This window comes from Maylandia zebra, linkage group LG20, assembly GCF_041146795.1.
Source record: "Maylandia zebra isolate NMK-2024a linkage group LG20, Mzebra_GT3a, whole genome shotgun sequence".
NCBI classification, from domain to species: Eukaryota; Metazoa; Chordata; class Actinopteri; order Cichliformes; family Cichlidae; genus Maylandia; species Maylandia zebra.
In genome coordinates this window covers 1,678,466-1,822,644 of record NC_135186.1, presented here as the reverse complement: position 1 = coordinate 1,822,644, position 144,179 = coordinate 1,678,466, and the positions used below count along the sequence as shown (strand labels likewise).

Here is a 144,179-nt window from a genome sequence, read left to right as displayed (position 1 = left end):
CAGGTCATCGTAGTCAAAGGAGCTTGCAAAGAAAAGCGTCTGGACTTCTTTAAGTTGAAGACGTTTCACCTCTCATCCGAGAAGCTTCTTCAGTTCTAAGGTCAAATGGTGGAGAGTCCCAGATTTAAACCTAGTGGGAGTTTCCCCCCAAAGAGGGACAAAGGACCCCCTGATGATCCTCTAATCGCCTGAGCCAAGGTGTGAAACTGGGTGTGGGTCCTGATCAGCCAGAGTTTCGGGTGAGCTCATTGTGAAACCTGGCATTAAGGCGTCTGGTGTTCGTACCAAATATTGTCTTCCAAGCTTGTTTTTGCCTTATGTACTGTATTTCCATGTATGTTTGCACATGTTTAAATAAATTGCAGAATCTATTTTCCACTTTCCTAGAAAATATAAAGAAATTAGGTATGGTTTAAAACTTTTGCACAGTAGTGTGGTTAAAGCTATCAGAAATGCCATTAGCTTTGTAATGATTTGGTGAAAAACCCAAAGTGCTACACAAAATTGAAATAGCTTTTTAATTGTAGGTAAAAAAAAAATAAAAAAATAGAGAACTGCCAAAGTCAGTAGACATCATCCACCTGGGACCATAAATGCTTTTGCAGAATTTTTGGGCAGTTCATCTGTTGAGATATTTTAGCTTGGATCAAAGTTGTAAACTAACCACTCTGCAGGCTGAGGCTGACTCCTTACAGCCATTAATGAAAGATACCGTCTGCATAAATCCAAAGAATGAATCCTCTAAGTGTTTTACAACCAATAAAGTGTACCATTGCCCCATAATGAACACAAAGAATTATTTGTGTGTTTTAATTTAAGTATACACCAATCGTCCAGCCAACTTCTGGTGTGAGAATCTCCAGGGCAAAATATCTGTAAAACCCTCTGGAGCCCCACCATTTCATCCACAAACACACCTACACATTCACCCAAGCATCACAACAGCCAACAAACGATTCTATTTTCTTTCCCCCAGACGCAGCCTCCTTCGTTGCAGCATTAAAGGATGAGAGATTATTCCCTCTATTTCCAGGGAAATGAATTTTATATCAGTTGTGTGTTTGTGAATCAGACCTCCATTTCCAAGAAAGTAGGAGGTATTACTCTTATCTCCTTGACTGTATTTGTAAAAGCACGACTATATAGATTACAGCTGCTCAGATTTCCTACCTGGCTGCCTTGGGAACATACGTTTCCTGTTAGACCTGGTATATCTCCAGTGGAATAAATCAATTAGAGTGCAAAGAAACTGAAAAAAGAAACATGAACATGTCCTGCTTCCTGACACTGATGAAAATAAAAATGTTGTCAGCCTTGTTCACAGATCTGTCCTGATTAGTTATCAGTCTCTTTGAACCCGCCACCCAGCACTAAATTAAAGCAATATATAATCTGCATTCAGTCAGATAAATTTCTGCGGGAAATACAGATCAGCCCATTGGCTCAATTTTACATGCCTTCATTTGTCACAGAAAGTTTTGTACAGTGGATCTCTGCTGGCTGATAGTATGGAAGCTGTGGGGTGAAATGTCCCAAACCGCTCAGACAGTACTTGGCAGTCCTGCAGCAACACACCCACTATACTACGTAAAGTTTCCCCGACAAGAGATGAGAGGTAAAGGCAGAGAGAGAGCAATCAGAAATAGAAATCAATGATGATGATGATGATGATGATGAAGAGTAGTGGTAGTCTGATTGAAATCTGCAGGGCTTAAGTCATTTATGAGATCTGCACAACCAAATGTGATTACTCGTACCTCCCTGGACCTCCCTTCCCATCCCCCCTACTTCGTCTCTCTTTTCATTCTTCACTGGATCTGTCACTCAGCCCTGAAATATTCATGCCGGCTCTGAAAAATGAATGCATCTGCCGAAAGGAGCAGAAGTTGAAAAGAGAGAAGTTAGTCGTTTTGGTACATATTCTCTCATGATGAAAGTGACAGAGGGCTTTGAGTCAAGCCTTGCTCGGGGAAACGTGGATGACGTGACGGCTTGCCGTGGCAGAGGTGTCACATTACGTGTGGCATGTGTACAGCAAACATATACATGGGATGCTTATACGTGTCATTTTTTTCATCATGATGTATGCCATTTAAGTGAAGCAGGCTCCAAGAACATTAAACTTGATGCGGTTCGTCAGTCGCTTGCTGAGTGAATGTGCAAGTGTATTAAAACTACATAAATAATTGAGAGACGTGTTCTGCAATATTTGACCTCGGATTTCTACAGGTTGATGCTCCTGACAGGTTCAGTACACGCAGCACACACAAACAGCAGTAACAGGATGACAGTGGGCGTGCTTGAATCAATGCACTGTACATAGTGAAAATAATGGACCTTCATCAGAGGGTCTCTACTATTACACACTCTCTCTCAATCTCTCTCTCTCACTCTCTCTGTCTGATCTTTGTATTTAATTGGTTGCAGAGTTTCTCGGCTCTCAGTCTCCACAAAGTACATTTTGTATTGATCCTCTTTCCTTGGCTTCACAGACTCTGCTTCCCATAGTTATCCCATCTACTGCTTGTGTCTCTATCATTTGCCATCACACGCACCCCTATGCGTGCGCGCACACACGCACACATGCACCCTGGAGAACACAAACGCTTAAAGAGTGCCTCTTTATGAAGTCTTATGCAAAGCCATGGGAAATTAAATTGGACAGAATTTGTCACAGACAATTCTGTAGGTCTGTTTATCTTAGTCTTTAGTTTTTCCTAATCACTCTGCTTTGCAATTAGCTTTGGTGTGACTTTACTGTGAAAAAAAATCACACTCATTACTTTATGAGAATCGCAAAGAAAATCCTTTATATTTTATAAAACCTCCATAAATGTAATTCCACAGTATAATTTTGACAGCAGGCAATGATGTCAAATCTAAAAGTCACTATTCCAATATTTAGGATAAAACATGAGTATGACTAATGCATGTTATAGGAAAAAAAACTACAAGCTGTTCTTTCATGAAGTGACGACTCGGGAATAATGAAATCATATTAAATACAAAAAACAAACTGGCACTTTTAAACAAACATTTGAAATAAAATTACAGTTTGGAAAATGTAATGTAAAAAATATTGTTTCCTTATCAAAGCTCAACCTCTCAGCAGGTAAGGTAAAGTAATAAACTCACCAGCCACTTTGTAATATACACCTGTTCAACTGCTTGTTAATACAAAAAATCTAATCAGCCAATCACATGGCTTTGCACTCAGTACATTTAGGTATATAGCACAACCTGCTGAAGTTCAAACTGCACGGAAGAAAGTCAAAGAAAGGTGACTTAAGTGTCACTGAACACGGCATTGTTGTTATTACCTGATGGGCTGATCTCAGTATTTCACAAACTGGTGATCTGTTGGGATTTTCCCACACGGCCGTCTCTAGGGTTTACAGATAATGGTCCGAACAGATCCAGCAAGTTCTCTGTTTATGCCAGAGATCAGAGATCAGAAGAGAATGGCTAGACTGCTCTGAGCTGATAGGAAGACAATGGTAACTTTTTACCGCCAAGGTATGCAAAAAAGCATCTGTGAATGCACAGCACTTTAAACTTTCAAGCAGGTGGGTGACAGCAGCAACAGATCACTATGACAACAGGATGTTGCTTGGTCTGATACGTCCCGATTCCTGCTGAAACATTCAGCTGACAGGGTCAGAATTGGGTGTAAACAAAAGCATGGATGCATACTGCCTTGTATCAACTGTTCCAGCTGATGGTGGTGATTTGATGGTGTGGGGGATATTTTTTGGAATACTTTGGGCCTCTTAGTACCTGCTGAGCATCATTTAAATGCCAGAGCCTGCCTGAATATTGTTACTGGCCATGTCTAGCCTCCCCCGTTTTTTCTTGCAGAGATATAGAAAAGATATGCTAACCTAAGAACCTGACAACTATTCTCTGAAAGACTGTGTTCACATCCCTAAAAAGAATTGAGTGGAGCTTCTGTCTTATATATTCCAAATCACTTAACCCCTACTACCCACTGAGGCCACCAGTGGAAACCTTTGATGCCATTTTCTAAGAGGTTTGTCGGGTCTGTCAGAGTCACATATCTGAACGGACTTACTCATGAATAATACACACATGCACGTCTGTACACAACACACTGTGGTATCGACACATAGTTTACTGATGTACCAACAGACATACAACATCAGTGCGTCTGGAAGAAGATTTGGGGCTCGATATTCATGGTGCATCGCACACGTGCACTGAAACACACATCCAGCTGTACAACGTGTCCCACAGGTAGATAATGCAGAATAACATTGTTTCCAACATGCTGGCCTATTAATCATGGATGAACTCCTGCATCACTGACAAATTAGCCTAATCTCACAGGGAAGGGCGTGAGTGGATTCACACAAGCACATTCACCCACACCACTACACACACACACACACACACATGGAGAGACACATAGGTGTGCACAAAGCAAGAAGAGTGTGAGCGTGCGGACATGCGCAAGCTTATACACACACACATGCATTGTATCAGTCTAATCTCATAGGAAAGAGCATGCTCTGACTGGCAAACAGAGAATTAATGCAGAGCAGGGGACTCTCCTCCCCTCTCCCTCCTCCTGTCTCAATCTTTACTTATCTGTCTCTCTCATGTCCTTCTCCTCTCCTCTCATCTCCTCTCTGTCCTTTTCTCCCTTGTTTCTTCTTCTGTGGGCAACAACAAAACAACACAAGCACAAGGTCTACAAGCAAGCTGGTGAATCACGGCCGACAGACTGGCTCAGTGACAATCCTTTGATTTCTGCTGAACTTTTATCAATTAGCACAGCTTTTCTATATCTACACAAGCAACTGCGAGGACACGGGGGCTCCTTTATTCAGAACTTTCGTTAATATGCACACTGTACACAGATTTATTGACTGTATAAGCAGACTAAAGTCCCGATGAACATGCTGGAGGAAAGACTGCACTGCAGCAGTAGTGTTAGGCTTTAGGTGTGTGTGTGTATTTATGAACCTAAGGGTCCACAGAGGTGTGCACAGTAATAAATAAAATGCTGCTGGCTGAAATCTGTTCAGAATGAAGAGGGATTAATTTGGAGTTTGGGTTCAGCAGAGGGGGTTGATGCAAAGCACGATTATAACCTTATTTGCATCGATTGTTGCATGTGTGGCTGTGCGCTGTGCCACAATATGTGCACATATTCTAAAATACTACGGCATGCATTCCTGAATCAGAAGCAGCTATTTGACTTCCAAAGCTGCATTCGGCAGTGTCGTGCGTTTCTCCAAAACCTGTTGAAACAAACAATGACATCTTGTCCCCTTAACGCCCACCTCTGTTCAAGTGCCTTTTCCCTCAGCCCTGTGACTGCCTGCTTTGTACCCTGACAAATATACAGCTCCTGGCTGCCCTGCAGGGCTCTGGGGAAATGAGATACAAATGCCTGAGTATCTGTGGTATCACTGCCCAAAACCATTGCCATAGCCCGTGGCAATAAAACAGCTGCTAGGACACAAACGCTACAACTGTCGAGATAAAACAAGACAATACATTGAAAAAAAAGATTCTCGACATGCTGCAGAACTAGGAGTCAGACATGACCGCCTTGATTGTAATTCTCTCATTTAGCCTGGTACAACGTGCTTAACTTCCCCTGCCCTCAAGGCTAATCTTTGAGTTTATGTTGTATTACTTTGGTGCAATTAAGGGGTTAAGCTTCAAAGAAAAGCAGAAATTGTTCTGAATGCAGAGCATGTCTCCTTTTCACTGCTCGTCATATAACCTAAATAGGCTTTTAATCTCTGATCCAAACATGGAAGATACACAAATGCTCTTACATCACTGTATATCTAACACAGTGTCCCATAATTTGCCTGGCTAATGCAGCACTCTAGCACAGTGATAAGAGAGTGTAATCTTCTTAGGTGTGGCGAAAGCTTAATCAATATTAACATATTCCTCAGCTCCCTCTCCATTGAATAATTGATATCCCCACACAGTCTTGCTGAGAATGAAATAAGATGTAGGAGTATTAAAATAACTTCCCCGAGATAAAAGAAAATTGATTAAAAAAAGATGGCTGAAAATTAAAGAGAAGGAAAGGGAGCCTAAGGGATTGGACTTTGCATACAAATGAAGAAAAGGGGATGGGGGGAGGGTGGAGAAAAAGGGAACTTTAGGGAAGTTATGAGCCCATTTATCCAACTCTAGTCATTGCACACTCGGCCGGCTGGGTTTTTACCGAACCAATCAAAGCGGTTAATCTGAGAGATCCACTGTAGCTTCACCAATCCCTGACCTCCTTGTAAAACATGTAGTTATTAATCAATGATTGCTCATCTGTAATTTCCGCATGATTACCTCTTCATTAAAACTTGCAGCGGCGACATCTCAGAGTTCACCTGACAGGCTACCTCTCTGTTCCCAACTCTAACATCCAAAGCATTTTTCAGACTTAACAGACCGTGCCTGCAGGCTCTGGCCGACCTGGGCAATAATTTCTCAGCTAGAATAATAATTAGAATTAATTGAAGTTTTTAAAACCTATTTCAGCAAGGTCCTGTAGTTCAGTCTGTAGTTGAAGTTTTAAGTATGCATGTTAGCTGTGAATTACAAATTAAGCACACACACGCATACACAACATGTTTAAGTCCCTGGCCTGGAGACTTGTAATGAGTTCATCTTCCATAGCTGCAGGGACAACACAAGGAAGCATTTTCAAGGTGGATGCAGTGAGAGGATCAGGGTTAAGAGGAATCATGCATTTGGACCACCTCAGCGCTATCAGATCACTGCTGACACCTCACCTACCACCCCCAGGGCTTTAGCAGGCAGACAAATGCTTGTGAGTTTAAGTGTGCGTGTGTGTGTTTGTGTGTTTTGACAGTTTATATGTGAATGTCAGTGTGAGAGGACGTCAGTAGGAAAAAAAATCCAGCTCACCTCAAATGTCGAGGTTGCTGCAGTCACACGGAGAACACGTGAAGGACAAATTTTTGTGAGGTGTTGGGAGGCATGTCAGGCCGTCAGACAGCTACGTTCAATCAGTGAGGGACAAACTGATGGGTGAAAATGAGATGTCAACAAGATAAGAATGAGGCCAGCGTGGAACAAAGATATAGGCAGCAACACACATGCAGTACCGCGTGAATTTAAATATGCTGGAGGTAAACAGCAGCGCTCTCTGTGTCCTCTGCAGGAGACATTTACAAATGAGTGAGGCTGATTTTAAAGGGACAGGTGTGTTACAGCGTGAGTGACGTACTCATGTTCATGACTGTTTGTGTTCCTGCAAATGATCGTGTGTGTGTGTGTGTGTATACTTTGTCTGTGTTAGACTCTCATTCATTCAGCACTGTATCAGCTACCCTCCATCTCTGTTTGACAGGCAGCCGACGTGGAGCGAGGCCAGATAGCAGCTCCGATCAATGCCTTCGATCTGCACACACTGACAGTTACTAACACACTCGCGGACGCATCTGTCACGACTGATGTTTTTTTAACATGAAAAAAGTGTGACTCTAACTCACATTGTCTCTGTCTTAAAGGACCGTCTGTCACGATAAATGATCGGAGGATTCAATCTAAAGGCCCTTCTAATTCTCCAAAAGCTATGGTAGGTAATGATAAATGACAACGCAATTAAGAAGGCCCACAATCTTTTTTTCATAGTCTGTTTTAGTATTATTCTTTTATTAGCAGACATTAAGATGTAGATTTCACAAGGAGAATTGGAAAATTACAGCCATTTGTGCCTCCATCTTACACCTCTGCCTAATCAAACTGCAGCCTGTTAACTGCCTGTTCTAATTACACTGCATCAATACACAGACTGACTTTACTATCTGCCAGTCTGAGGGGCTCCCTGTGCTCAGTTTGGAGAAAACAGCAGTTCTTCACTGCTGGTGCACACTGTTATTTATTTTTAAGGTGCCAGCTGATGAAATTTGATTTCTAATTTTTCGGTCAGCCTCCCGTTGCACGAATTACCGACAAATGTGTGAATTTTGTGTCTGACGTTAGCGAACTCATCTCTCTCTCTCTCTCTCTGTCCTCTCACTTTCTGTTCTATTTCCTTTATTTTTTTTCTCCGTGTCTCTGCTGCCCTGAGCTCCTGTCAGCTGAAACAAATAGCCTTGTCTCAAACAACTAGAGCACAGGGCCGGTGTCACTCAGTCTTCGGAGCGCAAAAATTGATCATGCTCGGGCACAAAGTTAATACAAATCAAAATAATACACTCTTTATTTTTCTTCTTCTTTTTTTAACATGCATGCAGTGTTCATGCAGTAAATTGACTGAACAATCTTTTATTCCTTGGTTTATTCATCCAGTATGAATTCAGTTATTCGGGGTTCTGTATATCTCTCAACCCTTCACCCTGTCCACTGAATATGGAATTACTTTTGCTGTATTTGTGCAGTTTATTCTTTGTGATGGTTTAGCAGTGAAGATTTTTAATGAAGGTTTTGCTAGCTGTGGGTTACTAAAAGGAAGAACATCGCTGGCCTCTCTATATATTTAACGGTACTAAGCGATAAAGCAAATTATTTATCTGAGGTAGTGGAAAGGAAAAGCAAGGAAGTATAAATCATTATTTGTATTAGTCATTTAATGAAATATCCTGCAGGAATAAATGTACAGATACATTTAAATGAGATAAAGCTGTATATTATGACTATGCAGATAACTACTTGTTGGATTAGATAGTCCACTCGCTCACTTGCAAACTTCAGAAAACTTCTACTTGTGAGGTTCCTATAGCTACAGCTGATCAGACAAGAATGGTGTCGGTGAACGTTGTTCCTGTCAATGCGTGAATCGGACCCCGTTTACAGCCAAGCCCCGTCTGACTTGCTCTGCCTTCTGGCCTAATAACTAGAGCAGCATTCAGTCAGCCATCTTGGCTTCACAGTTTCAGTTCTCAGCACCTCATAGTCCCCTTTCACTGAAGAATACAGCACTGAAAAGGAGATATTTTGTCTTCCTTCAACCTAGGGCTTTGACTTGTGATCGTTTTAATTAGTTTTTAACTTGTAGATAAGTTATCAGTATTATTTTAATCTATTTTCGCCATGTGAAAGAGCATTTTTGCAGAATAAGAAATAAAACAGTTTGCACAGCCTGCAGAAAAAAACATTGACTGGGGGATGACGCTCCCAGGCTTACACATACACTTGTTTGATAAATTACCTAAATGGTGATGAAATATGTACCACTGAAGTAACACACTTTATTTTTCACAAGCTACAGGTTTGTGGGTCTTAAAGCTGTTGCATTTATAAACTTAGAAACAAAAAAATCTAAACTGAGACATTTGACTTGAATTTATCTAAGAAACTGGGAGTCCTGAAAGTGATGCGAAACAATGAATCACAGAGAGAAAATACAGTTCTGCAAATGAATGCTTCTTTTGCCTCGTAAACAATCTTTGGCAGAGTACAGAGAGCACAAAGCTCCCATTTTCGGATGCCAAAATCTGGGGGGGTTGGACTTTTTGGGGGGAGTTTTATTTTTGGATGTCTTTAAGTTACTCATGGGAATACTGTTAATTAGCATTAGCTAAAATGATCTACTAGATGAGACATTTGTCATCTCTGGCTAAAAACAGAAGCTGCTTCCTGATTTTATTTATTTATTTATTTATAGTTTTTATATTTTTGGTGGAAGACAAAAGAAAAGTTCTGCTACAAAAAAATCATAGCTTTTGGTTCCCTTCAAGGAATGCAGCGAATGAACACCAGCTGGTTAAGAGGTCGTCGGCACACAGGATACAGTAAATAACATATCATAAAAAAAGAAAAGCAAAGAAGGCCCAGATCAATACTAAAGATTGCTCTGGGACATGTCTTTGATATACATTAAAATAATAAAAAAGGCCCATGTTTAACATTAATGCATGACAGTGACTTAAAAACGGGGATTTTAAAGTTCCAATCAAACTTCTTTTCTATTTGTCGTCATCATTTCTTTCTTAAATTCAATAGTTTTAATATTGAATCAATTTTAAGGCCAAAAGTAATAGTATTTGTAACGCCCTCTAAATGGTGTTTGGTTCAGGAAACCTGTGTCCGTACAGGAAGTGACAGTATGTCAATGACTTAACTAAAGGCTGGAAGGTAAAACTCTACGCCAGCAAAGTTGGAAAACAATAGCAGCTAAAGTGCTGGAGCCAGAGAGGCTATAGAAAAGGACTTTAGTCTGGCCCTAGAGCCTGAAGGAAGTTCAGCTGAACCATCTGACAAATCCAAAAGGGATGGAAGGTCTTGGCCCAGGCTGTGTTCAGCAGTAAGAAAGTACTACTAACATCATCCGGCGGTGAATGATGCAAACCAATCTGTGTTGTTTAGAAGAAAAACTCTGAAGACTCAGGGGAAGCCTTGCTCGGTGGACCAGCACTTTGGCCTAGCAAAGTTACTGGAGGGAACGTGCAAGTTTGACCAGTCTGCATCAATCAGTAATCTCTAGAGCAAACAGTTGCTTTAGTGGCTACTTGAGGCTGGCTCCAAAAGCACTTCACTCCCCACAGACTTCCATATTAAAATCATCAACAGCATTAAAAAAAAAACCCCAACATTTAAATCCTGGTACAAAACAAAATGGTTTTATTCCTCTGTGAATAACTTTGCCCTTCATAACAACTGAAATGAGGATGTTTTAGATTCACCAGTATCCCAACACAGGGAGCTGGAGCCAATTCTCTGCTAGGCCTCACCTCCACTAATTAGACTCATAGAACGACACTTATCTGCTATGTCTGCTATGCTTGTGTTGTTGGTGCCTTTTAGAGTTATCTGGCAAATGATATAGCCTTCTGTATTGTACAACACTTTGTGCTTCAGGTTTGCTGACTGAAATTCAACTGTTTTATTTAGCGCTAGTTATCAGGTGTGTGTGTTCATTTGCTGCGGTTAATGAATATAACACATCACCAGAGCTGGCTAGCAATAGCTGCTAACTTAGCAGACCACCCTGTCATCCACGTTTAGTGAAAATAAACACAATGGCAGCAAAAATAGTAATATGAAATCTTCAGAATATGAAGTTGAAACCACTGGGTGAAATCATGGTGCCTTTATTAAAATCAGTCTACATGTGTTTTTCAAATGTAAAAAGGTCCCTCAGGAAGATGACGCAGGACTAGAAAATATTAAGGTCGTTTGTGCCATCTGGTCCTACAAGCAGATTGAGAGCTGGGTCTGTATTCTCAACATTAACCGCCTGGTTGCCTTGACTCAGTTTGTAGTTTTATTGCACAGAATTTCAAGGCACGACAGGGGGGCTCATGAACGTGTCTTATTTTGGAACCTCAAAATTGCCTCATTTCTCTACAGACGATGGGCTTCTGTGGCTTCATCAGAGAATGACCTTCAGTGTGCACTGGGGCCGTTTGCAGCTGAGAGTGAAGCTCAAGTTTGAGGTTTTTCTGGCATGTCCAACTGGGATGAGAACCTGCTGTATATGAAGAACATGCTGAAGAGATTACATATGTCATCTGGCCCGAGAGGACCTCAGGATATCACATTAGGTGCAGGAAATGTTACTGGGGAGAGGGACAGCTGGACAGCCTGGTGACACTGTAACCCAGAAAGGAATATGTTTGTGCTTTTTAAGCAAGAGTTTATAAAGCTTTGGATTAGATCCATATCACAATCCTGATGCATCTGATGAGTCATGAATTTAGTTTGAAACAAAAAATAGTTTTTAGCCACAAAATAGATGGTACGGCCTTCGCAGAGACCCAGTCTCAAGATTGACTGAAGGGAAAGGAGACACCTAGAGGAATGAAGAATAAATATGGAAAATACCCCAAGATCCTTTTACCTACCTGCCGACCAAGTACCTAAAAAATGGGCACAAGTGTCTGTAGATAAATTGGTGTTGTTTCAAAGACAAACGGTGGTCACATCAAATATTGATTTGCTCTTTGTATGAGGTTGATTGTATATACAGAGATGAAGCATCTTTGAGTACCTAGAAAAGTACTCTATGAATAAAATATATATAAACATTACTCACCCAAGGTATGAATTCTTTAGGCACAAACATTTCACTCCTCCGGATTCATACAGACAAAGACAGACACGATGGAAGACTTGTTTTGTTTTTGTCATTTAGTTCAGGATGTCATGTAGAAAAACATGGTATGAAAAGTAAAGCAAAGTAGATTTCTAGTTGAGTTTACATATGTGACAAAGAGGGGGAAGAAGTGCTACTTATTTAATCCCACCACTTCTCCAAAACTCATCATTGATTATTTGTCCAACTTCCTTATTATGAAGAGATATCTAATCACATCAGTACATACATGATGTAATAAGATAATATTATCTTTTTTATGACTCCATAATGTCACATTCATTTTGCCAACAACCTCCACATTCAAATTCTGAATATGCACGAATTAACAATTAAATAAGCATTTGTTTCTTTTTTTGCTTTCAGACTCCCAAGAGAAGCTTAACACAGTAACAAACTAAACACTTCAAAAAACTTTAATTAACATTGATACTTTGAGCTCCTCAACTTATCTCACCAATTATCTTGTACACTAATTCGTCTCTGACACACAAAATATGAATAAATAAATGCGCTTGCCATGAGCGACAACATAAAAAACACACACGAACACACACAGCAATACTCTGTCTTCCAGGTTTTTTCTCATTTTACAGATGTCCGACCCACATTCCCACTGTTTGTGAGTGCCTTTTTTCTGCTCTCTTTAGTTGACATGCATTGGAGCTGACTTCTTCCATTTACATTCAGGACAACATGGAAAGAGAACCTCATCTAGTCCATCAGAGGGAGAGAGAGCGAGCGAGACGGACAGGAAGACAGGCGGAGCAGGAAATGTTTGAAAGCACAGGAAACGCCTAAAAACTATTTCCATCGTTGGAACTCACACCAACCATCTCCAACATCACTCACTGCCCACCCCACGCACACACTAAAACATTTATACAGCCGTGCCCATCTGCTGATGGTTCTGCCTGTGAATTATTTACCAATGGAAATGCAGGAACAATCTAATTGAAAAGAAGGGAGCTGCATTGGAGATAAAACTCCCTCCAACCCCACCCTCCACCCCCCGCCTTGTATGATAAATGCTTTCCCGTCGATGTAGTCAGATTCTTCTGCTGTTGTCTGTTGTTTTGTATTCTCAAAGCTCCCCTTCTGCAGCTGTCTGCAATTACCACAACGTTAATGACTCTGTACCTCTGTGAGTTAAATATGGGAGTGCTGTCCTTAAATTTGTAGTTTCAGTAAGTATGTGGCTGCTGCACAGGCTGTTTGCATCACCAGTGGAGACTGAAGCAGCACAAGGCAAATGTTGCCTAACTTAACTTCTGGCCAATTAACACTAGTGTACTTTAAAAGATAAAATTGGAGATGTACTGAATGCAGTTTTCACACCTCTGTAGAAAACTTCTTGTTATCTAAAGTTAGACAGGCAGAGCCAGCGGTAACTTTTCACATTGGCCTTCATGAAAAAAATAGTACATTTCAACCACAGGTTTTTATCATGAGAGAACATAAATTAAAATGAAAGAAACATTTCAAAGTCTAATGTTTACAAATTGGGCAGGCTGGATAAAAATGATTGAATCAGCAAATCTCCATTGTGCATGGCTTCAAAGCTGAAGGAAGGCTGCTTGCAGTCATTTCACACTCCGGCTGCCGAAGTATTACAACCAGGTGATATGTGTTAATAAGTTTGGAGTCAGCTGAGACTAGGGATGGGTACTGATAAGATTTTCGCGATTCCGATTCCATTTTCGATTCTGTTTAATGATTCGATTCTTTATCGATTCTTTGTAAAAAGGAGAACACTAAGGTCGATTAGCTTAGAACTTTGTTTTATATCTTCTCTTTGAACAAGATAGAAATTTAGGAGTAACATGGCCTTACAAACCCAACACTGAGAGCTTCAGAGATCCAGCCTACGGCTCTTCAATGGGGCGTCACAGGGTCCCCAGGAAAAAAACATTGTAAATGTAAAATAATAAAATAAATATTCTTCTGTAGCAATAACAAAGTACAACATAAATTATTCTGTAGCAATTACACAAGAATATCCAGTAATGTCCCTGCCTACAATTAAACACATTCACTTACTGAAAATCATCTGCTGTGGCAAACGGGTGCAAGCCTTTGACCACAAACATTCGTCTATCCTGGCCTGAAAGGAGACGCTACCGGTAGACTGCAGCGAGAACTGCCAGCATCTGAGCCAGACTCTGTCTCATCACGGTCACTAAATGCACAGTAATGGCAGGTTTGTAATAAGGCAGATCGCACTAACATAATATGCACTGTTAGTTGATTATTTACCTGCCGCATTAACGAGAGAGGACGTGCAAACGTTACCGCTGCTGCTGGGTTGAGATTCACGAGTCCGGAGCAAATTAAAAACACGACATTCATTTAAGGTCATCGCGTGTTTTGTGAGCAAATGCTTTTGCATATTCGTAGTGTTTCCTCCCTTAAATGAAGTATCTACTTTGCAAGTGTTGCAAGTTGCCCTGTTTTCATCCGTTCTCGTAAAGTACAACCAAACTTTTGAGCGTTTGAGCCGCCATGTTTCCTATCAAGTAAATGACGCTCTGCAACGTGGTGACGTCATTCGGGGCAACTGGAATCGATAAGGGAATCGTTTGCAAAAATGGCAAATTGAAACAGTGGGAACCGGTTCTCAACAAGAACCGGTTTTCGATACCCATCCCTAGCTGAGACTGAAGAAGTCACTTGAATGAATGACGAAACGTTTCTCGCTGGTAATACTACCTCTAGGTGAACAGAATCTACTTCCTGCGATTTGCTTCCCTGAATGAAGCACATGAAGTTTATCTTTGTTTGGGGTTTTTTACCTGTAGTTACTTGAAGTCACAGACTGTCAGTCACTTTCTAAGGTCTGTAGCCGCCACACTTGCTTCCAATGTGAATGCAGCTTTAAAATAAGATACAAATATTATTTATGTATTCATTATTGTTGCACTCGCTCAAGTTGGAGAACTTTTTTTTTTCGTTTGTTGCTCCACCATACTGTTGCCAGATTGCATTTCTGCTCCATTAGAAAGTCAAAACAATGGAAATAAAACATAGAAAAAAAGATATATAGTCAAAAGTATTTTTGACAAAATATATATGGAGGAAAAAAACAATGTCACACTGGGGATATGCAAAGTACAGGCAATTTGGTCATGCTGCCATTGAGTATTGTGGATGCATTCTTTTGGATATGTGATGTCATTTACCACAAATGTTTAAAGATAGCAAAGATGGTGGTTTGCTAGCTTTGCTTCTTGGTTGCTCAATAGATGATGTTAATTCCTTTCTGTGTCCAGTTGAGTTGCTAACTGTCCCATTTTAGCTGGGACATCCCGTATAATAAGCAAAATCAGTTCGTCCTATATTCTACCTTAAATGTCCTGCATATTGACTTTTACCTGCAATATCACATACAGCGCATATTTACACAATACCCAGCTGGTTGTGCATTGTGCTTCTGGTACACCAGAGTGTCCCTTATTTGATAGTTAGAAATGTTGTAACCCTGATGTCCAGTCTGCCAAAGTCTAGTCTCCGTGTTTTGCCTTTAGCATCTCCTGTGGAAGTCAGTCTTGTCTCCATGTTTGTTTACCTTTCTGTCTGCTTAGTTCTCTTAGTTCATATGTCCTAGTCCATGTCAACAGTGTTTGTTACTTCCTGTTTTGTTCTGATAGCCCTGTGTCTTGCACGTGTTGTGTTCAGTTTGCGTTCCCACGTCTCATCAGTTAGATTCTGTTCCGCCGTGTCGCCAGGAGTCTCCAATGTGAGAAATCGTGCTTCTTAGCCAAAACTCGAGTCACTTACAGCATGTGCCAGATCAAGGAAAAAATGCAAAAACCCAGCTTGCACACAGTACCCCATAAATATTGTCTGGGGACATCAGTGTTGTGTGTCTGCAGATGACTTTTGCTGTACATAGCAAAAAATAAATAGATGTCTCTCACTTACACTGTATTGCGCATGTACTCGTGCCCAGAGTACTGCACACACTTGTGCAGCGCTGCTTCTTTTGAAATGCTGCATCACTTGGCTGTAATGGAATTCTATAGCTGACTGCTGACTGGAGGCTTTGGAGGGGGGTGGATGGAGAAATAGGTGGATGCAGAGAGAAATGACTGGAGCTGTAGGTGGAAAGGTGGGAAAACTGATTGAAAGAAACAGCTGGACTGTTTTTGTGTTGATGTGAAGAATTGTGCCATTTGTTTCAGGGGTTTTGCATATTTGGATGTGCGTCTGCGTAATTGTGTGTTTGAAAAGTCAATGTGTGAGACACTGATATTATATGTGTGACCTGCAGAGAGATAAGGGTCTTTTTTGTTTTTCTAATGGCTGTTAAAAACAAACAAACAAACAAAGAAACAAAAACCTCAACCTTGCTCACAACTTCAAAAAGGCTCTCTGGAGTAAGGATGTAAGTGCATGCATCACCCTTCATCCTCTTTCCTTCCTTCTTTTCGGCCTACATTTTAGCAGGGGACAAGAGGGTACTGTAAAATTACCTTTTGATTCATCCCCTTTCATTATGCAAATAGACTTCATTATCTGCGCTGACTCTAAAGTGTTGTTATAATGTATTCATTAGTCTACATGTAGAGAGAGTGTTCACTGAAGGGTACTCAAGTGTGTACAATTTTGCACGCTCCCTATTTTTTTATAGGCACTTGTATACACTATATTCAATAAAGTGTGCGTGTGTGTGTGTGTGTGTGTGTGTGTGTGTGTGTGTGCGTGTGCACCTGTCTGAACATTGCATTCCTGTTCATAGCTAATGCTTAAAATTACAGTAAAAACTGAGGTTGAAGCTTCTTCAATACAGAGACAAATTTACAAGTGAAATAGATTATGTGGGTGTAACGTAATTAAAAACACAATTAAATCAAAATACAAGCAGTGGGGAGAAATGCACTTGTAGAGCATCATTGGCCTACACCTGTTGTTAGATTATAAAAGGGAGGAGAGGAGGGACAAGTTAATATACTAGACTTCAGTTAGATTTTTCATATATTTTGCAGCTACTGTTCTCAGAAAAGATGTCTCCCTGAACGTTAACATCATATTTCTATAAAATACTTGTTATGGGTGTTATCTTGAGGGTAACTATAGAACATAATACTAGTCTGTAATGATGTAGTTGTAAGCTGAGTCTCAAAAGAAGTTATAATAATGGACCTTTTTCAGTGTAGTTGTCAAGGATAAAAAAGGTAATTTTCTAGATTTTTTTTGTCTTTGTTGTCAATAAATTTACTAAAAAAAAAAGACCAAAACAATTGATCTCAATAACAAGTACATTGTGTTTTCCCAACCCTGACGTATCTTCCCTCTGTACTGTAAAGCCCTATTGTTCTCCAAACATTCATTTAAAGTTTTTAGTAATATTAACTGTGTGAATAAGGTTGTGAGATAAAGGCCACTCAGAAGCTCAGGTGCTTTGTCTTTTCTGCTCATAAACAATTGCATCAGAAAATAAAGAGCTCTGAATGTATAGAGTATAAAGTTTGTATTTAACTCACTGGCCTCTTGGTACAGTGTGACTGTTCAACTGCTCATTAAAACAAAGGTCTACTCAGCTAAACACAGGCAGCAACTCGGTGCATTTAGACATCTAGAATTGGTCATTGGAAAAATGTTGCCTGAAATGATGAGTCTGGATTTGTGCTGCAACATTCAGATGATAGAGTAAGAATTTGTCATAAATAACGTAAAAGCTTGGGTCCGTGCTGCCTTGAACTGAGATTGCTGTAGACAGTGAAATGTTGCAGGTGATATATTTTGGCACATTTTGGGCCTTTTAGCATCAGTTGCCCAACTGAGCTTTTTTAAATGCCACAGCATACTTGGAGTAGCCTACCTGAATAGTGTTGCTGACCTTGTCCATCCCACACTGTACCTGTCTTCTGATGGCTGCTTCCTGCAGAATAATATGCCATGCCACCAAGCTCTAACCATTTCAAAGTGGTTTCTTTGACATAATAATAACTGAATTAAAACAGACTCCACGGACACCAGATGTGATTCTAATAAAGCACCTTTGGGATGTGGTGGAATGGGAGATTTGTATCATGGATTTTGAGATAACTGTATGATCCAGACATTCCAATATAGACCCCAAAAAGTCTCCAAGGAACAATTTCCAGCACATTGTTCAAGAATTAAGGAATTATTAAAGTGTCCGGCCAGTGTGTATGACTTCTTTTCATTCACAGAGTTTGAGTCCAGTTTGAGCCAGTGCACTTTTTGGTCACCTCCATACTCTAATGCACAGGTCATCCAAATTATTCTGGCTATGGATAATAAATGGGACACCCTCAGCACCACTTACTGCTCAGTGGAACAGTTTCTCTAAAGTCGCTTTCCTCTTTGCTTCTGAGGACAGAGAAAATATTTTCTGCCTCAATCATTTTTTTTAACTTTGTGCTTTGTGATATTGTATTTATCATCAACGTGGTAGTTTAAAAATAATGTTTTCAGTTGCTATAACAAAGATAAATAAAATATGTCTTATTAACCTTGACTAGGTTTTTTGTAGTTTTTTGTTCTCACTCACCCAGCTACACCCACACAAGGCCCAGGAGAAAACTTGGGGTTAGTATCCAAGGATGCTTCAGCAAGTGGGGTTCAAACAGGTAACCCTGAGATTACTCCAGCAACTTGTTTATTTTCCCATCTCAGTCATCAGCTCCTGCAGTGCAGGCAGCATAATGCCTTATTCGCCTTTTCACTTCATTATGAGTCTTCTGTACTTCTGTTTTAGTGAATAAGTGTCATGCGCCGTGGTGCGCGGGCACGAAAGGATCCAGGCGCAGACTCCGAGCTAACAAAAAGACACTTTAATAAAACAACGAAAGGCGACCCGGGGAAAGTAGAGAGCAAAACAGAAACTAAAAATCCGGGGAAACAATGACACGAGGAAGCTGGGATTGGGACGGCGGGGGGCTGCAATAGAAAGGGGAGATGATTACTAGGGAGCCAGGAAGCGGGGAGAACATATCAGGACTGAGTTAGAGTAGGGGCTTACGATAGAACGGAACCGTGGGAGCTCGGGAGGGAAGTGTGGCAGTCCGTGGGGGCAGGAAGTCCGTGGAATGGCGAGTGGGCCAGGTGAGCACCGCGAGATCCAGTTGAGCCGGAGGACAGGCAGGTAGCAGACGCCGAGTAGAAACCTGGACAGAAGTAGGCAGGTTAAACAAAGTTCCAAGCAGAAGAGAATGCACACTTTTCGTGGAAGTCTGGTTACCACTGTGGGGATGACTACGGACTGGCGTGGAGCATCCGTCAGCGCCGGATTAAGTGGATCTCCGTGTAATCACCGGGATGGAGAGCAGGTGTGCTGGTGATGGCCCAGCCCGGGGGTGTGGCTACCCGAGCATCACGCATTCCACAGACACAGGACCACGGACCATGACAATAAGTGTCTCACTATCAGCTGATGGGGTGATGTTAGCGTCTTTTGTTGCCCCCCACTCCCCCTCCAGACCGTCTTTGTTGCACTTTGTCTATTTCCCACAACAAAAGGAGCCAGCTGAGGTGGTTCAGGCATCTAACTCTGATGCCTCCTGGTTATCTGAGGTGTTTCACGCATGTCCTACCAGGATTAGGCAAACCCAAGACAGACTGGAAAAATTGCATCTCTCTGCTGGAGGAGCTGGAGTAGGTAGGTGGAGAGAGAAAGTTTCTCTGCTTAGACTGCTACCCAAACCTGACAGAGAATGGATGAATAGAAATATTCTTTAATATTGTTTTTCAGATGAATTCATGGTTGGTTTTATTCAACAAGACTTATGTAATCACCAGAATAATATCTTTTAGCATTAAATTGTTTTCATCAGCATGTTAGGATATTAGTTTTGTCTCTAGCATAGTTACAGTAATAACCTTCTGACACACACATATAAATTCAGCTTGTTAGTGACAGAAACAGACATCTTTTTTGGTTAAGCCTGTGTTTGGAACTGAAACTCTCCTGAGTTTCCAGCACACACTGTCTGTGACTGTAATTATGCAAAATAGGTCATTAACTTAATAAACAGCATCTGTAAACAACAGCACAACAACACAGTGCTTTCTTTCTTTCCCCTCTTTCTCTGTGTCAGTTCACTCCCTCCATCTCTCCATCTATTAATTCTTCCCCTTCATCCCTCTCCAAGTTTAACACTGTGGTCTTTCAGTGTTGGCGTCTGAAGTTGAGAGAAGAAAACATCCGTGCTATCTCTCAATAGCTAAATAAACAGCTGATGGCGCAGCGAGGGAGCTGAATGGGTTTAATGAGTAGACTGTGGTAGTGTGGCCCAGATCTAGTTTCTAGACTGTCACTAAGCTGCTCGCAAAAACCAAACTGACAATAACAATCATCAACAACAAGTCTCATTAATTACAGCAGCGACACTCGTGGTCTCCATCTTCCAGCAGACCCAGACAAACTCCCAGTGTGTGCTGAGTGAGTGTGTGAGAGGTATCTTTTTCAATCGTTCTCCCCTTCTCCCCCTAATCCTCCTCTACTTCTCCTCATCCCCATATCTCTTCCATGTTCTGTAATGCTCTTACTCGAACTTGGCATCATCCCACCCTCACATCCTCAGTGCTCCACACTAAATGTCAACAACTGAATATTCATCACAGCACTGACACCCCTCCCCACCGTCTCTCTAAATCTCATCCCAGACAGGGGATGCTTTGTGTGTGTGTGTGTCTCCCTTCACAGACTGATTAGCAGCAGATTTGAATATTACCAATTACCAATATTAGAATTGTAATTTCCACAATATTCTGCTTCTCCACCCTCAAGGAGAGCAGAGCTTTCCCCCCGTTTAGTAGCTGCAAAGGCATGCAACTATATTCTATAGTAATATTTTACTATATTCAAAGAAGATGAGCTGGGGAAAGGGAGTGGTGAGTGAATGGTGAAGATAAATGATGATTTATATCCTAAAGTACTTCTTGTTTGTTTTTTCTTTCCCCGTGTATTATAATTTTTTTCTTCAACATAGCAGATCTGACAAGTTGAAAAGCTCAGAGTCCTAAAAGGCATCTAAAGGATGCTAAAGTGAATTCTCCAGCCGAAAACAACCAAACCGTCTAAAACGTTTCTTTTGTAGTCTAAGGTTTTATCAATGACTTTTCCACAGTGCTGTATTTTTTTGTATATTTGTTACAGTTACATCATCCAAATGTATTATTACACATAGATAACCCAATTAAAAACATTTTTCTTTTAAAAATTATGATTTTTTTTTAAGAGAAAAAAACATATGCAAACATATCTGCTCCTATGTGGATATAGTAATTATCCCTTAAACATAATCTGATCATTGCCCCACTGTAGAACTCAAGTAAGCTCCAGGGTTTGAACTGAGAGAGCAGAATTCATAGCTCAATTATGGAAAGTTGTTTAGGTCTTCAAGCAGCAAAGAAGCAGCAGCCAAAGACTGTTGGTGTGATGTTTTTTTCATGAAATGCTCTGATCTTTGTTCCAGATGTGCTGGGATGCAAGTCTTCCAGAAAGTTCAACTTTTGTCTTGCCAGTCCAACGAACATTTGGCTTTGTGTTCTTTTTGGTCAGTGGTGGTTTTCACACGAATACTAACTTTAACGGATGCAAGTGAGGCCTGCAGCTCTTTAAATGTTGTTTTGGGTTCTTTCGTGACCTCCTGATTGAGTCATCAATGTGCTACAAAGCTACAAACCTTAGAAATGGCTTTGTAATCCTCACCAGACAGATGTTACTAGCTTTGCTTCTCAGCTCTTTTTTTAGATCTTGGCATGATCTTCACATGAAAAGCTTTTCCAAATGCACCGTACATCACTGTGTGACACAATTGTATGATACCTACACAGCAGCTAGTTTTGCGTGGCCTCAAACTAAGAATTTGCAGCCAGCTCCCTTGTAGTATGTTATTTTATTTACTTGCTATTACTTCTTCTCACCCTAAAGTGTTTCAGGCACAATCAAAGCATGCCAGGTGTTCTGCTGTTGGCTGCAAACACAAGAGTCTTCTTCCACTCCAGACATCTGCAGAACTGAAGATTCAGTCTATTACCTTTTCAGAGCTATGTTCCCACAACAACAGGGCAGTCACCAGTGTTACCATGCTGCATGAATAATTTGGCTCCGGTGCCAGTCGGACAGTCCTAGAGATCGGTAGGTAAGTGCCTGGTATCTATCAGTAAAAGGAAAAACTGTGCTGTTTCTGACTGATTGTGAGTGGTTGCTGGAGGTTGCTGGCTGTCAGTGGCATGGAACTGATTGCAAAGACGTAAACTGTACTGCACTGAAAACCTATTTGTAACTGGTTTGGTCACTAGCGGGTTTCTCCGGGTTACATGGAAGATATTGACCTATCTGCAAACTCTTGCAAACTACCCACCACCAGAGATGGGCAGTAATGCGTTACTTCAAGTAACGAGTAAAGTAAGGGATTACTATTGCAAAAACGGTAATTAGATTACCGTTACTTTCCCGTAGGAATACTGCGTTACTAAAACCGTGATTTTTTTGCGAGAATGTCTCATGACAGTGACGTAAGCGAGTGCACCGTTAGTGACAACAGCTGTGTGCAGATCAACAATGGTTCATATATCGAGTGCGGAGAGAGTATGAGCGTGCAGCGTTTAAAGCGTGGAAGTACTGACCTTACTTTGAGTTTGATTCCATAAAAAGTGACAAAAACATTAGTGTCCATCGTGCGTGGGAAGAAAACTTCTTTTTACAGCGAAAAAAACCCCTAAACTTCCAACAAGCACCGAGTAGCTACGACGTAATGGGAAACTCACAGAGAAACTCGCGGATTCTTCAACTGACCGCGGCACACCTGCACCAGGGTAAACCTCCGCCTGCCCCACTCCTGCTTTACAGGTGAAAATAGAGCAACAGGGCCGCTGAGTCTTTGACTTTATTTATTTTCTGCTGTGTTTTACTTGCATCTATTTGAAAGACTGAGTGTAAACACAAAAACTATTTTACTAACTAATTTCTTCCAGTCAGAGAATGTTGTATATAATTTAATTTTTGCTTGATGCTTAAAGTTAAAAGATTAAAACTAATAAAACAAGTTTTAAAAAGAGACTTTTCCATTTGATTACATTTTGTATGATGGATTATGTAGAAAATGTAGAATTGGGCTGAAAGATCTATCACTTTATCACCTCTTCAGGTTGTAAATCGTGTTTTTAAAAAGTAACTAAGTAACTAAGTAATTAATTACGTTTGAAAATAAGTAATCAGTAAAGTAACGGGATTACTTTTTTGGGGAAGTAATCAGTAATTAGTTACTGATTACTTTTTTCAAGTAACTTAACCAACACCACCCACCACACAGCTATGAAAAGTGTGACACAAAACAGAAACTGATGAAATTCATGATAACAGTAAAAGGTGCACTTATGTGTTGGTTTCAGCTTAAGGTACAGCTGTCACTTGGGTGAATGGCCTCAGTTTCTGGTCTGTGTTTTCAAGTTTTATGGGTGTAAATGAAAATGAAATAAAAGAGTTTGTGGCCCAACGCTCACCAACCAGTTGGGGAATAAACGTTTTCCCATTGCAGAGGTTGCCTGTGTGACCAAGGCCATCATCTGTGCCTTTCTTTGCACATGTCACAATTCGTAGACATTTTAAAACCCACCTGACCAGTAGACAGTGCCTTTTGTGCCATTCAGCAGTCTTTATTGTCACTGATGGAGCGCATATGGAAAAACTAGAAAGTGACTCAGCCTAGAGGACCCCACCAAGTACCACCAAGCAATTTCCCTATTTCTCAAGAAAATGTAACATAATTCTGCCTGTTCATGATCTGGCTCACAGGCAACCAGTGCCTCCCAACATCTGAGCCTTTACCTTCACTCTAGTTTGACTCTTGACATGTTATTTAAACAAACAAACAAACAAACAACATCAGTGCATGACAGCAGCAGAACAACCTCTACAGAAGTCTCTTCTTCTTTTAAGGATTATGGTTCAAATGTGCACAGTGGGACTCAGCTCTTAGGGGGCTGAGATTATGTAACTCACAGAGTTGCAGCACACAGCCAGCATCTCATTTCTGCCTGGCCAGCTGATCAATCAGAAGCAAAGGAGGCTTTTCTGAGGGGAAGCTGTGCAGCAACAGGGCTGAATACAGAGTGCTACAGAGAGATTCTGCAGCAGTGTACAGTATGAAAAAGATAATGTGCTCTTAACCATTAAAGCATGTAGCCCCATTTTATTAGACCCCTAAAATAAAATTATGAACCTGTAAATGAGCACATTATGGGCATTTTCAAGGTGATAAATTACTGAACAGGGAAAAGGTATTATGAAAGAATACATAAATCTTCTTTTCCCACTTAGGGTTTACAGCATGGCCAGTGACCCTTCTCTGCTAAGCCTATCATAGTGGGCATATCCTAATTTAATGCATAAGCTTATAGAGCAAAGCAATACCCAGAGCGAGTTTAGTACTGTACTCACAAACTCTTCTGAGGTAGATTGTCTGAGTGATTCAATCTAAGAAAGCAACTTTAGAAATATGTTTGAAGGAGGCCACCTGTGACCCAGCATCCTTATTGAAACATTTGCGTTATGGCTCATGAGCTGTTTTAGAGCCAAATGTATTTTTTCCCCCAGTAACCTGTTTTGTGCTTTATTTTATGTAGTCGTAAGCCCACATGTGGGTCTAACTCTTCTTTTTCTGGGTACTAAAGACACCCTATCATCCTCAAAGAAAAGACATGGATGTGGCAAGACAATAAAAATGGTCTGCTTTATTCTTTTCGAGAGTCGGTCTTTGTGCAGAACAAATGTAAATTCTGAAGGCATTTTGAAAGCAGTCACAAATGCGAGGCAGAAGAAATCACACAGTTTTCAGTTATCTGTTGAACATGTGAGTTTCAAATATGAACTACACGGCTTAAACCTGACATCCATTTCCAAACAGTGAGTGCTATTAATCACCGGGTGTCAAGTACGCATTGCTCACTCACTGAAAAAAAAGCAGGAGGATGATATTTCCTATCTGGTTCCAAGGCATGAAAGATTTAGATATTTCTATCTTCAATAATAGATGATTATTAACAAGGCTTTGCGGAGATGAGAGATAAATGGAGGTTGTATAGAGCCATTAGTTTCACAGCATATTATGATAAAAAGATATTAATCTGGGACGGTGTGACTGTGAATTACTGAACTCTGCAGGAGGAAGCATACTAACCTGGTCGCCATGCAACAAAGTCAAACATGTGAATTTTCCCTGAATGAGTTGCTGGTTTATCATCTCAGGGGATAATCTACTGGAAACTTTAGCAACAATCGCCAGGCTGACTAATGGCATGCAGTGAGAGGTGCTTTCTGCAGGTGTAGGTGGTGTTTGGTCATGTGTTGCACAGTACAGGTGCCAATTGCCTGTCTCTCAGAAAAGCCTCTTGAGGTCGAGCACAATGAATAAAATTTGTGAGTTGGCTCTGCGAGGGATGTTTTTCTGTCTGCGGACCAAATGCGTCAGTGGACTACCAATTAGCCTAGATGTCATGGAAATGAATTCCACAAGACCACACATACAGATAAGTAGACGCGCGCATTTAACGCAGCAAGCGGGTCATCTTATCAGCGCGAATCATCAGTGCAACGTTAATCACTGTGACTCATATTTAATGCTCATTCGGGAACAAATCATAGAAGACGGGAGGCATGCAGCTCCTTTCAAACTTTCCACGGCAAGATTGCCACGGTTGGGGTTATCTCCCTCTGTATGTATGTGTGTGTGAGAGAGAGGATATCACGAAGTGTGTTTGAGGAAAGTGGCAGGTTGAGACTGCCATGTAAAGAACCCCTTAGGCTTTTACCTCTTATCAGTCCCACACACACCCTTTCTTTTCGTGATATCCACCATGCACACATAAAAGACACACGTACACACAGCAGAATTATATGTCACAGTGACCTATTGGGTTCATCTGTAACCTGCTCAGATCTGCCCTGCTCTCCAAGTCTCATAACAGAAGCCGTATTATTTTTAGGTTATCGCTTCACCCTAGCGTCACAGGACTCACCCGCCATATTGCTATCTCCAATTTCCCTGCCTCTTTCCTCCGCACCTTCTCGTGCCTTTGTCTCGGTGTCACAGCACAATCAAACTGCACAGACAACTAAACACAACTGAGCAGTGAAGATTTGTTTTTTCAGGACATATGTTTGCGGGACACCCTTTAACGTCATTACTCAGACTGGTCTAAGAAATCTTTTTTTTCCCAGTAGTTCTTTTGTGAATCATCCGTGGTGTCCTACAAATAAAAAAAGAGACGTGTGCACTCTCGGCGAGTTATTGCCATTTTTGTCTTTGACAAGCAAAGCAGAGAGATTTGTTGTGACAAATAACACCTACAGATCTGGTCTTTAAAAACACATGCTCCCCGGAAACATTTCATGTATTATTAGACATTGCTTTTTAATTGCTTTGGTTTGCCACTTCTTTGACAGCTGTAACTATTAATTAGTCTCCCCGGCACACATTTTCACAATTTATTAAATGGAAATCAACAAACTCCAAGAGACAACAACACTTCTTATTCTTTCTCATAAAAACAAGACATCAAAATACATCCACCCTTAATTTTATAAGTGGTAAATAACATTTAACATTTTGATCATTTGCCTTTACTATTGCCTTGCCACTTTTACACATGATTGATGTATCAGTTACCATAAGTCTACAGGGTCTCGTTTGTGCTAGTTCATGTAAAGACTAAATTAGATGACTGGGTAGATTCTCGATATGTAAACCAAACTAATGCTCTGACTATTTCTGCTCCATGTCTCCTTATCACCAGTGTGCGGCCAAGGTCACCTATAGCTGTGTTCGTACTTCTGCTCAGTTGAATCGGTCTGTTGTGGCGAAGCTGTCAATATGAAAAAGTATTTACCTCCTTCCTGATTTTTTTGGTTTTTTTATTTTCGCTTGTTCGTCATGCGTAAATGTTTTGGATCATTAAACACATTTTACTATTAGGGAAAGATAATCTGAGTAAATACATGGTGCAGTTTTTTAATGATGGCTCCATTTATTAAGGGAAAAAAAGCTATTCAAACCTAGCTGTGCATATGTGAACGAGTAAACATAATAACTGGTTGTGCCACAGAACTGTAGTCAAGCGTTTGTGATAACTGGCAATGAGTCTTTCATATCACTTTGGAGGAATTTTGCACCATTTTTCTTTGCAGAATTGTTTTCATTCGGCCACACAGGAGAGTTTTTGAGCAAGAACAGCCTGTCTGTGGTTATGCCAAAGCATCTCCATCTGATTTAAGGCCTGACTTTGACCAGCTGACTCCAAAGCCATTGTCATGTTTTTTGGAGCCTTGCTGGTATGTTTTGAATCATTGTCCTGCTCCGATGGACATTCACCCACGTGAGAGCAGAATTCATGGTTCCATCAATTATGGAAAGTTGTCCGGGTCCTAAAGCAGGAAAGGAGCCCCACACCGTTACACTACCACCACCATATTTGACCTTTGGTTTAATGTTATTTTTATGAAATGCTGTGTTAGTTTTACTAAACTCTTGTTTCATCTGTCCTCACAATATTTCATTTAAAAACTATTTTTGTCAAATGTGAGATGAACCTTTGTGTTCTACTTGGTTTGCAGTGGTTTTTAACTTGGATGCCATTTTTGCCCAGTCTATTTCTTATTGGTGAATCATGAACACTAACTTTAACTGTGGTGACTGAGGCCTGGAGTTCTTTAGGTGTATTTCTGGGTTCTTTTGTGGCCTACATGTGATGTGGATGAGCTCTTGAAGAAACTTTGATAGACCAGTCACTACTAGGAAGGTTCACCACTGTTCCATTTTTTTTTAAATTCCTGGATAACAGCTCTCACAGTGAATCACTGGAGTACCAACATTTTAGAAATGGCTTTGTAACAGCTCCAGCAGTAATCAAACTGTTTGTTTGATGATCTGAAACATGCAAGTATGACAAATATGCAAAAACATAAGAGATCAGGAAAAGGATCATTTTTCAGAGCACTGCATGTTCATGCCATCACCTTTGGTGATCTGTGGATAGTGACAGAAATGATAAGATCACAGATACAAACACCAGAAATGAGCTTCCTTTGAAGGCTGGCTGGGCTCTGTCATTTGGGAGGGGCTCGGAAAAGAGCCGCCACTCAGCATCTACAGGAGCCAGTTGAGGTGGTTTGGGCAGGATGTTTCTTCTTAGCTGTGGTGTTCTGGGCATGTCCCTGGGCAGACCTACATGTATGACAAGTTGGATTGAACACCTTGGTGTCCTCCTGGAAGAGGTGGAGGAGGTGGTTGGTAAGAGGGTGGTCCTGGAGTCTCTGCTCTTACTGTTGCTCCATGACCCAGATCCAGATATCCGGCACAGGATGGATGAATGAATGGATCAAAATTATTGGAGAAGAAGAAGGAAGAAGCCTTACTATTTACAAAAAAAAAAAAAAAAAAAATAGCAAGCACAGAGGTACAGCAGTGAATCTTTTCATCTGTCTTCTGGTGCTGTGCAGTATGGTGCATAGCAACGTGGTTTGCACACTGTTGACACATTAAACTTAAAATGAATCACATCCTACACTTATCAACCAAGTCACGCTATAGACATGTTTTCATTCACTAAATGACGTGCCTGTCCTCCTAATTGTCTTAAAATGGTGATCATTTTTAATTATTTAAATTGGCCTAATTATAATAATTATATATTGAAACATTCCATAATTGTTGGTAATTATAACACAGTTTGTCAAGAAAAATGAAATTTTTCTCTCTTATAAGTCACAGCATCCCAAAATAACCTCAAAACAAACGAAAAACATTGATATTTGACCGGCATAAAACTGAGGTAATACTTTTATTAGATAAGCAAGATGAATAAATAAGAATGTTTAATTCATTGATGACGACGCCAGAGGCCAATGCCAAGATTACCCAGCAAACACTGACACTAACCGTAAGAAGTGATGTTTTTTTCTGATAACTTTTTGTGTTAATTTGCCGGCTCTGGGTCATATTGAATACAATATTAAAATCCATTTTGTTCATTCTAAGAATTACACAGTAGTACTATCCAATAAATGCTCATTGACAATCACAATACGTGAGCCACAGTCTCAAGTCATCACATCCAGTTTCAAAACAACAAGATGGCGACGGTCATGACGCGATGGACAGGGTGTAATCGTTGCTGTTTTGCCAGAGCTGCTGATGTCGTAGATAAGAACAAGATGTCCTTTGGATTCAGTGCCATGATGACACATCTGTGTTGGTGACACACTGGTTCATTCCCAACTCCTCACACACGGACAGGACCCCTTGGCATTGGGAAACCGGACTTGAACCGAATTCTCCAGGATGACGACACCTTACGCCACCGCCACCTGCCTACTTATTCACATGCTCTTTAGAACAGGTATTATCAGCATTTATCATAACTCCCAATAATGTTTATAGATCCACTACTCAACACTTATTGACCAAATACAAAGTTATAAACATAAGCTGATGGTTATTATAAAGTATTACAGAAAACTCTTATATGGGGAATTGTGCAAATATTCTCCAGCCACCAAAATCTTGTAGTGCTGAGACCTAAAAGCTGAAGTACAGAGATACAAACAGTAATTTGACGTGTCAAAAAAAGCTGGGAGGACTATCCTGTGTGCTGCCTGTGTCTTTCTGTCCTTTCTAGGTTTGGCCTCCATGATTTTCAAATAGCCTTTGTTTTAACCACTCAGTCTGCTACAAAAACAAGCTGGTCGTTATGACACTTACACAACATACAGACACAGTTCAGCATGTTTATGATTGTCATTCAATCTCTGATGCATCACCTTTCCAATCGCCATCCGTGCAGTGATGTATCAGCATAGGGTAGCTTATCTCATCGCTCGTCTGGCTGGAGCATCTGCTCCGGCATCTGTTGTTAGTGGCAGACATTTCACCGCCACCACTTACCATAAAGCACTCCGACTAATCTCAGTAATGTCTGGATATTCAGAGGATAGTCAGATGACGAGATTAATGAATTGCAGCCGTGCTGATGATCAGAACTGTCAGACAGCTATAAAGAGACTGTTAGAGCTGCACCTGATACCTCCCGTCAGCAGCAGTGTTAGTGAGAGTGGGCTGATATTAGAGGTGTAGTGGAAGAATTTCAACAAGCCTCATGCGGTTGACTCATGATTGGATTCACGTGCCATTTGAAAAACACCTCGCGAGCAGTTAGCAAGAATACAGGAAAACTGAGGCTGTCATATTCCAATGTCAAAATCTTTTTATACATTTTTCTCTCTGTAATTATAAAAGTCTGTTCCGTGCTCACTTCAGCTCTCACTTCCTGTGTGTATGTGTGAGAATCTTGTGGATTTATTCTCTATAATCTTTTAATGACATGCACTAACGACGCGTTGAGGCTCAGAGAAAGCCCAGTCCATGGAACACACACACACACACACACACACACACACACACACTGTGACTAAGGCTCGGTGGAAGGCCGTGGCCCCTGAGAGGATCCACTGGGAGATTAGCCAAATCAGGAAAGAGTTTTAGAGAACGGCTGCTTTAATGCAGCACAGCACAGATTGTGTGTGTGTATATATATATGAGTGTTTGTGTGTGTGTTTGTCACAAAAGGAAAACACACAGTACATATCCTCAACCTCCAAAAATATTTCTTTGCAACTTTCCTGGACTGAGCTTCTTTGTTTCACTGCAGTCATCAGGTTTGGAACAGACGCTCAGCCCTGTTTAACATCAGCATCGACTTGCATGCTTGCAGGACACACACTTCTATCCTCTCACAGCGTACTCTACTTTTTTAAAATTGTTCTACAAACTTATATGACCATCATCTTAATATAATACTTTAAAAAGTTGTGACAGTAGAATTTCTTATTTTCCTATGAGTAAATTTTGTTATAAGATAATACAACAGTAAAATAATGACAGAAAATACACCCACACATATACAGCACACAGTGAATTTGACCAAGTATGTACACTTGTTACTGTAATCATCTGGTCGGCAATCCATTGTGATTGGAAAGTGTTGATATGTCCTAATAGTTGCATCGGTTCTCTGTGCACTGATATCAGGAAATATGTCCTGATATATTTATTTATTGAGCTGTGACCAACTTGGAGAAGTCAGGAGGATGTGCAAATCCAGGTCTTGAACATATAGGAGACTTTTATGAATGGTTCTGTGCTGTCATACAACCTGATATCTTGGCAAAATGTGTAATCGACATGCCAGCCCACCCTTCTTTGGCTTTCCGAAACGTAAAATGGACGTGCATGCAGAAATTACATTACCAGCAGGGGGATGAAGTACACTCCAGGGTCCTTAATCAATGAAGCTATGTCGCGAATATGTATTTACATGTAATTGTGTTAATAATGTGATTATTTTCATGCTGACTTTTCATGTTTCCATGCTGACTTGAAATAAAATATCTCCCTGCTGTTATTCTGCATGGATGGTGGATTGGCATGACTATTACACGTTTCGGTGCGATAGTTGTGTCAAACTGTGTCATGTTTGATGTTTTTCATTGATTCAACCACAGAAATATGAGCTAATTATGTATTTTTGCAACAAGGTGTCCAAAGATTGTGGAAAACTACTGCTCAAGAATGTCATGCTCAAGCTCCTGTTGACATTGAATGGTGGCTTAAGAGATTTGCACAGTACCTCATATATAATCAGTAAACACGAGGCAATAATTTTAAGTAAAATGTTACTGAAGCTTATAAAATCAGTTTATTTATTCAAAAATCGTAATCATTAAGGAAACGTGGTGTGTAAAAACTGAATGGATGTGATTCAAGTAAATATTATTTAACCAGATTCCAATAAATTTAATGTTGTACTTGCATAAATCCAAGTCTCTGTTTCGGGCATTAACATTTCTTTTTTAATTGCATAATGTCTCGTGCTTCTGATGTATCAGAATGGTAGGTTTGTAGATAGAAGAGAAATTATACGATCATGAACTGGGTATTTGGGCTAGGATGTGCTTTCACTGCCAAAATGGAAAATACAGCAGAACAGCCAAGTTATGCTATTGTTTGAGTTGCACTCAGCTGTATCAAGATAATGTTCATAGAATAATATCACTGCCAATACTCACCTGTTGATTGAATTTCACAAAATGCCAAATAACAGAGCCACAAAATCTCAGCACTGAATTTTGTTTATGAGCACAGTTTGTTTTTTGCAGTCCGGGCTCATATGCGCTGCATACAAATATCCTTTTTCATTCCTCGCCTGCCTAAAATTTCTGCGGTAAAAACACAGCTAAATACAGAGATTTTGTGTAGACCTGATGAATAAGTTGTCAGTTACAGATCACAGATGACGCCTGCGGAGAGGAGCAGTTCTGTATTTGTTGCTCCTCTTTTCTTTTTTAGCTTTGACAAAACAATTGTTAATATAAGAAGCTGTTTGTTTGCTCCAGGAAATAAACACGATGAAAATTAATGCATTATGTGAACAGCAAAGTAATTACCAGTTATTGATGATATCTCTTCAAGCCAACTCAATTAACACCAGCAGTTACAAAGCCACGGTTTTGCGTTTCCTGTTATTTCAGGGTTTCAGGGGGAGCTAACTTCATGCTGATGTTATCAGCACTGCTAGCAGGTCCGTGCAGCCATTGAGAAACAATTCAGAGCTTTGGTATTGTGAGCTGTATTGTGAGGGTCCTGACAAGAAGCACTTGAATAATCTTCCCCCTGAGGGCTGAAGCAAACGACTGAGATTTCTCTTTTCTTTTGAAAGGTTTTATTCATTTAATATAATACTGACACATGTACTCAATAGCGGTTAACAGGCGTTTAAAAACACAGATATTAAAACCATTAGAGCATCGATTTATTTTTAGCCCCTTTGATTCCATGGACTGCTTTTTTTTTTTCTTTTGTTTAAACACGTTTACATTTTTCAATATACCGTAACATCTACTTGGTATTAGTCTAACCTCACCCCTGAAAGGATTTTGTCCTCTGTCAAAAAACAAAAGCAAAGAGAAGACTGACAAACTGTCTCTGCATTTTAAAAAATGGCATGTGTGGTAAGCAACAAACTATTTAAGGTAAAATATTCGTATGGAGGTGAAATCTGAATAAAGAAGAGGTTCAGTTTCAGAAACATTTTGACAGCATCAAATGTGTCATGTGTGGCACAGTTAAATTTAAATGTGTCATCCAGACTACATGAGGCAAGCATTCTGGATCCACTCCCTCTTTTTAGCTAGTTTTGTAATACAGAATAGCTGTCTAGAGTCAAGTTTCTGCAATTCCCAGTATGCATATGGAACACAACTTAGCCATAGAAGAGAGATAAAGAATATAGTTTGTTGTAAAGATGTTTTTTTCATCATCTAATCAAGTGCCATTTAGGTTGGAGTTCACTTTGTTTTCAGAAGCAGTAAAGAATTGTGGGTGACTGAGTCTTTCGCAGTGAAGGCCCGAGGACACTCAGCTCTGCTTAAGATGGCGAGCAGTCATCGTTTTTTGAATATCCACAGGAAAAATCACTGGTTCCTCACTGATGTCCATCAGAGTCCATTTCCTTACGATTTTATAAGTCCGTCGTGCTGTGTAAGTACTTCCACCGCCGTTCTCTAACGCTCCTCTAGACATGGGCGGGACTATCGGGTCACCTGTAAAAGAGAGGGAAGAAGTGAGTCAAAGGTCACCATTTTAACAGAACCCAAAAAGTTTGAAAACAGCGTGAAACAGCAAAGAGAACAGAGCCAGCGCTGGTTTTACATGTCAGTGAAAGGCTTTAAATAATGCAGTGCTGGCTTCTATGTGGAAAAATACAGGAAGAGTCTCTTATTGGTGGAAAACATGACCAACACGGTTTCTGTCTCTTCTGGAACGTAAACAAGACAAGCTTGAATCGTGGCAGGCAGCCCACACCGCCGCACCCTCAGCACTTGGCCCTCTGCCATGTCATTTCGTCTATTTGTCGAGACGGCTGCACTAATCACATGGCCTCCTTATCTCGGCGATCCATCTTCGCTTTTTCTTTGCTCATACGCTCACTTCTGGTTTATTTCAAGCTATTAGAAGACATTTTCTACCAGCCAGTGATCAAACAGGCACAAACTGCTGTATAACTGCCAGTGCCGGGCATATAATAGACCAGCTTCTCCAAGACGGTTCTTCTGTTTTCCTTCATGCCTTTCCCTCCTATTGAGTTTCCCAGTGGTTTCCCCTCTTAGCCCCAACACATGCTGTCTCTCTGTTATTTCCTCATGGGGCAGACACTCTTTTGTCTGACCTGGGTCCCAGCTAACAAAGTGTAAATACCAGCCATCACTAAGAGAGCTCAGAGCAGTGTTTCTTCCAAGCTGGCAATTGAAACTACTGCATCTACTCTTGATGGCTCCAGGCCACCCTTCCTGGGTTTGCTCCCATTGCCTTCAGGCGTCTACTCCTGTGCCGGATCAAAGAGTCTGCAGGCGTTTGTTGTCACGCCAGTTCACTATGCACGCACACCGCGGCATCTCTCTGCCTGCTATACTTGAAGGTGCAAAGTCAAAGTCCCTTTAGGTGTTCATCCAGTTGCCTGTTCAAATATGCCTGTAGGTTGCAGTTTCTGTGCCCAATTAAAGGGCGGATTTAGATAGTTAGATCTCAATTTAGAAAGCACACAAGAAGTGCTAGGGTGTCATTTCTACAAGCCTTTTTAGACCCACGAGTGCCTTTTTTGTACTTAGTCCAAAGATTTAGCTGCCTACCGTAGTCGCATGGCCACAAGGCAGATGTCTCCTTCAGCGGTACATTTATTTACATTTGACACAAGTCATAGAAGCTGTGTAACATGTGATTTAGTTTGTGTGCGAATTGAACAAAATCAACTTCAAATCAAACTGAAACAAATTTAATTAAAATATTCTGGTTTTTCTTTCATTAATGTCTCCTTGTACATAACAAAACCAACAGTCGGGTGTTACAAGGCAGTGTCACCCACACTTGGGACAGACAGAAAAGCAAAAGCTTACATTTTCTGAATTATATTACAAGGTAAAAGTCTTCTTTCGTTTCTAAGGTTATTATTTTTAAACACAAATAACCATTGTTAAGGTTACTTCCGTCAAGGAGGTTATATTTGTGTGTTTGTGTGTGTACTGTGTGGGTGCCATTCTGTCTGCAAACACAATTGTCTGAAAAGTTTTGAATGAAATCTAATAAAAATTTGTAGGAGAGTAGAGTGGGGTCATGTTAACAATCAATTTAAATTCGGCTTACATCGACCAAGGTCTTCAAGGTCAGCTCAATGATTTATAGGTCAAAAACTGACGAAAGCCGTATAACCTAGAAGCTATTATATAAATATTTAAACTATTACTTTTCTACAACTTTCTTTTATGGTAAATATCTTGTTCGTAATATTGTTATACAGAGCTACTAAAAAATATGCTTCTTTGCACTGACAACATATGCAGGAAATGAAATACGGGGTTTATAAATATCACATTACTCTGCCTCTAACTCAAGGTCGCATAAGGTCAAACTTTCATAAAATATATTTTATTTTTAAAACTGTGATTAAAATTCTTCTGCCTTTGTTCATTGTATTACATTACAGATGCATCCAAATATAATTTTACATTTGACCTCTGATCTCACTTTTACATTTCAAATCTGCCTTTCTTCCAAGTTGACCCCCAAGATGTGTTATATCTTTAAATAAAGTATTGTCAAGATAATGAGCTGCCTAGTGAGTCAGATTTATCCTGCACAATATTCTTTTATATAATAAGTTCAAGTTATCCATGTCCAATTATTTACAAATCAATACCTATTATCAATTACCTACTCCCACATAATGTTCGTGTATTCAGAGTAAACATCTGATTTTTGCTTCACTGCAAACTTCCTGAAGAACTTTTTAAAAATAACAAAGAAAAGAAAACAAATATATACAAAATACAAAGTAAATATTGCCCTTGCTTAAATATAAGTTAGCATGCAAGCTTTAGTTAGCTTGCAGACAGTTAACGTACCATTACTAATATTTATGTTTCAGTTTTGTTTTGTGACATCTTGACTGCCACACTTCAGGGATTTACAGTTTTTTTTCCATTCTGGTCACTTATCAAAGTTTAAAGTGACTGAATGTCTTTTTTAAAGAACACCACATCTACTCGGTATGATGTACACTCACTGCAGTATATAGGTAGGTAAACCCTATACTCCTTGCTAAATTGTTGTCCTTGTTTGTTCACGATTGCACGAGCAGTTACACAAAGACGAACACACCTTCTTTGCTTTCTATGGCAGCTCTGCAGCTTGGAGACTGAGCCATGCGCATGTATTCATACATATGATATTATTTGGCATTGATCTAGCTGTCCTCTCACCCCTCCTCCTCTCCTCCCTCTTCCCTCCTTCGCTCCTCCTTCCCCCTGTCTCCAGGTAGGAGGAATGACAGAGAGTGCCAAATCCTGTTGTGTGTTCTTACCTTCTGCTGTCTGCTGACCGTTATGCTTGTTTTTTTCCCCAAGTGTTTTCGTTATTCGTTTATCTACCCATCACCTCTGCCTTTCTTTTCACTCTCCACTGATTTTTTTCTCTTTCATCCATCTCCTCCTGCCTCTTTTTTCCTTTCTCCATATCCCCCTGCCTCTCTCTCTCTCTCCCTCTCATACACACTCTATCGTCAATTTCAATTTACGAGCAGGTCTTAATGGGACCATAAGAGAACGTTCGATGCTATTGATCTGGATGCCTGCGAATCTTGACCTCAGCGTACGACACGAGAGGAGAAAAAAAAAATCACTCTTCATCATCAAGCGAACACATCAGCTAACGCTCTCAAATAGTGCAGATGCACACACACACACACACACACACACACACACACACACACACACACACACACACACACACACACACACACACACACACACATAGATCATTGATCATTGATCAAAGACCTGAATGCAAGAGACAGCAAATATTTGTGCTCCTTAAAACTACAACAGAGTCACTGATGAAGCAGTGCCTGCCTGAAACTGGTTTACTTTAATTATAAATGTCCACTTTGGAGCTGGATTGGTCAGCAACATTCACACATTCACACATCTAACTGTCTTCAAATAGCATCAAACCTCATGTGCTGCTTTATCCAATCAAACCAGACGACTCTTCTTTCTATTTGTCACATTGTCTGACATAACTGAGCGAGGAAACATCAGTTACACTTATAAGAGCAGTACAACACAAATCTGTGCTTAAGATAAGAACTGAAAATGATATCAGGGAAAAAAGGTAAAAGTAAGGAGGGGCTGTTAAGGGGAAAAAAGGTCTTCAGGGGGCACGAGCCACTTAGCTAGGTGAGAGGTGAGCAGAGGAAGCAGTGCCAAAAGAATTCTTAATCATCACTGTTCACTGTCTGGGAAGGCGTGAGAAGAACATGTGTGCCTTAAGCGCTTCTCACCACTCACTTTTTTCCCCCCAACCACGGAGATGCACGCATCTCTCCTCTCTGACCACGCCTTCAATCAATTATTTAGGCAGAAAACAAAGGTCTGCACCGAGCCATGAATAATGGAAGGTGAGAAGGCAGAGAGAAGGATGGAGGTTAGAAACAGAGGCGTACAGTGACAAGAGGTGAGTCTCGCACAAATTTTTCTCCTCTGACAGACAGCTAAGAGCCTGCTCAGGTCAAGCCACTGAAGAGAAGCCAACAGGTGCAGACGTAGGCTGAGCAGGAAGATATATAGCGTGCATTCACACCTTTTCACACGCACACAAAGACACAGACAGACTGCCAGTACATGAAACTTAACAGGGGGGAAGAATGTGCACATGCACACACTGCACAAACCGTGCTGTGGAAGAATGAGAGCATAAAAATTTTTTCCAGGGCATTTACCACTCCAGTGTATCAAATGTGGCGAGTTCTTTTTGCATCGAGTCAGATGGCATGCCAGTCAGACGCAGGGAAGCAGGGCAAGTGAGAGTGAAGGGAATTGTGATATTCATGTTCAGGGTGCGTGTGTGTTTTATTTGCCTTGTTCTTGTTGGCCTTATTTTTCTTCAGAGAATGTTTGATGTTGGAGCCAAGATGAGTCCAGAGGAAAAGTAAAGAGAGAGAAACTGGGTAAAAAAAAAGTGATATTGGGTGAAAGGAGAAAGAAGACGGGACGGAGACAAATAAGAGAGAAAAGCAGGGAGAAGAGAAGGATATAGTCTAACGTGATAGAGGTGAAAATGGATCACTCTGTGGTTGGTCTGGCTAGGTGTGTGCATGCATGTATGTGTTGAATGGATGGCACGGCAGGGAGAGAGGACGCGTAAAGTGTGCACACAAACCTTTGTGGTCTTGACTTTGTTGCCTGTGCTGCAGCTCCATCCTGTCAGATCTGGGAGCACCTTGCACTCCTCACCTTCCATGCATGGCTGCATCTGACACCACCACTTCTGAGCTACAATGGAGGCTACAAGAAGAAGAGACAGAGTTAATTTTAACTTTGATGAAGATGCAAGTGCAATCATGTCCTTTCATGTGTTTCCAAGACTTGTGTGCGTGTGTGAATTTTGACACCAAAATTTCACATGAACAAAGAGCCTCCAGAAAATAAATGTGGGTTTCAATCCGGTACAGTTATAATAACACGACTTTGGTGCTTTGAGATAAACAGTTGAAAGCACTAATTCTCAAATCAGCGCCCACTGAAGCACCATACAGAACAAGCCACAGCGAGATTATGCAATCAAAAGAGCGCCAGTCAAACCTCAACAAACAAAAACCAATGTGGAAAACATGATATGGAAAATATAAAATTATATTTCAGCTTGTTTCATTTATTCATTCTGCAAAGGCCTCTCATCGCTCGACTTGGATCTAGATGCTTTTTGCGACCACATCGTCCCAGTTCACTGAAAAACTGGTGTGGATGTTTAAATTACTCAATTCATGTAAGTCATTATCAGTGATGGGAAGTAAGTAACGCCGTTAGTAACGGCGAGTAATCTAACTAATTACTATTCCTATCGTTACAACGCCATTACAGTTACTAACAGTTACTAACAAGGAAACGCGGTCCGTTACTATTTTTCAACAAACAGATGGTTGAAGCTGTGTTCAGCTCACAGCACCTTATATCAGCTGCACGGAAGTAGCTGTAAGTAATCTGGACGCTACAGCTTTAAGCAGCTGCGCGCTCCCGCGGACGGTGATCACCATCACTGTCTAGCACCTGGAGCTCAGGGGGCAAACGTTTCAAGTGGGTGGGGGGTCAGCTTCACTCTGCTCAATCACATGAGTGCTGCTGTTTGACTGAGGAAGAATAAAGTATATTTATTATTATATTTATTAAGTATGTTTATATTTAGATGTTTTATATCGGGATATGAGATTTTGGTCATATCGCACAGCCCTAACGGAAGGAGCTGTAAGTAATCTGGGCGCTACAGCGTTTAGCAGCTGCGCTCCCCCAGGCAGCAATCACTTTTTGGCACAACACCTGGAGCTAAGGGGGCAAAACAATGATATGAGTGCTGCTGGTTGACTGAGGAAGAATAAAGTAGTCGTGGTAAGCCAATCACATGACCACTTAAAGACAAAGCAACAAGGTGACATATACCAGTTTATAAATTATGTTGATGGGCCAGTAAAACCAGTCATGATAAACAAGATATATGCTGTTTATTCCTCAATAGTTTCCTCACTTTTACTGTCTAAGGACAGCGCAGCGAGACCTCTCTGCTTATGAGCAAAAAACAAAACAAAAAACAGAGGACGTTTTAGGAGTGATGGCGAGAGAGAGAGAGAGCGAGCGAGAGACAGCAGAAAAAGAGAGAGCGAGTTTTGAGACGTGAGAGATTTGAGACGTTTAGCGTGTTTGCAGTGTGTAGTTAATGTGCTGTCTTGTGTAGTTAGTGTGTTGTGGATAGTTTTGTGTTGAGGCGACTGCTGTCTCCAGGTAGAAACAGCAGTGATACACCTGCTGCTGTCAGAGCTGCAGGTATCAGGCTGTGATGTTTCCTTTATAGTGGACAGAAATGATGTTTTTGCAGTGGCACAAATAATTTGTGGCATCTTATTGAAGAACAGCTGATTGTTCTGTAAATAGTTTGAAATGGTTATTTAAAAAAATCAAGGTAAAAGGTAAATGGATGCAAATAACTTTGTTGTTTGCAAAACTTGTGCATAGGATTTTAAAATTGACAATTTATATTTGCATTTAACATTATGAAATATGATTCATTAAACATGTTTGTGGTTGTTACAGTAAAAATATCACTTTTTCTCCTCGGACTTTATGGTTTTTGTCTGATTTTAGATCAATTGTGTTAATACAGTCTGTAAAAAATGAAAACATAACTGTAGATTCAGACACGTGAGGTTGTGCTGAAAACGATGAGACCAAACAAGTAAACAGTTTTTAAAGGTGAGATGTGGAGGAAACATCAAAAGTAGTTAAAAATGGACAATTATACCCTGGACCCCAGAGGGTTAAACTTTTTTTTTAAAGTAACGCAATAGTTACTTTTCAAGTAATTAATTACTTTTAGAATCTTGTAACTCAGTTACTAACTCAGTTACTTTTTTGAAGAAGTAACTAGTAACTATAATTAACTTCTTTTTCAAAGTAAATTGCCCAACACTGGTCATTATTAATTAATTTGAAAAGTCTGCCTCTATTGCACTTTGCTGCATTTTGCCTCAACACACCAACAATAAATGATTCATGAATCTGAAAACAAAGCAAGCTGCAGACCATTGTGAGCCTCAGAGCATCGCTGTTAAAACATCTCTTATGTAGTAGAACATTCTTTGTTCACTCAACCAGAATCAGGCGGCATCAAAGGCTGTTTTCTGTTTTTTTAAAGTTAATCTGTCATGTGGTTGACCACACAGATCCTCACATCTACTAGATATACAAATGAGGACAGATCTATTAGCCACCCTAGAAAATTAAAGTTGTTTTTTTTCCAAGAGCAAGGGATTTTCACTATATAATTTCTAAACATTATAGCATTTAGAATAAGTAACCATTAAAAAAAACCTCTAAAAATAGCAACTTTAGAATTTACAGGGTTTGCAAAGGTGTGCAAGGTTGCTCTGAAGTATTGCAGAAAAAGCAAAAAAGACCATGGTCAATATTATTACCACCCTGACACAATATTATTACCACCCACCACAGCACAAACCCCTGCTGTACAATGATGTGCTTTAACTTTGTGATGCTCAAAGCTTGTAAAATCAAGTTAAAATTGAAGATTATGTTCTATTTAAGAACTTCAGCCAGAGCTGTCACTTGATAAGGCATCATGGCAATAACTAAATAAATCAGTTTAGACTTAGAAAAATAATTGTTGGTGTTCACAAAGCAGGACATGGATATATAAATCTATTACAGTGTTTCCAAGTGTCAAAAACTGGATTCGGAAGTATCATCAAGAAATTCAAAGAGAGGCACACAGCACAGAACAAGCCTGGCAGAGGTAAGAAGTGAAAGATTTCACACAATCTGGAAAGAAAACTAGTGAGAGACATCGGAAGGCACCAGAAAAACTGCCAAGACACTCGTGAATGACTTAATTAGGAATATGAGTCTCAAAGAAGAAATATGGTATCTAAGCAGATTCTTACTCTGGATGGCATTACCTTGGCCTCCAGTAACACTGTGAGGAACCTTGGAGTCATTTTTGACCAGGACATGTCCTTCAACGCACATATTAAACAAATATGTAAGACTGCTTTCTTCCATTTGCGCAACATCTCTAAAATTAGAAATATCCTGTCTCAGAGTGACGCTGAAAATCTAGTTCATGCATTTATTACTTCCAGGCTGGACGACTGTAATTCATTATTATCAGGAAGTCCTAAAAACTCCCTGAAAAGCCTTCAGCTGATCCAAAATGCTGCAGCAAGAGTCCTGACAGGGACTAGAAAGAGAGCAGATTTCTCCTGTTTTGGCTTCCTGTTAAATCCAGAATTCATACAAGGTCTTAAATAATCAGGCCCCATCTTATCTTAATGACCTTGTAGTACCATATCACCCTATTAGAGCACTTGGCTCTCGCTCTGCAGGCCTACTTGTTGTTCCTAGAGTATTTAAAAGTAGAATGGGAGGCAGAGCCTTCAGTTTTCAGGCCCCTCTTCTGTGGAACCAGCTTCCAGTTTGGATTCAGGAGACAGACACTATCTCTACTTTCAAGATTAGGCTTCAAACTTTCCTTTTTGCTAAAGCATATAGTTAGGGCTGGACCAGGTGACCCTGAATCCTCCCTTAGTTATGCTGCAATAGACGTAGGCTGCCGGGGATTCCCATGATGCATTGAGTTTTTCCTTTCCAGTCACCTTTCTCACTCACTATGTGTTCACAGACCTCTCTGCATTGATTCATATCTGTTATTAATCTCTGTCTCTTCCACAGCATGTCTTTTATCCTGTCTTCCTTCTCTCACCCCAACCGGTCGCAGCAGATGGCCCCGCCCCTCCCTGAGCCTGGTTCTGCTGGAGGTTTCTTCCTGTTAAAAGGGAGTTTTTCCTTCCCACTGTTGCCAAAGTGCTTGCTCATAGGGGGTCATATGATGGTTGGGTTTTTCTCTGTATCCATGAAGCGCCTTGAGGCGACTTTTGTTGTGATTTGGCGCTATATAAATAAAATTGAATTGAATTGAATTGAATCACTAGAACTCTGCACAGGAATGGAGTGTGAGGCTGCAAAAAATCACTTCTGTAGAAGAGACACCTTCACGCCACACTGAAGTATACTAAGGACAACTTGGAGAAAGATTATGCATACTCAAGTGTCCTTTGATTAGATGACATGAAACTAGAGCTCTCTGACTACAGTGAAACACGGTGGTGGGAGTATTATGCCGCGGTAATGTTTCAGTGTGTTTGGAATCTCATAGAGGTGGATGGAATCAGGAAGAAAAAAAGAGATGTGAATATATTGAAAGAAAACTTCAAACAATCGCTCTTTCTTCCAATATGACATTGACCCAAAACACAAGTCGCTTCTGGTAAAAAACTACCTGCACAAAGCTCTGACTGATCCCACTGAAAATCTGTGCGGTGAACTGAACATCAGGGTCCATGCCAGACCACCAAAGATCAAATCTGGAGGAGCTTGAGAGATTTGCAGAGAAGAATTGGCTGGGATTGCTCAGGAGATGTATGTAAGACTTTCTGAAAACTGCAACAGCAAGCGACAGCAGGCTGTTCTCTATAAAAAAGGATACATAAATGATGTGCTAATAATTCTGACCCTGGTAGTTTTTGGCTTTTGGAAAGTAAATTTGTTTCTGTGTGCAAAGTGAAATAACGCCTGGATCCAAAATACAAACTAAGATGTTTGGAAAAGCTGTGTTAAAAATGTGTTCCTCTGTTTAACAGTAATTAGGAAATAATTCATTTTCCTGGAGGGGCTAATGATTTGGTGATGTTATGCAAGACAACATCACCATCGTTCTTTAAAACCGATTTTGCAAGTGCAGCATTTTTTTCAACATTTTACACAGTTTTGAACAAATAAAAACTCACGAGATAATTAGTGAGATGCTGTTAACGACAACTGATCCCATTAACCTTCAGGCTAATGTGAAATAAAACTTTTAGCAATAGAAAAAAGATTTTTAAAATGCTGATAGTTACCCGAGGCATGGGTTTCATGGGCAAAGGAATCATGTGAATTTAATTAGCCACAACCAGCTGAGATTGTTGAGATTCTTCAGGTTAAAAACAAATAATGAAACACCATCAGAAAATATAACACATATCAGAAACAAAACATGATTAAATGTCAAAGGAAAAAACAGCTGACTGACTGGATGTGTGAATACATAAAAGCTGTTGTCATGAATCCTTTTTCTTTAACTGTCACTCTAAAGACTCTAAAGACTGTCATCATTGTTAAAGAACTCTGAGAGTTAATATGAGTATTTTGTTTAGCAGGACAAAAATAACTCAATTAAATACAAAATCCAGTTTTTCATGATTGAATTTATTGGCCAAACCTACCTGTTGTTAAATCATGAATTAACTGTTTTTTGCCGTTGACCAGGCCAGGCCTTTTGAAAGAATAGAACCAGTTTGACACAGTGAAACAGAAGAGCTCAAAAAGAAACACAATGTGCCACACACTATCCAGAAGAACACAAAAGCTTATCTCACATTTGCTACAAAACATTCTGACCATTAAAAATGAAAAGAAACCCAGCATTTCATAAAAAGAACATCATACCAACAGTCAAACACGGTGGTGGTAGTGTGATGGTCTAAGGCTGTTTGGCTGATTCAGGACCTGGGTGTACGTACAGTGGAGTTCTGCTCTCTACCAAAAATCCTGCCCATCCATCATTTCATGCCCTGAAGCTCAAACTCACTTGGTTTATGGAGCAAGACAACGATCTGAAACACACAGCAAGTCTACCTTTGAACAATTCAGTAATAAAAACAAAATGAAGGTTTTTCTGCAAAAATTCTGCTAAGAAGAGTGGGCCACAGTTCCTTATTGCTGTTTATCCCAAACAGGTTTCAGTTCTTTCTGCCAAGTGAAGCACAACTAGTTGTCAGGTTTAGGGTGTAATGACTTTTTCCCTTAAACTCAAAGATTAAAAACGGTGCTTTGTATTTACTCAGGTTCAGGTTTAATATTCAAATTTGTTTGATGATCTGAAACAATTAAGTGTGATAAATATGCAAAAAAATAAATAAAATAAAATAAGAAAGGATAGGGGTAAATAGTTTTTTCACGGTACTGTATATCTGTGGTGCCGTAAGTAAGATGTACTCCACCATTCCAGCCCTTCATCTTACTGTGCCATGTTGTATTGTAAGTGAATCTTTCATCATGTTTGAGCGCTCACCCGAAACCCAGAAACAACTGAGAAATGGAGACTGGGTCAGTTATTTCATCAAGTGCCACTCTGCGAGGCTGGAGGGCCTGCTGGATACTGATGTTGTAAACACAGAGGCATTAGTGGATGACGGGTTTCCAGGCATACGGGAATATTTTATAGCTTCGAATAAGATAAGATAAGATAAGATAGAACTTTATTAATCCCTCGGGTGGGTTCCTCTGGGAAATTCGAATGTTCATCACTAAACACTAATCTCATTTATGGGTAAAATGCCAAAATACATTTGTGTCTAAAAAATCAACTTCTCATTTGCAGTGAACAAAAGAGCTTCGTAAAGATAATACTTCCTGCAGATTAATATCTTTTGCTATCAAGATTCTTGTTGGGAGTCCTCTGATGTTTACATAACGCTGACTACTGATAAATTCGGTGTAATAACAAAAACACAAGATTTCCTCTTCATGGTGCATTTTTCCTGAGCTGCTTCATTATAATCCATTTTAGAATTTGTCCAACCCCATCTCCTACAAATTAAGTTTCTTCACAGTTAAATTGTTAAATTTAGCTGCAAGATAATCACTTGCTGGATTACCTTTGGAAATTAAGCAGCACATTTATGAAATATATCGGAGTCAGCAGGAGGTGGTTGGGTTTGATTGTGGATGTGCCGAATATGTATGCTCATATCTCACACCAAGACTGGGGTTTGTGCAGCAGGAGCACCTAAAGTTAGGGAGCAGCGTGGACTTCTTTCTGTGATAAAACCCTAATATTTGTCCAAACTTTAGTTGATTGGTGTGAGTGCATACATAAATAATGCAAATAATGCATGCATAAATAGGTTGAATGAAAGCAGTTTAACATATGTCTGGTACATTCAGTATCAACATTACATTAATAGACAATAATTCAGGACCATGGCGCTGTAGTATAGTTGTGGAACAACACAAGATTCCATTTTTTATCTACTGCGATGAAGACGTTCCCTTTTCTGTCTGGAATAGTTCAGATTTTTGTTTCTTGCACCTTTAAGGTTTACCTGAGAAGCAAACATTTAATTACTTTTGAATTGATTGTGTTCAGAATATAACCCCATGCAATCCATCATATTCAGAATGTTTCTGAATTCATCACAAAAATATAACAGACAGAGGCAGTGTATGTAATAAATTAGTCTGCTGAAACAGCACAGAAAACGGGCAGTGGGAGAAAGGCTTCACTTTGCTTCCATGCATTTCTAGTCAGTATTCTGGCTACCAGTACACAGAAACGCTGCCAAGAGAATACTGATGGCTTCTATGCCTTGGCCCGTAAATCAGGGTTTACCTGGTCGTGTATCAATTCTTAGATTTTTCAGTTTACTGCAGCACACAGGGGGCTTGGTCATATGTAGCACCTGCATTGAACAAAGTCTCTTTCAAATAACCTCTTGCTAACTCTAGCATCTCTTCTCCTGATACTGACTGCTCCTCCGTGTGGCCTGACTGTCAGCACTCATCTTCATAAATGTGCTCATCTGCTAATGCAGTGTTCACTTTTTTCTTTCAGAGTCGATTAAAGCAATCTGAACTTTAGTGCTCTGCCTGAGATGCATGACAAAGAAAACATATGATGAGTTCAAATCCATACTAAGGCATTTTAGCCAACATTCAAAACAGGTGCACATCAGGCAGCGGCACTACGCAAGCGCACGCAAAAGATACCCGAACACCAATAAAGTGACACCTACCGTCGACGCAGGACGGCATGGCCCGAGTAGTGCCGGCGACCTGTCCAGGGAAGCAGGAACATTTGACAGTCTGAGATCTCTCCTCGATCTTGTTCTTGTTGCAGCAGCGATGGGCAGCAATCACCTCACACGTCCCCGCCTTCACATGCACTGAGAATGAAAAACAAAGATTTTGCTTTATGTTTGCTAACTTTAACGCATAAGCAACCATAGAAAAAGACAAGGAAATACAACTGGCCATCACAATTGGTCTGCCCTTCCCCTTAATGACCTCTTTGTAAACTATGTTGGGGAACAAGGACATCATTCTCTGACCCAGACAAACACAGACCATTACAAGATATTAAAAAAATATCAGCACTGAGAATACCTTCTTGGATCTCTGACCTTGTAGGACAAGTTAAGTATTTGATCCGTCCATCCATTTAAAAATTAAGCAAAACATATTTAAAGATGAGCCATAAAATATGCAGTTTATGCTTAGATTTATGACCATCTCTCTATCCATCTATCTATCTATTAAAATAGTAACTTAGGAAGGAATAATAATGAGTGTTTCTCCATATACTGTTTGGTTGCACTTCCAGTTTGCTGCAGTACTAATGAAGGGTACATTTGGAAAGTCCCTTCACATCTCCTGTAACTACCACTTTGTGTGCAAATTTCTATACACACATTTGAATCAGTCAGCCATGTGGTTAATTAACAAGTCAACCCCGAGCACAGAAGTCCCTTGAGTCAGCTAAGAGAGAGGGAACAAAGAAATCGCTCCACATTTGAAGATTTGTGATGCCAACACATGGCCCTTTCATACCAGCCTTTCATCAAATACATGAAAATGTCAAGGACAAACAATAAGCCTTGTCAGGAGCACTGTGTGCAACTATGCAGTGCGACTGTTTGTGTGCAAGTTTGACAGCTTACACGCAATATGTAATTACAGTGAATCTGCTCATGTGTTCAGATGCGTTCGACTTTGTTTTTCACGTGTGCGTGATGTGCAGCAAATGCACATACATGTTCAGTCTTTCAGCTGTGAACTTCGGTGTGTGTGTGTGTGTTTTGGCTTTTCAAACAGTTGTTGCAAGTTGCAGTTATTTCCATTACAAAGAGTCAGCCCAGGGTGCAACAAAGGGTGCACACTGCATGGCAATGAAAACTAAAGCAGAAAACAATGACTTTGTTTAAAGAGCATTTAAAAATGAGGCAAGTTGCAGTGAACGACCCAGTGAATATGTTAAGCAGGCTAACAAATATTTGAAAAGTTCTTAATTTGCTCTGTTGATGAGAAAAAGACAAAGCAGCAGTCCTGCAAAGCCCAGTCCAATTAATATCTCTGTGAAAAGCACTCTGTCTCTCTCCCATCTCTCTCTCATCTTTCTTTCAGATTTCTCTTTTTGTAGCACTAGGAGTTAGGCCAAAGGGTAAAGATAATTGTTGACTGATCTGTCCATCTGGCTGTCCATCAGTCCAACACTTTGATGTGCAAAACCAGCCACCGAACAGATTGCACTGATATTTCGATTCCTATAGAAGAAATATCTGCATGCATTTGGAGATTTTTCAAAAAAAAAAAATTCTTCTGTAGAAATTAATTATAATTCAGTCTCAAGTCAAATATTAAACTACTGTAGTTACTGGTTGGAATGCTGAGTAACAGATGGACATTCAGGCACCTCGAAGGACAATTCGCTTGACCTTCCCTCTGTTGACTCACACAGTGTGCGCATAAGCCCACTGGGTCTTGGTGTATTTTGGGTATAACATGACCCCTCATCAGCAACCGACTTTGGATTGTGTTAGACTGCATGTAAGACAATTAATGGTGTGTTTGCTTTAAAACTTTTCTTCACAGTCTTGAGCAGTAACATTTTAGAGATTCTTTTTATTTAGTTTAAAATGCTGTATTTCCATTTACGCTTGCACATTTCACTAAATCGCTTCGACTGTTTCCCATTTTCCTTGCAAAATATAAAGAAATGAGGGTTGACAAAAGACATTTGCACAATGCAGTCAAGTTCTCCAGAACACAAATTATATGGACTTTCATGATGATGTGCATTCTCCTCATCAAATATGAACTATTTTATAATTATACATCCTAAAATGTTACATTATATATCCTATAACAACTGCATAATGTTCATAATCATTTCATCATCTTTCCTCACAGTTCCTTCCCCTAACTCAGAATACATGGAGTGTGTATAGATTGCATGTGGGCTTTAGAGCTTTCTTTGAATAACTCTTATTTTCCATTTTCCCTTCTCCTTCTTGTAGAACTAATTGTTTTTTCTTCTTCTTAGAAGCTTGACAGATACAAAGCCAAGGAAAATGAACACATACAGAGTAAACACCTTAACTGAACCCCCCACAGGCGCACACAACCCTTGGCCCATTTTTAGGCTCGGCACCTGCAGTAGTAATTGACTCAGCATTAGTAAGAGCAGCCGCACACAGAGCTCAGCAGGAGGGGAGTAAAAGGTGGTCGGGATGTGGATTCTACCGAAGGAATGTAAAGGTTCACTGGGTCTTGAACACACATATTAATGTTAATTAATTCAATTAATTTGGTTATTATTATAATTTGAGACACATGGTAAAATAAAGATTGACGTAAAACCTACGACAGAAGTGATTTTTTCTTTTTCTGGCAGGCCATTTCTTTATTTTCTTCATTCTTTGCCTTGTAGCTAAACTGCTGTGTTTTATGTGTTACTTTATTTGAGTCATGTTTTCATTAATGTTTTTATAGTTTTAAAATTACTGATTATTTATTGAACACACAGAAAGCGTCAAAGGTGAAAACATATGAAGTGACTCTCCCTGATCGAATAGTTTGGTTATTAGAACTGCTTTGATTGAAGTTATTTGTGGTTTAAACAGAAACGGTGGTAGTAACACTGCTGAAAAAAAGTTAAAGATCTTCTGGGAATAACTTGTTTATTTGACATAATTTTGAGGATGCTTTATTGTAAGTCCTGATTTCATATTTAATAACATGGGCAGCATTCGTCTTTATTTATCTCGCACTGTGAAATCCTAAAATAGGATTTTGATCCCAGTCACACAGGGCTTGAGACTGATTGGTGACCATCTGCCAACCGCCATTTAGAGGAGCAGCTGGTGAGTGATTGCTAGAGGTTGCTGGCAGTTGCTGTGAGATCAATTGCTAAACCACAGAAAAGCCACAAGGAAAAAGCAGTAATCCTGGAAGGTACTGACTCGTCTGCAAACAGTCGCTTACTAACCACCAAGTTCGGGAGGTAGAGTGGGTCGTCCAATCATTCTCAACTCCAGTCTGCATGGTGAAGTAGCCTGTTGTATGAATATGTGAGTAAACGAGGATTGTAATAAAAAGCACTTTGAGTGCTCAGTTGGAGTAGAAGAATAATATACGAGTACCAGTCTATTTAGCATAACTGAAACTTGGAGAAAGAATGATAATGTTGCCCTTCCAAGTAAAAGATTAAACTAATATTTTAAAAAGGCACCACATCTACTTTAAAAGCAAACAGTCACCGTGTTAGGTTTGTGTTGTACTTTTCATAGTTCCACTGCTGCTCAGAGAGTTCTGGGCAAGTGTTTGGAGACGGGTTTTTGTCTTTCCTGCAGCCTTCGGGCAACTGTGGCATTCTTCAAGTGACTAGTTGCAAGGAGGATCAATCACTTGCCAACTGCTTGGAGAATGTGCATTTTCCCTAGCCAAGGTGGGGCCTTACCTTATACTAAAACTTTTTGTTTCAATTCAGTTCAATTTAAATTCAAATTTATGTTAATAGCGACAAATCACAATAATTGTCACCTCAAGACCCTTTATATTGTAAGGTAAAGACTCTGCAATATTACAGAGAAACCCCAAACAATCATACAAACACCCAATGAGCAAGCACTTGGCGACAGTGGGAAGGAAAAACTCCTTCTTTACAGGAATAAACCTCCAGCAGAACCAGGCTAAGGGAGGGGCAGCAAAAAGACTTTTATGCTTCAGGAAAAAGGAACGTTTTAAGCCTAATCATAAAAGTAGAGCACTTCATTTTTTCTCTGTATGTATTATTGTAGGGTCTAAAGCACCTTGATGCAACTGTTGTTGCGATTTGGTGCTGTATAAATAAAACTGAATTGGATTGAATTGAATGGAGCCTGATTATTAAAAAAATTATTTAAAACCTTGCATGCAAGAAGAAGGACTTTAAATTAAATTCTGGATTTAACAGTGACTATCAACATATGCTGCTGAATACTTTTAAGGATTGTTTTAGGTAGTTGAATGTATTTGTTTCATAGCAGTCTGCTTTGCAGTAGAGAAAGAATGTGCATTTAATTAGCCGTTGTGGTTTGGTAATTCCCTTCAGTAGCCTGAGATATTGAACTTGGTGGGGTGTTTGGTTTGGGTGTTGAAAAGTAAAGTGGACAAAGACAGGAAGCATGCACTCCGTGTTTGCTTGGGACTCTTCTGTGGAGGACCACACACACAAATTTCTTTCAGTGCACACAGCTGCTGTTGATGGTGGATATGTTGTTGGCAGAACTGCTCTTTTTGGTTAGCTTGCTGCACTTGCAGGCTTTACAGTGTTGAGAACTTTTTTTCTCAAATAAAAAGAGGGCACACTTCATAGAACTGGATTTCATAGGGATTTAGTACTCGCATGTGGAAACAGCTCTGGAAAACCATATGTGGGTGGGGGTGGGGGTCCTTAGCTCAGTAATACAACTGAAGGTGTCAACAGTTTGAGGCTGTGTTATGCCAAGATTTTAATAATTACCAGTTTGGCAGATATTGAGTCAGGCAGGGGGCCACAGCCTCCAATAAACTCTGATAAACATTCATCTAAATGACTCAGAACACGACACACTGCAGTGTATGTGTTTAAATATACACACACAAAATACATATCCACGTAGAAGCTGTGCTCAGTTGTGCATTTAGTGCTAAAATAAAAACATGTAAATGGAAATGTTGCCGTCTTTAGTGTATATGTGTGTGCACCATAATGTGTGTGTATTTACTAGAACTGAAAATTCCCATTCTATTTCAAAAATGGCACCCACTTTCATCACGATCTCTTTCTCACACACCCCTCCGCCTTTTACTCCTTCTTCTCCTCCTCCTCATTTGTTTCATCTGCTTTACCTCGCCCTACTGCTATTTCACAAATGACCCCTCCTTTTCTCAGCCTCTCTTAGCCACTTCAGCGTCCCATTTTTCCTCTGCTCCCTCTTGCTCGTAGCTCACCACAGCAAACTCAGCAGGGTAGGAAACTATTATCCTCAATCACAGGCTCTAAATCAGAGAATTTTTTACACTTTCTACAATGCGTCCTCTCTCTCTCCTGCTTTTTCATCTTCGTGGCCATTTCACTCCCTCTCTAACCCCCACCCGTATTTTTCTCCTTGGCATGAGGACTTGTTATCCCTGCCTCTCTTAATACAGCAGTGGCTGTTAACCCCATTTACTAAGGATGACGTGCAACTGACAGACTAACAGATGGACAGATTGCCCCGACTCAGAATAACCAGGCACTCTGTGTGGGTGTCTGTGTGTGTCTGTGTAAGTACTGAGATAGCTGTCTTGGTCCCAGTGGGGTGCCTCTTTCAAATGTCATTCCTGCCACTGGGGACCTCTCCCGCTTTCTCTCTCACAGACACTCACACACAAACAGAGTTAAATACACAAGCACAGACACAAATGTACGTGCACATCTAGTATGAGGAACCTGTCAAAATGGAAACACAAATCTTTCTAGTTAGCGCTGTAAATATTTAAACAGTTCAAGCCCTTGTGTTTCAGGATCTGTCAAATGTTAACACAATACTTGTAAAGAAGTAGAAAGAAAAAGTCACTGGTTACCCTTTTATATGACACTGTATGATTTAGGTGACTGAATCTGCTACTTTTAAGGTCCCAGCTGGCACTGGGCAACATTTTGTGAATGCTGGAGCTGTAACTAGAGAGCCACAGAAAAACGAGCAGTGTAGTGAAAAAGTATTTGCACCCTTCCTGATTTTATATAAATTATTATTTCATTTATTAAGGGAAGAAAAACCTACCTGAACCTGTGTGCAAAAGTAAATTACATAATAAGTGAGTCATTCGGGTCCTGAAGCATCAAAGGAACTTCAGAGCATCACATTACCACCACCATGTTTGACCTTTTTTAGGATGTCAGACTAAAGAGACAAAAGGTAAACACAACACGTCCGAGACAGAGGACTATGAAAATAAAACAGGAAGTAACACACACAGACTCAGACTAAGACACATGAACTTGGGGATAAACATACATAGAAACATGACAGACCGGAGACAAGACCTGGGAGAATGGACACAGAAATGAACTAATATCATGAGGAACCAATGGCTATAAGAAAAGATAAATTCAGTAGCCCAAAGTAGTAATATTATACTTTTATATTATATTATATATATACTGAAAACACTATCTAGGCTACTTACATTTGATTTATGCTGTGTCACTGCTACAGTGCTGCTCCTAGCACCTCATGGCAATGGATTCATCCTTTGAATGAGGCAACCTCTAATCAATGCCATAGGCTCATCGGAAAAGGAGGATGGAAAATACCCTTGATGTACTTACACTTAGAAATGCTGCTGGCTGCAAGCTGTAACCGCTATTTGTCTTTTTTTTCCCATCATCAGAGCACTATTGCAAGGCTCACCCCTTGTAAACCCAACTGCCCAGAGCCAGTTGGGATTGGCTGCTACCCCCAGGAGACCCTAGTTCAGTAAGAGGTTAACAACATGTGTGCACTGATAGACCTGTTAATGGATAGACTAAAGTAAATAACAACCAACCAAACCAAAGAATTGGGGAAAAGTCCAAAACTCAGCAAACATGCAAGATTTCATCATAGGTCTTATGTTTCTATAGCAACACTTTATGCAGTTAATTCATGTTTTGATGTCTTCGGGCTGTACTCTCCAACCCCAGCAGTAACCTTCATCTCTACAACCTACAAGTAGTCATAAGTCATCAAGCTTCCTCTGAATCCTCGGTTCTCAGCTGCATCTCAGTCTCCTCCCTGTTATTCTTTGTTTGTGTTTTCACAGCAGGAGACGGCTTTGACTCTGATACAGTGAGGCATACCGAAACTGACACCTTCTGTATGTCAAGCCCTCAGCAACCGTGCAGGGCTGCAAACATGATGACGGTGGTAAAGTGGTAACAGTCAAATTTACAGCGCTGGTAACATCACGAGTAAAGAAAATAGCTGCAAAACTAATCAATTAACAATTTAAAGAGCTATATTAAGAAACTGCTTCCATGTGAGAGCCAGAGTCAGGCTAATGTGACTGTCAGTATGTGTTGTGTGCATAGCCTCTCTTGGAATGAACGGGATATCTGGACTCATCAACATCTGGTGCCTCATGTTAAACACTGAGATGGTTTGCTGGCAAAACAGCAACAGGAGTTGACAGTCCCTCATCAGGTATAGTTAATGTACTGGCGTGATGAACAGAAATACCAGCGAGGTAAACGTCCCCTCTGGTTTTGTTTGCTTTTAGGTGCGGGCTTCACGATATTCTAATTGCATCCAGAGCTTTTCATGCTGTTAAAGTTTGACCAGCACAAAAACAATTTAGTAAATCAGATGTTTGTTATCATTATTATTTTGTTCTTCAGGTGTTTTCATTTTCCCTCTGCTCTGACCCTTCTGGCACAGCTCCAGCCAAGAAATTAGCATGAAACTACTTTCAGCATCCATAGCACACTCTAGATGTTCTCTATACATCACATATTAAGTATGTATAAATATTTAAGGTTTTCCTTTAGGCTCGTATTATTCTATTCACAAAGAGCATATTTTGAAATGGAAAATTAGTCCTGAAAGCTTGCCAAGTTAATTAGACATACAAAATACATTTCTTAGTGCATGTGTGTGCCCATCAGCGCATGTACGTCCATGCATTTGTATTAATAATTAGATTATATTGGCCTCTGAGATGGCAGCGTTTGTTCTGAATCATAAACACAGAGCAAATTAAAATTCTGTTTAAGAGCCTGCCAAGAAAATTAGCATGGAGAGAAAGGAGGCACGCACACTCGACCACTAGTGTCTTCTCCCCTCAACCCTGTTTTCTATTCACTTCTGTGTCGACGACTCCAGCACACGTCTCTCCTCATCTTCTGCCACAGCATCTCTGTGCGATGGTAATTCATAGAAGTTGTAAGTGCTGGAGGGAAGTGGCTTTTTTTCCTGACAGGAGACGGTGCCCCAGTGTAGATACACAAGAACTATATCAGCACTGCACTTTCTGCGCTGTGCTCATATTGTGTTTGCTGATCACAAATAGACTGATCAATGGCAGCCCCCTAAAGAGCCTGACTCCTCCCATGCACTAATGTCCCTCTCTGTTATGATAAACACTGAGTCCTGTGGGGGGGAAACCTGAGAGGAGGAAAGAAGAGAAGCTGTCAATAGAGGACATGCTTGATCTTAAGCACTTATTTAGAATTCTAAATATGTTTGCATATTTATGGATAAGAAACATTCCTGGAAATAACATTTTGTGAAGGAAAGATTTTTATTTGATCCTTTTTCTTCAGCGTTGGTATAATGGATTTACGGAGGGACTAGATTTAAAAACATCTCACAGAGCGCAGTTTTTCTAGGACTTGTGCAACATCCAAGGTATCAGTAAAATGAAAAAACAAGTAGCTAAGCTTTGGGAGATACACATCTTATTCTCCTTTTTTTCCTCGTGGCTATTCTGAGAGGAAATAAATCTTTCCCACTAACCAGAATTTAATAAATACAATTTTTTAAGGCAGAATGGAATAAAGAAGGAGGAGATGAAAGCAGCACAGCGGGAGGTGAAACGCTGCCTGAGGGAAGCAAAGGACACCTACAGGAGGAAGGTGGAGCAGAAGTTGGAGAGGAACAATATGAGGGAGGTCTGGAATGGTGTGAAAACCATCACAGGCCACAACACCAAGAAAAGCACAGTGGGGGGGACTGTGGAGAAGGCAAACGAACTCAACAACTTCTTCAACAGGTTTGACCAGCCCACAACCCCCCCACCCTCACCCTCACCTTCACTACAGAGTCCTCTCCCCACTCTCCTGCCTCCCTCGCTTCCCCCCCTTCCTGACACCATGACACCCCCCTCCTCCAATCCCTCTCTCAGCAGCAAGACATCTCCCCCCCTCCCCTCCTCCCAAACATCTCCCAGTGTCACAGTGGATCAGGTCAGGAGGCAACTGAGGAAGCTTCGCCCCAGAAAGGCAGCAGGCCCAGACAAGGTGTGTCCTAGGATGCTTAAGGCGTGTGCTGCTGAACTTGGGGAGCCGCTACAACGAGTCTTCAACCTCAGTCTGCGACTGGGGAGAGTGCCCGCCCTATGGAAGACATCCTGCATCGTCCCGGTCCCCAAAAAGAACCGGCCCAATGAGCTGAATGACTTCCGACCGGTGGCACTGACGTCACATCTTATGAAGACTCTAGAGCGGCTCTTCCTCAACCTCCTCCGACCACAGGTACAACATGCCCAGGACCCACTACAGTTTGCATACAAGGCGGGTGTCGGAGTGGAGGATGCCATCCTGTACCTCCTACACAGAGCCCACTCACACCTGGATGGGGGAAAAGGCACGGTCAGGATCCTGTTTCTTGACTTTTCCAGTGCCTTTAATACCATCCGGCCCTGTATGCTTCAGGAAAAACTGAACAGGATGGAGGTGGACCCCTGCCTGGTGGCTTGGATCTCCGACTACCTCACCGACAGGCCACAGTACGTCAGGCTGAAGGACATCACGTCTGACACTGTGGTCAGCAGCACAGGAGCACCACAGGGAACTGTGCTGTCCCCTCTTCTCTTCACCCTGTACACCTCTGACTTCTGCTACAACTCTGAATTATGCCACATTCAGAAGTTTGCAGATGACACGGCCATCATGGGGTGTATCTGGGATGATCAGGAAGAGGAGTACAGAAGTCTGGTGAGGAACTTTGTCGCATGGAGTCACACAAACCACCTGCAACTCAACACCTCAAAGACTAAGGAACTGGTTGTGGACTTCGGGAGGTCTAGAGCAGGTCCACTGCCGGTTCAGATAGAGGGGGAGGAGGTGGAGGTGGTCAACAAGTACAAGTACCTCGGGCTGTGGGTGGACAATAAACTGGACTGGTCATGCAACACAGAGCACCTGTATAAAAAAGCCCAAAGCCGACTGTACTTCCTCAGGAGGCTGAGGTCTTTTAACATCTGCAGGAAGCTCCTGAGGATGTTTTACCAGTCGGTGGTTGCTGGAGTACTTTTCTATGCTGTGGTGTGCTGGGGGAGCAGCACAGCAAAGAAGGACTCATGCAGGCTGGAGAAACTGACCAGGAAGGCTAGCTCTGTGGTCGGCATGAAGCTGGACACTCTGGTGACAGTGGCAGAGAAAAGGACATTAAAGAAACTGATGGACATTATGGATAATGCCGGGCATCCTCTGCACACGGCCATAAACAACCAGAAGAGTCTGTTCAGTGACAGGTTGCTTCTCCCCAAGACAAGAACTAACAGACTTAAAAACTCCTTTGTCCCACACGCCATCAGACTGTTTAACTCCTCTCTGGAGGGGAGAGGGAGGGGAAACAGGAGGACAAAGGAGGGGAACAACTAAGCTGTAGTGCCTCTTCACCTCACTGTACAATACCTTGTGCAATACTTTTTGTAAATAGTCAACAGTGCAATAGACTCAATACTTGAAATGTGCAATTCACTTGTATTTTTATTTTTTATTCCTATTTATTCTATTTATCCCCTTCGTATATTTTATTTATATTTGTCTCTGTATTTATATATATGTGTGTGTGTGTGTGTGTGTGTGTGTGTGTGTGTATATATATATATATATATATATATATAACAATTCTGTAACTGTAACTTCGGTCGTTGCTGTGCTTTTTGGAAGTCGAATTTCCCAGAGGAACCCACCCGAGGGATTAATAAAGTTCTATCTTATCTTATCTTATCTTAAAGCACAAATTTAGAAACAAAATAAGTTGGGTTTTATTTTCCACATGGGTAGCTTGGAGAACACGTTCTGACTAATTGCCATACAGCATTTTTAACAACTGTAACAAATGACCATCAAAACATGCATTCAATCATCAGAATATGGAGCAGCGGTTGATACTTTTTTCTCATTTATGGAGAATATTCCTCGTTCCCAAAGCTCAACAGAAATGCATTAACTATTAGACAACAGAACAATAATCTCATAATTGCTCATTTCCCTTTCTGCCCCGCTCTCAATCTCTCTGCTCATACACGGTAGCTGGAGTCATAATTCCTTCAACAGCTAGAGGGCTGAGTCGCTTCCACGTATGTCACTAATGACCCTTTGCTAAAAATGACTGATGCGGTTATTTTTCTTGGGAAAGCTCAACACAAAGTGAACAAATGGAAGTGATCAGAATTAAAACATCAGCCAGAAAACTTGCTTCCTCTTGGAAAAAGTGCAGGCTAAATGCAGCCTGCAGATTGATTTTTTTTTTCTCGACACAGCATCCACTCTGTCCCTAGTTCCCCCCACACCCCACCCCGCTTAGCATCCCTGAACAAGCGAGCGGGTGAGTGAGTGAGTGACCACAATTGGAAAGTGTTTGCTCGCAGCAGGATTTCCTGCATGCACGATGTGATAAAAATAACAAGTGTAAAAGAGAGGGAAAAACACTGGCATCTGGCTCGTCGGGATTTAAATGTGAAAGGAAAATACCGTGGGCGTCCACACAGAGGGGCTCATCCCTGTCAGAAAATAAATAAATAAAAAATACCTTGCCATAAATCATCCAACCGTTTTAGATCAATCAGCATGAAAACAAGCACGCAGAAAACATACCCTCAACATCACCTAAATACTCATGGCTCTCTGATTGGATTAAGCTCTCTCTTCACTTCTGTCATGCAACTCGCTCTCTTACACCTCAGCAAAGTGATTTATGCTTTTTATTGTCAAACTACTCCCATCTGCCTCCACCACATACCTATCCAGCACCCGCCTCTCCTCCATCTCTGTACTAATCACCCTCACTGATATGAGACCAGCTTGTGCCAGATTGTCTCTTAGTCACCCACACCACATCCCTGGTTCTCCATCATTGATTTTCATGAAGTTTTAATGCAGTTCAAACAAGGGAATTATCTCTCCACACCACAAGCACAACTACTGTCTTGCTAAATCACACAGGATATTAGTTCATGTGACAGGGGGAGCCTGGTGACACATGGCATGTCCTGACATATTAGCAAGCGCGCCGCCACCGTTGCCGCCACCGTTGCCGCCACCCCGCAGCAGACAATTTGTACTAATTTGTGCTCCAGGCAAGATATTAGGATGGTGAATTTGATATAAATTCTTAATATGTTCGGATGTATTAACACACCATTACCACTCAAGCATTAAGATGAGGCAGCATGTGTGTGTACGTGTGCATGAGACACTCGAGTTTTAAACCTTTTTGGTTAATTGTTCACTGCTGACTGATGGCGACTTTTCAAGAGCCCTCCAGGAATGTCCGGGTTTCCATACTTATCTGTATAATTTGCTTCCCTTTTTCTGCTACCCACTCTGTCTCGGAGGTTGGAAAGCTACCTATGTCAGTATTTGCATCTTTTTGTCCTCTCCTACAGCTGTTTCAAATGTGTATTGTGGGGGAGCTCAAATCAAACATCTTTTCATTTCTTTGGCCTAAAGCTGTCGTCTCTCTTTCTCCTTCTCTGTGTCTTCCTGGCAGACCACTACAGAGGCAGAAACACAATGACTGTGTTCAGTCCAACCCCCCCCCCCCCCCCCCCCTTCCTCCAGTTTTCTCTTTGTCAGTCAGCAAACGAGAGGTTTATAGCACAGCGGCCATGTTGATGAGGATTTCATTCTGTCTGAATTCTCTCCCTGTCAGAGGAATAAGGACGGACACTCATAAATGTCAGACATATTTTACTTTAACACGTAGCCGTGCGTTTGTGTGTGTGCATGTGTGTGAGTTATGGTTGGTGTTTATATCAATGCTGTAGCTACGTCGTTTCACAGATCTAGATAAATGGTCTGTTATCGGCCTGTTTACTCTCTGTGAGAGACCGGACAGTCCCATATGTTACACCAGGCTCCACCAGCCAGTTCACAGCATGCCGACGCTGCCGTCATCTGCAAACCTTGAAAATTAGACAGATACAGACTGTCGCAGCTTTTTTGGAACAGTGGAGGGACGAGTGAAAATCCCCCAAAACACATTTTGAAATAAGCTTTCTTGAGAATGAAACAGTGTCTTTGCACGGTCATACTTTGTGGAAAAACAAACATGAACATGAAATATTATCAAAGAAATGGAGCTATATTCACGGTGCTGTTGACTTTCACAGGCATTTTACAGGCTCACATTGCAGTATAATCTGTAACTCAGTATTACAGTTATGCTACCGTTACAGAGATATTCCAGCACGGAGCACAGGAAAGAAATTTTAGCACGTGTTCAATTTAGCTGTGACAAACTATGCCACTGTATTTTTTCCAGTGATATCAAGAGCAAAGCAACACTGATGAGCTTTGTTTTCACCCCATTTCATCCTCAGAGAACTGGTTTCAACTTTTGAACACACTACTTCATTTGTCAGCTACTTAAAGGGAGGTGCACCACAAACCTCCTTGTGAATGCTTTGGTCATAAGAATATTAGCATTCATTCATTTGCATGGAAAACACAAACACTCAGCAACTAATCGCTAAACAAAAAGTGCAACACAAACCGGAGACAGAGACTGAATTCAAAGTAAAAGTTTTGCCTTTCACTATCACTTCTCAATTAGCTGGTGAGTGTTAGCAGATAAGCAGCCATCTTCCATGCAGGCAACCTGCAACACACTAGACCTGTTCTGTTTTCAGTGCCGTCATTTTATCATGATCACCCTCCTGCAACCACCAGCCAACTTGTTGGGAAATACACATTTTTCCCTAATACACATTCACAACATTTGTCCCATCTTTAGACTTGAATCAGTTTCACACCGACTGTCAGGAACCTCTTTTAACCACCTTCAACCAGCTGGCTCATTTTCCCCCAGTAACATAGTTGTTGCCAGCTGGTTACCAGGTAGTCACTGAGGCTTATGCAGATTGAAAGATTAAGTATATCCAAGCCACCACAACACTTTAGACTTTACTGAATAATGTAATTTCCTACAGAAAGAAAATTGTTTACTTCCATCAGCAGAGATGAATCCACAACATGAACAGCATGTTCAGCTTTCCTTCAGTCTTGTTTTAATCACTTTGCTGTTTCAGTAACTTTTTAATTCCAGCTCTGTATTCTTCAGCTTTTCTGAAACCCCATTTGTCCCTCATTAAATTTGTTTTGCATCTTTCTTCAGTTTGTCCTTCATGGTTGGATTTCTGTAGACTCATGCTTTTGTTGGCCTTCGTACAGATGAATTATTTGCTGTATCAGGTTTTTTTTGTTAATAAAGCTTGACTTTTGCTCTCTGTGTCCACAACATGGGTACTCTTTTAAATCAACCTTAACTCTTTATCCTTGAAAATAAGCAGTTCTGCAGAGCAGTTTTTGTATGAATGTTACTGCAAAATACGAAAATGGAAAGATGGCACACTCAAAATATCTGAAACAGCCTTGAGGTTGCTCATGGACGTGCACCTTACAAACTAAAAATGTACATGTTAGCTATTCCACTTAAACACACACACACACACACGCGTAGTACTTACTTCCAGTTATAAGCCAGTGATACTTCTATATGTGAGTATAGGGCAGAGGTTCCCAAAGTGTGGGGCCCCCCCCCCAGGGGGGCGCGGTATGAAAAGAAAAAAAAGAAGAACGCTTGGACACTGCTAGCATAACAGACAGGTTTTTGACGGGGCTCCCACACAAACGCAAAGCAGGAGATGAAGCATCGCCAAATATGTTTCCAAACCAACCTTTCAAGCCAAAGACTAGAAAATATGGTGAAGCATATCTGCCCTTTGGCTTCACCTGTGCTGTAATAAAGTTAAAGCCACACATTTAAACCAGTTGCTCTACATATAGAATTTGCACCTTAAGAGTCAATAGCATCTTTGGAGATATTTAACAGTAACGACACACTAAACTTCCCACTCTTGCAGATACTTAGGCATCACTGTTCCAAGCATCCACACATGAACGTCATTAAAAATGTATCATCCTCTATAATGCTGGAACATAATCACTCGATTTATTTCTATGATAGACATGCTTACTTCATATTTTACTTCAGACAGGTTATCTGATGGTCTCTATGACTGCTGCGTGAAACTTGTTGTTTCTTCTAATTCTTCTAGCTTCTAATTCCTTTGCGTCAGCACTTTCTCTCTAACTACATTCATCAGGACAGCTCATCATCTTTCCACCCCTTCCCTCACTAGTCTCTCATCCCATCTCACACTACCAAATGAAAGGGAAACCCTGGTGTGTCTGAGGCTGGCTGGCAGCAAAGCCAGAGGTGGAAAGATGAGAAGAGAGAGAGAGTGTGAGAGAGAGAGATAAAGGCAAACAAAAGGAAAAAGAAAAGAAAGGAAGGGGAGTAAAAGCGCAGCCTGCTCTGACTGTAAATGCTATATGAAAACAGGAGAGTTTAAGCGTTAAGAGATGATTAGACTTTGTGGAATGAGCAACGTTGGGCAATTAATAAAATACAACCGAAGTTTCAAGTGTTATGCACCTAGGAAACCGTGAGAATAGAGAGGCAGTTATTGCATTTGTACAGATCTGTATTCACTCGCTCACACGCTCATCTTTTGTTGACATCCCACAACATGAAACTGCTAATCTAAAGGCACCATTTCCTTACAGTAACAGAGATATTTTGCCTTTATTGTCGGAATGTCACTTAGAAAATGAAAAACATGTTGGTATTTTCTACTCGTTATCTACTTCAGCTCTTCTGAATGTTAACTAATGTACATCATTGTTTTTATACGAATTCATTCAATTCAATTTTATTTATATAGCACCAAATCACAACAACAGTTGCCTCAAGGTGCTTTATATTGTAAGGTAAAGACTCTAAAATAATACGAACAAAGAAACAGAGAAAACCCCAACAATCATGTGACCCCCCTGTGAGCAAGCGCTTTGGCGAGAGCGGGAAGGAGAAACTCCCTTTTAACAGGAAGAAACCTCCAGCAGAACCAGGCTCAGGGAGGGGCGGGGCCATCTGCTGCCACCTGTTTGGGGCGAGGGGATGAAGACAGGAAAAAGATGCTGTGGAAGAGAGCCAGAGATGCAAAATAACATTACAATGGAAATAGACGTATGTTGCCTTCCACCTACATGGATATAATCTTAATTTGACTTCTGTTTTATTTCTTTTCTACTTAAAACTGACCTTCAACACTCAGTAGTAAAGTGCTACAAACATTTAATATAAGGGGAAGCTAATTCAGCACTGCCATAGATCAGCAAAGTTGCAGTTTGTTTTGTTTTGTTGCATTTTTTTTTTTCACTTTAATTTTTCACTTGGTTTGTTTAGGAAATGTTTTGGTTTGGGATAAAACAGTTCTTCACAATACAAGCCTAAATGTTGCAAAATGATTGGTTGAAAGGCTATTTTAGGCTATTTGTCTGAAGTGGCTACAAAGCTAGCACAGGGCTCACACTGTCTTGGAATAACGGCAATAACATTGCAAAATGTGAATAAACAGTTTTTTGCAGAACTAAAGCTCAGTCATATCCACAGTCCACACACAAACACTTGTTTTCACTGAGCCTGCCTGATTGGACATATTGGAAGTTTGCAGGAACGTACAAACAGAGCTTGAGTGACACTCCCCTCATCTTCTATGTGGGTGTTTTGCTGTAATAGACCTCTCTCACAGCAGATGTTTTGCCATGGCATAGCAGGAATGACATTTACAACAACTGTCTTCCATTAAGGTGAGTTTGCCTTAGCATCTGGTACTGTTCCCGCTGGTTTACTGTCACAGTGTTGCGACTTACTGGGGCACTTGATGGAATATAACCATCATTAATGAAACAGGTTTCACTTGTGCTTTTCCTTATATAACAAGTTAACGGCATGCCATGAACACATTCCAGTAGTAAAGGACAACGTGCACCTTTGTCATTACTATAACAAGAGTCTGCTAACATGTAATTTCCATCACAGCTCCATCGAGCTTTTACTGGAGGTGTAATTAGGCTGAAAACACCTGTTTGATAGAACGGGGCTTTTAAAGGCCTCAAATGCCTACCGTACACCCACGCAGGTGTTTCCACTTATCTTTCCAGATTAGATCTCTCCTCAGGACAGTGCCCACTGCAACTGCCTATGAATAACCCGTTGCACCTTAAACTTTACAATCCGTGCACAGCTCTGCACTGTGTGAATCTGAACAAAGGTCTGACCAGCACAATAACTTCAAACAGCAGGACACTGCTTAAATTGCTTTTCTTTTTGCATATCTCTTTGGCTCTCAAAGCCCCACATTTTCTATTTATTTTTTTATTGGTAAAGGAAATAACAGCAAAGTGTTTGCAGCATGGCAAATATTCTGCATTTGCTTTAGGCAGCTGGTGTAACTCACTTCAGACCCACCAGGGGACATATTAAAGAACTCAGTTGAAAAGTTTCATTTTGAGAAAAAAAAAGAGAAGAAGAAGTAAAAACGTGATACACATTTCACAGTTTCTTCAGTTTTCTTAAAAGCATTTGTATTTTTTGTAATTCAGGAAGCTTCAAGGAAAGGCTGTGTTGTGTGCACATTTATATGTTTGCACACACGAAACTGTATTTTTATTGCTTCTCCTGTTCCCATGGCCGGGGCTCGGAAACACTCAGAAGTAGGTTGTTTGTTCTTTCTTTTTTCTATTTGCATGTAGTAATGAAGTGTGCATCGTAGCTCTTTATAATTTGTGTTTTATTTAAATTCCACACAAACAATTAAGTTATTGAAATATAAAGAACTCTTTTCTCCAGCTGTCAGAGATGTTTTACAAGCCATTTGTTTACCTTTAAATTGACCCAGCTGATGTTTCAATTTCAACTGAGTTTAGATAAAAACCACACAAGTCATCTCAGGGCATGTTCCACAGATATGGCATCATAACCTCTTTGTAAAGGGTTAACTCGGATCCATTTCTGCGACCGCTGTGTAGCTCAAGCATGCAGTCTCGTATTGATTTTCACACTGAATACTGTATGTGCTTCAGTACAAAGACAGACAGACACACAAAAAATATCAGAAGTCCAGCAGGAGGCCGTGTTGATTCTGTATATCTCCCTCACAGATGAAAAATTGAAGCATTTCTATTAATCTGAACCAAAATAAGCATAAAACACTCAGTGAGGGATTGAGTGATTTGGGCTTTAATGCAGCCCACAGAGTATTTACAGTGGTGTTCTGCAAGGATTAGTTACATGAGAGGATTAGTCAAGCTGCATTACTGCTGTTTTATTTAACTCACAACAGCAAAAGACTAAAAATAAAAGCCTCTTAAACACATTTAGGCTACATGAGAGGCCAGCCTGGACACTTTGACAAACATGATGTTTGTGTCCTCTTTAAAGACATGTACCGGAAAGAGATGTGCAAAACACACCCACGCACAGACACACACAGACACACACTTTCTCACATACTCAACTCTCTGCACTTAATCTATAATCTAGTAATCTGCTGAAAGTTGCCCTGTTCAGCATATGCTGTGCTTGGAGACACTGTGTCATATTAGTTAAGGCGATGATGCTGGTGAGAATAAAGCATATGCAGATACTGACAGAATCAACAGAGTGGGAAACTCTCCGAGAGAGGAGAGGATTAATGCAGACAGACTGGAAAAGAAGGAAGCACCGTGAAAGAGAAAGAATGAAATTTGCAGAGGCAGCACAACTCAGCCATCTCTCCCTCTCTTTCAGTCTCGTTCTCTTTCCTTGCATCAGCACTGATCACATACATCAGTAAAGTAAAGAGCACCCCATCCATCAATGTATGACTCTGGAGCTGCTGTCAGGAATACTGAAGCTGTTCCTCACAGCCGCGCAAACACACAAAAGCACAATCATATGCATACTGCGCAATATATCAACATCGGCATTATAGCAACCAGAATAGACACCCTGTCAATGCGGTAAAGTTTGCTTCACTTGAAAATACACAAAATGTGCCTTTTACAAAATCACACTTATATTGAAGCAAACGCAACTGGAAGAAAATATATACTTGCTCCGTGCTCGGCTCCCTTCAGCTTGTTCCTATTTGCTTAATTTATTCTTCATGTCAAAACATGTTCTAGTCTTGGTCCAGGATGACCCTTTAATTTCTTCTTCATTGGGAGACTTGATTCTAATAGCGGCGGTCCATTATCTGCATCATTCTAACACAAACACTACTGGAAATCTGCTTCTGCGGCTGCCTTGTTAAATGAAGGTTTAAACTCATTTATTCTTTTTCATGTCAACGTATGCGAAGCTCCAATATAGGAGAAGTGTGTTTCATACAAGCTCTGCTGGGAAAACAGAAAAAAAAGGGCCAGTCAATGCTACTTTACATCCAGCCAGCAGAAGACAAGCCACACTTGGGGAGTGTGCATATGTACCCAAGCTAAACAGGAATTGGGTTTATGATTTGCTGTTTAGTAGCATTAATCCATTCAGATCTTTCTTGGTACACATGGCTGAGAAAACAAAAGCTTTGGATGGAGTCCTGCATTTCCTGACAGACACAAATATGTAAATGGTTCAAAAGGTAACATCCAGCCGTTTGTTTGCTTTCCAAACACCTGGTCATTTGCTGAATCTCCTGAGATCAAACACAGAAACTGTGTACACGGGGAAAAGAAAAGGGAGCGATATGAGAGCAAATGGACCCCAAGGAGGTAAAGCAAAAGGCTTTGATGTGCTCTGAGCATGCCTGTTTACAAATTATACAATAAGATTCAGAGGTGCATTTTTCAATGGCAATTCATAACTATGCAAATAATAAACACCCACTGACTCAATGAAATACATCCTGTTTTTGAAGGGCTCAGCTTTCTGGTTACAGTCCAAACATGAGGTGTAACGGGAAGTTTTTAATTTGACTATAACGTGAGCATTATGTGCAGTACGTGTTGCTCTTGTGCTCTAGACCAGAGAAAAGCTCCAAAAACTCAAAGCTGGACGGGACAAACATACAAAACAATGAATGAGTACAGACTAAGACAAGATAATGGTAACAGCAAGCCAGAGAAAGTAGCTGTTATGAGCTTTGTTTTAACACAAAAGAAATTCAATCTGAGAACAACAGAACCAAATCTCATAGAAAATAAACTGCAAATAATCAGTAGACTAGTCAATAGTCTCACACAGATACACTGTAAAACCTAATAATGTGCCTTATTAAAAATATTAAGTAGAGTGAACTCGGTAATTATCAACTTGTTATTAGCACTAAAAGCTGATCAACTCAGTTTAGTTCAACTAAGCTGGAGATGCTGCTTTTCAGTGGTGGAATGTATCTAAGCACACTTACTCTATTCTGTACTTAAATAGGTTCCAACGTGCTGCTTTGCCTCATTTCATATTTGACTTCATTATCTGACAGTTTATATTTGTATGCGATCGACTTTCTGTGCTGTACGCTTGGTTTGAGGCTCTGGACCAGCACTCCTCCCAGTAAGCTGTTGGACAGAAAAATGTCAATTGAGTGTTTTTTTTAGTTTTCGTATATATTAGTAATTTTCAGAGTCATTTATATTAATCATGCTAAAGTTTAATCGTACTTTAGACCAACCTGTTTTACTTCTCGCTTGTGCTTTGAGAGAGTGTTTACTGATCTTTTCCTGTCTTCTGTTATTAGACGTGAGATATGACTGCACTATGCTGTTGTCCTCAAAGGAATTCCAGCAGTTCTTGTTGTTGACTCCAGTAAATTCTACAAGACATGCTACGTAAGTAAACGCAAACAACAACAGTTTGGTCTGCATTTCTTGAAAGATCATATCTCACAAACCTAGTTTAGAGGTACCAAACTATCTGCACAGTATATAGTGAAGTCCGCAAATCTTTGAACAATTTTTTTTGCACCCACATTATTCTGCAGATCATCTGAAAGGTATATCGACACTTTGTCATTAAAATGAAATAATGAATTGATTTTACATCTAGATAGAAGGCATTCAGAATGAAAAGTTAGTGACCATGGTTGCATAGCCCTTTTTAAAAATATGCTGTTATGGTGTTATTGTTTGTCGGGCGGCGGTCAGGACTATCGAGGCACTGAATATCACCTGTGGGGACATTTGGGAGGTTGAGGGATGCTGACCTCAATAAACAGCTTGGGCATCTGCGGCTGTATGTTCTGCACACTGAGAGAGGAGCTGAACTATCAACTATCACCACATGATGGTGAGTTGGATCAGGTGGCGGGGGAGGATGCCGGACACACCTGGCACACTCAAACATATAGTGTAGACTGGGGACGCCTGGTAGAGGTTCAGGAGATCTTCAACTCCCAGTTCAACAGTAGCAGGCTGGGGACAATGTTCTGCACCTCCATAGCTGAGGCTGCTGCAAGGAGCACTGGCTGCAGAACCAACCACCTTGCTGGATATGCTGGACACTGCAGAACAGTGTAAATAAAAAGTTGGGCGGATTTTAACTGCATTACGAGATGTGTTTTTAATTATTATTTTTTATTTATAGTTACATACTGTAACTAATTAGATTGTACAGGGTGCTCATAATGAATAAGTTGCCCTACCTTCATTATTTTCAGTATGCTTTACATATTTTTCTTTGAGGCAAAGAGTCTGCATATTTTTTTTTTTGTTGGAGGGACACCAAAGCTTTCCCAAACCAGAGAGCAGTAATCTCTGCAGTGTGTCCTGGGTCTGCCTTGGAGTTTTGTCCAAGTGGGACATGCAAAGAAATCCTGGTCACATAGCAAAGCTACCTAAACTTTCACGAAGCGGTATGAAATCATAGTTGTGTTAGCAGTCTGTGGATATGAACGTGGCTTTGAAAGTGATATAATCAGGATGCGGATTTAGATTTTCTGGGCCAGGTCATATGACTTTGTCATTACAACTAGCAGATATACTGTTCAAAGCATTTTCCTATCTAGTATCAGTATTCAACAGAAGACTGTGAAGCATCACTGCAGTAAGTCACAAAATTGTTTTGTGGTGCTAGTTTATAGTTTAGTTAGTTGTTTAAAAGATTTGTAAATGATACCTTTCACCATCTTTATTATTTACACCTTTCACCTGGAAATCTACTTGAATTCCTTGCTAGATTTCCATTATATAACATAAAAAGTTTGTCTGCTAGGTGTCTTTAATCAAGAACACCCAAGCCTCTTCGAAGCTACTCTGGTCATCCTTGACTCTAATAAAAGGAAATTGTATATATTGGTTATACATATTTCAGCCCGACTCTTAGTTAAAAGGATGATTCCTGTCTCAATGTGACCCATGTAAAACAGAGCCAAAAGTTCTGCTGACGCAGAATTGGAAATTCAAATGCATGTGTCTGTAAGACGGTGTTCCCATGAATACCAAAGGCGAGCATTGTACAAACACATAAGTACAAAAGCGCTGCGCCACCCACCAGGTAAATACCTCTGGAGGACAAATTGGAAATTGAATCATAAACTATAAAGAGCCAAGGTTGAGTTCAGCTGCGGAAGAAAAGAGAGACGAGATGGAGGTGGAGAGGAGAAAAGAAAGAACGACTACATTAAATAAAAGTTCACCCGTTCTCTCCTGCCCCGGCAAAAATTCACGCTGTGCTACCTGATTGAAATTTCCTGGTTTAATAGCTGTGAAATAAAGTAAAAGTTGGGAAGAGGAGGAAAGAGAGAATATGAAACAGAGGGCAAAAGAGAGAAAAGCAGCAGCGGCGGAACAACACGGGAGAGAGAAGGAGACTTGAAAACCAAAGACCAGCGGACACAAGGACATGATGGAAAGCGAAGTCTAAAAAACTCAATCAAAGCTACTCTTTGCCTTTTTTATAGTATTTCCTTAACAAACTGCTAATTCATATTGATATTGTATTGTCCTGTGCGCATATGCAAGACGTCCTTGGGTGTCTTTTGCAAAGGGAAACTGGATTTCCTCAAATAAGTAAAACAGGTAACTATCCTAGTTCCAGTCAGTGGCTAAAACAAAGTCAATAGAGGCTTTATGCTTTTACTTAAGAAAGCAAACTGTACCAAGGTGGGTCTAGGCAGGGTTAGCTAGAGAGCTAAAAGGTAACGATTTCCTCTAATGAATGCAATGAGAGGACCCCAGTGAGGAAATCTCACTGTGCAGGGAAAGGAAACTTTCTATTTACACCAATTAGTCCAAACACGTAATCAGCACAGCACAAAGAGACACACCAGTGCATCCATCTAACACTACCTCGGAAGGGTTGATGGAGAAGGGGGGAAATCAATTCTATCTTCATTTTATTTCAAATTTAGCATCTAGATCTACAGATCTATTTAGATGTAACTGAATTTTAAATTATGAAATTATAACAACAGAGGGAGTTTATTATTTTAGGCTCCACAGTACTTGTTTTTGGAGAAATGCATCGACTATCACACACTGTCCTGTTTCATTCAAGACGTGAGAACATAACATAAAGTTCTCATAAAGTCACAATGATTTCAATAGATTTTAAAGAAAGTCAAATTTGTAACTGTTGAGATTTATTACATAATCAGAATCAGAATCAGAATACTTTATTGATCCCTGGGGGAAATTATTATATATTATTATATAATAACCATGTGTAACCAATACAACACTTCAATACTGTCATAAATTCCTCATATTTGCCACCTGGTGAACTTCTATCGCTGCACCATCGAGAGCATCCTGACCAACTGTATAACAGTCTGGTACGGGAACTGCTCTGCCTCGGACCGGAAGGCGTTGCAGAGGGTCGTGAAAACTGCCCAGCGCATCGCCGGAGCACCACTTCCTGCCATAAAAGACATCTACAGGAAGCGGTGTCTGAAAAGGGCTGGGAAAATCATCAAAGACCCCAGTCACCCATCACATGGACTCTTCACCCTCCTGCCCTCTGGGAGGCACCACAGGAGCCTCCGGACGAAGACCACCAGGTACCGGAACAGCTTCTTCCCCACAGCTGTCAGACTCCTGAACTCTGCCTCCTGACATCTGACCCACGTTAAACTCATGGACTGAACATACACACACCCACAATGGACAACTGTACCCTCAAACACAATAATAACATGGACTGAACCACCACTCACAACCACTAGCACTTTATATAGCCTCTGTAGAAACTATCTACACCCTCACTTATCTTAACTGCACTGCTGTATAGCTCTGTGTAAATAATCATTCTGTACATTCGATAATCTTTAATCCTACAACTGTTTACAACTTGCATAGTTCCCATTTCTGTATAGCTGTATATCCCAGATTCTGTAAAGTTATTTATTTCATATTCTGTATAGTTTTTCATATTTATATCCTGTTCATAGCCTGTACATAGCTTGTACTCACTACAGCCTGTACATACTTATAGTTATAGAATATTCACAACATACTTCATACCGTGTACATTATAACATACCATAATAGACCCATTTCTGTAATATACTCACATATCTATATTATTGCTAATATATATTGTAATATATCTATATCACTAAAGCACTTCTGGATGGATGCAAACTGCATTTCGTTGCCCTGTACCTGTGCATGTGCAATGACAATAAAGTTGAATTCTATTCTATTCTATTCTATTCTAACATTAATTCAACATTAATTAGTAGTAGAAAAATTAATACTTTTATTTTTGTGTATTTTGGTTCACTTTAGGAAAACAAAACCTTAAATTCCAAACTAAAAGAACGAGATTTAGGCAATTTTTACTCCTTTCAAACGTTGAAACATTTTACACGTTCACCTAACAAGATAAAGATCCCACAAACTCGGCTGAATCAAACATGAGGAAGTACCTGCTTCGGCAACCCTTCGTTAAAATCCAAAAATGGAACTGACAACACCAACAACAACAACAGCATTAGCAGCTCTTTAGCTCAGGTACAGCTGAACGGTGTGACTTTAACCCAAACTTAATTAATTTTTAGTGTTTTTCTCATAATCATCTGAGCTCTTTTGCAGTTTTTTGGAAATTTTTAAAAAAGATCTCGTTTTGCCAGCGTTGCAAGGCACCATAAAGTAGGAGATCATACGTGGGTAATGATAGAGCACAGTGTGTTTTATGTGTGTTTGCAGGAGCATTTAATCTGATAACACTGCATTCATAGAAACGCAGCAGGAACTGGCAGCGTGAGTCAGTTCCTGACTTTGTCATTTCATCAGCTATTTGAACAATCATCAGTGATTTTTGAAACATTGAAGCTGACCTGTAAGATTTGTGAATAATTCTTTAGCACCACTCTATCGTTTACAATTTGTTCCAATCAAGCTGAAGAACAGTATCCTTGAATTTGAGGTAGCACTAGTCATTGGTAAGAAACTTGGTTGGCCTCAGTTTTACCTTCAGAACTGCTGAAATTCGTTCTGACATAAATTCAAGAAGGTGCTACTAACGTTGTTCAGAGAAGCTGGTCTAAAAACAACACACACCTTTTGCAGATTTGTAAAAGCAGTTTTTATGAGGTGATTCTTCAAACATCTAAAAGGTGCTCTAGCTGTACTGATACTTTTTTTAATAGTAAATTTATTGTCAGAAAAACACTTCTGAGATGATGTGTGCTGTGGTTATAAAAGCAAAGCAACTACATTCAAGGAGAGTATTTAAATGTTGCTCAACAGGCTCAATGTGTGCCAGAACAAACAAACACTTCCATCACACCTAGGGATGGGTACTGATAAGATTTTCACGATTTCGGTTCCATTTTCGATTCTGTTTAATGATTCGATTCTTTATCGATTCTTTGTAAAAAGGAGAACACTAAGGTCGATTAGCTTAGAACTTTGTTTTATATCTTCTCTTTGAACAAGATAGAAATTTAGGAGTAACATGGCCTTACAAACCCAACACTGAGAGCTTCAGAGATCCAGCCTACGGCTCTTCAATGGGGCGTCACAGGGTCCCCAGGAAAAACATTGTAAATGTAAAATAATAAAATAAATATTCTTCTGTAGCAATAACAAAGTATAACATAAATTATTCAGTAGCAATTACACAAGAATATCCAGTAATGTCCCCGCCTACAATTAAACACATTCACTTACTGAAAATCATCTGCTGTGGCAAACGGGTGCAAGCCTTTGACCACAAACTGAGTCTCTGCTCGGTGCCGTTCGTCTATCCTGGCCTGAAAGGAGACGCTACCGGCAGACTGCAGCGAGAACTGCCAGCATCTGAGCCAGACTCTGTCTCATCATGGTCACTAAATGCACAGTAATGGCAGGTTTTGTAATAAGGCAGATCGCACTAACATAATATGCACTGTTAGTTGATTATTTACCTGCCGCATTAACGGGAGAGGACGTGCAAACGTTACCGCTGCTGCTGGGTTGAGATTCACGAGTCCGGAGCAAATTAAAAACACGACATTCATTTAAGGTCATCGCGTGTTTTGTGAGCTTTTGCATATTCGTAGTGTTTCCTCCCTTAAATGAAATATCTACTTAGCAAGTGTTGCAAGTTGCCCTGTTTTCATCCGTTCTCGTAAAGTATAACCAAACTTTTGAGCGTTTGAGCCGCCATGTTTCCTGCCAGGTAAATGACGCTCCGCAACGTGGTGACGTCATTCGGGGCGACTGGAATCGATAAGGGAATCGTTTGCAAAAATGGCAAACACTTCCAAGGAATTAAAACAGTGGGAACGTTTTCGATTCCCATCCCTAATCACCACAAGACTGAACTTTTGATACTTTCCATTTGGGAATTTAAATATGTGCTTCTGCATAACTGGCTGTGGCAAGTAGTTATTAGATTTCCTCTCACTTTTTTTGTTTGTTTGTTTTGGGCTTCTTCTTCTTCTTTACTATTCCCCATATGTCAGAAGGATTGAGATGGTTTTATATAAATCAGCATTTTTCCAAAATCTAGCATGTCTGGCACCAAACCCTGTGCCACATCCAGTCCCTTAAACCACTTTTTGTCCCCATTCTGATGCTTTGTTTGAACTCCAGTGACTCTTCTTAACCATGTCTACATGCCTAAAAACATTTAGTTTTCTCTATATATGTCCTTTAACAAGCCTCTGGAAGGGTTTCAGTTACCAGACAGAATATTTTCATATATACATACACTATAAAGAGCATGGTGCTAGTCCTTAGTAACACAATCACAGCCTCACAATCCATTTTTGTTTATGTGCTACTCTGGTTCTTTAGGCGGAGGCCATGAATCACGCTGCCTCTAAGCAGAGTTCATCTTGCTGTCTGGCATCACCTTTCTGCTTTTATAGATATTCATTTGCTACACTTGGTAAAAAAGAAAAAAGAAAAAACCCCAGCTATAAACACACTGTCCTCCAGTAGAAAAACCATTTTGATTGCTTTGTGATCTTCTTGTTCAATATTTCAGCAAACAGGCAGCTTGCCTGACAGACATTAGAAACACATTTCTCCAGAATATCGGTGGAATCTTGTTTGAGCAGGAATAAGTACAGAAGATGATCCTGTGACAAACTCCAAAAGTCTAGAAGGCCTGTACCCAATCATCAGATACACTCCTGGCACGTTAATGGCTTAAAACAATACGCGCATTACCAAGGACACAGTGATTGGTGAAGGAGAGTATATGCTAATTCAGTTATTCAGTCATGAAATTTGTCAACTGTAACCGCTGATATAGAGCGAGGGAGAAAAAGAAGCCAGAGGCTACGTAAAACCCATACTGCCGAACAAATGGGCAGATCATAAATAACGTGTCTCTCTTGCTGTGAGGCAGCAGGACAGTCGGTGTTCAGTGGAAACCAGAGTGACAAAATACGATGTAACTGAAACTTAATAATTGTGTGAAATCATAAATACTGCTCTAACAAACAGTATTCATTGCTATGCAGCTTCCTGCTCATAAAATAATTATTTTATGATTACCGCACTGACTGATGTTAATGTCAGCAGCTATTTGTGAGACAGTGATATTTAAAATGGGTAATTAAAAGTGATTTTCTCCCTGTCTGCCACTCGCCACCACCGATGACTCCACGTCTGTCATCAGTCAGATGTTGCAATGTAATTATATGGGAACACACACATGCACAACCTCAGTTTCAAGCAATGTGCAATCTTTTGTTTCATTTCCCAACAAAAATGATATTCATTCAACAGGTGAAGCAGGTGTGGATGATGGAGTAAGAGGGCTTTAAAGATGGAAAGTACGATCCAGCCAAGTTCCTGGCAGTGTGATCCCTCTATGGTGCCTCGTACACATGCGTATTCCACCCCCACTGTTATTTTAGCTTATAACTGTAGACGGCTTTGTTGGCTTTGTTGTTGCTCTCATCCTGTAGAGTTGTGTCACAGTTAGTGAAGGAAGATTCTGGTGTTTATTATATTTATTATTCTCGTGTGTTTATTGTTCAATGATAATTTTTAATTGCCCTGGGTCAGCACGTCTCAATTTCAATAAAGTTGTATTTACAGAGGGGAAGGGACGGAAAGCGTCTGCTACATTTGCATTTATTTATTGGATTTCAAAGAGATTTAGAATGTGCTGAGTTTATTATTATTCTCATCAGAGATGAAACGATGTGCAAAGCACCGTGCTCACGTTTATCTAGCGCTGTCTGGTCCTACTGACTGCTCAAAGCACTTTTTAACCACACAGTCATGCAGCGCTTTTTATTCTGCACATTTCCAAGCACTTTATCTACCTCACATCCGTGGCCAATTTACAATCACCTATTAACCTAACATGCGGGTGTTTGGACTGTGGGAAGAAACCAGAGTACCCAGAGGAAACCCACGCAGGGAGAGTGAGAACATGCACACTCCACACAGAGGTGCTGAACCAGGAACCTTCTGGCTGGGAGGTAACATTGCTAACCGCTGCACAACTGTGCGGCTGCACGAAAATGCACAGTCTGGGCCACATGCTTAATTTAAAACATTTAGGAGGAAGAAGATTTTAAAAGAAGGAAATATTCTTTCCCAGTATGAGCAGAGCATGCCACATTAAAAGTATAATAAGTGACAGTATAATGTTCTTCTGATCGTCTGTCTCACTGTCAGTAATTACTGATTTCATTAATTTGGTCTCTTTCTCTCTCATGCATGAATTCTTTAACTCGTGACCTGTGATTTAAAAGTGGAAGGAAGTGCTGGGATGTTTGTCAGCATGAAAAATTTCACATTTGTAATTTTCAGCTTGAATTTTTCACAAGCCATATGGAACCGTGTTGTAGACCAAGCATGGAGTGCAGCTTTACTGTGGAGCAGCCACTAAGGAGGGCAGACAGCCTGTCTCTGCACATCACATTAGAGAGCCTCCTTGGCCATGTATGCATATAGATGTGTGTGCACGTGGGTTTTTTATTTGTGTGTGTCCTTCCATGTGGATCTACAGAGGGTCTGTCGGCGTGCCTGACTGAATGCACATGTCCCTCTGAGCATGTGCGAGAGTAGTTTAGCACATGTGACTTCGCCTTCTATGTCTTTCTCCTTACATCTGTATTTTCCTGTCTTGGCAGTCACAGTGCCTTTCAGAGTAACTTAAGTTCTTAGTAGTCTCTAATGAGTGACGATGTATAGAGATTGCAGCCTATAGACTGAGAATCAATGACTCGACAGTGTGTGGTGAAGTGATCAGCATAATCGCTGTTCCGCTTTACTTCAAAGTCCAAGCCAAGCTGTTTCTTCAAGACTATCGGCAGAACCACTGAGTCATTTAACCAAGGCCTAGACTGCAAATAAGATCTCTTCATTGTAGGAGATCTATAGTCTAATAAGTGTAAGCGCTCTGTGGTCTAGGTGTTACACATTTCGGTATAATAAAATGTGGGAATAAGGCAGAATAAACAGAAGGATTGGTGGTTTAACAGATGGAGAGGCACTAATGGCATAGAAAAGGCATCATTTTCTATTTTTCTACTCTGGCTTGAGAGATACAAAAAAGAACAGAAACTACAAAGACACACACACACACACTCTCCTGCAGACACACACTTATATCCTGAGACTTCTTCAACCACTTCTCAGTTCCATCAGCTCTTCTCCTGAGGTTGCTGTTCCTGTCTTGTCTCTACATGCCTTGTGAAATGAATTCAAGAATGCGCATGCACACATATTCACACAAACGTGTTAATGCTGGCTGAAGTAAAACCTAGCCGGGAGACATTTGATGTATTGCCATCATGGCTGGCTGGTGTTAGGTAAGGTGGAATCCACTCACTGTTAACTTGAATCGGATTCACTTCTTGCAACAAGAGAACCGCTGATCGAAGCACACAAACCGAGCTCCTTGCTTTGTCTCTCAGGTAAACGGACCGCCGTTTTGAACATATAACCGCTTTAAAATAGGTCAATCATTACCTAAATTCAGACAATTTTCAGAAAGAACAATAAAAAATAGAAGCTAAAAAAAACTGAATAAATAAATCAGTTTTTTTACTCCTTTCACTGTACCTGCATGATGGATATGAATAAAGTACTCGATAACCAGGTTTCACTCACGGTGCACTTTAGAAACATACCTGCCCAAGAGGTTAACGTACCATTTGTCCAGTATGTTCATCATTTTCCTGAAGCCTTCATCACTCGTGTTTACTCAACACATATCTTTAAATGTAATGTAATTTCAATGTGCCTATGCATTTGACGGATACACTCGTTTGCTGTACAGTTTTATGGATGATTCACGTTAGCCTCCAATGTATCATTTCTCCTGGTTTTCATGCATTAATTAACTGCAGCTTTTGGTGTTTTTTCAGGCAGTTAAATAAAAATATTTGTGCTGCTATTCTGCACAGATAAAACTACAACTCTACAGCACTCTTGGCAAATTATTTTGTCTTGGTTCAATTCAATTCAGTTTTATTTATATAGTGCAAAATCACAACCAAAGTCACCACAAGGCCCCCTATATTAAAAAGACCCACAGTAATAAAGAGAAAACGCCCCATGCAACCAAGCAATTGGTGACACAGGGAAGGAAAAACTCCCTTCTAAAGAAACCTGTTCAGGGAGGGGCAGCCATCTGGTGACTGACAGACCCAGTATGACTGTGTAGCGTGCTCGAACTCTGAATCTGAACTACCGTATTTACAGAAAAAAATGGCAATAGCCAATATTCAAGTCAAAGCTTCAAAATGGCCCAAATCAATTGGTGATGTCATAGTAGCTACATCGCCCAATTATAAATAGTCTGTGCTGACAACACTTTACATAGTCAGCATGAATCTACATTAGCTTTTGATTATCCCAAATTCTCACTGTAGAGATTGTCCAAAAAAATGTAAATCATTGCTTCAGAAATGAAACCGGCAGCCACGAATTGATTTGACTTGAACGTTTAAAGAGAGAACGGGGAGCTGTAATGGCAGTGACCACAGCTGCTCACTGGGGTACTCTTATAATGAAAGTGTGTGTGTGTGTGTGTGTGTGTGTGTGTGTGTGTGTGTGTGTGTGTGTGTGTGTGTGTGTGTGTGTGTGTGTGTGTGTGTGTGTGTGTACCTCTGTGAATGCATGTGCGAAAGAGAAAGAGACAGCGGGTGTGTTTTGAATTAGTGAGAGCGACAACCTTGAGGTGACCTAAAGGATTGTATTCAGTAATTATCTGATTACTCGTCTGTTTTTCCTCACTCAGACACCCTGCAACTGGATAATGCTGTAACTCACTGATCACAACCTACTTTACAATCAATTACCCATTAACAGAAGAACGGTCACAATGCACACGGGCAGACAAACGCCGCCTTTGCTGCCACCGTTTCAGAGCAAAATGTGACAAAAGAAAAACACAAAAGTGCAAATTCTAAACTTTTCCTCATCTTGTGACTTTTCTATTTATCTGCCTCACTCGCTGTTTTTCTCGTAGCTTTGTGCAGACCTCAGCACTTCGCTGAAAGCCTGGTGAAGCACCACAGTGAGAAGGTGTCTCCGTCCCCTCTCAATGTCTTTTCACGATCCTTCCATTTATGAAAATGTTTGCCCTTGCCTTGTCAAAAATGTCTCTTTGAGAGGAGATGATGCCTGGCAGCCAGAGAACAGGAGAGTCAATCTTACACACAAACAGCCACAAAACACACACGCAAAGCCATGGATATAGGTACTCACATTTCAACAAGGACACACATTTACTACACACACACACAATCTCACAAAAAAAACCCTTCTTGTCTCCAAGAAGCGATAACATTATGAGAAATTTTCAGTTTGTACAAGGAAGGCCAAAGGAGGGGCGCACGTCCACCTAAGATGCCAGATTAAAGAAAAGATTCAGACTCATCAATCATTCTCCCTTTCAGTCATCCCTTAATGGAACATCTGCACGAGGCAGATGTTAAGACGTAAATACACTGGCTGCAATATAAATATCCTTCACGTCGCTCACGTTAGATACGCAGCACCAAAAATGACAAAGACAGCCAGTTCAGATGAAGGGCAGCTGGTGCACAACACTTATCACAACATGAAAGCCGAAGGCACAGCGTAACATTTTCAAGCCATCACAGCATATTATATGAAGTCAAACCGAACACGTGACACTAAAATCACTTCCTGCTTTTATCCTTAGGTGATTTTGTCATTTTCAATTATTGAGTTTGGTTGGGTATGGTTTTTGCTTGTTTTTTTTCATTTTATTAGTTACATCCAAATCTGCCCCACAAATCTTGAAAAGGATTATTCTGGGTAATACTTGTGGTTCCTGGAATATTTAAAAGTAGATCCTTTAGCTCGGGAGACAGACAGCCTTTCCGCTTTTAGGATTAGGCTTAAAACTTTCCTTTTTTAGAAATCATATAGATAAGTCTAGATCCGGTGGCCCAGAGTCCTTCCTTAGTTACACTGAACAACACTTGGGCAGGGGCTCCTGGGGGGTTCCCATCTTTTTCACTCATTATCCATTTAATAATTAGTTACTATTTACTTTGGCTTCCACAGGGTGTCTTTTGTCCTGTCTACCTCCCCTGATCTGGTCATCCAACCACAGCAGATTCCAGAGGTTTCTTCCTGCTAAAAGGGAGTTTTTATTTCCCACTGTCACCAAGTGCTTACACATTTGTAGGGTCATATTGTCGGGTCTTTACCTTATGATATAAAATGCCTTGAGGTGGCTGTTGTCGTAAGTTAGTGCTACATAAATAAAATAGACTTGTACTGAACTGACTTGGATTGAGAGGCACCAGCCTTTCAAACTTACTTATGCTGCTTGAGAATTAAAAGTGATTAAGAACAGCTTACATTATAATGACCTTCACTGCAAGCCTACAGCCAATAAAGCCTGTAAGTCCAGCACTCTGACATACCCCTAATAAAAATCGTAACTGTAAAAGCTTCACGACGACACACAGAATGAATTCACATTCCTGCCTGTATGTGCATGTAACTGAACAGCATGACCTCAGGAACATAAAAAGCTCTTATTCCAGCACAGGTAGCAGCTATAACGTGTTCCGCCTTAAATCTTTGTTGCCTAGAGGTATGGGATTTTCAGTGTCACACACATGTGATCTTTGTGAACCAGGGAGGCGAGTACCCAACCTTAACATGAGAAATGAACTGAAAAGTAGTACGAGGCCTTTGGGCTCAATCACGGTAGTGACTCAGCCACTTGAATCACACAGGAAGGATATCACACAACCAGGGATTTCTAATCCACAAAAGCTCACTTCTCACTGTCTGTGCTGTAACCCCAGGCATTTTTGAGAGTCACCCACCCTGATGGGACTGCGAGCACGCGAACGCCTCTGAACTGGGAAGACCTTTCTTGTTGGATTACTTGTACCCCCCTTTCTTTTATTAAAGAAGTTTTGTGTGTTCTTCCTGGCAATCTGCCTCGGTGGTCTCGTATTTCATTGTGAAGCCGACCTCGGTGTTCCCTCAGGTAGCACGCGGTGTATTCACTATAACTTTACAATATGTGAAAAGAAATTGGCTGCAGAGGTAATCTACAATAGAGCCAATATTGTGGATGTTGTAAACAGACAATGACCCACCGACAGGTGAATATACAGTACACAAGCGGACATATAGATATACAGCTACCTACCTGTGTGGCTTCTGTGTGCATGTGTGAGGGAGGCCAGACAAAGAGATAGCAGCAGACTCCACACACCTACTCCACAAATGCAAGGACCCCGTTCCCGCATTCTGTCAAAGGGAAAGTAAGCACACAAATGTTGTTAGTGGACACAAGAGAAGAGACAAATTTAGAGAATGCATTGCTTTACTTGTATATATGCAAAAAACATTCATTTGATTCTCACTGCAGAACTGTTATTAGTGACTCTCTATCCCCCTCTACCTAATTGGGCTCCACCTTTCTCATTTATGCAAGTCTGAACCTAATCAAGCACCACACACTGCTGTATATGTTCATGCATGAAGTGAAAAAAGCATCAGCTGAAGCGCAAAGGTTAGTTCAGTGTTTCCCATGAATTCACCAGAACGTTCTCGCACAATAACATGTTAGGCGTTTTGGTAGAAACACTTTAAGAAGTCAGGTGGTGTAAAGAGCAACATTCACACAGTCATACTCTAAAGCAGTGGTTCTTGACCTGGGTTCGATCGAACCCTAGGGGTTCGGCAGAGCCTCCGCCATGACATGCATGGCTCATTTTGTGCAGAGTAAAAAACATATCTATGTCTTGAATTTGAAAAACATCATATTTTATTTTTCACTAAAGAGGGGTTCAGTGAATGCGCACATGAAACTGGTGGGGTTCAGTACCTCCAACAAGGTTAAGAACCACTGCTCTAAAGGATCTATTGAGGGCAACTTGGGGTTAAGTCTCTTGCCTAAGGATACTTGACTGGCATGCGGGCTGGATGAGCAGAGGACCAATCCATACACATTCATTCTACCACCTGAACCACATAACTGACTGCAAGTACACAAAAAGCACCTAACGCAGTCCACATTAAGAGCCGGGCTTGGTGGATGTCTGAAACACGGGACTATCACTCAGAAGACTGCTGGTTAAACCATGTTCAACACAAACCTTTTTACATTTACACTTATTTTTTCCTATTTGGCAGATGATTAGGGTAAAGTCTGGTTGGGACTCGAGTCCATGGTTTTGGATTGAAGTTATTACCGTTTAAACTCTGTGGTGAAAGGGTTTCCTTTTTGGCAGAAAGTCCTGAGGATAATCTTTTGCTGTGGGGCTGCACCTTCAACCTAACGCCATAAAACAGCTATATTCAATCTCAGAAAACTGTCTTAAAATCACTGAAAGCTCTCTTCGAGTTCTCTCTAATGAATCTTGGGCATAAGTTCAGTAAGGAAGATCTGTAATCACTCATCTGGCTGGTTTTCTGGGTGTCAGGTTGTTTTTCTATTCTTTAAATCACTCCCACTTTCCCACGCTGTCAGTCTCAATGCTGTCATCATTACTCTAGTCCAATCATCTTCTTTCTTGCCCTCTTTGAGCCAATCAACCTCTGCTTTATGTGATTTACATCTGTGATCTCCATCATTTTCCCTTTCAAACTCATTCGTGCAACCCACCTCCTGCCCATCTCCAACTCACAGACACCTCAGAGATGTATCCAAGCCTCAGTCTTCGTCTTCACCACCACCAGCATCTAGACTCCGGGGAGTCCTGTCCTAAATCGCCGCTGGGACTCCATTCTGCCATGATGGGTCATCAGAGTCTAACCACCAAATATAATAATTTCTCAATAAACAATGTTCAGTTCTTCCAAGTGAGTTCTTCCATTTCTCTTTATTGAACTAAAGTAGAGCCTGTTGCAGAGCGAAGTTCAAATTGATTTTGTTCCTAGGTTTGAATCACACATGTATAAAGCTGTTCAGTCTTGCTTCCTAGAAATTAGAAGTATGTCTAGTGGAAAACAAATAAAACTTTCACACCGAGACCTGGAGAAAGCCATCCACATATTTATTTTCTCTACTGCAACTCTCTCCTGTCTGGCATGAATGAAAAGTTACTCTCTTGCCTGCAGCTGGTTCAGAATTCAGCAGCACAGCTTCTTACTGGTATTAGCAGACAGCAATCACATCACTCAGTTCCTGGCTTTTTTCCATTGGCTCCCTGTACGATTTAGAATTGATTTTAAGATTTTAATCATCACTTTTTAATGATGTTGCAATCTGGCCCCAAGCTACTTGGATGAAATGTTGACCCTGTATGAGCTAACTTCAAGCCTTAGATCCTCACATGGGGCCCTTTTGGCTAAATCATAGTCAAGAATAAAATCTAAAAGTGATTGTGCTTCTGTTTTTGGGGCCTCTCAACTTTGGAATGACCTACCTGAGGAAATAAAATGTGCAGAATTAGTAAACCTCTAAATCACTTTTTGAGACACTTTTTATGTGATTTCATTACATGTGATGTCTTTGATATTCTTTGATCCTCTGGTTAACATCTTTCATATGTCACATTTTAAATCTTTTTTTTCAGAATCAGAATACTTTAATAATCCAAAGGGAAATTATGTGGTTACAGTTGCTCCAATAAGAGCAGTGACAGAATGAACTCAATTAAATAATAATACAATATATTACAAAGTTACAAAACATAACAAATAGCTCTAGTATAAATATCTAAAATATTACAGAGATTAAATATTTATGATTGATTGAATTGTTTTTATTTTTTTGTTTTTGTTGTTAAGCCACTTAATAAATGATAATGGTAAATAGACTATACTACTTATATATCACCTTTCTACTTAAGTTGAGGACTCAAAACACTTTCATTCACCCAGTTCACGCACACAAGTTCATTCTCTAAAGGAGCCAGGGCAACTTGGGGTTCAGTATTTTCCCTAAGGATACTTTGATATGCGGATTGAAGGAACTGGGGATCAATCCATCCAAATCCAAGTTCCAACTGGTGGATGATCTGAACCACAAACTACTTACTGCAAACATAAAAAAGGACCTAACACAATGGAAGAACCTACACATAATAAACTACTTAAAACCTTAATTTTTCTGTCGGGCATAAAATTGAAGTTTTGTACCAACAAAGTGATTCCCAAACAACCATTAGCCAAAAACTTGGTACATGTCAGAATTGTGTGCAGTGTGTCCTTAAATTATTAATTATTAATATTAGTATCTGAAAGTCATGTCCTCAGGGTACAGGAAAATAGCCAGCAAAGATCTGACACGGGACCCAAGAGCTGCATCTGGTGCCTTAGCTGATCCATCTACTTATTTTAAAATGGTCTTGATAATTCTTCTTCTAATTCATGGATTCTAAAATAATATGTACAAAGACAGATGATGAATCCTAACAGTGTTTGTGATTTTAAAACTTTTTATGCCTGTGGCACAATTATGTCCATACTTGAGTCACGTTGAGCATCAAATGTCATTTCTCTAATGCCGTGATGTATCATCTGTGTTACACCTTCTTAACGTAGTAACTGTGAGCATCCTGTAGAATTTAGCCAGCACAACATCACTGCCATGCATGATTGTTGAGAAAACAGTCATGTATAACCCTTATACTCTACGACTAATGTCAAACATACACAACTGGCAATTATACCCTGCAGTGACCTTCTGTCTCCCTAATAAATACAAAAAAGGCTATTTCACTGTTCACTGCAATAAAAGCACCGGGGATGTGCCAAGAACGGTTCTGGCATTTTTGTGCCCAGACTTGCCTGGCACAGTGTGGAAACAAGATGGAAAGAAAACATCATCATCCACTTCAGGTTTGGCAGTGTTGGCTATTTGCTTTTACCACTTTCATCCCACTTAAAGACAGCACTCCCTGTCATGGCGCACTAACTGTCAGCTTTTCAGAGGAACCGCATTGCTCTTTGGGGCATACGTTTCAAAATGTGAATACAGCATCTCAAATATGCTACTGAGTGAAAAATTGTGTTCCGTCGGCAACATCCACCCATATGCTGCTGAATCTGTTGCTGCTGTTGCAAGTCACGAGGCCACAAATTTGAGAAAGAAAAGACTGCAGGATGAAGGCATAATGCACACTAAGACACGGAGCCGACTCAGGACAGGTGCACGTTTGTTTTGGGGTAAAGAAATAACGACCTATTAGAGAACAGATACTGCCAATGTCCAAGCAGCCAACAACAAAAACAAGCAAAACAACAAAGCAAAAAAAAACCTGTAACACAAAGCTTTTATACCCTCAGGTCTGACAGGAATCTGCAAGCAAGTACAAAACAACTCACCAATAAATCTAATAAAAACAACTTTTCTGATTTAAAAAAATATATTCATCAACTATACTGATCAAATAACAGATTTTATTTATGTGTGTGTATTCAATGTGGACAAGGCCAACAATGGTGAGTAAACACTTAGAGTACTGGGTATCCAAATGCTGGCAGGTGTTTCCACTGAAGTAAAGGATGCACATAATTAAAGCACTTTACATTCTGGGCACTAAGTACACGCAAAAAGTTCTTCAACAGACAAACAAGCTGTGTGTTTTCTACCAAGGAAACTGTTTGGTCAGTAAACTTGTGTACATGTGTTTGCGCACTGGTGTGAATAAATAACTGCAGGATGCTGGTAAAGCAAAAGCAAAGAGGCAGCTGAGCTCTTTTTTATCTTTTACATATGTTGTTTAAATATCTATAGCTTTGCTCAAAACTCAACTAAGTCAACTATATACTACTACTAGTCTTGGTCGTACTCCAACTCCAACCTCCAAACACTAAACAGTAGTGAGCAAATGTCTTCAGTCATCCCTCATTTCTTTATATTTTGTTAGGAGACTGGGAATAGCTGCAGTTATTTATTGAACCATGTGCAAACATACATGGAGCTTGAACTCTTTTAAGCAAAGTTTCTTATCATTTCTTCTTGTTGTCTTCAGGAATAGTTCACCAGGTTTCTTGAAATAAATTCAAAGCTCTTCTTTTCTTCTTTCTACTTTTGTTCTATATCAAGATGATACACCACTTTGCATTTAAGCATGAACTATTATTATTATTCTTTGCCCTGCCTTCCTCCCTTTTCATCCTGTTAAAAGAGAGTTTTTCCTTCCCACTTTCACCTGGTGCTTTCTCATATGGCATCATCTGATTGATGGGGTTTTCTCTGTATTATTGTACAGTTTTTAAATATAAAGCTTCTTAAGGCAGCTACTGTTGTGATTTGGTGCTATATAAACAAAATCAAATTCAATTGAACTGAATGATCCCACACTGCTTCAATAATGTTGAGCTGTGGGCTCTGAGGAGGTCAGTCTATGACTGATAATGTTTTTCTTTCTAAGAACTGGCAGTGTGTTTGGGGTCATCGTCATGCTGAAAATGAAGGCGCTGCCAGTCAAACTCTTTCCAGATGATAATGCATAGTGAATCAAAAGCAGATGTTACTTCTCTGCTTCCATAATTTAATCAATTTTGATAAGATCCCCATGATTACAGGTTGAAATACAGCCCCAACCCGTGAAAGAGCCTCCACCTTGTTTTACAGATGGCTGTAGAACCTGGCTGTTGTACCTATATTATTCGTACATATTGACAACAAAAAATAAAATCTGAAGTTGTCACTCCATAAGATCTGTTGCCACGGATTTTCAGCCTAGCTCTTGTGTAATTTGAAACACCCTAACCTCTTATTCCTGATTCCCTTCTTTAAGATCAGCTTCTTGATGGTCATCCTTCCACTCAGATCTTTTCTAATGAAGCTTCATCAAATACTGTAGTAGTTGGGTCAACTAGGCCCAGATACATCTCTCAGATTTGGCAATGTTTCCCATTAAATACACAACTTTCAGATACTGTTCATCTGCTGCAGATAGATTTTTAGGGCTGATCATTTTTCTTTTATTCTCCACTTTCCAGTTTTCTTATGTTGGCACGATGGCAAGTTTACAGCTAATAGTTATTTGGGAATGACCTTGTTGGGGCAGTAATATTTTATCACTGATACAGTAAGTGTGTAATTTTTGGCTCTTTTCATAGAAAAGTAAAATTAAATCACGCTAAATGATGTGCTTTTATGACAGGCTGCTAGTGGCTAAACATACAATCTAAAATTGGTTATTTTTTAAGTTGCCTGCTATGTGTCAATAAAACTCTGGTTCATCCCTTTAGTTAGGCTCCTTTTATGCTGTAATGATTCAGAGGTCAGTGTTAAGTGGTTTAACAAACAAAAAAACCCCAAACTCTCTAAAAATGGTGGTAATGAATAACTCTACTAGTAACGAAGGAAAGTCATGGCATTAAAAAAACAAAACTAAAATACTTTTGAAAAGATCTGTGATGATGTAAGTAAAACAAACCAAGCTCTCCAGTTTTTGTGTGAGAGTCTGGGCAGATTAACTAAGTGCAGATGAGATTATGCACACACCTGGTTGGATCTGGGCATAATTTGATGTGTTTATTTTGTGCACATATTCTATATTCAAGGATGTATCTGCACGCACGTGTGAGACCGCTTTTGCCGTGAGGAAGTGTGTGTTAAGCTCTGGCTCGAGTTCTGAGCTTGGTGTGTGAGTCATCTGGTTATGCAGCCAGGCATTTGTAGAGCTGGGAGAAGCTGAAAAGCCAGACAGGCTGAGCCAAGGCTTTCTCTGGTTAGGGGGCATCACACACACACAGAGAGTGTGTGTGTACTTTTCATCTCTTGTTCCTTTCATCTCTTCCAGTCTTCCTATATCTTTCCTTCTCTCCCTTCTCCTCTCACCCTCTTCCTGCTGTCCTCACCTATCTTCTGCTGGTACTAAATAATTAGGAAACAAAGCAGAGACAGTGCCTGCTTCCTCTCCAGCTCATTTAGATACACAGCAGTGTTTGTGATGATGCAGTGCCACTTCATTATGGCTGGTTGTTTGGTCTGTCTGCCGCAGAATGAGTGGGTGTGTGATATAGAAATGGATTCAGAAAGGGGCAGCAGAAGACAGAGAGAGAGAGAGTAGAGGAGAGGAGCACTGTGGTTGTGTGTGTGTTTGTGTACGTGTGTGTCTGACTGCTCAGGAACAAGGGGTTCTGATCAATAGCTTCTAAACAGCTCGACTCTCCATCAGTATCAAACTCATCAGAGGACGGTGACTCACACATCTGCACACACTCAAAGGCAACAGACAAATTGTCTATACTGACAAACCAAAAGTCCACGTGTGAGTTCGGAACTTTGTGAATTTCGAGATCACAGCGGCTGGTAAACAAGCGCTTCAAGCAGTGCAGACTCCAGAAATCCTAAACTCCTCTAATCACATCTTTAGCGTTAACACTGGTGAGAAAACATGCTCACAGGTGTACACACTGGTGATCACACCCACAAACTACACCCTTTTTGGCTCCTACCTCAAAGCACACTGTGTTCTGTTGATCTTATGTGCTGCACAATAATGTTTAACATTTAGTATTTACTGTCATATTCCCAAATATCATTGTGATGTTGTTTATTCTATTACTCTTGTTCTCTTCTGCTTGCTTTCTTTTTTCTTTCTCAGCAGGTGACCCAGGTGATTGATATATGCATTTTTTTTCTCTGCCCGTTCTGTTGGTTTTTGTCTTTTGCCCTTCTCCCCCGTCCCTCTTCTCAGCGGTTTCTCCGTCCTTCTTTCTTTCTCCCCTTCTTTCCCCCAGTCAAGTCTGTCCCGTATTCAGTAAGTGAAAATAAAATAAACAATAAAAGGTGAATCAAATGGACCATTATGGCAAGGCTGGGATGGTCAGTTTGGTAAAGTAAATCCGTTGGGCATCTTTCTTTGCCTTTAGACAACAATTCTGATGGCAAAAGAGCCAAACGGGACAGGCCAAAAAAAAAAAAAAAACACTGGTGAGAAAACAGCATTAAATCTCATAACCCGGGATGATGTAGCTTTTTTAACAGAACACAGAGGAGCAAAAGAGAAAGTAAAAGCGAGTTGAGAAAGAAATAGTTGGTGAAAGAGCGGTGGTCTCCAATGACTTCAGCAGTCTGTTCCATCCCTTTAATTAGTCCCATTGGAATGCCCTCCCCGCTCCACGCAGCTGATCAGTTTCCTCTCCATATCTCCAGTCTGTTTTTGTGTGTGCGAACACGTGGGCGTGTGTGTTTGTATGCATCTTAGCTAAAGCCGGACAGACATCTCACGGGCATATGAGCCCTGGATGAGCTCCCAGTGATAATAGAGAAAAATGTAGTAGAAATACATTAATACTCCAGGAGTTTCCATTCTTTAAGATATAAGCCATTTGGAAAATGAGATCCCTGTGCGCTCTGCATCAGTCACTGCAGCAATTAACATAAAGCGATTTTGATATTAGAACACACACATTGTTACCCACGGTCACAAAAACTGACATTTTTATTTTCATGCATACTGAGAAACAGTCTTTCAGTGACATCATTTACAAGAGGGAATAAACTGTTTTAAAGTAGCAGTTGTGCCAGTACACTATAAGGGATTTTTAGGGTTGCTTTCACACCCCTGTTCAGTTTATACAGGCGCAATTGTCCCTTTAGTGTGGTTCATTTAGGCCAATGTGAAAGCTGTCACCTCAACTGTGGTGCAAACCAGCCAACCTGAGAGCATCAGGTCCAGTTCTACATGAAATGTAGAGGTACATTTCATTAGTGGTGTGAAAGCGAATCAAATGCAGCATTTTAACAGCTGAGCTCACAGTTCAGCCAACAGAAACATCTGATAAGGCTTCTTTACAACATTTATTTTAAATAATAGCCATCGGGAACTTTATAGTTGGGGAATGGTGACACGTCTTTCAGCAGTAGCTCTGGTCTCTCGTGGTCAACCCACGTGTATGCAGACTCCGGTATATGTAACATCAACTAGTTGATTTTTTTAAACGAAACTACAGCTGAATCCATCTGCTCATAAAGGTCTGTAAGCAACATGAAAAGTAATATACAGTACACTGTATATTTATGCAGCTTGTAACTATGGTAACGGGTTTTCATGTCAGCATATGAGTGCAGGGATTTTATTATAATGAGATAGTCAAAAACATTAAAAACGTGGTGAAATTAGCTTCTCCAATTCAGTAAAAAGCTCTTGGAGATTTTTTTTACCATTTAAATCAGACAGACCTCCTCCTGCAGCTCCTCCCTCTTTTTCTGAGCACAGAACAAACAGCAAGTATGGCCATACATGCTCTAAGTGCGCCAGTTAATAAAGGCATTTGGCTTCACACAAGGTTAAAACCCTGCTCTCATATGTGAAAATCCTCAGCTCACAACGTAGCACCACTTTATTTTACTGCTTTCTCTCTCTCTCTGAGACCTATGATTGGTCAAAGTCAGTCTCCCATTACAGGCTAGATTTTATAACACCTGAAAACAGAGCCAAGAAGAGGTGTAAGAGTCGAGTTCCCTCTCACATCACTGGAATTACGATATGCTGAAAGGTTATTTATTTATTTTTTTGTTTAGCAGTGACATCAACAACATGTTGACTCCACTAGCTTAATGACAAAGAGACAAAGCCTTATTTGTCTCATCTCTTTGTCGTATTTATAATAATAATATTCACGTTAGAGTAAATTGTGCTCGCAATTAGTTAACAAATAGAAGAAAACTGTCCTGCTGACTTCAATTCACCAGTGCCGCACACCACCAAGGTTATTATTTTTCTGAGGGCCACACAAGGTGTTTATGGGCCCTAAAATTTCCCCATTGTTATATCGTCTTTTATTGCAATGAGAGTAATTTCAGCTCTAACAGTGAGAAACTCTTTGGCACCAATTAGCGGTGACATCTGTGATCCCTACAATCTGTTACCTTGTATTTTTTTTCTGTCCTTGAGCATTGAAATTAAGTAGCTATTGTATGACTGTGACTTCAGAACAATAGATATGAATCATAATCATCCTGATAATTTAAGGGAGAGCTGACTATCTCACTCGCCCGAGGAGCAAAGGTCATCATGATGCTCGCAAGCTTGTTGTTCTATTTAAAGTGAAAACTACCAAGAGAAAATGGAAGCTGCTGTTTGATACCAACAAGAAGCAGCAAAAAAGAAAGGAAAGGACGCAGAGAAAGATGAAAGGTAATTAGGCAAGTGCATAGGAAGTAAGCAAAAGAGCCAAAGGGAATGGTTCAAGGATGAAAGAGAAGGAAGGAATCCAAGGTTACCAGTAACCAGGGTTCCCAAGTACTGTACCTAAACCTGACACAATGCTTTTGTCTTCCTCTTCACCATCGCCTGTCCATTAAAGGAAAAATGTACCATAAAACGTTCACAAACAGTTGATTTTTTATACTGAATTTTCCATCTAGTCTGATTTATCGTTTGTGAGATCACGGGGTCTTTCGTCGATAAGGTACACGACTCAAACAGAAATGCTGTTAAGGCCAGATCCTGGTGCAGCCTGAATTACACTGTTGTAATACCAGAACAAAAATAATAAGGTATGAAAAACTGCTGGTGTGTGTCGCCTGCACCTTGTATCTCCACTCTTACTAAACTAGCATGTAGATGCTACACACAACAGTGGACAAGAATTGGGAGATGATGATTTGCCGAATGGATTCTGGGTATTCTTGCGAGTTAATGGACGGGCTTGTTTTGTAGCCAGAGTTAGAACTGCAAGGACTTTCCAAACCTAATTGCAACCTCGGGAGATTTCAGCTTGATTAGGCCTCCCCGATCCTGCCAGAAGCATGTGTGTGTGTGTGTGTGTGCATTTGCATGCATGAGTGTGTGATTCATGTGTGTCTTTCATTAATCAAATCCACAGTTTGGTCCTTGTGGCTAAACTCCCTCCATGTGACCTGTAGAAAAAGCCCGTGGCTAAAATTTAAACCTCCAATTTAACTACCATTGTGGAAACATTATATCTGAAACGTGTGAGTCAATGCGCATGAAAATCAGGAGAAGGATCGGGGGAAGAAGAGGGAGTGAGTTAATGAGGAGTGGGCATTTCCTCCTCCATTCCTCAACCTCTTATCATTCGTTCACTAGTTAACAGCACACTATGACTGCAGCAGAGTGCACATCACAGACTTGACATCCCCCATCTCTCAAATCAGCTTTTGCCTGCTGCTGCTACATGTGTGTCCCCGACACATCCCCGAAGCTTGAGTCGACCCAAGGGTGTCACACTCCATCCATCTCCATCCTCTCTCCTTCTTTGGCTCTGGCTCTGTTTGTCGCATGCTGTGCTAACCTGGAGAGCCCGCTGCACCGCGAGGTACGATCCTGATGTCACTACCAATCCATCGTCCACACACAGCACAGCCACCCCAAAAACATCCTCAGGTCAAACGCACACACACATACACAGAGAGGAAAAAAACAGCGCTGCAGTGTGTGGCTGCTGACAGTACAGATCCAGGTGGTTAACACAGTTATGTTGTCTGAGCCTTTCTATCAGCCACTAGTCCAACAGCATCAAACAATAAAAGAAAAAAGGAATTGCCAGGCTTCACCTACAGGCGCGAGCTACACCAACCCTGTAAGCTGGCTTAACACTGCAAAAATAACATCAAAGTCCTTCTCTCCGTAGAATACACAGCAGACCACTTTTATATTTATCTATCACATTTTGACTACACTTCAATTTCCGGCGAGGTTCTTGGGCAATGACAGAAAAGAACACTTTGAACTAAATAAACAAATGCAAAGAGGGATCTCTTGAAGCTTTGGAATTGAGGAAATATATTAAAGCAAAATGCTAATGGCCTCCACTATGTGCTCCCTGATGTGGGAAGCCCGGAAGCGTCAGGCATGGGAGAGCACGGATGGAAAAAATAACCCAGAAGGAAAAGATTGCTTCTTTAATTCAATTTAATTGCAGTTTTTTTTTTTCCTTTTGTAGACTTTTGGCTGAAATTATTACAACACTTAATGAAACAGGTGGAAGTCCATTCAGTACTTGAAAGCTTGTAGAGCTTTGTTTCTGAAGAATAGGAGCACTTGCAAAGTTAAACTGTGACACCAATGGGATTTTGTTGTACCTGAACGAGAAATGAAAACAGGCCGATCAGTTAAAGTCTCATCAGAGAGTGAAAACAATAAAGAACTGCAGAGCCTCAGAGGCTTTAGGATAACTTCCTCCAGCACAGTTAAGCTGTTGGATGCAAAGAAAAGGTGCAGCTCTTCGCTTATTTCGGGGCTCAGGGACACAGGAAGAACGCAGGTTCTACTTTTCCAGCTCACTTTAATGGGAGTGCGATTTCATCCGTCTGTCTCCCAGACAGACAGGTGAAAGCGACCGGCAGTAAAAGCACTTACTCTCTCTCTCCTTCTCCCTCTCTCTCTGTCTATACTTTCCTCTCTGTGCTTCCCAACTTAATTTTTCATCACACTGTGGTTTTCAGAAGACCGGGGCTTTTTCTTTTCTCCACTGCCCTCAGCTGGCATATTTAGATTCTACCCCACGTCCATTTCTATCTTCCTCTAGTTTCTGCGGACTTGTAGTAAAAATAGGTCTTTCTTCTAATTCTAATTTGTGTTGTACAGTTATTTCATTTTTAACCTTAATTTTTTATATTTTATTCCTTCCTAGTTAAATTTACCCTTTTTAATTTTTCATATTTATTTCCTATCTTATTCATAGCCTTTTCCTTTTTTTCTTTAGGTCACGAGCAGTTGTCCAAGCATTTCACTGCATATCGTACTGTGTATGACTGTGTACGTGACAAATAAAATTTGAATTTGAATTTGATTCTTCTAGCATTTTTTATAAACCTTTGAATTATTACAACAGTAATAAGGCTCTGAAGATATATATTTTTCCTAACATCAAACAACTGATGACATTTAAAAGATATAGTTTCATACATCTAAACACAAATCCTGGCTTCACTGCTCAGTCACTTTATGCCCTGTTGAAAGTAAAGACTGTAAAGATTAAACAAACACACTCTCTGAATACAGCACCTGCCACAGAGGACACCGATATATCATTTAAATTCAGTCATGCCAGATTAAAAGACAAGCTGCTGCCAGTTAGGGACCTTAAAAAAATGTTCAATCTGGGCGCAAAAAACCTTCATCCGGAGCTGGGTTCATTCATGTGTGTCAGTGGAGGACTGCCAACACCGCTAGTTTGAGTTGAAAACGTCAAAAAACATAGTGTTTGACAAGGGGGGGGGGGGGGGGGGGGGGATGAGGCAGGATAAAAGTAAAAAAGTTCAGTGAACGATTGTGTGTGTGTGTGTGTGTGTGTGTGTGTGTGTGTGTGTGTGTGTGTGTACACGCATGTGACGTTTTGTGTGATGATTACTGATGTGAGCAGATGAGGGGCAGGAGGTGGCATTTAGGGTCCGAGCTTTTCTCCAGAAACTCTGCCTCGGGTTTATGAAACCCCAAAGAGAGGAAACAGCACTGGGATGACTTCCTGTTTTGTTTCCTTTTTTCTGTCTTTCACTAGATTATGTAATTTTGAAAGCACAACACAGCATTGAAAGCGGAGCGTCTCAATGATGGCTTCAGTCCTCTCTGGTCTCATTCTGTAACTCTCCTAAACTCCCCAGCTCAGACCTATTTCTCTGCCCTAAATGCATAATTCTGTAAATGAAGCATCTGCTTGGGTGGTCCCTGTAGGCCCATGTGTATCAGGCTGAGGCTGACTTAAAAATAGTTTTACTAACAGTTTCCAAAATAAGTAGCACAAGACTACGATTTTGAACTTGATAATGTATGTTAATGTCTAAGATGGCAATGGGTAAATAAGCTGTACGCAGTATAATGAATTTCAAAAATGTGATAACGCTGTAACTATTTACATTCAAATCAATCACGATACTGAACAGGTAGGTAAACGAAAACTAACAGTTAAGTTAATCATTTGGAAGCTTTCACACATATAACCAGCAGCAAGAACTTGCCAATATTTATCCAAACAAAATCACAGTGTTAAGTGTTTCTGGATTAACACTAATTATTGGTATATTGGCATGAAACCAATCATTTCTCTTCAGTTTCGATGTCGTCCTTCCAAAGATCAATATTCGGCATGCTTGCCAACAAGTTTCAGCCAGTGCCACACTGATGAGGAGACGTGACAATAACAGTAATAATTCAGATCCTGTTTAATAGCTGTTCACCAAACAACTCTTGAAGGACATAAACATAAATATAAGCTGATATCAGAACAGGAAATGGTGGCAAGCACGTCAATTTACTATTCTAAAGAGGCCGCAGGTATAAATATGCTTGGTTGTCTGTCACGGTGCTAGTTCTGTAAATGATAAATGGTAAATGCACTGGTTCTTATATGGCGCTTTTCTACGCTATCTGAGCACTCGGAGCGCTTTAGCTCTGATAAATTGGTGACCATTCCAGGGTAGTGATGTCACCAGTACTGATATCTCTCAATGCCAAACTTAGTTTAGTAGCTGTATGATGTATGTGCTGAATAAGGTTTCTAAAAAATCTATACTCAAATCCTAATCAGTACTAACATTTATCAGATTACATACTCATTTGTAACAGCACTGACATCAGCAGTGCTGTTTTTCTTAACTCACAGTGAACCTGAGAAAAACCTGCCAGAAGCACAGGAAATAAACATGGCTTAGATTAATCTCTTTGCACAGACCAGTATTGTTCTTTATTTTATTTTTTGTTTATGCTTCTTACTTTTTCATTTTACACTCAAGGTTTCAAAAATTATGTTGAGTATTTTCCTGGTTATTAAGATTGAGGTTGAAGTTCTAGTATTGTGACGACCCGAATCCTGTTTTGCTTAAATCAACATGGCTTGTGCATAATATTGATTCTGATTGGCCAACATTTCTACATGTTTATATCACCACCTGTTGCTTTGGCATCCTCTTAGCTTGACATTGTTATTTAAATGGTCTGTACTTGTATAGCGCTTTACACAACCAGTCATCCACCCATTCACACACACACTGGTGATGGCAGCTACATTGTAGCCGCCCTGGGGCGCACTGGCAGAGGCGAGGCTGCCGGACACTGGCGCCACCAGTAGGCAACGTGTGAAGTGTCTTGCTCAAGGACACAACGACCGAGACTGTCCAAGCCGGGGCTCGAACCGGCAACCTTCCGATTACAAGGCGAACTCCCAACTCTTGAGCCACATGTTCATGTGGACACAAATATTTTTCAAAGCAGACATGGAAAAATCTTCATTTAAAAAAGAGACCAAGTGGATTTATGTCTCTACTTGAGATATTCTACTAATGCACAATGCCTTCTTTGCACTTCTGGTCTTTTCTAACGCTTTTAGTTATGCTTGCAATTCATCACTACAGGGCATTGTGTTATTTAGAGTTTTGTGTGATCTGTGTTATTACAGTCAGAAATAACCAAGTTAACATAGACTCATTGCTGTTACATGGGCTGATCATGCTTACTGAGACCCCATTCTAGGTCTGGAAAAATATAATAAAGGATGAACTGAGTAATTCAATGTGATGGTGTGAGGTAATAGACGTATACATCTGTTTGACTTACTAATCTTAAATAAAATTATTTCACTTACTTGCTAACCATGTTGGAGGACACTGCTGGCAGAGCTGAGGAGTCATTCCGATAAACACAAAGACAGCGGGATACCTTCTATACCTTCTAAAAGGCCACTGCTTTCTCAACCTCTCACATATAAATTTCTCTTTGAAGTAGACCACCAAACCAAGAAGCTATGCATTTTATGACCCCAGAGAGGCAGGAGATGGGGCATCTATCAGAGGTAGTAATGATTTAAGCACAGCATGGGGGGAACCTGCAGTCCTGCAATGCTAAGCATTTCACCTCAAGGACCTTCTGTTCCCAAAATACATAAAACTCTATATAGTTCAGTTGAATATTCCCCATCTAGGGAATTATCACACTCCCAAGAAAAAAAAAGCCTGCTTTCACCTGAACAGTGTCTGGATGAACACTGAGCAGATAAGAAAATGAAGTTCTCAGACTCGGGGAAAGCCCATGCTGTGAGCATCAATTCAATGGCTAAGACACGAAACCACATAAATGGGAATTAGACTCTCTGAATGTGGATGGCAAAGAGAGACAGGAGAAGAAATTTTCAAACTCTTTCAGTATGAAACAAATTTCAGTCTGTTTAAAGTAATAAAAATACTTAATGATCTTTGTTCCATCTTCATTTAATTCAACCTTCTGCTTCGATTCACAGTTTTTAAAAGTAAAGAAGTTTGATTTTTTTTCTTTTTTTGCTTTGCTGTATTTAAAGTAGCTTTAAAGGTTTTTTTCTGTTAAAATACTTCATAGAATATTATCTCAATACCATGATGTCATCCTTGTGAATCACCAAATCCCAGGGATTATTACTTAAATCATAGTTCCATTTATTTTTCAGTTGCTTTAAAAGTCGCCTCCAAAGCCACCATTTCCCTGAGCATTCTCTGACACCTCGATGGGCGTGTCTAGGGAGGGAAGTCAGCACCGACGATGCCCTCTGCTGACAAGCACGCTCGTCTCCTGGTCAGGATGTCCCTTGAAAATTTTGCCTATAAAAAGCAGCTGCTGGAACGCAACTTTATGGATTCTTTGTTGTCGCCAATAAAAAGCTCTCTCATCGTATTTCTCCATTGCCAGGCAACTTCCGAAAGCTCTTCACTGCCACACGCTGCTGCTGCTGCTGCTGCTGCTGCTGCTGCCCTTTCTCTCTCCATAATTCGTCTCACTGACTCAGCGGCTATGGACATGCAAACAAACACCACACTTTCTTTCTTCTTACCAAGAGACTATAGAAATGACAACTGGGTCCTTTATTCCAAACACTGCTTCCAATAAGAATGACAATCACTCACCTGCATCATACTTTCACTGCCAAGTCTTTCACTAAATTCCTCATTCGTTTGTTTTTATAGAGGTAGTTAGTGTTACTGTGAAATTTCTTATTTAATTTCTGCCTAAGTTAATGTGTGTGGGCTTTATAGAGATTTTTGCCATATTTCCAAAATGAAGCTAATTTCCCTACAGCGTGTGGATGATGGAATTTATTCTTACAGGGGTGTTATTTCATTCTCTATGGCAAATAGCAGGAAATTAATGAAAACTTGTTGTTTTTCTCCCCAGAAAACTCATCATATTGTTCCTATTTCACCTCCCAGCCTGGTGCATATAACTTATGCATGCATTTGATGTGTTATCTGTGCGCACACTCACTGTGTGTCTGTACACGTGTGTGCATTTGCAGCCAACAGCTGTAGATGGCAACAAATATAAGCCATCCTAATAATGCAACGGTGAAGCAGCCAGTAAGGTCAACATAAGAGACTGAACGGAAAGCGAAATGTCTGGATACACCAAACACTCACACACACACACACACACACACGTACACACTGTCTGAATCTATCCCCACCTCCAGGCACATAAACATGGACCCTCCCAATCTGTATATCACTCCCCATCCACACTCTCCCCGTATTTTCTCACAAACCATTACTTTTTTCACCTCTCTGATTTCTTCTTCTATCCACCCCCGCTCTTTCTCCTCTCCCCCCTCTGTCCTTCCTCTCTTACATCCATCTTATGCTGATATCGTTGGAGGTCAGACGACACCCTGAGAAAGAGGGCTGAAGAATGGATCCATGATCCTTGGCCTTAATTACAGTGTCAAATGAGCTGTTAGCTATCTACATGCAGGTTTGTGTGTGTGTGTGTGTGTGTGTGTGTGTGTGTGTGTGTGTGTGTGTGTGTGTGTGTGTGTGTGTGTGTGTTTGTGTGTGTGTGTGTGTGTGTGTGTGTGTGTTCTTTCTCTAATATGCTAGTCAGCTCCCCACAGGTGCAGTTGCCATATCAGCATCCACAACAACAGATGGACTCCAGTTACACACACACATGCAAATCCACCATATCACATAATATTTATCACAGTCTGCAATAACACAAAATCAGAAATAAACAAAACACGACAACAACAACAAAACATGTAGCATGTAACACAAACTCTTCTGTGTTCGTATTTGAGAAAGAGGAGCGTGGTCCACAGTCCATCCTGTCATTGCAAATTCCACCCAGCAGGAACCGCTTTCTGCTGCCAGTAACCGGCAGATGAAGGATTTGGCGCACATGTACCAAAACTCCCATCAGAAGTTATTGCCAACAGATCAGGGTGAGCTATTGACTTCTACACACAACCGTCTATCAGACATGATAATGGAGAACTGGAGCCACTGGGGCAGGCAGATTGGCAGCTGGGCTGGCAATTATCTGAAGCAGACAGAGGGACAAACGGAGTTTCGCTTTTCTGGAGGGTTAAATTGTTACCATTTATATTCACCCTCACTTGGGGAGGGAAAACAAAACAAGAACTTGAACTTAATTTACTTTACCTTTTTTTTTTTAACCTTAATGTAAACGAGTCAGAGATATTAGCTTGATGGCTACCATTACCGTGGCCTTTTGAAATAACCATAGCCCGTTTAGATAGAGGGCAAAATCACAACAGCAGTTGGCTCGAGTTGCTTTGTTTTGTAAAGAGCCTACAGTAACTGTAGTAACTGTGGCTTACAGCACATTAAAATGAGAAATCGAGTATCTCAAATTATTAAAATCTTCATTCTGAGTTTAATATTTGACTATGTATTTTTCAGTCTAGTTCACTACATACAACCGTAATCATGGGGAAGACTGCTGACTTGATAGTTAGTGTCATCAAGACCTCCACAAGGAGTGTAAGCCAAGAGGGTCACTGCTGAAAAGGCTTAGCGTTCATGGAGTGCAGTATCACAGCATGTTAATAGAACGTGGTATGAAGGGAAAGGAACATGTGCACAAGCAAGAGGATGACTGCAGCCTTGAGAGAATTGTCAAGAAAATTTGATTCAAGAACTTCGCAAGGAGTGGACCATGTCAGTGTATCGACCCTCTGCTTTCCTGTTATTAAGCCACACCTGAACCGGAAGGAACATCGGAAGCGTTTTAACTGGACTAAGGAGAAAAAGGAGAAAAAGAACTGGACTGTTGCTCAGTGATCATAAGTCCTCTTGACACATGAAAGTGAATTTTCATTTAAGGTACAGAATCCAAGGTGATTGAACTCCAGTGGGAAGTTCTAACAGTCTGTAATGATTAAGGTTGCCATGTCCTCTACTGGTGTTGGTAGTTAAACTATGATGCAGTCACCTATCAGGAGATTTTAAAGGACTTCATGTTTCCATCTGCTGATAAGCTTTATGAAGATGCTGATTTCCTTTTCCTTAACGCCTGTCCAGAGGCCCAAAACTAACACCAAGCACGTTGGTGACTGCATTATCACTGAGCTTGATGGGCCTTTCAACCTGAAGATGAGAAACACCCAAAGCAAAAATACAGATGACCTGAAGACTCCTATCAAAGGAACCTAAACTAATTCGTGTTAAATGAGACCCCAAAAAGTGCTGTGTGGTAATTAATATAATTTTCAGCAGTTTGACATTTCTGAAGGAAATATTTTAGGATTTTCAGATGCTTGATTTCTATTTTTTTTAGAAGCAAATAGTCTTAATCATTCAAATCAAAATAAAAAAGCTAGAAATATTCCAGTTTATGTATAATAAATATAGAATATGTGAAAGTTTCCCTTTCAGAATTAAATTGCCAAAAAAAAGTCACAGTGATGCACTAGTATTCCTGCAAGTTTGAGAATGATGCGGTTCTCTATATCTGCTTAATCAGGGCAGATGTCCCTGTACGATCACAGTAAATCATTAATAATGCTTCACCTCATGCACTCATATGCCTGCAGGACACGCACTTCTCTTTTTCCGTGGAAAACTCACCCAAGTCAAGATGCTTAATCAGATTCAGAGCAACATCCAGCAGAAACGTAAACATGGAACACATCAGACGTTTATATATAGATATAGATATATATAGAGATAGATATAGATATATATGACTTGAATGTCTGTCGTAATAAGCTTGCATTTGTGTGTGTGTGTGTGTGTGTGTGTGTGTGTGTCAGAAGGAAAGATAGTGTGTGTGTGTGTGTGTGTGTGTGTGTGTGTGTGTGTGTGTGTGTGTGTGTGTGTGTGTGTGTGTCTAGTTGATATTCCAGGGTGGCTTGTTGTGAGTGTGGTTTCCCACAATTCTTATCAGAGCTGTGATCACAGAAAACTGGTCTCCCCAAATGGAGCACATCCCTCCCTGACACTATCAGCGATGTAGCCACACACACACACACACACACACACACATAGAAAGCCATCCATTATGTTTCTCTGCTGGCGATTCCCCTTCCTTGAGTCTAATTCAATCTTCAACTTATAACGCAACACCAAAACACGCGCAGCCAAGAACATGAATACAATTTGGAACAATCTGAGGTGAGTATGTCTGTCTTATGAATAAATAAGAGTTTTTCCTTTACTCAAAACCAGCAGAGGAAATCTGCCTCGGGACGGATAAAACAATTGCTGGCTTAGAAAAATTGAAAACAAAGGAGAAGGGAAAAAAGCCGCAGCAAATACAAAGCGCCAGGGAGGAAAAAGACATGTAATATTCAGTGGGGAAAGCAAGGAGGTCGACATTTTGAGGATTTGTAGTGGGGTAAGAGGGGTGAAAAAAGCAAATGGCTGCAAGGGTGTGTTTGAGTTTGTCTATTTCAGCCCACAGATCCGTTTCAGAGAAGGAAACACACAGATTCTCTCAAGCAGTGATCTAATTGACAAGCCAGTGATGCAGCATAGTGAATTAAAGTACATGAGGTACAAAGCAGTGCAGCACTTCTGCAGCAGTGAGGTAGATCTGCATGCTGATATGCTGAGGAAAGCATCACACAGAGCAGTTCATGCAGAGGTAAAAAAGTGATGAGAAAAAGACTTAGATAAGATGCGTCCTGCTCAAAATCTGCCTTTGCTTCATTCTGGGGAAACGTGTCCTAGTTAATACCCAGCTGCTCAGCACACAAACATACACTGCCTGCACGCTCGCACAAACACATGCACACACATTCCTGTGCTGCTAATGAACAGCCTGCTTTCTCACTTGGGATTTCTCACCCTATAAGTTTGTTTCCTTCTTTACCTTTACCACATCCATCTATCCTTCCTTCCCTTCCTCTTGCATTCTGGTGACAGCTTCTCCTCTCCGGGGTTTAGCGGTTTGACGTGTGCCCCTCATGCATGCGCAGGATGGCATGGTGTGACACACGCAAGCACTCAAACACACACGCACACTGGAATTCAAATGTCGCACAAAAACACTAACACCCTTTCCCAAAACCAAGCCAACAAAAGTGTAATGAAATACTAATGGAATAAACTTCGAGTTCACATACACACGCCCACCCCTGTGATCTCAGGCAGCCTTTAGTCAGTGGAAAAAATTAGCAGGTATGACACCTCTTGTGAGAGACTGTGCTGTCACCTATGCACCTATAAATTAGATGAACACTTAAATCCATAATTCTCAAACATCACAGGCAAAAATGCGTCAGTCCCCTGATCCGTAATGTATTCATGTTATTCATCTTCACGCTTGCCATGCACGGCTCTTCTTGTTCAAATACTTGTTTTCACATCCCTTTAATCAAATTTGCACGGATTAATTTTCAGAAAGCATTGAGAGTGTCTTGCCTATAGATAGCGCAGAAATCCCTCAGAAGGCCGAGGGATACACTTGCATCATAGTTTAACATTGTGTCATGTGATATGTGTGGTAATTGAAGCAACTAGTTATTTCTTCTCTTTTGTCGCAGGTCACGGTTTTGTTTCATCAAGCGGTTATAGCTGCGAGCGTCAGTGTCAAACGCCTCGACATTCTGATGCAGACTTCAAACACCTCCTTTTTTTTCAGACGTATAAGCTGTTTCACTCGGAGGCGGGAGATGATGGCTTGTTCAAGCCAGGTCAAAAACCATTTAAAAATTTATCTGTTACATGCAGATGTGTGCTACTAAAATAGAGAAAGCACCAAAAGAGAAGGGGTGAAGAGAGAATGGATAATTAACACTGAAAACAAAGTGAAAAAATAGTGCCAGCGGAGCTGTTTGAAATCCATGCCTGAAATGGGGAGGCATATAAGGGAGTGTGAGTGTAGCCTGAAAGCAACCACCCACAGTTTAATAGGATGCTAGCACTAAAAATACAGTATTTATAATAAGCATCCTTAAAGTTACGGTTTCCCTACACAGCTGACTTTTTACACTTTTTCAGGCATTTCTTACTATTAGGCATTCTGCTCCTTTTAAGGCTACAAGATTATGAGACTCACTAAAAAGATGTGCTGGTAAATACTGTAGTTATTTTTTTATAAAATGATCCAAAATATATATTCTGGGTTACATGGTGCATATACTGTATCTTGCCTGAAATAAAATGCAAACAAGTCATTGCACTGTTTAATATTGAAATGACTGTATTTCAGTCATTGGCAGTGGCACTGACTAGACTGTATAAGGTGGGAGCCTTTGCTAGCAATAGCCTCAGAAAAGTGTCTTCAAAAACTCAGTGAATGCATCCCTCCTACTCATCATATATAGGAGGAGGGATGGTGTGGGCTGCTAAAGAATCAGAACCGTGGATAGATATCCATATGTCACGTATATGGATTTTATATCTTCACGTACTATGGCAGACAACTTTGGAAAATATCTAAAACAAATGATGAAATCAGTTGGTGGTGTCCAATCACAATGCTATATATCAAATATAAAAGTCCAAGGAAGTCAACGTAACGTTACCTGACTAGGTTTAACTCCGACTCTAATTTCATAAAGTAGCACTGAAAAGAAGAAATACCAAATGTAAACAAAATGTCAAAAGAACATTTAAATTATCTCAAACCTAAAAAGAAGCAAATTAAATGATTCAGAACAGAAAACAACAAGAAGTGCCCTTACAAAAGTGGGATTCAAGTGACTTGTTTTTTTCTGTATATTCCCACTGACTTTTGGCCATTATTTGAGTAACGTGGTGGCGCTTTCCTCCAGTGAAAGAAACAAGCTCTTTTTACTAAGCTTTGCACATCAAGGGATAGAACATTTAAGACCAGCTTTGTGATTTCCCACAAAATTGCAAAAAACAGTAAGCCATTTCCGGATGGGGAGTTTATCAAAGAGTGTTTGGTGTACTCTGCCCATATGCCCTGAGAAAAAAGAAGCATTTAGATTCCCCCAAGGTCTTCAATCATTCAGGATTGAGGACCTTGCAGGAAATCTGAAACGTCAGTTGAAAAAGAAAGCAGATAGTTCTGACTATTTCCTCTTGGCTTTGTAAGAGAGCTGTGACATCCACGACACAGCTCAGTTACTCATCTTTGTACGTGGGATAAAGAAAAAGTTTGAGATTATGGAGGAGTTGGAAGCATTGTGCTGAATGAAAGGTGATGCAACTGTGATGGATTTGTTAACCAAAGTACCGACATGCTCTAATAGGACAAAACTAGCAGGTGCTGCAACCGATGGCTGTCCAAATCTGAAAAATGTCACACTTCTGAAGAGGATGCAAGACAATGTCACAGAAATAATCCCTGAACTGAAATTGGTATTTTGTATTATAAAACAGGAGGCGCTGTGCTGAAAATGAACCGAACTTCATTAGGGCAGAAGAATTAAATTACGCACAGTTTGTTGCACTTTTGGAGGAGCATGAGGGTAAACAGGGTGACATGAGCTACCACGCAGCTGTCAGGTGGCTCAGCCTGACAGCTGCACTTAGTGCTGAAAAGGTACCTGAGAGCAGAACATTGAAAGTTTTGTGAGAAGAAAAGCAAAACAGATCACACGTTTACTGTTGATGTGACTGCACTAATGAATGAACTGCAAACTGAACTACAAGCCAAGAGCCTATTTGCGCATGAAATGTTCAGCTTGCTGGAGACTTTCACGAGAAAGTTGCTGTTTCTTTTGAGCCAACTGGAGTGCATTATTTAGCCCATACCATCAGCTGATCGCGTCACCTGACGCCCTGCCTGGTGAGTTTTCAGGGGCATTTGAAGACTTCCAAACAGCTGAGAGTGAAATACACACGATTGAATCTTTCTTCACTTGCAGTGTGGATAATGCATCCAGTGATGTTGGATGACTCACTACATGCAGAGCAATTCAAGCCATCATCATCGCTGGATTTAAACTTGCATACAGAGACATGCTCAGAGGATGTTGGTTCTCTTTGGATCTACCTTCATATCTGAACAAACATTCTCAACTTGTCATTCAAACTAAGTCAGGAGAACCACCATCGCATTTCTACCTCTGGAACTAAACCTCAGTGTAATGGACAGAAAACCTGCAGAGGACATTAGTATGCTTTTTCTATGCCTATTTCACATTTTCACTGCCTACTTGTACCAGCTTCTTGTACCAATGTCAGTTTATAAAGAGATATTTCCATTGAATTGAGTTCAACTTATTGGTGCAAACCTCAACAGCAGACTTAGCTTTTTATGTAGCCCCTTGGGAAACTTAATTGCTGAGCCCTGAATAATAAGAGGGTCTGACACAATAAACTTCACTTCAATTCAAGTTCAATTACAATATATAGCTCCAAATCCAACAACACTTATCTCATGGGACTTTATACAGCAAGGTAAAGACCCTACAGTATTACGGAGAAAACAACATTAATCAGACAATCCCTATGAAAAGGAATTAGGCGTCAGTGAGAAGGAAAAACTCCCCTTTAACAGGAAGAAACCTCCAGCAGAACCAGGCTCAAGGAGAGGCAGAAATCTACTGAGACCAGTTGTTGGGGGATGAGGGGAAAAAGACAGAACAAGGAGAGCTTAGAGAGGCAGGACTATGAGAGCAAAAACCATGTGTGCTGTGTTTGTGTACTTGTGCTAAAGGACACCCATAAAACAACAGACACCTTAAGGAATTCCCTGTGGTACCAATAAATGCTAGTGTTACATTTGCCTCCTCACTGGTTTTACTATCTAGCAGCTGTAGTTTGCTCTAGGGTGCTGTCACAGACATACAGGACTACATCAAAAACACCAGCGGACAAACAATTAAGCGATCACAGAGATTTAAGAAGTACAAGAACAATCTGTTAGTCAGCCAGTGGAAAAAATCCCCACAAATGTAGTTCGAGGCAGCTGAACAAAAACTTTTCTTTGTGTGTGTGTGTGTGTGTGTGTGTGTGTGTGTGTGTGTGTGTGTGTGTGTGTGTGTGTGTGTGTGTCAGCATAGGCGGGTCCACAATTAAAGCTGATTCCTGTTGAGTTTTTCAAGAACAACACTCACACTCAAACACACCCATTCACGTCACCTGATTGTGCCTGATTACAGACTGTTTTCTGTACGTGACAGCAGTTCACGTCCAACTTAACACACACATGCACACACATACACACACTTTCACACCAGCAATACAAACCCTGCTGTATACCCACACACACACACAGCACTGGTGTCCCAGCATCCCTGATAGCATATTGCCAAAATAAACAGCATCAGCGCTGTCAACACAGAAATCTCTCACTGCCAGCGAGAGACTCAGGCACACACCTGGTCGTCACACCTACACACGCGTACTCTCTATAAACACATCTGGCAATCAGAGATGTGTAGAGACTCACAGCAGGGAGAAGAGGATCAGCGGGGTATTGATATTACAAACACACATACAGTACCCCTCTCTCTTTTCTCTTTCACACACACATGCACACACACTCCAGCTCTGACAGAGACACAGACTGTTAGTGACAGGATGGAGGACAAGTGATTTCCTGGCAGCCATTGTCTCCTTGCCTCTGGGGGGGGGGTGTTGACATCTGAGACCGGTATATGAGATCCTCTCATAGCTGACCTTTAACACAGCCAGACCAGAGCAGGTAAAGGTCTACAGCTCCCCAGTGACTTGCATAGACTTGATACTGCAAGCGAAGAACGAGAGTGAAAAAGAGAGAGAGGAAGGGGATAGAGCCGTGGCAAAAATGGAGAGTCCTTGAATAAAAACCTATTTACCGCAAAGAAGAGTAAGTTTCTCACCCAGCTTTCAGGATTCATTCAGATACCCATCTTTTTCTAAAGAGCTTTGTGTCCATGACACTACCTGAGCAAAAGCTTGTAATGATATGACGCTCTGGGAGTATCAGCATTGGACTATTCTGCGTATCACAGTTTTCAATATATTATATTCATAAATACACAATAGGCTCCTCAACAGGATAAAAACGCTGCCCTAACCTAGACACCATTTAACACGCATTCACAATGTGAGCAGCCATCAAAAAGGTCTGAGAAGATGCCCTCAACAATAAAAAGCCGAACCTAATTCAATTTTATTTTTCAGATCTCTCAGTGGAATTTCTGTGATGCCCCCGTCTACTTGTGCTTCTGGGAAGGAACTCCTCCCATTCGTCAAAACTAGCGTCTGATAGATTTCAGCAGTATTGCCCGATATACCAGCCAATATTAGCTATCAGCTGATATATAGTTAAAAGTTTAAAAGGTAAAGCAGGGACGGGAGAAATAACCTTCAACCACGTTATGAGTTTTGACCGATGATGACCGGCGATGAGCAAATTCACTGCTGGCAACACTGTTTTGAACACCACAAACACTTATAACCACCTGATGTAAGGGGAGGCGGGCAGAGTAAACTGTGACTTGTTGTAACAAAAGCACAATTTTTTTTTTTAAACTGCATTTTCTCTGTATCTATGAAGCGCCTTGAGGCGACTTTTGTTGTGAATTGGCGCTATATAAATAAAATTGAATTGAATTAATATTATCTTAGTAAGAACTCATAAATATCACAAATCTGTTGATATTTTTCTGTGTCTGGAAGAAAAGGGCATTGCCCAATGTATTTGATGTTTACATTCCCAAATATCTGCATCTATATCAGTACTATAATCCCGTATGCATTAGGCTGGGTGTTGAGAATAAGTGCTGCTGTTAGCTGGAGTTAGTGAAACTTATTTTGACGTTGGGCTCACTCTGCACTTGTGCACTTAGCAAACTCTCATATGACGCGAGACTGTAATTAAGGTGTTTATCAGAGGGAGAGTGTGATTCTTCCTTCAGATAAACACTCGAGCCTAAGCAGGCATAAAGCTAGCTTATAGTACTGTTAATGTTTAGCCAGCTCTTGTCATCTGTCCTGAGATGTAGGGTTGCATGTCTAATCTACTGAAATAAGTAACTGCGACAATACTGGGAGTGAATATTCATGTTTAGGCATATCTCCGTGTGTTAGAGCCCTGACTTCAGTTCAGGAAATGAGGCTTGAGGTAAGGAGAGGATGGGCTTGAAATCAGGGAGGAGAGAGAGCAGCGGTGGAGAAGGTAAATGAAGAGGAGAAGTCGTGCAGATGTTAAATGGTCATACACAGTTTGAAAGATCTATTTGAGGCCTTTTTCAAATAAAACTTCAAATAAAAGGCATACTGTGTGCTAAATACATAAAACAAAGTTAAGTGGAATGGCAATGTCCAACTCAGCCACTGTGTTCACGACGGTGGGAAGCTGTGGTGGCTTACACAAACTGCCGCCCACTCCAGTGTAGTTTTAATGGATTCATTCTACATTTATGAGAACACATCAGTCTGTTGCGAGATGCAATTACACACTAATAAATGTGTGTTTATTAGTACACGATCTTTTTTCTATTAAAGTTTAATAACATAGTTACTGTAGGTTTAGCACATACTACATCCCAGCTTCATAGAGTATATTTACTTTAGTGGCACTACACTTAAGTTCAAAGTATCCTGCCACATTACTGTAGAAGCTAATCAGAAAAAAATAGTCCACAGCATTAATGCTATTTTACATCAAGAATCTATTGCTGAATAGTGTAATTAACAAATGACCTCATTATTTTAATGTGTAATTAAAATGGAGGAAGTAGTAGAGCCCTTCTTGTAACAAGCCACATGTGCAGACTTAGATTATGGATGTTGAGGAGTAGTCACGTGATACGGACCAAATTAAATAATCGCATGGAAAAAATAATCCTCTGTTTGTGCAGCTTGTCTGTCAGTCATATACACACAGTCTCCTGTCAGGTCATTGGAAGCAGCTGAAATGATTTTCTCTTGCAGTCTTTTTGTCTCTCTGCGCTCGTCATCATCTGTGAAAGCAATGATTCTGGGCTGCTTGACAGATGATTCAGTCGACAGTGTTTGTCTTCAGTAAAGTCAGTATAACGGGACCACCTGTAGCTTACCCTGTAAAGCGTGCGCTTCAAGCACCAAAGCTGGGTTCCAATTGGAGCAACCCAGGAATGACTCCATCCCACGCCCAAGCCCAAGCTTGGGCATCTATTTTTGCCTTTTTCTAACTCTCTCACTCCAGTAAAGTGACAGTAGAATACATCACCTTCTCCATCTTCTTTAGCTTGAACTGCATATCTACACAGATGCACAACAGTAAATTTCCAGTGTCCAAATGACAGCAAAGTTTTATGTTTAGAAATTCCCTTTTCCAAAAGTTGAGAACTCTTCTTCCAATTAAAAAAGCATTACATTTGGGCAGCTGAGTGGAGCTCCAGCTTGGATATTTTCAATTGTGGTCTCAAAATGTCCAAAAAAAGAACTCTTCTTTTGAAACTTGTTATTCGTGTTCTAAGAAATGAAGGTTATTTCATGTGGAAAATTGAAGATTTCATACAAAGGTGAGTACTACTTCCTTCACAGAACTGCACTAATATGTTCTAACTAGGATAGAAAGAGATTAAGAAGGCTCATACTTGGCAAACAAATACATCGGAGACTCTAGTTTAAAAGTCCACAACTGGCACCTTCGTCACATGAAACCTGTAAACTGGGAGATCGCCATGATCTAGGTGAGTTTGCAAAAAAAAAAGCATCAAGTATGGGCATAAACATTTAAGGATGAGCAAATGAACCCTTAGGACATGAGGAGATCAGGGATTGAATGTCAGCAACAATATGACTGTAATAACACTCGTTTTAGTCTAGTCTTTAGAAGGTAGGTTTGATGTGGCATTACAGATGGATGCCAAAGTTTTCCCCTGAACAGGAGAAAAGGCCAAGCTCTGGCCTGCCACCCATACCCATGACACCTGCCACAGAGGTCAATCAGCTAGGGGTGCCACGTCTGTCAGAGCCAGGGTGAGCTGGTTAGCTGGTCACCAAGCACTTTAATCTGCAACAGATTCCCACCACCTGGCTCTGCTGGCGTGACACCAAGGCCAGCAGCCCCAGCAATCTGCCAACCCACTGTCACATTGTGAAGGGTTCAACATGAACTTAACTGGGGATAGATACATGGATGGATGGATGGATGGATGGATGAAGCATTCACATTGAACCTCCATCTCTTAAAACCTTTTGAACACATATACTGCGTTCCCTATGATCAGCCCAGCTGTGTGCTGGGAACAGTTAGTGCCGTGGGTGACCCACAAGCTATACTGCTGCATGTGAATACATGAATATTTGCCTCGGGGGAGGATTTGCTCTCAGGTCTTTGATTATCAGTTCACAGTCAGGCTTTTCAAAATGACACAACTGTTAGATTCCCCTTCAGTAATATAACATGTAGCTTGTAGTCAAATCCCCCCATCTGTTGGATGAGGGCTCAGCACTTTGGCACGGCTGTCCTTGTTGTTAATGCATGCTGCCAAGTTGTTTTATGCCTCTGAATGGAGTGTAAGGTTAATCATTTATGACTCAGCTCCAAAGAGAGGCTAATGACAAGGAAAGAAATGTTTTGCCTTTTTCAGTTTCGTAGTGTAGCAGTGATGATTGTACTCTCCATAGCCAGCTGACAGAGGTGTAACTGGATGCACTTGAAGGTATTGCAAACGAGCTGAGTCTGTGACAAATTCTGGATACAGCAGCTTTGTTTCCCGATCCTCCAAATCTTTTGTTAAGCACACGATTGGCCTTTGTAAGTACACAAAAATCAAAATATGCACACAGAATCACTGAGCTTCATTCCCCAGCACAAATACATGTGTGTGCTCATCTATGTATGTAAACTGTGTACAATTCTGATTGGCTGCACATCAGGAAAAACGCTGCACCCAGTCAAGCAAAAAGAATAAATGAATAAATCAAAAAGGCTACAGATGTTGGGTTGATGTGAGTGCTCAGGTCATGTATGTGAATAAACTTACGCACGAACCACACGAATCATAACTTTAACTAGGACAACCAGTAAATGTTAGCGTGATTATTTATTAATTAAAATATATTTGCTCACTGAAGTATCTTTTTAGCAAAACAAAATAACAGCTATTAAAGCTCTCTCTAAATGAACATGTCACATTTCACAGAATAACAACCAATTATCCAATCTAGACATTTAAGAGAATAAAATCAGTGAAATAAACAAAAAATCTAATTGGAAGTACTTTTGTTAAAGAGAGAAAAAGCTATAATTCAATATTTAATGCTGCCAGAGATATTTTAAACATTTATTAAAATAAAGATACATTACTTGATAGTATAAAACAAGTAGAAAAATGTTCAAAATTGATGTGACATCCCTTTTTTCTGTTCATCCTTTGTGATTTACCTCATTATAAAAAAAATGCTGAGTGGTTCTGAAAAAATCTGACCCAGATGTATTTAACAGCCCAATTTTCACTAGATAACCACCGATCGACCAGCCAAGGACCAGAATCTGATTTTTTGCAGTGTTCTGACCAATAACCAGCTGGTCAGCCTGCTGTGTGGTGAGTGACAACAAGCCGCTTCATGAATGTAAAGATGAGAAGGCAAACAGTCGCACGCACGCTTGCGGCCATTCGCTAATATGTTGGTAGCGTGAAAGCTTTTCATTGTGAGTGAAGGCACAAAGTAAACCATGATGCAATCAACTGTGAAAACATAACAACAAACCTATTCACACACATTCATGTACAAATCCCCATTACCTAGCTAGTTAGCGATATTTAAAAGATGCTAACAAAGACAAAGTGGCTAAAGCTAAAGCTAGCCAGAGGTCAGACGGAGCCACAAGCTAGCAGCCTTGGTATTAGAAAAAGATCAAAGCAGTTACAAGGAAAATTATGGCAATAACAGAAGAGAGAGAGAATGTCCTGTTATAAGATGATGTTTTGAACATACTGGAAAATGATTAAGTAACCTTTTTTTTATTATCTAAATCTGTTGCTTTTACTTTTGTTTGCTAATGTAAAGTTAGGTAAAGGTTAATGCACAGCTTGTAATTGTATTTGTAACTCGCACCAGCAACATATAACTTTGTTTTCAGAAGTAAACTACAAACTTTAATATAAAATTTTTATTATGAAAATTATATATATTTATATATGTCACTTCCAGTTTAAAAAAAAACCTAATATCAGTAGATTACAAAAAATCTTCATCAGAATTAGTAAGGAAAATCTTTGAAAAAAGGCTTTTCTTGGAAACCAACCCTGATGATTAATAGAAAACCAATTTAAAAAACTGCCATGACTCAGTACATCTCGTGGATAACTGCTATGTTATTTTGAAACTTGGGAACCTGTCTCCACTAGCATTTATGCCACTAGTTCACACTGAGCCAAAATGGACTGAATTAACGTAATTTAAATTGAGACACGCGTGGAGCAGAAACAGGAGAGACAGACACACCTTTCAACACTCAGACCCTGGAATGATAGCACATACCTCACCGCCTGATTAAGTCCCTCTTCGGTTCCTCTCATTTGAGTGACTAATAATAGTCCACGCTGTTCCATGAATCATGGTTATTAAGCAGCGTGAGAGAAAATGTTTTCCCCTAAATCTCATAGCTGCTTATTTTTCACAGTCTCATTGACAGGAGAAAGTTAGGAGACACAGGCATGCTGCACTCAGTCACAACACTTTCAAAACAGGATCTTCATGACTCGCTTTTATTACACAGAGAAGCAAACAAAGCGCTTGTGTTTGTGCTGCTCAGCCAACATTTGAAAACAGAAGGGCAAAGTGAGACAAAGCCAGATTAGAATAGATGAGTGTAAGACAAGAAAAGAAGTCAAGAAGCACCGAGTCATAGGGAGACAGACAGAGAGACGGAGGAACGGTTAGTAGGTGGGGGACCTTGAAAAGCTTTTGTTCTCTGAACACGGAGTGTTAGTGAGGCAGCACTTGGCAGTTGGTTCAAAGCAACAAACTCTAAATCAATCTTTTACAGCTTGTCCAAACAGACTCAAAGAGACACACACACACACATGGACACAACAAAAGTTCTAGAAGAGTCTTCAAACAAGCAGAGAATACCAGCTGTGAAAAAAACATAACTTCCTCCTCCGATACACGAACGGTACCTGAAATAGAGTCTGGCTGGATACTAAGAAGTGTTTGTGTGTGACCGTGTTTATGAAAGTGTGTGTGTCCAATGTTGTGTTTCTTTAATGAGCTCGGTTTACACACTTCGTTAATTGGCTGGCACAGCGCTGTCCACGATCTGTGTGCCACGCACACATTCCCAAACACACACACACATCTCCATTTCACTGTGCTTATTTATTCATGTATTAGTTAGTTTGTTCCACTAGGTTCACTTGCAGGCTGCTGTAGTAATTTCCACTATATTCTCTGCATTGATTTGTGCTTTTGACTGCAACGCTCTGCGCCGTGTATCAGTAACTCCCTGGAAGCGCCGTTTCCTTGCAAATACGCCTTTGCAAAATAAAGAAATGGGTGCAAATTGTATTCTCAGTTAAACGTATCTATCCATTTATCCAGTTACTTCTTTCTCCCTAACATGTATTATTTCCCATAACAAAGAGACAGGTGAGAGTGGAAGAAGTGCGAGCTTTCTAATTAAAGCATCTAGCGGGGGAAGCAAGCCAAGCTTTCTTTCAGCACATCTCTCATCACGCTGGCTGTAAAAATAGCATCAACCCCACAATCCCAGGCTATGTTCTGTCTGCTTGCAGCTCAGGGCTTGTTTCTGGTGAGCAATAGGAGGTACAGTGGAGAGATTTTGCTGTTGCTGCACAACAAATACAGAGCAGCCAACTCAGTAAGCATAGGCATTCTTTTCTAGCTGGATGTGATCGTCCATTCACACAAGACTGTGTATGTGTGTGAGAGAGCTGTGCTAAACATGATTACAGATGGGACTGGTATACATATATTTGTGTGTACTGTATGTGCGTGTGTGTTTGTGTGTGGACATGTAGGCATGCAGGACAGGAGGTCTGCAGGGAGAGATAAATGCTCAAATCTGTCTTCCCCTTCTCACTCACACCCTTCTGCTCAGACCTCTAAAAGCTTACCCCTAGGCTTACCCCGCACACACACACAAGCACACACCCACACATGTGTGAACAAACGCACACACACAGGAGCCTCATATCAACCCTATCCCCAACTCCCATTTCAGTCTTCACAGTTATTCCAAATCCAAAGCAGAGACACACATGGAGACAAAAGAGAGAGAAGGATGGACAGCCAGTGCCATAGCACAGCTCTCTGTAGGATTTATTAATAAGGTGCAGGACACAAGTTTGCACATACAGAGTCCTCGCAGTATAGGTAACATATGCTCACTTGAACTCACAAGCAGATTCTGAAAGAGAGCAAGTCGGAGAGGAGTTGTTCAATTTTTAAACAGGATGCTTTAAAGCGGAAATGGAATTAGGATGACACTTGAAGATGTTGAATTCCCATTTAAAGGAAAGGTCCAAAAGTCATGCCTTCTGCAGATTATTTATACTTCATGAATCGCCAAGAGAACACGCAAAAAGTGTCCATCCATCCAATGTCGTTCTTCCTTTTCAAGAATGTTTTTTTCCACAGCTGTTCCCCCTTAGCACTGACCCCCCCTCCCATGAACGTCAGGTGGATTTTTCCTCCAGCTTGCCTCGCTGCATTAGCTCTCTTTTCCAAACACCTTAGGGGGTAAGAAGGACCATGCTGCGTCAAAGAGATTCTTAAGATGTCTCCACATGGGGAAGTCGTAACTGTGGAAAAATATCTCTTCTTTAAGCAGCTCAGCACTACTGCTGCCATAATCTTGTGGGTGGCCATGCAGCTAAGAGGGAAAATAAATTTAATCTGATAAAACATCGCAATCAAATGGATGGTTAGCAGTGACCACTTCAAACGTCTTTGGCTTCTGCTATTTGTTCCCAGCAGCATGTCATCCCTTGCAACACCATGGACAGCTCCATCAGTGGTCGCCAATGCAGTGTTCAGCACCACAGACAGCTCCACACTGGAAACATAATAATAACTTTTTTATACAGCATTAAAAAAATTAATGAAAAACACAGTTATAAAGTTCTCCACAGCTTGGATAAGACCACACTTTTAAAGGTAAGCACACAAATCCAAACATGCAAACACACAGTCAATCATATGGTCTTACGGCAAGGTCTGAGGGCCTGTAGGGGCCTCATTACTGCAACCAGGTGGGTGCAGGTTGTGCACACACCTGGCTCGCTAAAGAGACTTTAATCTAGAATCCCATCAGCTCAATACACAACTAATGCCTTCAGTACACAACATGGATGGTTACATGATCACATGATGTTTCCTTTTAAGGGTACATCAAGAAAAACAGGTTGCATTCTGCCAGCGATGGTTAAAGTACACAAATTATTGCAGAACTGGAGGACACTTAATTCTTATCCTCACAATCACAATCCGATTATTAAGTGATGACGTGACGAATCCTACTTCCGGGTCTAAAGTAGTCTGCGTTTAATATGGCTTTTGTGTTGTTAACATGTTTAATGTTTTGTATTTTCTTCTATTTAATCTCAAAAAGCTCCTAAAACAGTCAGTGATCCCTGTTGACCTCCCTCGGCTTTTATTACCGCTAACCATTTATTTAAGCTCAGTTTTTAAAACCTTAGGATGTAACTACAGCCCAGCCCATGCCAGAGCGTTCTCACTCCCGAGGCGTAACATGTCGACGTTTTGTCACGTCCCGCGGCGTTCCTGAGGAACGCGAAAGGAGACCTTCGGCGTTCTTATGGTACGCGGCGGGTTATGGCTGGAATCCAGTGCAATGACGCTCCCGCGGTAGTAGACGTTCCAGCCCTGTATTCCAGCCCTAAACCTAACCTTATCCCTAGCCCTGACCATAACCTTATTCCTGACCTTAACCAGGACTTTAATGATGTTAAATAGCGTGTTTCTAAGCGATTTGAAGAAAAAGAGCGAACATGTGTAGGTTCAGTCCAGACGGTTCTCATATTTCCTCTTTTTCCGAGGTCGTCATTTAGGAACGTGGTGGGTAGCCGGAAACGTAATATGGTGACGATTTGTCACCTAGCGTAAAATGTTACGCTTTGGGAGTGAGAACGGGTTGCCCATGCAGCAGTATATGAATGACTAACCTCGTATTGTTCTCCTGGCTGAAGTTTGGTCCTTTTACAGCATCCTGCCATGCGATTACATTTGTTCCTGACCACCGAGAACACTCACGTTAACTTTTATCGAGTGGAAAAAAAGTTAGCTTGTTTATATTATGCTAACATAGCTGTGTCGCTAGCGGTCACGTAGCACATCATTATATACCAGCTAGCCCAACTTCAGTAACCCTACAAACGTCACTGCTGTTTAGTTTTCTGTCTTCATTTATGCTGGAAGTGATAGCAGAGCTGTACGTTTGAATTTGTTTCCAAAACCCCGCAGTCAGGACATGCTATATTGTATTTAGATAGAAGCTAGCGAGCTAACTCCCTGCTAACTTCTAACTCCGTTAAATGTCATAAATTCCGTTTTCATGGATGCCTGGATGTTAAACTCAGTTGTTACACCTGGTAGAGCAGAACGCTGATCATTTTATTAAAGATGAAAGACTTTAGACAGTTTTTCAACTCTCAGTAATGCCACAGTGATCGTTTGATATATGGACCTGCAGCGGAGTTTAGACCCAGACACGGCTAGTGACGTCAGACTGAACGATCGGATAGCACAATCAAAAAATTCATGGGTCAACTGCTATTGATAGAATTTGATAATAACTAGTGAAAGTACATCCACACAAGACGTGTACTATTTAGTCCATTGCATTTGTCAGATTTAGATTACAAACGATTCAAATCATGAGGAAGAAGTATGAGGAAGGACTGTGTACACTCATATCATCCTTATATTCTTATATCTGCCAGATGTTTCTGAATTAATGCTCATCGTATTTAATGCAAGACATCTGGCTTTTGTTTTCTGTGTTTCTTAACTACACAAACTTCATCAAAAAATTAAAAATCATCCTTGCACCGCTATTTTACATCTAACAATGTCATATATACTAATAGAACCAGAACATGAACCATTTAATTTAGAGTCATATAGCACAGTTTGCTCACTACATCTGTACTTCTTCATATTAAACCGAGAACCTGCTGCATACCATCTAAATTTCACACACTACGACAGACATGTTCAATCGATCATATCAAAAGCTGTGTGTGCAATAAGAGTAGACAAGATGTAGAAAACATATTGGCAAAAATAATTGACAACGTAATTCTTTCTCACCGAAAGCCCTAAAGCCATCAGCATCCCAAATTAAGCTCCTCTTTGTGCCCTTCACTGCCACAGCTGCAGCCCTGGAGAGGACACAAGGCCAGCTCAGCCTCATCACAAATAGGCAAGCGGAATGCTAATAAAGTTGGATTCAATCAAATTGAAAGCAGCCTTTTGGTAATTCATGGCTTTAAAATTAGAATTCTTGTTCTGCATTCAGAGCCTCTCTCAGTCTCTCCCACACAGCCTGAGTCTTATCCTGGCTCGACCTGAAAGAATGTTGTGTACACTGACAGACGTGTGTGTGAAGCATTATTTGATTTTAATCGTACAAAAACACTTCAAAATAATGGCACTTTAAAATATGTTAATAGGTTTATGAGCAGAAAAGCTTTATTATGTAACTTCACCTTGATATTACATTTGAAAACAGATATCATCTTTTTGCTTCTGCTGTTGCTGCTGCCATTCTCTGTTGCTTGTTCACTATTGACACTTATCATGGTCTCCCCAGACTCTGGCAACATCAATAAATCCAACTAAGCAACAAGTTTCTTCAACAAACAACTGTGGCTGCTGGCAGAAAATATAAAGGGCATCGGCATCGCCCACCCCCCAAACCCTCTGACCACCACTTGATTTTTTAGATGAAAAAAACAGTGAATCTAAAGTTCAGATCACTCTCGTATTGTTTCATTAATAACATTAATAACTATATTTATAAAGTGCCTCCGATTAAGCTTTCTCAAGCACCATGTGTATATATGTACTCGCTCGCTACTGTAGTTGTCCTCCTGCGTGTGCCCTCAGAGGGCTCTAGCTAATGGCAGTGTCATAATATTAGTCATATTAGGAGGGAATTAGTAAAAGAAACCGTCTTAAGGATGTGATCCCTGGGAGGGGGTGCCAGATACTGCTTGTATTACTGTCAGCCCGTCTCACACACATATTGGGAGCCGAGCAGCCGTGCCTGCTTTCCTCAATAGGATCTGTGGAGAAACATGACACACTGAAGCGCACCACCTACCGTAGCTCATTCCCCTCTTCCAGAGTTTTTTTTTCTTTATCTCATCTATTGAAGTGCTGGTGTGAAATGTGTCTGGTAGAAAAACAGAAATGCTGCAGCAGTGTAGGAAGGCTGAAGCGTGCAAATTAGAAGAAGCAGACCTCTGCTTTCAAGCTTCTTAACAAAGCGTTCCCTCTGACCGCGCAGACTGTGGCGTTTTTGGTTGAAGCCAAAAGTGGCAGATTTATCGGAGACCGGAATCTATGATTTTCAGAACATAATGCATCTGAAAATACAGTAGTGCAGTCATCACCATTGTTGCCTCATAGCAAGAAGATCCTAGGTTTGACACCGTCAGCTGATGGAGGGGGTACTGAGCAGCCCAATCACGGTAGTTATGGCAGCATCAGTGGGACATGTAATTACAGTGCACATCAGGTTACAACATAGGTTGTGACATAGAAAACAACTAGTTTATGATGCAGGATTTCACAAGCATGAATCCCCAGGCAGACCATTCAGGTAGGGCTACAGCTGTTGCCAGTAGTTTGCATGGAAGACGCCAGCTTGTCTGCAGACGTTCTCAAACTACTCGCCAAGTTGCTAGTTTCCATGCAAACTAGCAATCTGCTAGCAACCAAAGCAATAGCTATGAGGTTTTTAGTGCAGCAATATATGTAACTACTTTCACCTGGTGACTAATGGTCGCTAAGTCGCTACCTGGTCAGGGAACACACATTTTTGCTAACAGGTGGCCCACCAGTCTGTAGGTCTGTGTGACTGAGTCCTAACTCAGGTCTAATATTTGTGTTATTGATAAAACAAAAACTCATTGCAGTATTTAGAGCTCCAACGTTATTCAGATTTATGGCAGCCTGCATAGCACTAACCTATCCATCGCCACTTTACCCATTAGCAGCTCCACAGGTCCCAGCAGAAGGAGTTGCTTTTAGCAGAATGGCCAGTATGCTACACTGTAGGCTGCAGGGTTTACTTTGTATTGCACAAAATAATCCTTATATCTATATATCAATATATCATTTTTTCTTGTGTTATATTGACACTGCTTGTTAAAACACGCAGACACTTTTTTGGCTTTTAAGCATTAAGCAGAAAAGGAAGCTAAAGATGGAGGTGGAAATGTCCGCACATTCAGCTTAAGTTAACGTTAAAGTTTAAATATAAACTTTTTTTAACTTTAAGTTATTGTTTTTTTATTACTAGCGAATCCTTCTGCTTTATAAGCAACGAGACTGAGCTGAACAGTCAAAGGAAGTGTTGTTGTTTAGTTACAGCCTCTAAATGTTACTGTGCCGGGACCCTGACCCACAGTGTGCCCTACACTGACAAATATGCTAAGACTAAACACACAGTGTGTAAAAAGAAGTCCTCAAAGGTAATAGAAAGTATTTAAACGTGCACGCTCATCCATGTCTGTTTCGTTATTATAGCCTTTATTGGTGTCACACACACACAAACACACATACCCATATAGTGCACAAATACCCACAAAACTGAACTAATTACTGCTGTGTGTGTGCTCCAGCTCAAACATTGCAGTCTACAGTATATAAAGCTTCATTCTGAATTCATAATTGCATAATTAGATATAATTGCATGTGCTGTGGGCTTGCCTGACAACCTAATGAGGCAGCTGTAAAATAGCTAGTGGTTCCACTTATAAGAACATAATCAAAGACTACAAGATAAAAGGGCACACACAGATAAACACGGACAGACAGTAGGACGAGCCCAGAGCTACACCCAGACAAAAAAAAAAAGAAAAGAATTATTAAAACAAGAAGACAAAGTGAGTTTTCAACGCTCATTATAATCTATCAACAGCGGCTCAGTTCATCAGTGACTCGAAGTGTCTCTGTGGTTTCCATTTCTCAGCTTTGGGGACGTGATTTTCCACCTACCTTGCTCCTCGTCATCGCCGTAAGACTGACCAAGACAAGACTCACAAATATACATCTAGAGAGCAGGGACAGCAGACCCACACACACACACAAACAGTCACACAAGGTAAGGCCTAATTTGCTGGCCTAATGACCGCAGTGATTGCTGTCTAGTTGTTGATGAAGAAAGCTGCCAGAGGGCTGCATGTGTGGTGTAGTTCAGACTTCTAGCTAACAGCTCCTCTTCGCCATCAGCCGTAATGAGTCAGCTCTGACACCGCCAAAGCTAGAGTGTCTGTGTCGGTTCGTTTATAATGGCTGCTGAAAGTAATACCACCTCCCAGCCCACACACTGGCTGAGAGTTCTGTCACTGCAAACTCATTAGCAGAAGCTATAGTGGCGCCAAAATCAACAAATCAAACGGCTTCCTTAATAAGATGCAACATGTCACAGCCAGTTGGCTACCACAAATAGTAACAATGGTTCACCTGCACCGTCTGGATTTGCCTACAATGGTGCAAGAGCATCCACTATATTTCACTATGTTTCAATTAATCACAATTATCTGTTAATGAGCCTTGAAGTTTCAGGAACAGCCTGTTATTACTTAGTAAGACATGATTCAGAACTTTTATATGTACAAACACAAGATCAGGAGCGCTCTGTGTTTTTCGTCTTTGGTACATGTTTTGCAGACAAGCCAGCTTCTTTCTCCCAGCATGCCGGGAAGTTTCTGCTTTAACAGGTGGAGAGCACAACCTGCCTTCTTTTGTGCTGCGTTCTGACTCACTGAATCTGTATGTCATCACTGCTGTCTGTGGTTTTCAGTCATCTGTGGAGATACCAGACTAATATGTAGCTGCGTTTTAGAGCCCAATTAGAAATGATCACATTTTCCACTAAAGAAAGACTGGTGAGGTCAAAAAGGTGGCTAAGACTAAAAATGACTCACAAGTGCAGTATGCAATACTTTCTTCCTTTAGAAATTCCTTAAATTTTAACCACATAAGACTGCGTCTATCATACAGTTTTTAAACCTGTGAAATGCAGCCTGGCGGCACCAAGGCAAAACCAGCAATGTGTTGTTGGAAACCAGATAAGAGTGAGAGATTATAAAAGGGCTCCATACAATGCCCTTTGTGGCGTTTACTATAATATCATTATATTGCATAACCAGCTCTGACTTCTTCGTATTTTCACATGTAAATTCAGCACATTTAAAACCAAAGTGTTTGATTATGCATCAAGGCTTTAACACAACATCTCGATTGAACGGAGCTCCCCTCGCTGGCCACTGGGAGCATCGACATTATTTCCCATTTAAAGGCTCATTATTTTTCAAAAGCAACAGAAACATTACTTAAATAATGGTTTGGATATTGCCCTTGTAATATGAGTAATCTGACTTTGATACTTGCTTCGAATATTTCCTGACTGTCAGAGCATTATAAATATCAGTGCATTCACTTACTGGTGTACTACATCTGTTGATGGCATTGCCTTGTGCTGGAAAAAAAAGAAACATTTGAGAGGCTGACAGAAAGACAGCAGAGTCTGGTCAAGAGAGATGCTATTAACAGTGTAACTGAAGGGAAACGTGTAATGACAGGACCCAAGAGCCACTGATGAGGGTGATGGATGGCTTTCAGCTCAAATACATGGCAGTTCATCACTCACCTCAGACATGCACACATACTTATAGTGTATTTTCACACAGAATCACACACTTGCTTTTCTCCCTTATTAACCTTCTGCTCATCCACTTATGCTGTTTTGCAAAAGCCATTCAGCTTTGTATTGATGGCCCTGCAATCACGTAAGCAGCCTTGGAAAAGCTCTCATGTACACGCACAAACACACAGGAACGCTCTGATCTCATACCCCGATCATTGCCACAATATTCCTTCGTCATCACCGTGCTGTCTGACTGTCTCTATCTGCTGCTTGTTATTTTCAGTGAATTCATCAGCCTGCTAGCGCACAAAATGTAAGAAATGATGAGGAATGGCCTTCACTGAAAAGCCGAGTTCAACACATTGTCTTAAAATTGATGATTTTTTTTGACCAAGAGTTGAACGATTTTTTTTATACAGATTCAGATGAAAAATAAGAACAGGCAGAAGTTGGATATTTTGACAAATTGTCCTAAAAGCGCTTTGGTTTCAAATCCTAGAGGCGCTGAGTTTACAGTAATCCACATAAAAGAGCACCTTTGAAAAGCTGGAAGCTGACATTTTCATTTCATACAGCTTTATTTTTTTAAAAAGTAATCATAACACGGCAGAAAATTTTTTGAGAACGTCGAAAAAATTTTAATTTTTGTCCGACAACAAGGCCAAAATGTAGACACAGTCAATAAACAGTGACAGTAAATACAAAAAGAAACATTGTAAACGTTGTAAATGAAATATTATAAAATATGCTGGCACTGATACAGATTCTTTTTCCTAATGACTGACTAGCAAAAAGATTAATAATGATTTTTTTCCTCTTGTGTATACTGAATCCGCCCTCCACATTAACCTGAGTTAGACGCACACAGCCGGAGAAAAGATGCACCTCATGCTTTCCCCCCATGAAACCCACCCCCTTCCCCCGCTCTTCACCCTTTCCTTGCTCTGTAGTCGAAGGAAGCAGCGTGGGGGCGAGAGGTGGTGGGTAAACAGTGGTTCTGCAAAGTGCTTTTTCCCGGCCTGTGTATACCTGCGTAATAGAGGCAGTAATGGAGTTTGTTCAGGCTAAGGTAATCCTGGAGCTGTGAGCTCAGCATCTGGTGCTGTTTCTCTCTGACGCTGTTTTGTTCCACAGCAGGTCCTGATGTTGTTGTAGCTGTCACTGTAACTGTCCCACACAAGCCATTTGGGAGTAAAGCAATGGGTGTCTGCATTTCTGTGAATGTGTATTTTCTGTTGAAAAAAAATGTGCTTATCAAAAGTGGATGTGTGTGTACAGTATATCTGTGTGCACCCCCCCCCCCCCTCCCCAAAAAGAAGGAAATAAAAAAATGCATAGAGATAAAGTGAGGTTCTGCTGACGGATGTGTGCATCTGGATCTGTGCTGAAAAATACATGTGTGTGTCTGAGTGTAGCGACAGAGCGGGAAAAGAATCTAAAGAATATGTGTTTGGATGTTATAGCTCACCTTTGGGAGGTGGGATAAGAACAGGGCTGACGGCTAGGAATGAATTTACGAGGCTCGATCTCCCAGAAACAATTTCTTTATGTGGGTTACACACATTTAGAGTGGCTACTTGTCCCCCCCCCCTGGGCCTCAGCTCACCACACACAGCTACTGGAGATGGCCAATGAAATACAGAACACTCTTTTATAGGACACATGCTTTTTATTTATTTTTATTTAGCCCCTGTAGCTTTCTTTTCTCTCTCGCTCTGTCTAGGTCTCTGTCTTACTCCTTCCTGTTTCTCAGTCTTGTTCACCCCCCCTCCCATCTCTCCTATTCTCTTCTCATCGCACGCAGCTACGAATGAAAACGAGATCACCTTTTATAGGCCGCATAGTGTATTTTTTGTTTCCTCTGGTTGATCTCTTTGTCTTTATTAGAACTATCTCTCTTTTCCAATCTCTCTCTCTCTCTCCGGATAACAGCTCTGACATTATTCCCATGGCCCAGAGGATTTATTGGTAGAAGTCAGAAAACTACAGGAAAGGGTAGAGTGTGTGTTAAAGGTGCAGAGGGAGACATAAAATTGTGGGATGTAGAAACATGAAAGCATCTGTATGTATCTGCTTTTGGTCATGAGGCTGCAGGAAGTTGGGGTGAAAATGGTCCAATCTGACCAAGTCCTGCAGTCTGCAATCACCTCAGGCACGTCTGTGACAGGAGTCTGCTGTCACTGTGTTCATGTCCGATACCATCAATCATATTCTAGCAACATTCAGTTATGAATTTATAAAATACTAAAAAAGGAGTAAAATCAGGACACCGATTTTTTGTTTTTTTGGTAAAGCAGTGCATTATTCCCTACATTAATCTTCATACTGAGCCATTCATTTTTCCTGAAGCACATATACACTGGGGTTCTGCTGTGGTGTAGGAGTTAAGATGGCAACCATGACCTTTGTTGCATCTCTGGCCCACTAATTAAGACATAAAATGCAAAACACGCAAACATACACATTTTTATATTTGCATATGCACACACAAACAAGCGAGGTCAGTCTAAACAGTGTGACTGTGAAAACGCATTTGTTTTCCCAACCAATGAATAATCAAGTGCACGGAGACTAAACTTAATATAACCTTGAACCCAGAACCAAACCATTTAACTCACCAGGAACGACATTCTCAGGGCAAACATCTGGTACTTTGTAACGTCATGGAAGAGACTCCCTCTCTCTGTCTCTCCCTCTCTCTCCCTCTCTCTCCCTCACATTAAATGGGATATAATGTGATTCATCCAAGATGGAAATTCATATTAAGTAATTTGAGCATGCTCTGCAGCCTGTAGCAGGATGTAGGCTGTAGTAACTAAATGTTTCCTAAATGACTAAGCAAAACATATCTGCACTTACATTGTTTTGGGGGGTTTCTGTGCAAAGACTGTATAGAAAAGTTGCACATAGCCCCTGTGGCAGGGGTGGGCAATTCCTTTTTCCAAGAGGCTGGATGCCAAACTGGGACAGTTATGAAGACACGCACCAATAAGCTTATAGAGAGTTAAAATTATTAGTGAGCAGAACCGAGTTTAGTTTATTGGTGTGTCCCTCCACAATAGCTCCAGTTTTTCATGTGACCCTTTGGGAAAATGAATTGTCCACATCTGCTCTGTAGCATCAGCCATTTGTTTGTATTCTTACGTGATCTAAATAAACACTGGAGAGTTAGATTAGCAGCTTTCATTATTTCATTAGAAAGGTCCATCTATAGATTACATATTTACATCAGACAGACACCTAAACTGAAGCACAGACTCTTTTTACTCCGGGTTGGTGATCCATGATGCATCAACACCAGAAAATTGGTCAAGAGGTCCAGTCCAGCAACTTAGATTATCTAAAATGAGACCCAGCAGGCAGCCAGTGGCTACAGATGCCTTTGTCAGCATCTTCCTGCCAGTCAGAGCTGCCATACATCTAAGTTTAAGCCTTGATTGAGTATCTGGAGAAGGAAATTAGTCGGGGAGACCAAAATCATGCTCTAAAATCGAAAGTCTGTTGGGATGGGCTTACATCTGTAGCTAGTCTCATGTGCCATTTTTGGGACTTATGTAGCCCTGAAGGTACTTGGTTACAGTTCTTCTATTTTAGATTCATAAATCCAAACAAAATGCATTCCTTGAAGTGACAACCAGAACAAAAATCCCACCTCTTTTAACTTCATCCTGCTCTGTCTTCATTTTTCTTTAGTTTTCCTCATTTCTATCTTTCATTTCTCTGCAGTTAGTAAAGTGAGTAGAAGCCCAGAATATTTTGTGACTAAACTTTTCATGTTAACAAAGTTCACTAGTGCCTAAAGTTTTGGGGTCACTTAGAAATGTCTTTGCTTTTGAAAGAGGAACACATTTGTTTTTGATTAAAACTGATTATGAATTTGCAAATAACAAGCAAATAATGATGATTAATGAGAGATTTTTTTCTAAATTGTTTATTTTTAAGGCATGTAGGTGTGCAGAGGCCCCTTTTCAGCAACCATCACACCTGTGACGGCGTTATCTAATACAAGAGCCTTGGTTTAATGAGAGCAGTCGTGCTGTTAAGAGGGAATGTCGTCGAGCAGAACGGAGGTGGAAAAAGGATAAACTGCATGTATCATTTCAAATTCTCAAAGACTGCTGGCATCGCTACCAGAACACTGTTAAAGAGGCAAAAAGGGAATATTTTGCAAATATTATTTCTTCCAACTGTCATAACCCACGTGTGTTATTTAGGACCATTGACACTGTTCTTAATACTCCTTTGAATGTCTGTTTGGAAGTTTCTCCTGAGATTTGCAATGATTTTCTGAACTTTTTTATTGAAAAGGTTGTCACCATCAGGGCTCTTATCACAGCTCCTGACTCTGACCCCTCTGTCTCTGTCCCTCGCGCTGCTGTTTTCACTCAGTTTGAGCTTGTGACGCTCTCCTCTTTAGAGGATGTGGTTCGCCATATTAAGCCCACAGGTTCCCCACGGGATCCTGTCCCTCCACAATTCTTTAAAGAAATTTTTCCTAGTATACAACAGTATGTCCTTGACATTATTAACAGCAGTCTGCCTTCTGGTGTGGTTCCTGCAAATTTCAAACATGCAGTAGTACAGCCACTGCTTAAGAAACCTGGCCTTGATCACACAGTTTTAGCGAACTATAGGCCTATTTCCAAGCTGCCTTTAGTCTCCAAGGTTTTAGAGAAAATTGTTTTTAGTCAACTGAAAGATTTTCTAGATGAAAATGGAATCTTTGAGGTTTTTCAGTCAGGTTTTAAAACCCTTCACAGCACAGAATCTGCATTACTAAGGGTTTTTAATGACATCCTTCTGGCATGTGATTCTGGTAACCATGTTGTTCTTGTCTTGCCTGACCTAACTGCTGCCTTTGACACAGTAGACCACAATATTTTAATTTCTCGATTACATGATGTAGTGGGTATTGGTGGCACTGCACTCAATTGGTTTAGGTCTTATTTGTCAGATAGAACTTTCTCTGTCAGCCTTCTCGGTTACGAATCGTCTTCTGCTCCTCTGTCATGTGGTGTCCCACAGGGCTCAATTTTAGGGCCACTGCTCTTTTCTCTGTATCTACTGCCTCTGGGTTCTATCCTTAGAAGGCATGGGATCTCATTTCACTGTTATGCCGATGACTGCCAAATTTATTTGACACTAAAACGCAAGGATGCCATCTCCATAAAACCTCTCTTGACATGTCTAGATGACATTAAAGCTTGGTTGGCTCGAAACTTTTTAAATTTTAATAAAAAGAAAACAGAAGTGTTGGTGTTTGGACCCAGTGGTCCCTGTGAGTCCTCCTCTGCTGTTTTAGGATCCCTGGAAGTCTATTTTAAATCTGTTGTTACTGACCTTGGTTTTAAGTTGGACAGTGATTTTAAATTGGACAACCAAATCAGAGCAGTGGTGAAGTCCAGTTTTTATCATTTAAGGCGACTGGCAAGACTAAAATCTTTTCTTTCGAGGCAGCACCTTGAAACAGTGATCCATGCTTTTATTTCTTCCCGCCTGGACTACTGTAACTCACTTTATGTGGGGGTCAGTCAGTCATTGCTCTCACGTCTGCAGCTGGTTCAAAATGCGGCTGCACGACTCCTAACAGGAACTCGAAAAAGAGAGCATATAACCCCTGTGCTGGCCTCTCTGCACTGGCTGCCTGTGTCTTTTAGAGTTAATTTTAAAATTCTTATGTTTGTTTTTAAATGCCTACACAGTCTTGCCCCGCCTTACCTCTCTGAGCTTCTTCATCCCCACATACCCTGTCGGTCTCTCAGGTCAGCTGACCAGCTGCTCCTGGAGGTACCGAGATCCAGGAGGAAGCTCAGAGGGGGCGGGGCCTTCTCTATTGTGGCTCCAAAATTATGGAATAATTTGCCCATGCATGTTAGAGAGGCCCCTTCACTGTCCACTTTTAAATCACGTCTTAAAACCCACTTTTATTCCTTGGCTTTTAACCTCAGTGAGACTTAGTTTCTTTTTTAATGCAGTAGTTATTTAATTAATGATTTCACTCTTCTTTTATTTGTTTTTTATTTATATCTTATGTAATTTTATTTTACAGTTCCAATCTACAGCACTTTGTGTCAGCTGTGGTTGTTTTAAAGTGCTTTATAAATAAAGTTGATGATGATGATGATGAAGAAAAACTCATCAATATGGGAAAAAAGGGTTTTTTCCAAATATGTAAGCGTCGCTGAATTGCTGATTTAAAGAAGGAAGAAATCTGACTGAGTGTCTGGAGCATTAGCCTTTATGGGTTTAATTAGCCTCATAAAGAGACTGCACATGTTGTGTACTACTCCCGTCACCGAAGAGCACTCACTGAGATCCGAGTGTACACAGCTGAGCCAGAGAACAAGTACATCAAAGTCTCCATCTCACCATTTCTCGACTGGGAGCTACATCAACCCACAAAACACTGGGTCTTATAGGCAACGGTGAAGAGGCAACTTCGCAATGACAGGCTTTAAGGTCCAAAGCCAAGTCTGCCAAATCTGTCAGTGGTCAATAAAATGGAAAGCATACTATAAATGCAGATAGCATTTGCGGCCACATTAAGGCCCATCGTTGCCCACAAATTATAGAGCATTCTTGTATCGCTCCATAAACCCCAACAATCCAACCAATCTCCCCTGTTGCTCTTGCTCACCATCACCTCTGTGCAATCTTTCTCCTCCTACCATCAAGTCTTGCTGGCAGTTCTCTTCCTTCTTATTTTCTAACTCCCTCAGTTCCCCTCGGCTCGCCTCCCCTGTGCTCTTCACGGAGGCTTGTGAAAACGGAAGCAGAGAAAGAGACAGCGACAGATGGAGCAGTAACATGTCGAAAATATTCACAGTCGGGATGGCCAGCTTTGTTTAAATTAAACAAGCCTGTGTGCACACAACACTTTATAACCAGGTCTAGGTCATGAAGAGGCTTGAAACCGGCACTACCTTCTTCTTTTTAACAGTGAAGGAAAGAAAAGTAGAGCCTGGAACACCTAACTCACAGCCTCTCCTCTGTTAGACTGATGATTTATGCTGCCATGGTCAATGTAAAGTTTTCATATTCACACATCAGGTGCAGAAGACACCCACCCCTGCATAGCCTCTCAATGTTTAACATGCAAAAGCAGTGGCCTGCATTTCAGTCATGTTAAGCCTACAAACACTCCACACTGAGTGCAACTGTTAAACCAGGAGACATGTAATAGAGAATAATGGGGGATAGAGAATAAGGAAAGCATAAAGGTTCCTTATCAGCTCTTTTTCTTTAAGAATGCCACCTCTTACTTTAATTTATCAATTATTTGGCACATGTGGATCCAGCTAATAGGATCAATCACAAAAAAATAATCATCGTGAAGTGACAACCACCACACGGCAGGTCTGCCTAAAATAGCGCACAGAATCCGTCAATGCCCGCATACGCACAGCTTTACCTGAGCGCCCTTGTGCGTGCGTGCGCATACGTATGCGTGCGTGTGCGTGTGTGTGTGTGTGTGTGTGTGAGAGAGAGAGAGAGAGAGAGAGAGAGAGGTTCTATAGGCTGTGCAATATCTGAAACAACCGCAATCATTTGTCTTTGCTATAAAATCACAACCGCGTGAATAAAACTGACACCAAAGCAGACCAGGCTGACGGGTGGCGCCACTAGAAATCATTTTCACAACTCTAATGCCTTCCTAAAATCCAATCCCTTTCTATTTCTTTACAAATGGAGCGGATGAAGTGTAATCCATTTCGTGCGTAAATGGTTTTCTAAGGCGTGCTAACCAGTAGACTGACACGGCTGCATCCGTGCATGTCAGGTGGGTTAGTAATTGACTTTTTTTGTTTTTTGTCTTTTTTTATCACGCTCACTTCTCCTGCTGTTAACTAAAGGCGCGTTAAAACCGTGAGGGACACCGAGCAGCTCCGCCCAGGTGTAAAGGCTACCCTGTGACCCATACCTGTTGGTGCGGTGTGGTCTTGTTCTGTTAGCCCAGCAGGTGAACCTCTCTCCTCATAGCCGCTCCGCTATCCGAGACAGAGAAGAGACTCGCATCCCCACTCCACTAGCGGAAAACAGCTCCTCTGTGACACCGGCCGCTCAGTTCGACTGGAGCGGAAAAGTTATACCATACCATCCACCTCCGAAGCCGGGTAGCAGACACACACAAAAAAGGAGCCGGTTGCAGATGTGACCTTCTGGGGTGGTGCTCCTGCTACTACTCCTGTGCAAGGAAAGGTCTCCTGAAAGTTCCGCTCCTGTCCTCCGCTTTTGCACAGAAACTTAGTTATTAAGCCATGTCACGAAGGAAGAAACAGCCAGTTTGGAAACCTGGCTTCTGTTTTGCAGCAGCAGTCTCCTTCTTTTTCTCCTCTTTAAACCATGTAGTGTGAAAGCAGCCCAGTGGCGGGACAGAGATGCGTTGCGGCCGGGGAGTCACGCAGACTGTTACTGCGCTCCTGCTTGTCCGCCAGGAAGATGGAGAGGATTGCCTTTAGAGTGTAAAACTCTGAAGCGGAGCAGCGCCCCCTAGCGGTTTAGTTTGGGAAGAACCGCTCACCAATGTGCGGGCAACAAATGTAAATGATACTGTACAGTAATGTGGAGAAGGGCCATATGGGCTGCGCCAAGACATGTTGGATATGTGATATTAGTGGTTTATTGCTGGCAGTGAAACAGAAAGAAGCATCAGCCAGCGTCCTGACACAAAACACATGCACACAATGCACACGTGCAGTCAGACAACATCAGATGTATCAGCAAAAATGTTTGTGTCACTTCATGAAGGACAAAACAATATTATTGTCTCAGTTCAAGTTCAAGTTCAAGTTCAACTTTATTGTCACTTCAACCATATACAGTTTAAAAATACACAGTGAGGCGAAACAACGTTCCTCCAGGAACCAAGGTGCTACAAGACAAGTTAGTGCAAAAAAAAATAATAATATATAATATATCTAGTAATAATATTGTGCAAAAGAGCATTTACAGGTTGGTGTGTGCGATGGTTTGGTGGTGTAGGTCAGTGTGTTTGCGCTTGTGTTGGTTAGTCAGTCCAGTCTCAATGTTTTGAGGTATTTGAGTTAAGCTGAGTGATAATGTTAGTGTATGTGTGTGTGTGCGTGTTTATCAGTCAGTCCCTTTTTGCGTGTGTCTATGTTTCTGTCTGTATCTGTGTGTGCACACGCGCCCCTCTCTCAACAGTGAGAGGTTCAAATTAAATTGAACTCACTTTAGCTGAGCTACGGGCATTTCCCAGTAGACTACACCAAAAGGAGCGAAGGGGTGATCGACACTGTACCGTCCAAATTGACCGGCCTCTCTGCCTGAGCGAGTGTGTGTCTGTGTGCGTCTTTATGTGTGTTCCGTTGCCCGAAATGACCTGAACTGCCCAAAGAAGTTTACTCACAACAAATGACTTTGTCCAGACTCAGTCACTCTGACCAGTGCAGTTCATTTGAGGAAGTAGTCCCCACTGGCCCTCTAAAGTGTGACTGTGCATGTGTACAGTATGTGTGTGTCACAAAGTGTGCAGTTTCCCCTCTGGTGGCAGGAGAAACAGATAGACAGTAATAGGTATTAAGGACACAGAAATCAGGCGGCGGAGAAACCTGGTAGTAAAACTCTACACTCGCACAAACACTTAGTGAGACAAAGTACAACTGAAGTTCTGGTGGTGGTGTGTACTTTATATTGGAGTGAGCATACAAGTGTGTGCGAGATGTAATCGAGGTGATGATGTATGGCTGCACACATGGATGACAGGGTAATTGATCCATAGTGGGGGTGTGATTGTGCACGTGTGCACGTGGGGAGGCCTGCTGCCAGTCATATATCATTTCACCCAGTGAGCTAATCTGTTACGCTGACAAAGAGTTCAGATTACTGATCTGCTCTCCTTTCTGGTCACCCTCCTGAACCTTCAACACTCCTCTCCCCTCCTTTTATTTCCTCGCCTCTTTTTAACTTTTGTTTTTATCGCTCATTCTTTAATCCTCCCCTTGTATGCTAGCTTCTTAATTCTCATTCTCCCTCTGTCTCTTTGTTCCTCTCTCTTCTTCTCTCTTGCTCGTGTTATGGTTCGTTCGATTTAGGGAAGAGAAGAAAGCAAGCCCAAGCCGAAGTAGGTGTCAAAAATAGTGATCTTTATTACACACTTTGTGCACTAAGTGTGGGAAAAGACAATTTGCAATCGAATCCTCTCGTCAACTGAAGCATCAGTCTCCTTATATTACCATTATGACATCACAGTTGGATCTTTACTAGAAATGATCTCAAATGATAACAATTCCCCGCCTATCACAAAGTTTTCCCTTATATAGACATCAACTGCTACTCTTAAGAGAAAAACAAGTGTGTCTTACATTGTGCATTTTGTGAAAGTGAAATCTATCAGAGAAACTGTCCTCAGACGACCCTCCTATTATTACTAAGTGTGTAGGTGAACGTGCGTGTGTGTTACATAAATGCGTGCATGTAGTTACAGGCCGGCGTACGTGCAGAACTACACGCAGGCCTGGGCCCAACAGGACTAGTGGGTCTGTATGATGTGACTGCACTAAAGTGCAACAACTTTATTGATACCAAGAATGATACAGAACCTCACTGAACAGTCAGTGTGCATTAATATTTGCTCAAAGTAACACAGATGTAATTAAAAGATTATTCTGTCAACCGATTTAACAATGGTAAATGATTAATCAATGATAACTGATTGTGAGAATACAAAATAAAATATCTCCTGATCACACTCGCTAAAGTAACACGGGTGAATCACGGGGAACCTGGAAAGCCCAACCATGGGATTTGTCTTCTGTACTGCATTCTGGCAGCATAGTTAAACTCAGCATGTGGTTGTTCACAGAATACTCGCTTTCCTTTACATATCACATGACAGCCTTGAAGTTGCATGTTGTGAGTGTACAAGGCATGAAACATGCGAGCACACACATACACAGTCACGTGGACATGATAATCGAGCAGCTCCAAACAGTCTAATCGTATTCATTTGTCATACTTTTCCTTCTATCAGCTCAGTGAAACAGCTGAAAAGAAGACAAATCCTGCAGGACCAGCAGATAATCCTCGCAGACATGAGGCGTTTGCCACATGGCTCTGTACTGCTCATAATCATCAGAGCAATAATTATAGTCGGCAGTGTCCCGTTTGGCACTTATCACTTGTAAGACCTCACAGTAAAGAAAATGTATTTTTTTTACGATGATTTTAAAGACGATTTTATTGTTCATAAGCTGTTTGTCTCTCTGCTTCTCAACGTCCTGCGTATGTCTGTGGCTTGCAGCCTTCAGCTAATTGGGTCCAGCAGAAGAAGTGGATCTTTAGAGTATTTATAATTCATAACAGTGTACAATTCAAAAAAGTATAGTTAAAAAATGGTCATTTAATGCGATAAACCTACAGAGAATTATTTCCTGAAGCCATAGGTTGCCTGTTTCCAACAGCTTTGACCGGCCTGCAGCTTTGGTTTCCTTTCACTGCAGCTCAGCACCAAACTGCAGATAAAAGAGCAACTGTCTGGTGAACAAAGTGAAGCTTTTATTTGCCAAGGAACCAAATCATGAGAGCAACCTGAGTTATCTTATTTTTTTAATCGACATTTCTGCGTGTGCTCTGACCTTTGCTCTTCTTTAGATCTTTTTTCAGCCTCTGTGTGTTTCTTGCCCTGACTTTAGCTACTCCACCCGTGTGTAGCTGTCCTCCCTTTGAGTGTTTTTAGTTTGTTTCCCCCTCTCTGCCACGTCGACTTGTATCATGGGTCATTACACTCGTCTATTACTGTAAGTCTTCCTGCGCACTGCCTGTTTTGCTGCTTTTATTTGTGTTTTATTTGTTTGTAGTTTCAAGTCTGTTTATTTTAAACTCTCTTCCTTTGTCCTCTGTGTCCACCTACAGATCATTACAGATGTTTCCTCTGGATTTGGTAAAGACCAGTATAAAAGTACGACATTTTCCACAATGATACAAACACAACTCCTAATGTGAATGATACTATCGCTCTTTAGTGGACAAACAAGCAATTAATGGTTGGCTCTGTCAAGTTAAAAGCATCTGATATGATGCTAGTTAATATAAAATGTGGCTAAAAGAAAGTTCAAAGGAATGATGGAACAGGTTACTCCATGCATGGCTGTAGCTTATTTAAGTTGACCAGTTTTAGGGCATCAGTGAAAGTTTGTGAAAGAAAAACACTACGGTGCATCGATCTATGTCAAGGAAGACTGTTTAACAGAATCAGATCAGACTGCTGACACCATCTGTTACATATATTCTGTCATCACAAAGTGGATTACATCTTATGCATCTATAAAGTTCACTTCTTTACAGTAAAATGAAGGTTAAAGCTTTATGTTTGTACTTCTGTGCAAGATTCAAATGACTCTTACTACCACTACTGAGTGCTGAGTGCATCCTTCATATGGAATAAACACTCATGCACATACACAAAATTGTCTTCTGTGTTGCACTGGCAGGCAGTCATGCCAGCATTAGCATATGAAAGACAGCAGCTGGAAGGTGTCTCTGTCGCAGTTGTTCTTACTTGCTGTGGTATCTATTTTGATGGCTGTTTTTCTGTGTTCTTGCTGTCCCTCCTTAGGTCCATCACTCATACTCTTCCTTTCCTCCAAAGATGACTTTCCACAGTCCCACATGAGCGTAATCTCCATAGAGCATATTTGCATTATTTCTGGACACTCCAAATATGCCGTTTTGTCTGCACAAAAAAATCGAGTTATGCTGACTTTCAGGAATCTTCCTGTAATCCAGAAATCTGTGCATTCAAACTGAAAATGCTGAAGAATCTTTTTTCCACCCGTTTTTTTCTTACCCCTAGCAGCGCTTTTACATCTCAGAAAACTAAGAATTGTAGCGTAAAAAAGTTTCAGCAAATCACTTATCACAGACAGAGCTGCCCTCAGCAGAGGAGCCTTTATCTCAGAGAGCAGCAGGGCGCATCTTACTAACTCAACCCTTTCTCCTCTTGTCTGTTACGCTCGTTCACTCAAAGGTGTAAATGTTCAAACAGACTAATTCCTTCAAAGCTATGAAGAGCATGAAAGACCAGTCTCCGCCCTCATTCCTAATTGATGGCCTCACATCGCAGCATGAACGCTGGATAAGTCTAGCTCATTAGCGGTAACTACACTACAGTTAGCTCCATTAAAATTACATTACAGACATTCTAGACACACCTTATTCTGATCCCCTTTCACTCTGCTTCATTCACTTAAAATGTCATTTACAGTAGATGTGCAATGTGAGTGAGCAGAATGAGCTTATTTCACTAAGAGCAGAAGAATAACCTCATTGTTAGTCATAGGCTACAGCATCTTTCTGTAATAAATACAGTTAAAAACACCATAAATACAAACAAGAATGTTTTTTAATTCCATTCATTTGTCTTTATGAATATGCAATCCACTTATTAGAGTAATTGTCCTTAGAGGGTGTGGGGTTAGTGGGGTTAATTAAAAAAACAGCCACTAATGTGAAATCACCGTGTGATGCTCGCACTTTATTATCACCTCCAGCTCTCCTCCACACGGCTCTTTTTCCATCAGGCATTTTTTTCAACTCACGTTCGCTGACCATTCAGGCCATACAGTGCTGTTGCTCATATTGTGCTTTTCTCCTGGGAAAGCCAGTAAATGCTAGCATGTGACCTCAGGCAGTTTCTGAACCCCAGCCTTTAGATCAACATGACATGATGAATGACAACATTTCACTGATGTTATGGCAGCACCTGGAGATCCTCCCTGTAGAGCTGCAGGATGCTGCATCAGAAAAGGACACCTGTGATGCTGGCCTGTGCTCTTTCCACTGCATTTCTTGCTGCAGCGGGCAAAAATGTACAGGAGACAAAAAGAAATGGACAGCTATCAGTGAACGAGAGCCTAATAGAGGCTGAATATGAATCACGGCTGAATTTTGCATTTACATGGAATTGAAACCTTGACTGAAGGTTAGAGAGATTTTAACAAGTTTATTCACATCCAAAAGCAAAGGATTGAAAAGAATGAAAAAAAAATGAATTATTGAAATGACAAAGAAGCTGCTTTGCAACATTTTAAATGCAGGAACCATGAAGTCTAGATGTTTTTTTAATCAAATCTTTTTTTCAGCTCTATTAAATTTACAAAATATTGCCTGTTCTCTGCACATATTTCCACGAGAAAATCACAACATTAAAAGTAACTAGCAACTAATACTCTGAGGGGAAAGGTTAAATCTTTTACTCTGAATGTAGTGCGTCAGAAAATGGAAATATTAAACTAAAGTACATGTTCAGCTAAACTAAACAGATGGTTTTGTTTGAGGCGCTCAGATCTCTGAGAAGCTTTATCACACTGAAAGTCACAAGTGAAAAATGGTTGTGCACTTGGGAAGATTGAGAAGATTGTGTACTTTTTGATGTATAAATTTGCAAATCAAGAGCAGGCATGGTAGTTTATTGCTGGAGACCCAAGTGCAGGGCTAGATTGCAACACACAGAGTGGCTAATCTGCACAGCCAAGCTTTGAATAGGCACACGCTCTGAAGGGCTGAAAAGGCTGTAATGAAGTTTGGACCCAAAGGCAGATACAATGGACAACTGTTTCTTCTCAGGCGTCTCAGGAAAGGAATCTTAATGAACAAAGCTGTACTGATCCAAGAGCACAGATAGCTGGAGATATATGTAAGAACTGGATTAATATGAGGAGGGAAAAGAACATAAGCAACAACATGGAAGCCAGTTGACCACTATGAGGCAGAAGACAACCTGGCAAAGAGTAGAAGCTTGAGCTGGTCTTAAATACCGGTCGGTGTTTGCTCTCTGATGATCTGCAGGTGAGGCGAGACTAGAGTGAGAAACCTAGACCCAAGGGACAGGATGGAAAAATACACCACAACCTGACACTCAACCTGAACCATGACACAAATATACACACAGCAAGTGTGTCCTTATAACTGCGTCACTTCAAAGCATTCAATTTATATGTGCCTGTATATTTGCTCCTATAAAAACATTAGTAACACACACATTATTAATTTTGAGCCTGATCTCCATTGCCTGTCGAATGTATATCGAACACACCTTCTCCTTTTAGCTCAGGTTTTGGTCTCCACCAAGTCTTGGAAAGCATCTATCTCTGAAATACAGGAAGTTCGGAAACTCATTAATCGTCTTGCTAAAATAGCTCTTTTATTTTTTCTGAAGGCCAGTAGAAGAATTATGAGAAAATAATGCACTTAAGATACAACAATGGAAAAAAATCATTTGGACAATCTTTCTATGGTATCATCACTACAAATGGCATCTGGTTCATTACCTGTAGATTCAGCCACTCTTATATTTATTACAATTACTGATGCAGCTTTTCATACATGGATTTCATGGATAGACTCTTTCTGTTGTAGCCTGGAATCAGTGAAAGTGCTGATTTGGTTTGGTTTGCCTTCTGCTAGCTATCTACTCCTATTATCTCCAACTAGATGATGTCAAAGGACTAAGAAACCACAATCCATAATAAAATCCAGTTTTATACATATGCTGTAACCTTTCCATGTTCCAGACTTTGATAAGCACAACAAACAGATCATTGTATTTCTAGGGAGGGAATAAAGAGAGCTGTGGCATCACTTGATGTTGTTTTCTCTTCTGTTCTGGTGCTGGTAGCATGCAGGGACAGTTTGTCCTCTACAGAAATAAAACAGCATTCATTTCTGTGTCCTTAAACAGAAGGCTCTTTGACGGATGAGCCAGATCTGGAGTAGTTTGATGTTTTCTAAGAATGAGCATAAAAAAGACGTTAGTCCACATTCTGTTTCCAACATGCAGTTTGCAATCATTTATTTTTAACCAATCTCCTTTTGCCTTAATCGGGTATTTTATTTTTTGGCCACATGCCATCAGGTAAGTAGTAACAATAATGAATACAACATGATATAACTGTACTTTTAAAGTTACAGTGTGTAAAATCTCACTGCTAGATTGCAGATTACAATCAGCTGAATTCAGTTTTTTTACCCCTCACAATTCAAGTCCATAATCCTTCAGCGGTCTCTGTCGGCCAATCATGTCTTAAACATGAACTCTAGACTGTACCTTGACTGGCCAGCATGTTCATTCTACTGTTTGTGTAAAAAACCCAAAAATAAACATAATAATTTATGCACACTATAAGAAAAAATTAACGTGTCAATTAAATATTTTGCATTATTTCATGTTTTTTATCGCTTAAACAACAAAAGGACTCACACTTCATCTGAGTTCATCCAGATACCAGACAGTTGCCTTTTGCTGTCTGGACAGTCTGTCAGTCCACTGTTTACGCCGTGCCCAGTGAGAAACTTGAACATCTATCGCCACATTTCTACGGCTCTGTAGCATTCAAACAGTCAAGTCGAGAGGACAATGCCTGGTCATTGCTCTGCATTAAGGCTTATTTAGTAAATCTCAAATACACAGCAGAGGCAGGACAGATCAAAAGTTTGACAGTTTCATAACTCATAACTCAACTTAAGTTGGTGTTAAATCCAGAGAAATCCAAGTTCATGTTATTCTCAAATGGCAAAGAGTTGTTAGCTACGTCTCCTAAGATTAAAACAATTCAAGGATCTGAAATTGAAATGGTCACATCTTACAAGTATCTAGGGCTCATTATAGATCAGAATTTGTCATTTAGGACTCACATTCAAAGGCTTGTGTCGAAGTTCAAACTAAAACTAGGTTACTTTTTTAGAAACCAATCCTGTTTCTCCCTCCAAGTGAGAAAACATTTGATTCGTGCAACCTTTTTACCTTTATTGGATTATGGTGACCTGCTTTTTATGAATGCACCTGCCCACTACCTAAAGAGCTTGGATACTGTGTACCATTGTGCTTTACGTTTTATTACTGGCTATGGAAATCATGTACATCATTGTTCTTTGTATGCTGCTGCTAAATGTCCATCTTTGCATATTCGCAGACTCTCCCATTGGTTGATCTTTATCTATAAATCTCTCCTTGGGCTGGTTCCATCTTATTTATGTGTTTATATGTGTAAAAACCACAACCAATACAACCTTCGCTCGAACAAAATCATACAACTGATTGTCCCAAAAATAAGAACAGAATTGGGGAAAAGGGCTTTTATATACGCTGCCCCTGCTTCCTGGAATAATCTGCAGAAGGAACTGAAATGATCAGAATTGGTTACCTTGGGAGAGTTTAAGTCTGTTTTAAAGGAACGAGAGAACAGCTCTTTTACTCAGTGTGATTGTTTTTAATGTACTCTTAATTTGATCTGTTATTGTATATTTTACACATGTTTGTATGGGATATTGTATTTGTTTTAAATGTTATATACCTATGTGGTATGTGACTTTTGTTGCCATGATGCCAGGTCTCTCTTGGAAATGAGATTTTTACCTGGATAAATAAGGGATAAAAAAAAAAAAAAAAAAGTTTGACAGTTTCATAAACTGTTTGCTGTCATCTTGGATTGTTTAGTCAGGGTTGGTGGGGCTGCTCCCACTTTCTGAGTTGTCGATCCTAATTAAAAGAAATTGAAAATTCTGAAATTCCAAAAATGCAAACTGGGAATTCAGAAAATCTGACTGCTGACTTAATCTGGAACAACCTAAATTTACTTGGGGGAGAGCTGTAAAACCTTATGAAAGAGGTGCGATATGAATCAGTGAGTCAATGAAGTTCACTTTAGCTTGATGACAGCATACTGAGGTGAGTTGTTGAACTTTTCTGCTGTCAGCCTCTGTTAGTGAAACTTTCTTAGAAGATATTGTTGGACTTGGATAAACTTTTATATGAAGTGAGGATGTCATCAAACTGTTTATCAGATGGAAAGCATGATGGAAAAATTGAGCTTAACATAGCGTTATCTTACAAATAACTAGTGTTGTTATTGTTTAGCTGGCATTTTGTTCGCTATTCCGACACAGGAGGGTCGTACGTCTGCGAGACTTGACACGAGGAAGAACCGGATAACGTTTTATTCAGAGGTTGTCTCTTTCCTGACGTTTTTGCTTCATTGTTGAAGGAGACTCAAACATAAAACATGTTTCCTCATACTTTATCTTGATTCTGCAGCTGCATAAATAAGTTACATTTTTGCCTCCACAACATGTGAACAAGTTCTCTCCTCCACCTTTGGCGTAGTATGTATGTGGCAGGGTGGTGGGACACCGTTACAGTGTCCACAAACCGGCGCCTGATCCTATGTATTTTTAATGGATTAATTCAAAGTTTATGAGAATCCATCAGTTTAATGGAAGATGTAATTACATACAAATTAATGTATATTTATGACTACAGTATTTTTTTCCCATTAATCCAACTCCAAATGATTTACTGTACCTTTAAGTTAATTTGGTCAACCAGTAATCAACAAGTGTTTTCATTACAGTAAATACACTACTGAGAAACGTTCAGTAACATTGCAGTTGTGTTTCTGACTACCTGGTAAATCTAATGTATTCACCCTTTGGCTTTCTGTTTGACCTCAACTAATTCCCAACGATAATACTAAGCCCTTCTGTTGCTACAGCAAATGCTTTGATATCTTTATCACCTGGTTGTTATCTGTGTGTCTTCCATTTATATCTGGGCAAGTAGGTTGCAGCGGCTTTTAAGCCCCTTTTTTGTTGAGAATACCTAACTGATGTGTCTGAAAACAATATTATTAGAGCCATCAGAGTAAACAACTGGTTCAAACTCACTCTAAATCCCTGTAGGAGAACTGTGCAATTATTTAATAATTTTCTGTAGGTGCCTAATTGTCTCTGGATTGATGTTTTGATAGATTGCTAACATAAAACTGTGGATAATTGCTGCCTTACCTCTATCAACCATGATAAGGATGACACAAAACAATGACATGTTTGAGTTTAGGAATTAGGCGACACCATTTTTGGAAGCACCCTGGCTCCTCTAGAAAAAGGGTGTGACTCAGTGTGATGAGCCTTTAATTTATCGGATACCCATGTGTGGATGGGAGTCAGTTATCCCATACATGTGTGATGATATGCACACCAGCTGGAAAGCTCTCGCAGTGCAACAAGAGATGGTGCAACGAGACTCGTTTCCATGACTTTTTAAAATATTCAGTGATCAAGGTGGAGATTATGTCACAACTTTATGAGCCATTCTGGCCCTCACAGTGCCTGTGAAATCCCAAACACACATACATTTGAAGAAAGGTTGCTTTTAAAACTACAGAGGATCAGTAATGTGGAAAACAGAAATTATGTCTGAGAGATGTCTTAGCTTCATTCTTGATAAATAAAAAAACCTTAGGAAAACTCCTCTCCTGTCATTTGCCTAGTTTACACTTGTATTCGGTCTCTCAGCTTCCCTCATCTGAGCAGCAGGCCGTGGGGTCATGTTTACACAATGACATACAGGCGATATAAAGCAACAGCCACTCATAATCCAAAAGCTTTCCAGCAAAAATAGTGCCCATAAAAATCTGGGATTATGTTGTTTTGCACTACCGGTTCAGGGACAGGAATATCTCGTGCTCCTTCTCTCAATCTTTTTTAATCCTCTCTAGTTCTCAGTTGTTTTTTTGTCTTTCTCTCTCACAGCCTTATTCTCCCCCTTTCCTCCTCTAAATCTCATAAACAGCTTTAGTTCTTATCAGGATGGGATCAGACAGAAAGGGCTCAATTTGGAGGTTGAAGAGAAAAGTTTTCTGCAGATGCATATATATATATATACGTGTATTATTGTTCCAGAATGTTCTTCCACTTGAATTGAAAAGTATTAAAAGATATTGTGCCCATAACCCATCGTTGGATTTAACACCCTGGTACACTGTGGCCCTGTGTATATAAGCTGGATTAGAGGGTCTGACACAAACACAAGCAGGGACGCGCCCCTTTGGCTTTACATATTTGAGCAGCACAGCTGGATAGATCAAGTGAAATAGGATAAAACTTCTATTGTCTCCTCAATTCCTCGTTTTTATGTTGCGCTGCTCTCATCCCCGTAAATCCTTACAAGAGGGTGGCAATCTTTTTTAACCCCTCCCAACAAGGAGTTTGTCCGTCCTGGATTCACGTTCGCACAGGTTTAAATTGCCTGATAGTCACACAACATCCCATTCATACAGATGTGTTCTGCAGGGACATCACTGTGCAAAGCACGACCACTGAAACAATCTAGTCTGTTTGTGTACGCCCCCAGTGGGGCTACACTGAATTCATTCATCCATCTCAGCCCCCGCTCTTCCACCTGCTCACCCCTCTTCTCTCTGACCTCCTCATTTCCCCCTGATGACAAGATCTGCTAATGATTAATGATAAGCTGCGCAGACCATTGGTTGCAATTTGGGAGCATTTTATATGAGAGGCAGCAGGGGGAATTTTTACCCACTCTTTCTGGGTTCCCAGCAGTGTCTTTTACTCAACTGACTCCAGCTTACTGAGGAAAAGACACCAGAGGGAGCCAAGATAAAAGACACTTTAGAGAGGAAAGAACCAGCGAGCCCACATTCACTGCTACTAATAGCAGTATTTTGAAGAAAAGTCAGCTCTAAGCAGGAGTAGGAGGAGGCAGACGAGATCGGTGGTTAAAAATGTCATCTTACAGAGAAATACAATCCCTTTCTGTCGAATCTGGCCCAGTTTAAAAATCCTAAAGTTATCTTCTGAAGGCTTAACTGAACAGGAAAAGTAGGCAGTGGTGGTTCACAGGTTGTCAGTGCAGTTAAATGTAATTCTAATCTCCACACACACACACACACACACACACACACACACACACACATATATATATATATATATATATATATATATATATATGTGTGTGTGTGTGTGTGTGTGTGTGTGTGTATATATATATATATATATATATATATGTGTGTGTGTGTGTGTGTGTGTGTGTGTGTGTGTGTGTGTGTGTGTGTGTGTAATGTTAAGCAATCATGAAGAGAAAAATCCATACAGAAGGGCTCAGTTTAATATCTAAATGTTGGAATTGAAGGCCCTCTGGTGGTCAGACCTGTATACACTATTCACTGTTGATGCCATATAGATTTAAAAAAAAGGATCAAATCATAGATGCATGATAAAGTTATTTCATGATAAAGTGTTTTGTTCCACTGAGAGTCTGATAAATGTCTACATAAATATGCACCCAATATTTCCTTTTATTATTGATGTGTCACGTGTATATTCTGATTCTGATTCTGATGACCCTACGCTGTGTCACTGCATCATTCCATGTTTGGCACTGATCACCACCTGCACTCATGTATATATCATGTATATATCTTTCTACGTAGCACTTTTAATTCTTATCCCTACTTTTATTTTTTCATGTCTATTTAAGTGCTATTTATGACACTATGTTTGCACTGAAGCACCGCAGCAATTTCCTAATGTTGTAAACCTGCTCAACATTTGGCAATAAACCCCTTTCTGATTCTGATTCTGATTCTGATTCTGATTCTGATTCTGATTCTGATTACTCTGATCAGGTTTTTGGTCTCAAACACTGTGAACAATGTTTGTTTAAATTCCATAGTGAGTCATTTTCACAAATCTGGTTTTGTCTGATCAGAATTGCGAAAAACGAAAATATTTGGTTTATTATCACAAGCCACAGTTCAAGTTGTAATGTGCTGCCCCCCTCCCCTCACAGCATTTCTGATAAGCATAGACCAAGATGTGGGCTCACTTTTTCTTCTATCACCATGTCAGGTGGTTGTTTTATGAGATCAGTGGCAGCCAAGCAAAACCATAAAAAGTCGCATCAAACTAGAGCTGATGAAATTCCCGTCTGTCTTTTGTCATCGGTGTGCCTCACTGCTCCGTCTAACACACTGATATACATGTCTGTTGCGGCACGTCTCTAACACCACTGGGTGTCAGTGTGTCCTCACATTTCAGCAGCCATAGAGCCGAAAGGGTGAAGCGAGGACGTCTAGCTGAGCTCCACTCTCATGAGTAAACGTCCCCAGGGACATGTTGGGTGACTCAGTAGTTCACAGCAGCCTCAAACTTGTTCCCTTGTTTTCTGTGTTCACTGATCCGTGCTGCCCCGCGTGGGAAAAAGATGAGAAATGCCAAGTTTTTGGCTTCACAGAGATTTTCATTGACTTTCAATGTCGTGTCCTGGGGTGAAGGTACTGTATAACCACAATACTGGATTATCTAAGCTTTGATAAATTGATAAAAGAGGCAGTTTAAACAATATCACACAAGCTAATCTCTTAAAATTGCTTTAATAAAAGAGACATGCAAGTAGAAACAAAAAGAAACAAAAGATATAATCAGAAGCTCTACAGGTTAAAAAACCTCTTACACGCCTACATTTTTATCTGTTTTGTTGGTGCATCTACAACTTTGTTGATGGCGCTTTATTCTTTCTATAATTTTGTATGTCACACACACAGGATACTGCACTGCTCCATGATTTAGTTTTTAGTTTCAAAATATGAGAAAAGTTATACTGCCCAGCATTTATTTGACAGAGCCAAGGACTCTGGAAACATTAGATCATCTTTAATTGCTTTCTTTTTAATAGCAACAAAGTATGAAAAATTATAGCGTGAGAATAATGTGAGCATTTGAAAAGTGGTAAAAGAATCTGCATTACATTTCAGCTCAGTGTTTGGCTATGTTCTCTTCCACTTTAATGTTTGGTTTCATAATTTTCTGTTGTGTAGGCAGCTTAAAACCCAATGAACACTATCTGCTTAGCACACAGATAGCTACTGATTTTCATAGCTTTTAATCAGATGGTGACTATAGTGGAATCACAGCAACAAAAGAACCATGAAGTAAAATTGTTCCCTAATAGCCCCATACATTACC

At 40.6% G+C, this 144,179-nt stretch overlaps 1 protein-coding gene across 3 annotated transcripts; it reads right to left on the bottom strand.

Moving 5' to 3' along the window:
* Window positions 1-32,785: 32,785 nt before the first annotated feature.
* Window positions 32,786-129,810, bottom strand: LOC101475964 (chemokine-like protein TAFA-2). Of its 3 annotated transcripts, XM_004558819.5 has the most exons (5): window positions 129,319-129,810; window positions 80,699-80,799; window positions 46,580-46,729; window positions 38,344-38,468; window positions 32,786-33,674 (listed from the first exon to the last, which is right to left on the bottom strand). In XM_004558819.5, exons 2-5 carry the CDS (start codon window positions 80,796-80,798, stop codon window positions 33,663-33,665), a joined length of 387 nt encoding a protein of 128 aa, XP_004558876.1. In that variant the 5' UTR covers window position 80,799; window positions 129,319-129,810; the 3' UTR covers window positions 32,786-33,662. The 3 variants fall into 3 exon arrangements, with proteins under 3 accessions (XP_004558876.1, XP_076734670.1, XP_076734671.1); XM_076878555.1 differs by lacking the exons at window positions 80,699-80,799; window positions 129,319-129,810 and adding an exon at window positions 73,002-73,143; XM_076878556.1 differs by lacking the exons at window positions 80,699-80,799; window positions 129,319-129,810 and adding an exon at window positions 72,766-73,114.
* Window positions 129,811-144,179: the final 14,369 nt, after the last annotated feature.

Bases quoted from the DNA above. Each gene is read 5' to 3' on its own strand.
- LOC101475964 (XM_076878555.1), bottom strand. From the start codon at position 73,128: ATGCAAAAGCTCACAAAACACGCGATGACCTTAAATGAATGTCGTGTT. The intron at 46,730-73,001 runs GTAAATAATCAA...TTTCATTCTCAG, and splicing joins CTCTCCCGTTAATGCGGCAG to TGCATGTGAAGGCGGGGACG. The intron at 38,469-46,579 runs GTAGGTGTCACT...TTCTTCTTGTAG, and splicing joins CATGCCGTCCTGCGTCGACG to CCTCCATTGTAGCTCAGAAG.